Genomic DNA, 144,179 nt, shown 5'->3' with positions numbered 1-144,179 from the left:
AATAATAAAAAAAAGAAATAAGAAAAAATAAAAATAAAATAGATAAAATAAAAAGTACTAAATATCTTAGCCTAAATTAAGAGATACTTGAAATAATTAGTAGAAAGTTAAAAAAACAACAAAGGCCAAATAACTAAATATTTTATTTTTAGTAATGGTAGAGGAAACTAGAAATAGAAGGATAAAGCTTCATAGCAGTCTTAAAATGTTATGAGGGCTAACTATTAGGTTGTTGCAAAGGTAACTGCCGTTTTGGCCGTTACTTTTAATGGCAAACACCACAATTACTTTTGCGCCAACCTAACACTAACTTTGGCCTTCAAATAATGTGGATAGGATAAAGGATAAAAAATAACCTGAGACAGAATCCAATTTTACATATGTTGACTATAATTCCTTAATTTCAGTTAACTGCGAGAGCAAATTTTCTGATGCTAAGTTTCCCACATGAGTGGAAATCATGACTGAATGACTCAAGAACTATTCAAATATGGCCAAGCATTTAGTTCCAGAAGCAAGTAAAACTCAGAGATGGACTCTTCTACCTAATGACAAAGTGGGGCTATTCTTGAGTAATTAGACAAAGACTCAAAGGTAAACTACACACAGTATGCTTTTAAGTAATGTACTCTTTTTCTATTATTCACCTTATTAGTGCCATTCTTAGGAAGTCATATCTCTCCTCTACTTAGCACTACCGGAATTGTCAGAATATGCACTGAGATGATAATCTGAGATTAATTTGCACTAAAATAGACATGAAAAAGAGCTAAAGAATGACTGCTCCTTGTAGAAATTACAGATTTCTTCTTGCTGTGGTTACAAGTTTTACTCACTACATATTTAAAAGATGTATAACAGAGAAAAATTATGTACTTTTTAGAGCCTTAAGTCATTTTATTTAGAGATAAACCAAGATTATTTCAAGGAAATAACCTTTAGAATAATCTCAGTTCTGTTTTTATTTTCTGTGAACTTTGTTTTCTTCTTGCTATGTCTCAACTTATTAGAGATATAGGATTTCTCTTTTTCATGTCAGATGTTGAACCATTGGATTTTGCCATTGTAGTTAGTATAATTAAATGGTATAAAACTCAAGATAAAGAAATCAACATTATTTTGAATGGGATAGGGGAAATACAGAAGGATAAAGAGACAGGAGAGGGATTTATTTTGTCTGTCTATGCCTTTTATTCCCCCTTTGTTTCCTTAGGATATTCCAAAATACTGTATGAGGCAAGTATGATAGATATTGAAGTAAAATTGTAAGAGCTAAATCACAGTGCCCTTTAGCTGGCTAGAAAAAGAAGCTATAAGACACACTATCATTTTTAACAAATTATTTTCATTAGTAACAAATCACTGGGTCTAGTCCATACCCAAGAAAGGATAAATTTAGCACCACTTCTTTAAAAATTTGAAACATGTTTTAAAACCATCACAGAGGTTAAGTGGTTTAGGAGTGCTGACTGAGAATGTTGAAATCTCTCGAGTCAAGAAGTGAAATGTTATGCATGCTTATGCATGTACTTTTACCTCACACCTTACTGACAATAGGCATGCAGTCAATATACACAATAAGTCTATATTGTTATAAGAGAAAGTTAATTTCAAAGGCAATGCAATTTTTGTTGATTTGTCTATTTTATCATAACTTTCTCATTAATTTCCAACCTTAAAATCTATAACTAATTTCTTGAGTAAAAACCAGAGCTGGAGTTCTGGAAATGATGGTGAATTGAATTTATGTATTTTTATCTCTTCCTTACCGAAACCTCATCATCGTGACATATAAAATATTTTTAAAATCGATATGAATCTATAAGTTAAAGATAATAGGAGAGGAGACAAGGGTAACAGATTTTAGGAAATGGGGAAAAAGATAAACATGCATTAAAATACCTAATCCAGATATCAGGATAGCAAATAACCACATCAAAAATGTTTAGCATTATTAATTACTGGGAAAACGCAAAATTAAGATCACATTATATACCATTATATACCCAGAGAAATTTCTAAATCTACACGAGTAATGATACCATGTGCTGGGTGGGATGTGAAACAACTAGAACTTTAGAATTGATATGGGAATGCTAAAAAGAAATAGTTTGATAATTTCCCATAAAACTAAACAAATAATCATATAATCTAGCAGAGCCATTTTGTGTAAGATTCCCAATACTGCTGCAACAAATTACTAAAAACTGGGTGGCTTATAAATAACATAAAATTATTCTTTGGTAGTACTGGAGAAGTCTACAACTGGAGGCTATAGGGAAGAATCTTTCCTCACTTCTTTCTTAATTCTGCTGTTTGTTGGCAATCCTCAGCATTTTTTTATTTGAGGTTTGGGGTACAAGAGATCCCATCAGCCAGGTAATGAGCATAGTACCCAACAGGTAGTTTTTCAATGCTTTCTCCCTTTTTCTCTCACCCCTCGGGAAGTCCCCAGTATCTACTTTGTTGTTCCTATCTTTATGTCCATGTGTACTCAATGTCTATCTCTAAAGTGAGAATATGCAGTATTTAGTTTCCTGTTCCTGCATTAATTCACTTGGGATTATGGCCTCCAGCTGCATCCATGTTGCTGCAAAGGACAGGATTTTGTGTTTCTTTATGGCTACATAGTATTTCATGGTATGTATGTACCACATTTTCTTTATCTAATTACACTACTGATGGGCTCCTGAGTTGACTTCCTGTCTTTAATACTGTGAATAGTGCTGCAATGAACATACAAGCGTAGGTGTCTTTTCAGAAAAAAGATTTGTATCCCTTTGGGCATATGCCCAATAATGGGATTGCTGGTTGAATGGCAGTTCTATTTTTACTTCTTTTAGATAGTTCCACACTGCTTTCCACAGCAGCTGAACTAATTCACATTCCTGCCAGCACTGTATAAGTGTTCCCTTTCCTGTATAGCCACACCAACATCTGTTATTTTTTGATATTTTAATAATAGCCTTTTTGACTGGTATGAGATGATATCTTATTGTGGTTTTAATTTGCGTCTTTCTCATGACTGGCTGCTTATATGTCTTTTGAGAAGTGTCTGTTCATGTCTTTTGCCCACTTTTTAATGAGATTGTTTGTTGTTTTTTTAATGTTTCTAATAGATTCAGGATATTAGGGTTGGATGCATAGTTTAGCAACTTTAATTCCCATAGACATGCTTGGTTGCTTTCACTTCAGTGTCTTTGATTTTATAACATCTTTCACTTGAATTGTCTTCTGTCCTCTCCTCAACTGCTTTCCAAAAGATTCCATTTGAGTCATATTTTCTCTTCATTGCATCAGGCTACAAAATATAATATAAAGAGAATATTATGCTTCTTTCAGGCCTGCCACTATCTTTTGTGGGTTCCAGAAATGAGTATAAATAAAGATATATTTCTAAATTCAGACCATATTTCTAAATATTTAAAAATGTAAATATAATAAATACATGTAATAGTATATTTGATCATCTAACTTTAAAAATGGTTTAAAATTTATAAAATTGAAACATGTAAAGCTTTAAGTTAATGTCTAAAATAATCAATGTCTCAGAGAATACAAGATAATTATTTTTGAAAATGTCTGTGTGCCCTTTTCATAATCACTGAAATGAAGTTTAGAAAAGCAATAGAATATGATGATTGATGATAGATAGATGGATAGCTGGTTCCTTGTAATTTACTTTTCTAATATTCATTTTGAAAAAAATACAAATTTATTGTTATAGTCAATATTTTACATAATATTTGTTTTATTAAAAATAATGGTAAAATAAATGACTTTTCTGAGCTGTCACAAATAAATTTTACTCTCCTGAGGAAAAAAAAAATAGATAATCTTTAAACTGGAAAATAAATGAGTGTTCTGCCTGCTTCCAGATGAGCAAAGAGACTTGTGCTCTGGCTCTTGGACTTTCCAAGCAGCATGGCCCTCAAACACCAGTCTCCACTCCCACCTCAAAGGAAGAAACCAAGACCACCTCCTGCCCTGAGATCAGAGGAGACATCGGTCTCTGCAGGCTCACCAAAGAAGGGAGAAAAAGAACAACGAGAAGCAACTGAACACATTGATGAAGTACAAAAATAAATAGACAGACTTAATGAACAAGCTAGTGAGGAGATTTTGAAAGTAAACAGAAATATAACAAATTTCTCCAACCATTTTTTCAGAAGAGGTCATAATTGATCACTAAAATAACAAATTTATGGGTAATGACATTTGTCAACCATCCACAAGTGTCTACACAGCTTGGGGAAGAGGACAAAGAGGCACTGCATTATTTGACCAGAGTTGAAGTGACAGAGTTTGAAGATATGAAATCAGGTAACAGAATAGATTTTTATTTTGGTGAAAATCCTTACTTTGAAAATAAAGTTCTCTCCAAAGAATTTCATCTGATTGAGAGTGGTGATTCATCTTCAAAGTCCACTGAAATCAAATGGTAATCTTGAAAGGATTTGATGAAATGTTCAAGTCAAATGCAGAATAAAGCCATCAAAAAGAGGCAGCATGAGGAACCAGAGAGCTGCTTTACCTGGTTTTCTGACCATTCTGATGCAGGTGCTGATGAGTTAGGAGAGGTCATCAAAGATGATATTTGGCCAAACCCATTACAATACTTCTTGGTTCTCAATATGGATGATGAAGAAGGAGAAGGAGAAGAAGATGATGATGATGATTATGACAAGGAAGGATTTGAAGATATTGATGAAGGGGATGAGGATGAAGTGAAGAAGATGAAGATGTTGATGAAGGGAAGGAAAGAGAGGAGGATGAAGAAGATGATGTCTAACAGAACACTGACAGATTTCAACCTTCCTTTTTGTAAATTTTCTCCAGCCCCTGGGAGCAAGTTACAGCCTTTTTTTCCCCTCTTGTACTCAGTCGCCCTGTTCTTGAGGTCTCTTTTCTATACACCGTGGTTCTCAACTTATTTTGGGGGAAATACCTTGAGCAGAATACAATGGGAAAATAACCTCTACCCCTTTCTGTTTGAAGTTCATTTTTATCCCTTCCTGCCTGAACAAAAATTGTATGGAATCAACACCACCAAGCTCTGTGGGAAAAAAGAAAAACCTGCTCCCTTCGCTCTGCTGGAAGCTGGAGGATGCTAGGTCCCTGTGTAGTCATGCATAGAGTTCTAGCTTTTTCCTTCCTTTCTCTGTATATTGGGCTCAGAGAGTACACTGTGTCTCTATGTGAATATGGACAGTTAGCATTTACCAACAGGTATCTGTTTACTTTCTCTTGTAAAAAAAAAAAAAAAAAAGAAAAAAAAACTTTAAAAATGGGGTTATAGAAGGTCAGCAAAGGGTGGGTTTGAGAGGTTTGGGTGAGTTAAGTGGGCATTTGACAACATGGCTTCTCCTTTGGCATGTTTAATTGTGATATTTGACAGACATCCTTGCAGTTTAAGATGACACTTTTCAAATAAATTATGTCCTAATGATGACTTGAGCCCTACCACTCAATGGGTGAATCAGCAGAACCTGTAGGATCTTATTTGGAATTGACATTCTCTATTGTAATTTTGTTCCTGTTTATTTTTAAATTTTCTTTTTTGTTTCACTGGAAAGGAAAGATGATGCTCAGTTTTAAACTTTAAAAATGTACAGGTTGCTTTGTTACAATAAAACTACAAGTGTACACAAACAAAAAAACTGGAAAATAAATAATAAATTTCGTATATTCCTTTCAAATATTGGGAAAGGGTCAGTAAATACTGCAGATTATTTTATTTTATCATACAAGTAACTATCACTTGTATCACAATTTTTAATATCTTTAAAGCAATATGTAGTTGTATGCAGTATTAGGCTTTATGCATGTTATGCCCATATATGCACATATAAAAATTTAAGATTGATATTAATTATTTAGTCTTACAGAATATTCCTCATTGTACATGTGCAATTAAACTAAATTTTGAGAACCTCTGGAATTATAAATTAGAATGCATGAAAAGCTAACTCTTATTTTTCCAAAGAATTTGCACCACTCAGATGTTCCTTGTAGACTTGTCTCAGAAATATTGGTACAGTTTAAACACCTGATGGCATCAGAATGCAGCCACCAGAAAATATAGAGCATGAGATATGGAGAGGCATTCCCCCATGATCTGAGGATATTTTTCATGAAAGAGTTGAAGAACACAGATCATATCTTACTAAACAAAGTACATGATTCTAAGCACAGATCCCATGGTTTTTTAATAAGTTGATTTCTTTGTGATACAGAGATCCTAATTTTTCTCTTTTTTAAATTTTAATTATTTTTCTTATTAAACTTTAAATTCTGGGGTACATGTGCAGACTGTGCAGGTTTTTTACATAGGTATACACGTGCCATGGTGGTTTGCTGCATCTATCACTCCATCTACATTAGGTATTTCTCCTAATGCTATGCCTCCACTAGCCCCCCCCACCACCCGACAGGCCCTGGTGTGTGATGTTCCCCTCCCTGTGTCCATGTATTCTCATTGTTCAACTCCCACTTCTGAGTGAGAACATGCTGTGTTTGGTTTTCTGTGCTTGTGTTAGTTTGCTGAGAATGATACTTTCCAGCTTCATCCATGTCCCTGCAAAGACATAAAGTCATCCTTTCTTATGGCTGCATAGTATTCCATGGTGTGTATGTGCCACATTTTCTTTATCTGGTCTATCCTTGATGGCCATTTGTGTTGGTTCCAAGTCTTTGCTATTGTGAACAATGCCACAATAAACATACGTGTTCATGTGTCTTTATAATAGAATGATTTATAATCCTTTGAGACAGAGCCTGTTGTACAGGCTGGAGTTCAATGGCATGGTCATAGCTAACTGCAGCCTTCAATTCCTGGGATCAAGCAATACTTCTGCCTCAGCCTCCTACCTAGCTGGGACTATAGGTGCACACCACTATAGCTGGCTAAGTTTTTAAACTATTTGTAGAAATGAGATCTCTCTTCTTTGCCCAGGCTAGTCTTGAACTCCTGACCCTAAGCAATCTTGCCACTTTGACCTCCCAAAATGCTGGGATTATAACACTTCAAAAACACAGAGGCTGAGAAAGAAGTTCCTCTTGCCTGGAACTAACAATGACACCCCAATTAATTATTCTTTTTTCCCACTGTATTGTCCTTGAAGACAAAGCAGAAATATGTATTTTTTGTTAACTATGCTGTGAGAAAACTAATAAGCTAAAAGAATTTTCATGTTATTCTTATTTAATAGGAAAAGGGCCTACATAAATTGCTAGCAAAAGTTATATCTTAACTAAATTATTTATACTGTTTTAAGTTTAATCTTTCGTTTTAGATCACTCTACCTAGAAATCTGCCCAAAGTAGGGAATGCTTATTTGTGCTAATCACAAACTATTTTCCAGCTCCTAGTAGATGGAATGGGCTGAATGACAACATTACAGTCAATGCATTCTGTATAAAAGTAATTTGATTTACACACATGAGATTCTGGAAGTCTCTTTTCCTGGCAATGATCCAGGTAATAAATGTTCCATCATCTGAAGTTCATGAGAGACCAATGATTACAATACCTCAGCTGACTCACAGTGAAAATATAGTCAACATGAAATAATATTCTTCAATTATCAATCTCTATCTCTCCTTCCCTGTTACTCCCCTCCTTTTTTTAATTTTTTTAAATTAATAACATATAACACTTTCACTGTGCATAGTTAATCAATATTATATTTTGCTCTCAGGACATCATAATCTTGATTTGCAATTGATATAAAAAATATTAACCAGTGATATAAAAAAACTCACCAGACTTATGAATGGGGGTAGGGAGGTATTAATATATATAAAACAGAATTTAGCATTTGGTAGTACTATTGAGAAAAATTGTTCTCAAAAAATATGTACAGCTATAGCTAAATGGTATGTGGACCAACAGAAGAGTAGAAAATATAGCCAAACAGTGCCTTTGTTAAAAATAAAGTGCATAGCAAATACTATTTTCTTGATATTTTCTGCCAAGATAAATTTCTTATTCTGTCATGTGAAATATTTGAAATACTCCCATTATTAAAACATAGAATAAAAGAAATTCAAAATTTAACAAAGTATATGTGGTCAAGTGAAATCTCTAAATAAGTCATAAACTTTGCTTTAGCTATTTTTTTCATTGCTTTCTTTGAAGAAAATTTTTGAAATGTAAATTACATGCAATTTTGTCACATTATATATGTGTGTATGTGTGTTTGTATATATGTGTGCATATGCATACATATATGTGTATATATATACATATACCTATATATATATATCAGAAGTATGAGTTAAATATACTAATACAGACAGTTGTAAGACACTACTGAAAATGAAATAGAATAAAAAGACATGTTGAAATTACTGGGTCTGTGGCAATCCCATTAAAAATATGGTTTTTAAAAAATGGCATTCCAATACTCTGGTTTCTCTTCAGATTGTATAAATCTTTCCTTTTAAAAATGGCATTCTAGTTACAAATTGAATGGAGTGAAAATATATATCTTGATTTCTATATGATGAAAAATATAAATTCTACATGATATGGTTTGTCTCTGTGTCCTCAAACATGTCTCATGTTGAACTGTAATCCCTACAGCTCAGGAGAGAGAAATGTAATAGGTGATGAGATCATGGAGGTAGATTTTCTCCATGCTGTACTCATGATAGCGAGTGAATTCTCAGGAGACCTAGTAGTTTATAAGTGTGGCCATTTCTCCTTGCTCGCTCTCCTGCTGCCATGTAAGATGGACCTTGCTTCCCCTTTGGCTTCCAACATGATTATAAGTTTTCTGAGGCCTCCCCAGCCATGTTGAACTGTGAGTCAATTAAATCTATTTTTGTTATAACTTACCCAGTTTCAGGTAGTTTTTCATAGCATTGTGAAACTGAACTAGTACAGAAAATGGATACCAGGAGTGAGGTACTGCTATAAAGATACCTGAAAATGTGGAATTGATGTTGGAATGGGATAATAGGCAGAGGTTGGAACAGTTTGGGCAACCGATTAAAAAGATGGCAGGAAGATGTGAAAAAGTTTGGGACTTCCTAGAGACTTGTTTAGTGGGTTTGACCAAAATGCTAATAGTAATATGGACCCTAGTAATATGGTCCAAGTTGACGTAGTCTCAGATTGGGATGAGGAACTTTTTGGGAACTGAATTAAAGGTTACTCTTGCTACGCTTTTAGCAAAGAGACTGGTGGCATTTTGCCCATGCCCTACAGATCTATGAAACTTTGACATAGGGTATCCAGTGGAAAAAAAATGCAGCAAAGCATTTTTTCAAAGCAGCAAAGCATTTAAGATATAACCTGACTGCTTCAATTAATTAATATTAATTAATTAAAGCATGCAATCAATATGTTAGTTAAAGCATACAATTAATATGCATTAACAAAGAGATGGTTTGAAATTGGAACTCATGTTTAAAGTGAAAGCAGTTTGTAAAAGTTTGGAAAAATTGCAGCCTGACCATGTTGTAGAAAAGAAAAATCCATTTTCTGGGGATAAATTCAATCCAGTAGCAGAAATTTGCATAAGTAACAAGCAGCCAAATGTTAATAGCCAAGACAATGGGAAAAATGTCTCCAGGGCATTTCATAGATCTTTGCAACAGTCGTTCCAGCATAGTCCTAGAGGCCTAGGAAGGAAAAATGGTTTTGTAAGCCGAGTCCAGGGCCCTACTGCTCTGTGCAGCCTCGGGACATAATGCTCTGTGTACTAGCAGCTCCTGCTAGATCTGTGGCTAAAGTAGGGGCAAGGTATAGCTTGGGCCATGGCTTCAGTGGGTGTGATCCCCAAGCTTTGGCAGCTTCTATGTGGTATAGGGTCTGGGGATGTGCAGAATTCAAGAGTTAATGTTTTGGAGCCTCTGTCTAGATTTCAGAGGATGTATTCAAATACCTGGATGACCAGGCAGAAGTTTGATGCAAGGGTGGAGTCCTCATAGAGAACCACTACTAGAGCAAGGCAAGGGGTAAATGATGGGTTGGAGCCCTCACACAGAGTTCCAACTGTGGAACTGCTTAATGGAGCTGTAAGAAAAGAGCCACCATCCTCCAGACCACAGAATGGTAGATCCACTGACATTTTGCACTGTGCATGTACAAAAGCCATAGGCATTCAACACCAGCCCATGAAAGTAGCCAAAGGGGCTAGACCCTGTAGAGCCACAGAGGCAGAGCTGCCCAAGGCCTTGGAAGCCCACCTCTTGCATCAGTATGGCATTGATGTGTGACATGGAGCCAAAGAAGATTATTTTGGAGCTTTGAGATTTAATGACTGCCCTGCTGGATTTCAGACTTCCATGGGGCTTCTAGCCCCTTTGTTTTGATCAATTTCTCCCATTTGGAATGGGTGTACTTACCCAATGCCTGCATCCCCATCATATCTTGGAAGTAACTAACTTGTTTTTTATTTTACAAGTTCATAGGTGGAAGGGACTTGTCTTATCTCAAATAAACTTTAAATTACGTAGAATCTAAAAAATTAAAATACATAAGATCAATGAAACAAAAGTAGTTGTTTCAAAAAGTTAAGCAAAATCAAAGCACTTGATAGACTAACCAGGAAAAGCAGAGAGAACTCAGATGAACAAAATTAAAACAGAAAGCAAAACAAAACAAAATGATATTAAAATTGCTACCACAGAAATATAAAAGATTATCTGAGACTACTATGAAGTACTATACACAAATAAACTGTAAAACCCAGAGGAAATAGACAAATTCCTGGAAAAATACAACCTACCAAAGTTGAACAAGGAAGAAATAGAAAACTTGAACAGAGTAATAACAAGTAATGAAATTGAATCTGTTATAAAATCAATTAATAAAATCAATTATAAAAAGTCGTATAATCAGTTTTAAAAAGACTCCCAACAACAAAAAAGTCCAGGACTAGATGATTTTACTGTCAAACTTTCAAGGATGAACTAATACCAATTAATTATCCTCAAACTACTCCAAAGTATTGGAGAGTGGGGAATTCTCTAATTAATTCAACAAGACCCATATTACCCTGATACCAAAACCAGATAGGGGCACAACAAAAAACAAAAAGGAGAACTACAAGCCAATATCCCTGATAAACATGGATGCAAAAGTCCTCATCAAAATGTTAGCAAATTAAATCCAAAAGTGCATTAAAAAGATAATATGCCATAATTAAATGGGATTTATCTCAGGAATTCAAGCATGATTTAACATACACAAATCAATAAATGCAATACATCACATCAACAGAATAAAAGAAGAAAACATATAATTGTATTAAGAGACACGGAAAATCATTTGATAAAATAGTCCTTCAAAATAAAAACCTTCAATAAACTCAGCATAGAAGAAACATACCTCAACATAATAAAGACCATATATGACAATTCCAGAGCCAACATAATACTGAATGGAGGAGCTGAGAGCCTTCCCTTTAAGAACAGGAATAAGGGAAGTATGCCTACTTTCACCATGCTGATTCATCATAGTACCAGAAGTTCTAGACAGAGAAATCAGGCAAGAGAAAGACATAAAAAAAAAATCCAAATAGAAAAAAAGAAGTTGAATCATCCCTCTTTGCAGATAATATAATCTTATGTGTAGAAAATCCTAAGGATTCAAACAAAGAACTCTTAGACCTGATAAATTTTTGTAAAGTTGTAGGCTACAAAATAGCATATAAAGCATTTCTATAAACTAAAACTGAAATAGCTAACAAGAAATCAAGAAGGCAATTCCATTTTGCTACAAAAGTAAAATAAAATAAAACATCTAGGAATAAGTTTAACCAAAGAGGTGAAAGATTCCACAAGGAAAACTACAAAACTCTGATGAGAGAAACTAGATGACATAATCAAATGGAAAAATATCCCATGCCTGTGGATTGAAATATTGAATCCTTGAAATGACCATGTTTACCAAACCAATCTGTTAATATAATCACTATAATATACCAACACCATTTCTTCACAGAAATGGAAAAAAAAGAATTTTATTTGTATGGAAAATAAAAGTGCCTAATAGCCATAGCTGATCAAAAAGAACAAAGCTGGAGTTATCACACAACTTAACTTCAAAATACATTACAAAGCAATACTAACCCAGTCATCATGGTATTGGCATAAAAATAGACAAATAGACCAATGAAACAGAATAGAGAACCCAGAAATAAATCCACATACTTCCAGAAAACTAATTTTCAACAAAGATGTCAAAAATATACAATGAGAAAAGGTGCTGAGAAATTTGGATATCCATATGTAGATGAATAAAACTAGACCCTTGTTTCTAAGCATATACAAAATCAACTCAAGGTAGATTAAAGATTTAAACATAAGACCCCAAACTAAAAGTACTAGAAGAAAACCTGGGGAAAACTCTTTCAGACATTGACCTAGGCAAAAAACTTATGACAAAAATTTCAAAAGCACAGGCAACAAAATACAAAAAGACAAATGGGACTATATTAAACCAAAATGCATGTACATAGTATAGGAGACAGTAACCAGAATAAAGAGACAACCTGTAACATTGGAGAAAACATCTGAAAAGTGGACTGATTTCCTAAGAAACTCAAACAACTCAACACTAAAAAAAAACCTCATTAAGTAGTGGGCAAAGGAAATAAATAGACATTTCCCAAAACATACAAATCGGCAACAAATATGTGAATAAATGCTCAACATCACTAATCATCAGAGTAATGCAAATCAAAACCATAATGAAGTATCATCTTATATTAATTAGACTGACTATTACTAGGCCAGATGTGGTGGCTCACCCCTGTAATCCCAGCATTTGGGGATACTGAGGTGAGCGGATCACCTGAGGTTAGGAGTTCAAGACCAACCTGGCCAACATGGAGAAACCCTGTCTCTACTAAGAATACAAAAAATTTAGCCCAGTATGCTGGCACACACCTGTAATCTCAGCTACTCAGGAGGCTGAGGCAGGAGAATTGCTTGAACCTAGGAGATGGAGGTTACAGTGACCCAGGATCCCTCTACTGCACCCCAGCCTGTGTGACAGAGCGAGATTCCATAAAGAAAAAAAAAGACTATTAATAAAAAGACCAAAAATAATAGATGCTGACATGGCTGCAGAGAAAAGGGAACTCTCAAACATTGAGTGGGAATGTGAAGTGCAACCACTATGGAAAACAGTCTGGAGATTTCTGAAAAAATAATGAAATTGTATCATTTGCAGCAACATGGATAGAGCTAGACGTCATTAAGTAAAATAAACCAGACAATGAAAAACAAATATTGCATGTTCTCAGTCACATGTAATAGCCAAATATTTTGATCTCATAAAGGTAGAGCACTTGAAATGTGTTTAAGGTGCCAAAAAACCAGAATTTTAAATTTAAGTTTCATCAGTTTACATTTCACAATGGTTTCTTAATAATTTAGTTATTGGAAAACGTATAAGGAAGGACATTTGGAACAAATTGAGCATGTGAACCTACTTTCTCAATATTTAATTTTATGAAATCTAAATATAGATCATGTATTCCTGATGACAATCTATATAGGGATTGAAATGTATAAAATTGTTAAATGGTACAAAAACAACTTAGTACTGAAAAAGAATGTAAAATAGTTCATAAACAATTTTATATTGGTTATATATTGGGACACATTTTGAGTATGTTATGTTAATAAAAATTTACTATTATATATTTATTATATATTTAACAAGAAATAAATGACATATATTATACATTATCAAAATTAATTTCTTAATGTTTATTTTACTTTTTAAGGTGATTATTAAAAAATTTATAATTGCGTGTCTTACATTATACTTCTATTGAATAGTGTTATTATGAAATAATGTATAATACCTGTCATATATCTGAAACGAATTTTCATCTCTCCTCTCCCTCACTCTTTTTCTTGAACTAAATTATTAAATATACTGTAAGATACTTTAAAAGAACCATTTATGCTTTAATTTCCTTTACATTTTCTTATTACTTTCTCAATCCCCTAACTAGAAGTTGCTTCCCCAAAAGTATGTAGCACAATGACAGGTATCTATACTTGTATGTGTTGACTATTTTCAAATCTTTGATATAGTAAAAAAAATGATAAAATCAAATCTAAAACCGACTTTTATTTGCCTAAAACCTTTTATTTAATAGCAAAACAAAAATAAAAATCTTACTTGGAGAAATGGTTTTGAAAGTAATCATGCAATTGATATTTTAAATGTAATTCAGCATTTTAATCTTGGCTCCAATATTTCAATATCAGTAAGATTCACATGTTATCTACTCCCATTAGGTTAAATCTCTGCAGTCACATATTATCCTTACCTGTCGGGTTTAATACAAGAAAGAAAATAATCTGTTCCTTTGGGTTTTAATAATTCAGCAATGTTTTCTTTTTCAAAGTATCATATAATAACATTGATTAGATTTTGGTGCAGTTTTAGATTTTAATACATCTATAGATCTGAAACTACTGCCACAATCAAGATACAGAGCAGTAACAGTATTACTAAAATCCTTGGTATGATCCCTTGATAGTCACACTCTAATCCAATTCCTAACACTGATCTATTTTCTATCACTATTATTTTGTCTTTTTCAAAAGTGACATATGAATGGACTTATACACTATGCAATATTTTGAACTGGGCTTTTAAAATTTAACATATTGTCTATGATGTTCATACAAGTTGTTGAACATATCAATAATTTATTGACTTTAATTCCTGAGTAGTATTTCATTGTGTGAATGTACCATATTTGCTTATCTATTCAACCACAGAATATTTGCATTTTTGAGGTTTGGACAATTATGAATAGGCACTTTTTTGTAAAGTTAAACATGCACATGCTATTTACACTACAGAATGAAACATATCCACAAAAAACTCTGCACAAATATATTTTTATTTTAAAACATTAATATTTTCAATATATTTGTCATTCATTTCTACTTTGATTTCAGTAAGACTTGATAACATTTTGTATTCATTCAATTCTTTAAAATTTGTTAAATTTATTTTATGCCACAGATATAGTTTATACAGGTGAATGATTCATATGCATCTTTGAAATAGCATATTCTCCTGTTGCTTTGAGTAATATTCTATAGATGTCAATTAGATCTATTTGGATGATGATGTCATTTTGTACTTATATGTTCTTGATTAGTTTCTGTCTACTATTTATATCTATTACAGAGAAAGGTGTGTTGAAGTCATATTTGATAGTTGCAGATTTATATATTTTTTATTTCCACCTCTCAGTGTTTGTGCTGTATATTTTGAAGTTCTGTTATTGGTTACCTACCTATTTAGGACTGTTATGTATTTTGGTGAATGAAAATTTTTATCATTAAGTAACAGTCCTCTTTATCATAGGTAGTTTCTTATTTTCCATATTTCCTTCTTATATCACTTCTTTGTGTAAAGAGTTTGTTTAGCATTTATTTTATATCAGATATGCTGAAAACACATTTGCTTAGTTTTAATTTTTTGAGAACTTCTTTATTTTCATTCTTGATAGATGTTTTTGCTAGTTATAAACTTCAGAATAATGGTTCTTTTCTTTCAGCACTTGTGTCATTTTTCTTTTACTTCCATAGTTTCTGAAATAAAATTCTGTCATTCAAAATGTTTTTCTCCATTGGTAATATGTCATTTTTTATTTTCTCTTGGTGCTCTTGAAATACGTTGTTTTTAGTTTAGAGCAGTTTGATTATCATGTGTTTTGGTGTGAATTTGTATGGGTTTATCCTATTTGGGAACTTATGGACTTTTTGAATAAATCCAAACATTTATGTCTTTTGATAAAATTTGGAAGTTTTCAATCATTTTCTTCAAATCCCGTTTCAGCACTACTTTCTCCTACCTTTATGGAAGTTTGATAACACAAATGTGAGATATTTCCTGTTGGTCCCAAAGACCTCTAGGCTCTGCTTATTATTTATTATTAAAACATTTTTTCTTTGTTGTTCAGATTAGATTATTTATATTGCTAGATCTTAAAGTTCACTCTTTCATTCTCTCATCTTTATTTTCCTATTTATCCAGATCAGTGAAGGTTTCATATCTATTTTTAAAATCTTAATTATAAAACTCCTGTTTGGGTCTTCTTTATATTCTCTATTTCATTACCAAAACTTGAAATTTTTCCATTTTTTAATTGTTCATAACTACTTGTTGGAGTATTATTTATGAGTTAGTTAAATACTTTGGTAGAACATTTCAAATCTTTGTCAATTTATTGTTTGTATCATCTGATTGTCTATTCCCATCTTAGTTTGAGATTTCCCTTGTTTTTGTTTTTTTCTGAGTAATTCTGGGTTATATCCTGTATACTTTTATTATTATATTATAGAGCTCTGGCTTTTATCTAAATTCTATTTTTTTTTAATTTAATTGGTAACATGCCTTATTAGTTTCAAGACACTAGTTCCAAAACACTTCTGTGAGTTGTGGTTTTAATATCTGTTCATTTTTTAATTTATTTGCATTGCTAATCCATATCTGTCTTGGTGTGCACTATTCTGTAGTCAACCTGGGTCCTTGGTTGTGATTCATTCTCAAAGTCTTTGGTATGCTGATTAGGATCAGGTTCATGCATGTGAAGTTGAGATGAAACCAGTAGATCTTAAACAATTTTGTAAGTTTATCTCTTGGGCTTTTCTTTCTCTGTATAAATATCCTGGGTACTTTAAAGCTCCCAGGAGCTCCCTTTGCCAGCCATAGGAGGACAGAGGGGGGAAAAAAAAAAAACTGGAAGCGGGTTCCACACTGTCTTTGAGAATTAGAAATTTCATTCTCTAATCCTTTATGTAGAACTAGAGAAGTGTTCTTGGCTCTAGCTCTGTTTGTGCCTTGATGGGCTTCTATATAGATGCATCTTGATAACAATCGGTGGTAAAATTCAGTGTCCTAAGTTAGCATTTCTTAGAAGAACCACATGTGCTATTGAATGCTGCAGACGCATGCCCTTTCCCTGGCTATCTTATCCCGCAACAGCTTTTAGTTTACCATTCTCACCTCCCCTCACCACAGCCTGCAAGATTAATAAGATAAATCACCTGATAAAAGTGTGTGGCGCCCAGAGCTCAGGGCCAACGCAGTCCCAGCACTTGCATTGGTCCCCTGGACCCATACTGTGAAACAAGACTCTTGTCTTTGTCTTTATTTCTTTTCTCATTCCCTCATCACTGCCGGGACTAAGGGCACCCACGTACAGGGTTGGGGATGGCACCCAGCAACATCGACAATAATAGCATGAAAAGGAACAATTTTGTCTATGGGGCTTGACTTTAATTCCAAATATGAAGACCTAACCCTGGGGCACTGAATTCGATGGTGAAGGCTTAGAAAGACCTAGTTCAGGGTTATTTCATCCAGGCGTCATTATGATTTTCTTAATAATGTGCTTGATTGTCTACCAATGTGAGTTGTATGAAATGCTTATTTCCTTAAGAAGCAGAGCTCTTCTGGCTTTCAGAAAGGGAAGAAGTGCCTGTAGAATAGGCACTGCTTAAACTAAACCTGGACTTCTTGCTACATGGATGATATGACCATTAAGAGGGATTTTTCTTTGTTTTTTATTCTCACTTATATTATTCAGCACCTTTCAGATTCCGAAGCTCAGTTAATAAATAAATGATTCTCTGTCTGCATGGACATAATCTAAAACACTTGGCTTACTGAAAAATATAAACAAAAATGGTACTCATATAGAATTGTGTAGAGTAAATTATGTTTGAGGAGAGTTTTCCAAATGCCACTTACTGACATATACTTGTCTAAACAACTAGAAGAGTCATACTACTGCATTCAAGATTAAAATATATTGTAATAAATTTTTCATTATAATAATACCACTCCATTGTTTTCACCAAACATCATTGAGCAATGTCATTTTGATTACATTTGGCTTGTAAGTTATATGATTATAGCTATTGCATGCTGCCATGAGAATGTGAGAACTCTGTAAGTTCAGAATAGAGATAGGTTTGAAGAAATTAAACTCAGAAACAGCAGAATTTGGGTTCCAGAAATGTGGGGTTTGAGTTGGACTTTGATTAGAAAGAGAGAAATTCATAGTGCAAGACAGTAAATTTGACAGATTACTGTTCTACCAAACTTGACGATAATCGAATCACTCTGTATATGAAGAATACACAAAATAAATCTCACTAACCTAATTTTTTTTTAAGTTTCTTTCCATTTTGCTTCTCCAATTCCCTTTCTTTGACAATGAAAGCTAGCAGCTGAATGAGAAAAGGTTCCCCTCATACACAATATCCTTCAAGTCATGAATTAAAACACTGATGGCCTTAGTGACCCCTCTCTGGTAGTTTTAAATTTCAAACTCTTAAAGTGTTCAAGGAGAAGTTACTTTCCTCCTTCACGATGGGATGAAGTTTTTTTGGTTTTTTTTTTTGAGACGGACTTTCACTCTGTTGCCCAGGCTGGAGTGCAGTAGCATGATCACACTTACTGCAACCGCTGCCTCTCGGGCTCAAGTGATTCTCCTGTCTCAGCCTCTCAAGTTGCTGGAATTACAGGCACCCACAACCATGCTTGGATAATTTCTGTATTTTTAGTAGAGATGGGGTTTTGCCCTGTTGGCCAATCTGGTCTTGAATTCCTGACCTCAAATGATCCACCCACCTCAGCCTCCCAAAGTGCTGGGATTACAGGCATGTGCCACCGCACCCAGCTGGGATGGAGTTTTTAATGAATAACACAGACAGCATTCTCCACATTTCAACTACATTTGGAGTAGCTGATGCATAAACTCATTATTGAGTCAGGATTCCTGAGTTTTTAAAGTAGTTTGCAAGGTATTTTTAAATAATGTTTAAATTGTACCTCTTTGATGTCACTACAATTATTTTCAAAGTCCCCATATTTTACCTGAATTTCCGCTCTAATTTCTCTCCTTGCATTTCCAAACAGCTGTTCCTTCCTCTTTCAACTGCTCTTGTTTCATAAGCACCACTAATGAGCCAGTGAGAAGTCTACCGATGCCCCATAAGCTGGAATAAATGTGAGGCAATTGTAAACATTACTTTTATTTGTACATCATTTAAATTTGGAATCCGAAATGAAAAATACACACACACATGCACACACAGACTACTGAAGCTAATTTTTCTCATTTTACTCTTAAGCATGAAAAATAACGCTTAGTTTCTGTGTATATACATAAACATATACTATTTTTGTAAAGAATACTGAATACACAAAATTTAAACAAAATACATTTAAAAGGTTCATGTGTACATAGAAATTTTCCATTTATGAGTGTAAAAAGCAGGCATGTGATTACACATAGTGGTTTAAGATACTGTATTCTTTGTGTAGGCCTAGATTGGCACAACACAGTAGTCTCTCTTCTCTGTCTGAAATTTCATAGCAAGTAAAATAGGATCTCTTATTACATTTACATATAATATATCCCATTTGTTGCCATTTTAAATTGATCTGTACAATCAATTTTAGCATTTAATAGCTAATATCTTTAGGATTACCTTCATCCCAATATCTTCAAACCTCCACACAAATAGTTGTCTTTTAATTTCTAGATACTCAAAACATTTTCAGATTTAATTTTCTAATTTTGAACACTAGCCTGATTGTGACTGGTAATTTTGAAAGATTCTTTCCACAATTGCCACTCAGATCACACATGATGGCTTAAAAACAAGAAAATAATTCAGATTGGCATAAGCACAATAGATCTTATGTTTCTGGCCATTGAGAACGAGATATTGACTACTTTCATCCTTTGAGCAGTTATTAACTAGTACATCAGCATCAAATTGTTGTATAAATGCAGGAATACATGAAATTTAGATTAATACACAATGGAATTAGAGTATAGGAAAGGGATGAAAAATTAGTGAACAATTATAAAAGGACATTAGTGCCAAAATGTAAAGACCTTAGAAATCTGCACCCCTGTCTTGCAACAATAAAAGCCTGGGTGAACTGGAAATTAATGCCTTTTGTTAAACACCTCAGGGAACTAAGGTTTCAGAACTACCTGCCTTCCTAAAATCTAGAGAGACATGCCCAAAAGGAGAGTCACAACCAAGATCTGCCCATCTGCAGCAGAAATTGTAGAAACATAAACTGCTAGAGATACTTAGATGGCAATTTGATGAACTGCTTGAGTGCTGGAGTCTGAGTAAGGATAAGTGTGAGAGCGGGACTTTCAATAAGACAGCAGTGTCCGGAGGACCCTAGCAATTTCATAAAACTTACCTCTTAGGAGCCTCATCAGCATCTCCCAGTAAAGATCTCAGAACAATGCCTAATGGTTCTGGCAGGGGAAAGAGAAGTGAAATCACTGTGAAATAAAGCTAGAGCCTTCTCCATAACACAGACCTACTCTTTTGGGGAAAATACTTTGTGAGCCTTATCTTAGCTGAAGAAAGGGCAGTTCTCCTTCTTCAAACTCTCTAGCCTTCCCATCTTAAGAAGTGAGGTGTGTATATGTGTTTGTGTGTGTGTGCGCATGTGCGTATATAGTCAACAGGAATCAGTGTTTCACAAAAATAGACTTGAAACACAAAGGCCAGGTTACAGAGTAGGGAGCAAGGAGGAAAAAAATCTTTATCATGGGAGAAACACTTATGTAGGTAACATCCCAGAGACAGAGGCACACTAAAGCACTGAGATTATAAAGTGCATTCCCATCTCTCTCCCTTACTGTGTACCAGCAAAGCTCCCAAGTAATAGCAGCAGATTACAATGAAAAAGCTGAAAGATGCAAACTATCTCTGAGGAGGAGTTCTTAAGTAACACCAAACAATAGAGGAGAAAAAGAAAATACACTAGAAGAAATTGAATCCTGTAAGAAGAGCTACAGAAAGCAATAAACATAGTTCAACTCCTTGACATATTTAAATAAATTCTCAGTACTAATGGCCTATTTACCCCAGTTCCAAATACTTAGTACATGTTCAGTTCATCTCTCAACAAAAAATTACAAGTCATGCCAAAAGGTAACATAAAACACAGTCGGAAAAGATAAGCAATTATAAGAACCAGACATTTAGATGTGACATAGACATTGAAGTTATTAGACAGGAAATTTAAAATAACTATGATTAATTTATTAAGGACTCTCAGAAAAAGTAGATAATATGCAAGACTAGGTGAGTAATGTTGGCAGAGAACTCAAAATCCTAAGAAATAATCAAAAGAAAATACTAGAAATCAAGAACACAAAATAGAAATAAACAATGGTTTAATGGACTTACCAGTAGACTGGACCTCACTGAGGTAACAATCTGTGGGCTTGAAGGTATGTGAATACAAATTTCTCAGACTTAAATACGAAGATGAAAAGTGATAAAAAAGTAAAGGTAAAAACAAAAAATAACATGCAAGAATGTGGAACAATTTCAAAATACATACACATAATGTCATTTGAACACCAGAAGAGAGACAATGAAACAAAAGAAACATAATAACTTTCAAAAATTAATGACAGTCATTAAACCACAGATTCTGGAATCTCAGATTCTGGTTTAAATCACAGATTCTGGTTTTGCCAAACAAAACCACAGCTATGTACATTATATTCAAACTGGAGATAAAGCAGGAGAATAAATGTTGAAAGAAGCCAGGAGAAAAAGCCTAGCTTACTTATCAAGGAAAAAGTATAAGCATTACAGCCCTTGCAAAACCCATACATATTCTCAAGTTCAAATGAACGGTCACCAAGAAAGATCACATTCTAAACCATGAAACACAAGTTTAAAAAACTGTAGCACTAAATACATATATAGAAAAGAGAAAAGATCTAATTAAAAATCTGAGCTTCTATCTCAGAAGTTTTGAGGAAGAACAAATTAAAGCCTTAAACAAGCAAAAGAAAATAAATTGTGAACTAATCTCTGCCCACAAATTTAGATTAAATGGAACTTGAAAAACACAAAATACCAATATTTACACATGGAAAAATATGTAACTTGAATAGGCTTATGTCTGTTAAATAAATTAAATCAATAATGAATAACTTCTCCAAAAATCACCAGGCCCAGATAGTTTCACATGTGGATTTCACAAAACATTTAAAGAAGAAACAATACCAATACTCTATATTGTTTTCCAAAATTAGAAGGATCAATTTCTAACTCATTCTATTCAGCCAACATTACCCTAAAACCAAAACTAGATAAAGATATGAAGGAAAATTGCAGAATGATATCTTTCATGAGATGAAACACCGCCAAATAAAACTAATTCTGGGATTCTTTTTATCCAGTATTGCTTCATCTCATGAGAGATACTATTATTGCTACAGCTTGTTCTCAATTTCCTCATTTATAAGTGAATGTGTTATGCTTTTTTGTTCTTGCTCATAATTGTGTATATAAGCAATAATACACACACATGTACCTTATATATGAAAAAATAGTTTCAAGTTATTTCCATCATAAATAAATACTCAGCCTTCAAGGTTATTAACATCTACCTGAACAGTCAGCCAAAAACAAAAAATCATCATATTCATAATTAATGCTTGTCTCTAAAATAGCATTAGCAATTAGAATTAAAGGGGTCCTTTTACAACATGGCCTGGTTGTAGAAATGTGACGTGGCTACTTATGAACTATATGAACTCCAGCAAATTAATTTATCTTTAGCCTAGTTTTCTCATTTCTCATGTGTATTAATTTGTATTAATTTGGATACAATGGATCCAATTAATGGATCAATACTGCTACTCAAATTATAGAGTTTACCTGATGAACTCTAATGGATACAATACACTACTCAAATGATAAAGTTCATATGACTATAATTAAGAACATCCTCCAAAAACCCTTATTACAATGTTTAGTTCAAAAAAATAACTAAATAAAATTATCTGATATGACTACTATTATTGTTATCATTATGAAAGGTTGAATGGAATAAATAAGGCAAACTCACAGGTACTCAATTCTATATTGAGGATCTGGCTTATTACGGAAAGAAAACAGTCCAAAGAATTAAAATTCTCTGATCGGAGAGAAACAGATTAATAGCATCATATGGTCCCAGGCCAAAAGAAGCTATCACATAGACACTTTTAGTAAAGTAAAAACAATTTACTAATTATTTATGCAGAAAGCTTCATTGAGCACCCACTGTGAGGAATAGACTAAAATCTTGAGAGGCTTGTATACAGACACATTTTTAGCACATTCTGATAACTGTCCAAGTAGATTTGTGTATAAAATTTTCTAGGTCTTAGGAGAAAATGTTATTATTCATTCTTGGAGAGTAAAAGGCAATTGTGCAAAGAAAATGCCAAATTGAGAGTAGAAAGTATGAGAAAATTTTTCACAGGGATAAGTGGGCCAGTGAAAGTACATTTCAGGTGGATAAAGGAATTTGCAATGGTATGAGTAATAATGTAGCTCATATTTGTTTAGCACTTATTATTTATTAGGTGCTGTTCTAAACTCTTCGTTTCAATATGTTGTGTATGGTGAGGTTTTTATTTTAACTGCACTGGAATGTATAAGCTGGACTTATCCTTAATGGAAAAGAAAAATCATCTTTAACAGCAGAACCCTCACCTCTCCCACACACACCAAAAAATGTCAGCATTAGCGAAAACACATATCCAGGGAAATGACTCTTATTTTATTGAATCTAAACTCTACCTCCAATACTTTGCATTGTTTGCTGCTTTTTAAATGTTTTAATTAGGAGCTAACTTATAAATTTTATCTTTCCTAACACCTCTTAGATTTTGAATAAATTAAAGAAGATTCAATATTACTAATGGCATAACTAGAAATTTCCATAGTGACCACCTGCAGTGAATAACAAAGTAATTTTTCTTATGTTTATTTAATGAATTTATAATTAACTCTCTTAAGGGAAGACATAGGATGCCTAATCTAGTCAGTTCTATCCATGGTTTCCTTAGACTTATTTGCTATTTTTCCCAAACTACATTATATTCATTTCCAGGTCTTCCCTTCTATCTACTTCTACCAAAAGTGGCACCTGTGTCTAAGATAAATCAAACAATTTCACGATGACAGTGTATGAGCCCTGGTTATTTCTCTGTACTTAGCACAGTTAATGGACTTGGCAGTTCCTCTGGTTTGTGCTTTAAACTGTGATTGCTTTGGAGAGATGGGGCCCCTGGTGACTAGGCTTCCCTCACTAATCCAGCCCCCTGTATAAATGTCCTGCCATTGGCCATCCTCTGAGGTTTCAATTTTCCCTCTATGTCCCTGGTTGGAGGCTCACTCTAGATTTGCTTTTGTCTGGAAAATAGGAAATGTGCACTGTAAAATTTGTTGTGTCTGGTAGCATTTTGGCGGCCATGTTGCTCTCATTTCTAGTTCATATTATTGACAAGGAATTAGGTTCTCCAACAAATCTCTTCAAAGCCATGAAAAAAATTCAGGGGTGGTCCCTAGCCAATGTTGCATCCAGATCTACCTTGCCATCATTTTCTTTGACAGCAGTATTTCTGTTGAGTTGGGGAGCATAGCAGGGCTACTGAACATAAAACTATCAGGGGACAGGCACGGTGACTCACACCTGTAACCCCAGCACTTTTGGAGACCAAAGTGAGAAGACTGCTTGAACTCAAAAGTTTGGGACCAGCTTGGGCAACATGATGAAACCCTGTGTTCTACAACAAATGCCAAAATTAGCCAGATGTGGTGACATGCTAGTGTTCCTAGATACTAGGGAGGCTGAGGCAGGAGCTTGAGCCTGGGAGGCGAAAGCTATAGTGAGCAAGGATCGCATCTCTGCTCTCCAGCCTGTGTGTGTGTGTGTGTGCATACACACATGTGTTAATTGGCTTGGGGAAAGTGTAGAAATGTACTCACATACCCTATGACAAAATATTTCGAAGATATATATATTTTTCTTTTTTCTTTTTAAGTCCATAGTCTTCTTCCTACCCCAGATCTGAAGAGAGTAATGTTTAGCTCTTTATAGCAATCTGAGAATGGACTAATACATGAACTGACCTGATTTAGGTTTTTGGGTAGCTGAACCAAGCAGATGTTTTCCTGCTTTTTACCTAAATGTTCTGACCCAGTATTTCCAGGTGGTCCTAAGGGTCTCCCAAATCTAACAGAGAGGAAGGAAGAAGCATCATGTTCTGTTGTGTGGTGAACTCAGTCTACCTAGACACTGGCTCTGGTGATTGGAGGCAGTTAATATTTAAGCCAAAGCAATATCTTTTTCTCTGCCTTGTCAGGGCAGAAACTGTGGTTTTCTCCATACTCCTGGCCTACTGTATGCAGCTCACACTCCTGGAATCTGAGCCTGTATACTCCAGGGTAAAGATAAGTCCTCAATTCACCTTGCTTTCCTGTAGTACTCATTTGGTCACCAAATTTTCAAAAAATATTTTTCACTTAACCACAAACAAAAAATAATATCTGTGTTTCAGGTGTGTGTGTGTATGTGTGTGTGTGACAGAGAGAGAAAGAGAGGGAGGGAGAGATCTGTAGGGTCCTCTAAAGCAACAGTACTCAAAGAATGGTTTAGAGAATGCTGAGGTTTCCTGAGACCCTTTCAGGGGTCTGTGAGGTCAGAATCCTTCTTATAATAATATTTAGGTGTTATATGCTTATTTTACTGGAATTTTGCAGAGACTACATATCATGTAATAGCATCACTTTTGTGGCTAATGAAATGAGTATTTATGTATTCTTTTGTTTTAAACAATTTCTTAGTATTAATGTCTCACACACACACACACAAACACACACACCATGAAATAAAACTCTTTGAGGTCTATAATAATAACTTTGAAAGAAGAAAATGGCCCCTGAGATCAAAAAGTTTGAGAATCACTCATGCAAATCATGTGCTCGGCACAGGCATTCTGGCCTGGATTGAGGTGGAACTAGTTATTTTCCCTAAGGTTTCCTGACATGTCTTATCTCTTCTTCCACTGGGCTGTAGTCCAGAGGGGTGAGTTGGGAACAGATGTTCCATTGCATCCTCTTCTCTGCCCAATTATTCCTTCTCCTCTTTACCAAATTCCAAGGTTATTCTAGGTTGCGATAATAGATAATGGTGATAGCAGGAACAAAAATCCATCATCTAAATTGTTTATATTTTTAAAGTCTTTACATCTGAAGCCTTAGTGCATCTATAAAGGCCAGTAGTAAGATGTCTTGATTTTCCTGTCTCCGACTTTCCAACACTGGTTAATGAAAATTTCATTATTTTAGTGTCCAAAGAAAAAGTGTTTGGTGTTCAAAGGAGTGAACATTAATAATTTTAAGGTAATAATATGAGAGATTCACCAGATCAAACTCTAATAGCCTCTTCCTGATTCACATTCTGATAGAGTTTCTTGAGTGAGAAAGAGAGATGGAGGTACTGCTAATAGGCAGACTATGGAGGAGTGTTCCGTGAACATCACCTGCTGTATCATTTCCAAAAACATTCAAAAATCTTCCTCTGGTCAGCAAGATTTTCAGCAGAGTTGTCAGACAAAGATGATTCCAATGGAAAGCACAGGTGTCTGGGAGTCAGGTCATGGGGCAAGCCCTATTTCTTGTACACAGTAGCTCTCTGGCCATCAGCTATGTAATATAAAGTGAAAATAACATCAACTCTACCTGCTGCAAGGGGATATTTTCTAAGACGAAATGTGGTAAGCCAAGTGAAATGTCTTTGAACAATAATAATTGATCTTCAAATTGTACACTATATATCACTAGCGCTTTTAGGATTATTTTTAAATTTTAGATATAAAATTATAATTACAATCTGTTAGTTGGCTTTGTAGAGATTATAAATAAATCTCAAATTGTAATGTCCCTTAAGCACTTAGAGAATCTGTTCTATAAGCTTTATATGTGTTATTTTATACAAACCTGTATTTTTAAAATATTTGCATAAATGATTTTATTGACACTACTGACACCACAAATAAATAGAAAACAACACTCTCTACACTACAACCAGAGATATCAAAAGCTATTTATATGTTTTATCTATGGTTACTGACTATTATGAAGCATAAATATCTGGTGAGCAAGTTGCCCATTGTAGGATTATTGTGTTTCCTAGTATTGATATTCACATAGTTCAATATTTTATTGTGTAATTGTAAGCATGTTTTATAAAGAGCCCTTTTGGAAAATCATGGTTTTACTTAAGGAATTAGTTCTCATTAGTCCAGATTATTCACATTTTAGCACAGTTTTTATAGGTCTTGTAAAAGGGAAATTGCTCATGTAAACAATGTCATTGCTAGAGCCATTGTACTTAAAATTTAGTGGTATCATAAAGCATGTTCTGCCACTGGACAAGTTTAAATACACAGTGCAAAAAGTCTTTAGGTTCTATCTGCCAAGCTGAAAACATCTTGCCAACTCTTTGAAATGTTGGTAATTTGGAGGAGATACCTCTTCATTTATACTCAACTAAGATTGAAAACGTAGCCTTTACAACTTGCTATTGTATTTTGAAAACAAAAGAGACTTGGCTCGAGAAGCTCTATAACCATTGCTGGATTAAACATGACATACACACACACACATGCACACACACACACACCCCACTACCACCACATTTGCTTAATCTGGCATCAGATAATAATGATGAAACACTGGTGATTCTATAGTTTAGACTCCATAGCCCTAAAGCAGAGGATATGGGAAAACACTTGTCTACTGCCTTCAGATTTCTTTCATCCAGGAATGGAGAGAGCTAATCCAGAGATGACCCTATTTTCTGAAGGTTTCTGTACCATATTTTGGTAGTGCCATTGAGTGTAAAGGATAATGGGGCACCCCCAGAGCTAAGAATCCCAACCAGTCCTCCTATTGGCCTTTACCATAGCAAAGGTTTGGAACCAACCCAAATGCCCATCAATGATAGACTGGATAAAGAAAATATGGCACATATATACCGTACTTCTGATTAAGGCCAATAGGAGGACTGGTTGGGATTCTTAGCTTTGGGGGTACCCCATTATCCTTTACACTCAATAGCACTACCAAAATATGATACAGAAACCTTCAGAAAATAGGGTCATTCTGGATTAGCTCTCTTGATTAGCATCTTGAGACCAGGTTTTCCTTGAGAACAGTTCGGCATTAGGGTAGATTGATGCACATCTTGGAGTTCTGCGATTCAAGACCTGTTTCAGCAGCAGCAGTTGCCGAATTGCCAAAACTTGCTCCTATTTTCGTGTGCATTCATTCCAAAAATACTCACTAATATAAAGACATACGACCACCAAAAACAATACAATGTGTGAACACATGAGAGGCAGGTAAATAATTTCCAAATTTCCCAAAATCAAACAGATACTAGTTAATGATAGGGTTGTGATTTGAATTCTTGACACTTAAACAAAAACACTCATAGAAATTTAAGTTACATAAAATCAATTATCTTTTCTCTTTCTTCAGCCTATGAAAAGATGTCATATATTTCATGAGAAACACCAGTTAGTGTAATCATACCTATACTCCTGAGAAATATGAAGATTTCATATTTCTTTGAAGATTAGAAGTTGATAAATTAAGCAGGGAGACATTCAAATTGCCCAAAAGGTGAGAGATAATAACCATTATAAAAATAAAGGTCAATAAGCCAAAATAACTTCCATAAGAAAAATAAATTTAAGATTTAGGCAAAAGTAATTACAGCCTAAATAAGAAAGCCATAAGAAGGCTATGAGATTTGGGTAGGAAGTAGAACAACAGGTAAAAAGAAAAGAAAAAAACTTTGTTATTTAATTGTGTTGGGTTTGAGGATATAGACATTGCTAGGAATTGTCACTCTTGCAATGCCTCTAATTTTCTCTTCTCAATATCTGGGAGAGTACACTAACATAGACCACTCCAAGTAAGCAAAATATTTGAGTTGTAAGATATGATCTCATGGCATCAGTTAAGGGTATGGGGATTCGGAAGAAAAGGTTACCATGGAGAATATCTAATTTATACTTCTGTAATTTAGCAGGTCAGCTTTTAATTTTTCTTTTTTCCTTTTAATTACCTTATTACTTTGGGTAATCGTAAACCAAATGGTTTCTAGAAATAGTAGAAACCACAGATTAAAGAGCTTTAGTGGTATGCATGTACAGTTAAATTATTACCATCCTCATCTCAAACTCCATTCTTACATATAACTAAATCAGTTATTAGTCTCAACATTACAGTTATCCATCAATTCTGATTTGTTTTTTATTATTATTAAGCAAATATTTATTTGATCATATAAACCAATCCTGGTCGGCAAAAAGCACTGTTAGCTGCCATGTACAGGTCGTTCTTTCAAGTAAAACTTCATCCTACACTCACAGCTTCCTATCAGAGAACTCCTTGAAGAACTCTTTCAGTTGGCTTTACAACTCATCTGCAACACCAATAGAGGACACATTCAGCCAATTCTGATTTTTTAAAAATAATAATTACTTCATGTATCTTAACATCAAAATATTTATCATTTGTTCCAATTTTTGGTGTGTCTGCTCTGCAGGTGGCTACAACATGTGCTTAGAGTGCAAATGGGCACCACGACCCTGAAATTATTTTAATAAAATTGAATTATATACAAATGAAAGTGGTCATATTGTTGAGGGTACTACTCTCCTTTTCATAAGGTTTTTGTGTATTTCATAAAATTTATGATGCTACCAATTATAATCATGTTTCAGATGTTCTGAATCACTAAGAAACAATCAAGGCTTTAAGTTAAACCACAACTCAATGTTTGTTTAAATATCTTAGCATTTCTATTTTATACTTATTGAATGAAAATTTTTACAGTTATTTAAACATAAGTGTCATCATATATTGTTTATGCATACACAAAAGTAAATTCTCAGTAAAAGGTATTACTAAAGCCTCTTTACATTCAACACCCAAATCTTGTGGTAGAGAATCTTTATCATTTTTATCTTCCTTATGAGATCATCCTCTGTTCCATCAATACCATTAGTGATACAGCCTTTGTCAACACTCCACTATTTTCTTTAAGTTATTATTTTCTATAAAATAGGTTTATTTGCAGTTAGCTAAGAGTCTGAGGAATTTTCACTATCACATACTAGGTCAGAAGGAAAAGGCTTCCATGGGAAATCTGCAAGCAAAAGACTCCTAAAGGTGAGAAGAATCAGGCTTCCTAATCTTCCTCTTGTTCCACTGAGAGAAGTACCAGGGACGTTTTGCTCTGCTACACATGCAGTGTGGGTCTGTGATCTAGTGGAGGGAACCTGCTCCATCTAGTTATTCCCACTTCTTAAAGGACAATAGTGACAAATGGCATTCTTAGTGGGCATACAAATAGATTGCTTAGGACTAGGTAGTCTAGATTAGGGTGTAGGCACTGCTAATTTGCATTTACACAATTCCACATTCTCAAACAGAATGATAATCAACTATTCAACATTCTTACAAATAACCACCATGTATTTTGCATATAAGTTAGATCCTCCTCAAGTCTCACTGTTTAGATAAATATTGTCTCCATTTCAGGCAAAGACATTGAGAATTAAAGAGGATGCATTCATTCCAAAAATACTCACTAATTTCTTAGTGACTTTGAGTTAATAAGAGGTCAGGTTGGTTTACTACCCATGAACTTCTCCCTGACTCGTATTATATCACAGTATCTGCCTCATATCATATTATCACTAGTATGTGGTCTTCTAACTCTCAATTAACTTTACTCAGAAGGATTAAAGAATCATCCATGATAAGGCACAGTAATTATTAGTATCGTAACTCCGATTTAGGTTCTCTCAGTCCAAAGTTTAAGTTTATTTTGTGTTTTTCCTTATTTTACAGTAGCCTCTATCCTACGCCTAAATCTGGTCAATCACTATCCTTATATGAAGGGGCTTTCCAGTCTTATGAATTTTTTTTTTAATAGAGATGGGATCGATTTATGTTGACCAGCGTTGTCTCAAATTCCTGGCCTCAAGCGATGCTCCACCTCGTCTCCCAAGGTGCTGGGATTATAGTTGTGAGCCACCATGCCTAAGCCAGTTTTGTAATTCTTGAGCAAAAATCATAAATAAGTTTAGTAGTTCTAGCATTTCCTTAAAACTCTTATTTGTCCTTTCTTTGTGCCTTTCTTGGAGAATACAATCTATAAAAACCTAAGGAATAGATATTAAAAAAATTATGTTTAATCTGACTAGTTTAATTATGGACAGAATTACTATATATTTCTGGATATGAAAGCAGGATGACATCTCTTGCATATTTTTATTATTATATTGATTACCTTAATTTTTTTCTCTCCATTGTTCCTTTATAGCTCACACACTATAACTATGTATTCTCTTGGTTTAACATTTTGTTCCCAACCAAACTGCAAAATCACTTGAAAGTGACAAGATGACAACTGAAAATGACAATCCCTTAAAAAGCACTTGTACCCTAATATAAAGAAGTGCAATAGTTCACCAGTTCCATTCCCTAAACAAGTTTGAGACTCAGAACTGATGAGAGTCAAAAGGACAAAGAATGCTTTATCAGTGAGTGTAGGACCCTCACAAATCACACGCCTGCTGGACTCTGAACAGGCTCTCTGTGTAAGCACCAATTTTACAGTTGAAGAAACTGTAATGTTTACAGTCATGCATATTTATCAAGCCCCATGAAGAATACAAATTATCTCATAGTCTATGACCCCTTTTACCTATACTGCCCATCCAAGTGTTTCATCAGTATTTAGGAGTGCTGGCCAAATTTTAATATGCTACTTTTTTTATTTTTTAGTTTAGACCCTCGACTGAATTTTCCAGTCAAGTCCAAACAGATTATTGAATCCAGTAAAATGCTGAGATGAATGCTAATTTAATTCAAGGAAGTTGATGTGCAATGGGAGGATTCCAGGGGAAGCAGCAGGACTTGTTACATGGTTTTCACTTTTGAACTAACTGGCTGTGAGAGCTCAGACTTCTCTTTTATAAATGAGGCTTCCTGATTATTATAATTAGATTATCATATGTACACTTTCAAAAGCTGGCTCTAGTAATTTTATGATTCTTTGAATTTTCTCTGTTTTCAGCAAAACTATTTGCTGTCCTCAGGTTTAAAATAGAAAAAAATAGGCTATAATGGTTAATACCATCTCATCTTGGTTTTGTTTGCAGAATAATTTGTATTATTATATGAAAGCCTCAGAAGTGAGCACATATTGAAATTAATCAGTGAAGAGAACAAAGGGGGCATTTCTGTATTTAAAAACAGAATCTTAAAAAGAACAGCTAAACTCTGCCTCTATTTCTGGTATTTATTATGTCTGCAAAATTAGTTTAAATAATTGTTATGGAGGTACATCACACCAGTAGGCACTCCAGAACCCAGGAGATTAGTGAGTTTAAGCCAGTCTGTAAGATCATTAGACATGTCAATGTTTGAAAGTGATCTCAAGAGAGCAAATGGGAGGCAGGGAGAGCACATGAGAGATTATGTGTCTTCATTTCAGAAAATGATTATGCTAAGCAGAGTTATTTTCAGTAATGAGCTTTTATATTCAATTATATTTATTTAAATATAGTGATTATGTAAAGTACATCTATGTTGGTGCACTCTGAGTTCTTTATATCCCATAAACTTATCTACTACCACACCTCTTAGATACAAAGAAAGAATTCAGCATCTGCCTTTACTAAGTAATCACATACCCAGAATCCTACCTCCTGAATTCAACCATTCTGAGTTGTGCTTAAAAAATAAGAGAATATAATAATAAAAGCAATAATTGGTTTTTCAGAAATGTTCACTATAATGGCTATCTCAACTATAGTTCTCCTAGTAGCATATAAAATTTCATATTGTGCTGTACCCTCACCAATAATTGTTATTGTCAGAATTCAATTTTTTCTCAATACATTGGTTTTTAAAAAGATATATCTCATTATTTATTTTGTATTGTTTAAATTTCTAAAAAAAAATAGAAAAATATTTATATGTAATTGGCCGTTCTGCCATCCTCCTTTCTTATGACGTTAAATACTTCATGTATATTTGCAGATTTTCTAATAGGTTTTTTGCCTCTTTCCTATTGATTATCAGGGAAAAATATAGGAGAAAATATATGTATATATAATTTTAGTAATTATTCTTCACTATTTAAATGTTTCATATATACAGTCCCTCAGATTGAGGCTACTCTTCTTCTTTTTTTTCTTTCTTTCTTTCTTTTTTTTTTTTTTTTTAAGATTCAGGCTCTTGCAATGTTGTCCAGGCTGGAGTGAAGTGATGCAATCATAATTTGTGGCAGTGGCCAACTCCTGGGCTCAAGTGATTCTATCACCTCAGTCTCCTGAGTAGCTAAGGCTACAGGTGTACACTCCCCCATCTTGTTAATTAAAAAAGTAAACAATGTAGAGACGAGATATGCTTTTGTTGCCCAGGCTAGTCTTGAACTACTGGGCTAAAGTGATCCTCCTGATTCGGCTTCCTAAAGTGCTGGGATTATAGGTGTGAGCCACCACCATGCCACCATCATGTGCTTATTGGGTGGCTGCTATTTTGCTTTTTTAAATTTTTAAATGACATGTAATAATTTTACATATTTATTAGGTGCAGAGTAATATTTTGATACATGTATACAATGCATACAGATCAAATCAGAATATTTAGCATATCAGCAGACCAAACATTTATCATTTCTTTGTATTGGGAACATTCAAAATCCTCCCTTCTAGCTGTTTGAAAAAATAATACAAGTTCTTGCTAACTAATGTCAACATACAATGCTATAGAACAATGGAACTTGCTGAGTTTGGCAGGAATTCGCCCTTTTTTATGGCTGATTAATATTCCATTGCATATGCATATCACATTTTCTGTATCTGTTCATCTGTTGATGGATAAAGGTTGATTCCATATTTAGCTACTGTGAATAGTGCTGCAATAAACATGGGGGTGCAGATACCTTTTCAATATACTTACTTCCTTTTCTTTAAATAGATATCTAGTGGCACTGCTCAATCATGGAGTAGTTCTATTTTTAGTTTTTTGAGGAATCTTTGTTAAGTTTTCCATAATGGCTGTGCTCCACCTACAGTGCATAAAAGTTCCCTTTTCTCTACATTCTAGGCAGCATTTGTTACTTTTATCTTTTTGGTATTAGCCATTCTAACTGATATGAGATGATATCTCAATGCATTTTTCATTTGCATTTATCTGATGATTAGTGATTTTGAGCAGTTTTTCATGTACACATTGGCCATTTGTGTGTCTTCTTTCAAGAAATGTCTATTCTGATTCTTTGCCCTTTCAAAAAAAAGAAAAAAAAAACACTAATCAGGAACTTTATTTCTTAAAGCAACAACAAACATCTCAATGGGATAGAAAAGATAGTCCAAAAGAAGACATCTATGAGGCCAAGAAACACATGAAAAAATGCTCATCATCACTGGTCATTAGAGAAATGCAAATCAAAACCACATTGAGATACCATCTCACACCAGTTAGAATGGTGATCATTAAAAAATCAGGAGACAACAGATGCTGGAGAGGATGTGGAGAAATAGGAATGCTTTTACACTGTTGGTGGTAGTGTAAATTAGTTTGACCATTGTGGAAGACAGTGTGGAGATTCCTCAAGGACCTAGCAATAGAAATTCCATTTGACCCAGCAATCCCATTACTGGGTATATATCCAAAGGATTATAAATCGTTCTACTATAAGGACACATGCACACGAATGTTCATTGCAGCACAGTTTACAATAGCAAAGACCTGGAACCAACCCAAATGCCCATCAACGATAAGACTGGATAAAGAAAATGTGGCATATACACCATGGAATACTATGCAGCCATAAAAAATGATGAGTTCGTGTCCTTCATAGGGACATGGATGAATCTGGAAACCATCATTCTCAGCAAACTGACACAAGAACAGAAAACCAAACACCACATGTTCTCACTCATAGGCAGGTGTTGAACAATCAGAACACGTGGACACAGGGAGGGGAGCATCACACACTGCAGTCAGTTGGGAGGAGCTAGGGGAGGAACAGTTGTGAGTGGGGATGGTGGGGAAGGATAACGTGGGGAGAAATACAAGATATAGGTGATGGGGGTATGAAGGCATCAAACCACTTTGCCATGTATGTACCTATGCAACAATTCTGCATGATCTGCACATGTACCCCAGAACCTAAAGTACAATTAAATAATAATACTAATAATAATAAAGAAAAGATAGTCCATTAGTGTCTGAAAGAAGAGAAAGAAAACAATTGATTAGTTGTTTTTGTTACTATGATCTGCCACATTGATAAGTCTTTCAGAGACTTAGGGTTTAAAATTATTCTTTGAGTGCCCAGTTGAATTTCTAACTTCCAGACACAGTGGTAGGTTTTTCAACTACAGAAGTGCAGTTACCAGGGACAGAAATGAACAAAGTTGCCCTCTAAATTCAAGTGAATATAATGCTTGATCCTTTGCTTCTTTTTAATTGGATTATTTATTTGTTTGTTTTTGCTGTTGAGTTACTGTGTTACTTGTATATCCTGGATATTAATCCCTTGTCAGATGAATAGTTTGCAAATATTTTCATTAAATTTACAGGTTGTCTCTTCACTCTTCACATTGATTGTTTCCTTTGCTGTGCAAAAGCCTTTTAGCTTGATATAATTCTATTTTTCTGTGTTTTTATTTGTTGCCTATGCTTTTGAAGTCTTATCCAAAAAAAAGTCTTTGCCAAGGCCAATGTCATGAAGCATTTATCCTGTGTTTTCTTCTAGTAGTCTTATAGTTTGGGGTCTTACATTTAAGCTTTTAGTCCATTTTGAGTTGATTTTTGTACATGGTAAGAGATAGGATCTATTTTCATTCTTCTGCGTATGAATATCTGGTTTTTCCAGAACCATTTATTGAAGAGAGTGTGCTTTTCCAATGCATGTTTGATGACTTTGTCAAAAACAAATTGACTATAAATTGGTGGATTTATTTCTGGATTCCCTCTTCTCTATTCTATTGGTTTATAGGTGTTTGTTTACTTTTTCTATGCTTTGAAATATGAAGTATTGGTATTCATTTTATGGTTTGGCTGTATTTTTCCTAATTAAAACATTTCCCCCATTTTCTTGTTATAAAGATAAATGCTTATATAATGTTTTTTTTTTTTTTGTACGAAAGGTAGCTTTTGAATGTAGTGGTTTAATCCAAACCAACTGATTTTCCCAAGTGGTTTGTTTCAGAAACAACTGCACCAGAATCATTTTCTTAAATCTCATCCTTTCCTTCAGAGTGTTGAACTACACAAATGGCATGTACCAATATTCATATATGCATGGGCTCTGTGTGTCTGTACTACATGCAAATTATTTGTTTATCACTGCACCAACACCTCACTTTATTGATTTCTCTGGCTGATATCCAGTAAGATGAATTCACCAGCTCTGTTTCTTTTCAAACTATTTTTGTCCTTGCATTTTGTGTTCCTCTATGTAATATTTAGGATAAGCTTATTAGGTTCTCAAATTTATATTTACTCTCTTTAATATTTTAAATTATGGGTTAATATGAGAAATTTACATCATTTCCATGCTTTCTTCTTATATATATAAGCATAATATATTGCACCATTTATTTTGGTTTTATTTAATGTTTCAGTAACTTCATTTTTCCCCCCCATAAAAGCTATGAACATCTTTTGTAAGATATATTCCTAAGTATCTTTTTTTATCTGACTATTTAATTGGTATTATTTTAGAAACAGTATTTTAAGCTCAACTGTAGATTTATAAAATTCATTTTTTTATCTCTATACTTACTCATTTTATCATATACTTAATCCAAAGATACACTTATCTTTATAATAAATACTGTTGCTATTATTTCTTATTACTTCTAATGATTTGTATTTAGATTATCTTTTTTTCTTTTGCAGGCAAATTAAATCTCCTTGGGGATATGTAAATAAAACATGTATTTTTTTTCTGCTGCTTTAAACCACCAATACCATAAATTGAATCAGTAATAGCAGACATCTGAATTGTATTTTATTGTAAAGGAAATAGTTCTACTATCTTACTCCTCTAGATAATATTTATTATTTTTTCTTTTTAAATATACATAATCAGATTAAGAACATCTTCTAGACCCAATTTGCTATCATATATTTGGATTAAAATCTAACTTATTTTCTTGATCTTCTTTTTGAATACTTTATTCTTTTTTATTATAAGCTTTTTTTTTTTGGTGTAGTTTTACCTTTTTCTTTTCTATCTCTTGTCTGTAGTGACTATTATTTCTCTGTTTTACTTTATCCTTTTATTTTTACCCTTAAAGTTTAAGACACCGCTTAAAAATCTAAATGTACCCACTGTTGTTATCCAACTTGAAGACAATTCAAAGACTTTAGGATGCTTAGCATCCTGCTGTTCCACTGATGAATTTTATGCTATTATTGGTCTCTACTTACATTTAGTCTTTTTGTTTAATGTGTTTTGATCATTCATAGATAAACATATGCTGGTGCTAAACTTTTACACATTTTTTTTTTTTTGAGTTGGAGTTTTGCTCTTGTTGCCCAGGCTGAAGTACGATGACATGATCTCAGCTTACTGCAACCTCCACCTCTCAGGTTCAAGCCATTCTTCTGCCTCAGCCTCCCAAGTAACTGGGATTACCTGGGATTACAGGCATATGCCACCACGCCCAGCTAATTTGGTATTTTTAGTAGAGATGGGGTTTCTCCATGTTTGTCAGGCTGGTCTCAAACTCCCAACCTCAGGTGATCCACCTGCCTCAGCCTCCCAAAGTGCTGGGATTACAGGTGTGAGCCACAGCGCCTGGCCTCTTTTACACTTTTCTATGCAGACTCTTCCTTCTTGTATTTCAGATTTTTTTATAGGATTATTTATTTTCTTCCTGGAAAAAGTTATATAATTTTTTAAATTGAATGTCTGCTGGTAGTTCTAAATTTCTGTTATGAAATTATAGAACATATCACTAATAGTACATGGTAATTTTATATTATAAATTTGAAGTCATTTTCCCACTGTGTTTAGACAAATATTTTTGCTGTTACCATATCATCTTAATGTTAATCTGACAGTCATCTGCTTTTCTTCCCCCTTTCTAGATTTTCCTAAGACTTTCAGGAAAAAGTCCTGAAAAGAAACTCCTAGATAGAAATTTCTGCTTATTTTAATTTGTGGAGATTCACTAGACTTCTTCAATCTGAAGTTTGGTGCCTTATATTTTTTTCCAATATACTCACAATCATTACCATTCTCTCTTAACTTTTGCATGTTTTTGTGTATTTTGCTTGTATTTTGTGTTATTTATTGTCTATTTTTTAACGTTATTAATTTGCTTCCATTTTGTTCATTGAGGTGTTTTTAATTCACTGATTTCATTTTTCCTTTCTAGAAAAACTATTTAATAGGTTTGGTCATTTTTAATGGTTTCTTGTTTCTTAGACCTATAATCAATGCTGTGTATTTTCTTCAAATATATTAACAATATTTATATACTATTTAAATATATGTAGCTTCTGAGAAGATAAGTCTAAAGATCATTTATTTATTCCAAGTGTCAATTATGGGGGCAAGTTTGTATATATTTACATGTACATACATAGACACATACATATATTTGTGCTTGAACTTATATTTTTAGAAGTTAATCAGGCATCTAAAGGGATTTGTTTTATGGTTACCTTCTCCATGTCAGATTTACATCGTCCTCCACAGACTACCAAGTTCAACAGATTTTAAATTAATGCATGGACTTGGGATTTTTCTATTTATGCAAGTGTTATACATTGAAATACTAAATGCAGATGAGTGCAGAGCTGTATTTTGAATTCCAGAGGCTGATTTTCAATATGGTTTTTCACTTAAATTTAAGATAAAAAGAAACCATTTTGGTTGTCTTATTTTGCTAATAGAATTATTTTTTTCCTATCTTATTCTTTTATAGAAAGAAAAATTTTCTGAGATCTGTCTTTAGGTGGAGTTTTCAGTTCTAGCTTTCTATTTTTGAGGAGCTCAAGGAATTATTAACATTCCAGGAGTGGTAGTTAAACACCAAGTTTCTATTTCTGATATTGGTAAATACCTTCAGGTTTATCCCTGAGTTTTGTGTTTTCCTCTTCATGTTTATTCTTCCTCCCACCAACCCACTCTGGAAAGTTATCTTAGTTTTTCATTTCACTTCACTATCCATGTATTATAACCATTTCTTAAAAATATATTATCTAGCATTTCTGTGTATTTAGCAGCAGGGATTTACTCCCAGAAAACTCAGTTTGCCATTTGCTGACAATTGAAATCTTCTGATTTGGTTTCTATTTGCTTTTTCTTCACTTTCCATCTCTAGTTCAGAGACCATAGGTTTATCGCTGTGATCCCAATATTGATTCACATTTCTTTCCCTATCCATGCAATGATCTACATTTAGAACTCAGTTCACATAAGGTTCTTTGTCTTTGCCCTCTTTTTGAAATTCAAAATTATTTTTGTACTTACAAGACCCTGAATTTGAGGTCTTCAAACTTCACTCTAATACAGATAATTCTAGGTTCCAACTCCCCAAGTGTAATTGATTCAGTCTATTCTGAATACTTAACATTCTTTCTCACCTCCATGGCCCCTATCAATTATATGGGCTACTGCATGCATGTGGCAGATACATATTTTATGGGATGTATATAATACCAGTTATAATACTGGGCAAATAGTAAAGGGGCAGACAATACTGGTCATTTTTCAGGGGAAGGGATGGGCAACAATAATTAATTTGTGCTTAAAACATTGTGACTTATGTAAACAAAAGTATTTCAGTGGAATGTATTGAGAAAATATCGAGCAAATGTATAATAATAATTCACAATTATATAAGCTTTTTACACATATTAGTAATGTATTTCTCACTACAACTCCATGAAACAGGCATTGCCAATTTTATTTTTAGATCCCTTTTACAGATATTAAACTGAAGCAGACTAGAGGCATGACTTGCCCAATTCATACAGGCTATAATCTTTGAGCCAGGATATAAAATCAGGCAGTCTAGCTTTGGAATATGAACCTATATGCCTATGCTACTCTGTCATGCTGAGACAAATATAGAAACAAGTTACGTAAAAGAGAAATGAATAAAGCAAAGTGCTAAGATAAATGTTCTTTTGGCTGTATCTATCACAATAATAACAAACCTGAACACATCATCTGTGAACCCAAATCTTTCTTCTCCTTATTTTTCTGAGTTGTTTAAATGCTAGCAATGGTTGCAACATTCATTTTGTCTTCTTATACAAAAAATTTTGAAATGTCTTGTAGTCTCTCCTCAGCCACTTCTTACATTCAATCAATAGTCACTCACTGATTTCTACAGATTTGTATCTGAATTTTTTTTTCACTACTTCAAATTTGACTCAGGTTTTCATTGTCTCTTCTCTAGATTTTCATAATAAGTTCCTAGATAATCTTCTAGTCTCCACTGGCTTTTGTTCATTCAGCCCTTCATACCTATGCCAGGAATATTATCTCAAATGTTCATCTCATGTTCACCCACTTTTTTATTATCTGCCCATGACTTTATTCTGCAAATAATGCAGAATAAAGCTAAACCTCTTTATTATTTCATATGAATTTCTTTTTCACTATTTCTCCCTCTCATATCACAACATTAATTTTGCTCTTGCCAAATATAAAAAATGTATTTATAGGCTTTTGGCTACAAAGATCTTTGAATAAACAAACTTCCAGCATTGCATATAAAACTGACCCCTCCTCATAAAATTATTTCTTAACCTATACTAACCTAACTCTTGAGAGTTAGACATTTTTCATTTTTTTTTTTTTTTTTTTTGAAACAGAGTCTCACTCTGTCACCAGGTGCTAGGCTGGAGTGCAGTGACATGATCTCGGCTCACTGCAACCTCCGCCTCCCGGGTTCAAGCAATTCTCCTACCTCAGCCTCCTGAGTAGCTGGGACTACAGGTGCACATCACCACACCAGCTAATTTTTGTATTTTTAGTAGAGACAGGGTTTCACCATGTTGGCCAGGATGGTCTTGATCTCTTGACCTCGTGATCTGCCCGCCTCAGCCTCCCAAAGTGCTAGGATTACAGGCTTGAGCCACCGCGCCTGGCCATTTTTCATTTTTTAAGATCATCTGGTCAGACCTCAGGCCCTGAAAACCTTCGTCCCCTGGGACCAGTGATTCTCATGGTACAGTGGGCATGGACGAGATGGTGGTCCATTCCTCTGGGGACAATTTCTTATAAAATGTTCCTTCAGACCGCACTGGTGGTAACAAGTTCTGCCAGACTGGTGGCTAATCCAAGCCTTTCCCTCATTTGAGCCCCTGGGGTCTGCTTGCCTGAAAGCCATAACTAAGCCTGATCTCTCATATTTCTTTCAGCCTGTTCCTCCTGGTCTCTAGCATAAAACACTAAGGTTTCCTGGTTCAGTAATGATTCTAGGCTCTGCTCTGGTCCCAACGCCAGCTTCTGGAGCTTCCTCCTGATATCTGCTGCTGAATAAGTAATAAACTTGTCCTTTAGTATTAACTGACCCTCTATGGAGTCTGGTGATGGGGGGTGTACTTCTTTCAGCCTCCCGCAATCACTCAAGGAAAACTGTTGGGTTTTCTTCCCTTCCCTTTGGGGGTTAGGTTTTCCATGCAGCAGAGGGTAATTTGGCCACACTATTTGGCAGAGAAAAATGAGCCGCTTCTTCCTTAAATACCGTGTGTCAAATTGATCCCAATTTTCCAAATTGATCCCAGTTTCCACCATTTAATGGGACTTGAGCTTGGGAATAGAAGCACTCATCTGAAATCAAACACAAGGGATGCCCGCATCCCCAGTTAAAGAAATTACAGCCGCTTTGACCCGAGGCGTCTCCCAGGTAAAATGGGTACTAAAATGAAACGTCTTTCAGTCAGTACCCGAAATCTCATGTGCCCAAGATGTGTGATCCATCTTATCAGAGGGCCTCCCATGTACTGGATTTGAGTCACGACCTACCAGCATTATAGGACCACTCTCACTGCCTGCAGGACCTCCAGCAAATACCACAGAGGCATGGAACAAGAGGAGCTATTGGGTTGGATATTCACGTACCAATAAGCCCCAATGAGGCCACTGAGGCTCGGGAGATGGGTACCAATATTTCCCATCAAAAGTCCAATTTACACAGGCCAGTCTATAAAGCTGCCCCAGAAGGGTAAACTTCTAGGGAGGGGCCATTAGAACACACAGTTCAAAGAAGGCAGGCCATGTGGCTGAGGCTGGAACAATACCCTCAGGACCGGGGCCTCCTCTCCCTAACTCATCTTCCTTTGTAGGAAAATGCTCTTAAGGTTGTGAGACCTGCCATTGCCTATTTGGGCCTGGAACCAGTTTAACTATGATCTTCTAGATGGAAAAGTTCTGCCACAGAGAGAGCCCATCCTTAGCATGACAAATTATACAGCAAACACAAAACCCCATAGCCTTCAGCTTCTGAATTTCCCCAAAGACTCCACCAACTCAAGACTGACTCCACCAGGGAGTTGAACCAGCAACCTTGCAGTTGCAAGCACTACAACTTAACCAACCGTGCAAATAGGCCACTTACATTAAAAGAAGACAGAAAGCTTTCTTAAGTCGTATTTTGAATGAGAATGCTGCACCCTGAGGCAATGTGGCCTGCCTAAAAGCCGGTCGGGGCTGATGGCTAGCAGTCGCTTTGGCCGCTTCCTTTCCCTCAGAGCTGCACCAGCTGAGGAAAAAAGCCGCTTGCCGTGTCCGTTTAAAAGCCGTGTTCTTAGCCGCTGCTGGGCCGCTGTAAGTTCCCTCGCCCCCACGGCTTTCGGTCGCCACGTTGAACCCCGCCAGAACCACTTGCACTCCTGGGCCACTTCCCAAGCTACTGCCCACACAGGGACCCATGGCTGGCAGGCAAATGCCCTGGGGAGCCTTTTCACCCTGCTGCCTGGGACTGGGGAATGCCGGAGAGGCCTGCCAGAGCCATGCGCCAGGCTGCCACACTCCCGGGTTCCCCTCAGGCTCCGGTTGTACCTCGCCCCTCCCCGCTGTTTTCTCCAGCCCACGGCTGCGCACTCAGTTCTGCCCCTGGGACTGGGCTGTTCCCCCCAGCAAGGAGCAAAAGGTCGGGGGGCGGGGGCAGTGCTCGCCCACTCTGCCTCATAGGCTCCCTCAGGTTTTAGTCCTAGAGATAATATCCGAAGGATAGAGAAGGAGACAGAAAGCAGAGACAGACCTTGAAGGTAAAAAACTGTGCTTTTAATGCTGGCTGGGTCTTGCTTCTGAGGCGCCTCCGCTCAGGTTCCCCAGCCCTGCCTCGCTGTGGCCGCTTCAGGTGTTCTTGAAGAGACAGGACAGAGTGGGGCCGGTTTTACTCACAATTATGGTCTTGTTCTCTGGGTGTACGCCTTTCCTGGCTGTACCCCTCTTCTGGTGTACCCCTCTCCTGGCTGGCTTGCCAAAATGTAATATTGAGGTTCAGGGGTTCAGGGTGCCCTTAGCTCCCCTGAGAGGATGTTTCTCCAGATTCTTGGCCTCCTGCCCTCTCACGAATGAGAGAGGGGACCACGGTGCAGTGCGCAGTAAATGCCCTGCTCAAAAGTCTTCGTAGAAAGTGATTTATTTAGAGAGGGAGAGAGAGAGAAACAGGAGAAGGAGACAGAAAGAAACAGCTAACTCTCACACTGAGTGAGAGAATCTAGAAAGATGGAATCCAGGAGAGAAAAGCAGCTTCCGTACTGAGTGGAAAGAAATAGAGAGAGATGGAGTTTAGGAGGGGAAGACAGGCTTCCACGAAGGGAGTGTTCGTGGAAGGGGTTCCAAACATGGAGTCCCAGAAGTGTCTATTTTTTAGTACTTTTGGATCTTACCTTGCTTCACTTGGATTAGGAAGGCTCCAAATAACCTATTAAATATGCTGGTTTTTCAAGTAAGATCATGTTTAAGGCAGAGAATGTCTGTTTGTTAAAACACCTATTTTTAAAACTGTTATAAACTAACAGTTTGTAAATCACTGGTGTTGACTATTAACATTATTTTCCCTTTTCCATTAATTTTGATTTTCTATTTTATGTGATGGGTCTCACTAAACTTGTACCTTTTATTTCAATTCATTATTTTAGATCCTCTAAGGCAGTAAATGGAGGAAAATAATTTAAGGTCATTGTCTTTAAAAAACAAACCCCTTTGATCACTGAGATAGAAATTAAAGTGGCAAATGGTGGGAAATTTTTTATTGTTTTGTTTTTGCACTTGTTTCAGGGGTCAGAAAAAGTGGTTAAGTAGAAGCTAGAAGTATATTTATTTAAATCCAGTGAGGATAATTATGTTTAAGAACTAATCAGTGGACCAGTAAAAATCAAAGAATATTTGAGTGCCTGCTATGAATATATGCTACTGTAAACATTAAAAGTGAAAGAGTATAAAATGCAAGATTCCTTATCCCAATAATTTTATGGGAGAAAAAAGTAGAAATAGTGTAGGAGAAAGCAATTACATGATACAGCCTAAAGACAGCAAATCATTAATTTGGCTTGCATAGAGAGGGCATGTTGAATGTTGAAGTAAAGAAAAAAGGTAAAGTAGTTCAATACACATTTCCAAAGGGTCTTGACTTTCACATGATGCTTATGATGTTTACAGTATGTCAGGCCCCTGTAATTGTTTTAATTATTAAGATAGATAATGAATAGTAATTAAAGTAAACTTGGGAAAACAAAACAGCATGTATATATTCATATTTCTTTGTACACATTACAGATAGATTGCCCATAAGTCATAAATATTTTTCTGATATTGGTACAGATTATTTCATTATATGTGTATGAGTGCATATACGCACACCCACACACACTAATGGTAAGAGAAGAAATTACATGGTATATCCTACATCAGTGAATTTATTAATTTGTCTTACATAGACAGTGTATGTTGAATGAAAAAAAAATACTTAAAGCCCATATTTCCCAAGAGCCATGATTTTTAAGTGTACATTCATATTACAAATAAATAGTCATCATAAAGCACACCCCTTTTGTAACCAACCTTTACAAAATAGCATTGGATCATACATTTTCCCATTGCTTGTAGGCATCACTTGTATATTTCTCTTAGATAACAAGAATGTTTGCAAAAGAGAGAATGACATCTCATTCTTCAATTGAACATCTGCTTAAAGTGGTGTATGTTGTTGAAATGGGAAAACCTTGTCCCCCTCACAGGTTGTGCGACAGGCAGTTTGTGTTAACCAGCTCAATTAGACCCTCTCTCTTGCTGACAAGACAGAGGGCATTCTGTTTCCTGGGTTCTTGCCTTGTGTACTGGAAAAGTCAGATCACACGTGAATTTGGAGCATAAGTGCAAAGTTTTACTGAGTGGAGGTAGTTCTCAGCAGATGGGGAAGCCAGAAGGAGGATAAAGTGGGAAGGTTTTCTCCTGGAGTCTGGTGTTCAGAGGCCTGCGCTCTCCTCCAACTGCCCCGGCCAAACTCCACCTCACTGGCCTGCTGGCGTGCATGTGCCTGTCAGTGCCTTTCTCTCAATGTACAGCTATCTGTGAGTGTGCCTGCTGCAGTCTTGGGGTTGTTATAGGCACAGAATGAAGGTGTGGCAGGCCAGGGTGGTCTTGGGAAATGGAACATTTGGGCAGGAAAACAAAAATGCATCTCCTCACTTAGGTCTGTGGGCACAGGCTGGGAGGTGGAGCCCTAGCCAGGGACCACGCTCTTCCTTTCCTCCCTTCCTTATCATCTGAAGGGATCATGCCCTTCTCTTCCCAATACTTCCCTCCTCCTCCTATATCATTAGCAAGTAGAGAAAAATGGGAATTAAGTAAGTCAGGTAGAAAGAAGAGGTCACATTATGTTGACCTGTATTTTCATTGTCTATTAATAACAGCAAGGAAGCTTGAGTTTGACTTTTTAACACAACTGTATTATTTATGAATCATTTATTTATTAGCATATTTGATAATAGACACAATCCTGTGACTTGAGCAAGACAGGATTATTATGTTTTCTTTGCAGAGGGAGACATCAAAGCATAGTGCGATTAAGAGGCTAGCACACAACTGGCAATTTGTAAACACAAGGCTAGCTGTTGAATTTCTGAATACTACTTTTTCATTTGTTTTTCTATTATAACCTCCTCAAGATTCTGAAATGATTCATGAAAAATTCCACTTCCACATGGTGGAAATAATAGCAAAACCAAAGTGTTACAAAGAGCAGCAATAAACAGCAACATTTATTTATTGCTTTATATTTCCCCAAACACTTCACTGAACATTAAAAACCATAAAATCATTAAATTGTGGGTTTCATCTATTTGCTACCATGAACTCACCCAATTCTCTGCTTTGACAGGGAAGTTAACCTTGAGGCAAACCAGGGATGATAGCTCTTGGCTTTTTTGATGAAGCATTGGTTTAACAGTGTCACACTGTAGATGCACATTGATAAGTCAATAATATAATGTGGATGAAATACAGAAATAGAAACAATCCATGTATTCTGCTACATAGCAGTTTGAGAAAGTAGCAAATTTTATTCTACTGTTGCATACAATTTACTTTTGAAGTTTTGTATAATGAAGAAGAATATGTATTTTAAATGTTTATAATTGAATATCAATTTAACCGTGGCATTAGAAAAGAAAAATGTCAGAGATTTAAGAGCAGTAGAAACTGCTACCAATGGCAAAAATATAAATAATAAACTAGAGTTCTGTTTTCAAAAAAAAAAATTATGGTAGATATTGCTTTTACTACTACTATTAAAATTATTGTTTCTAGTATAATGGACTTTCATTATTTATTAAGGGCATTTAGCTAAGTATATTACATAAAATATATTATTTAATAGTTGAAACAATCCAATAAGTTGAGATTTAAAATAATTTTTAGAAACAAGCAATTTTAGAGGATTTAAGTAATTCAACCAAGGTACACAGGAAAAAGTAGCAGAAATGAGAGTCATATGCAGGCACATTTAACTCTGAAACTTGTTTTATTTTTTTAGTCACCATAGCTAGAGACTAAATTCAGGCCCAGAGCTTACAGAAATCAAAGCTGGGGTTCCTGAAAACTCCCTGCTACCAGTAATTAGGCTCTTAAATGAGACTGACGCAGTCAGTCTTAGAGTGTTGTGAGTGGACTTAACAAGCAGAGATCTCTTTGCATCCTCGTAAGTGTAACACTCAGCTGTGTATTTATGTTCCTCTCATCAGGCTGGCAGACATGAACCTCATTCTTTTATTCAAGTCTCAAGTCCAGTCTGCATAGATTTTTCACTCTTCTGATGCTGCCTTTGCAAAGATTATGACGAGAAGAGAAATCTAACATGGCTGACTCAGTTTCGCTTCTAGCCTCACAGGCTGGTTGTCTTCTCTCATTCCTGGGCATAGGCCAAATCATGGGAAGAATTTCATTTATAATTAACTTTGAAGCAAAGATGCTAACAGTAACAGTCTCTCTCAAAAACTAATTCTCTTTTTGTTCAGTGGTTGAAACTACATTTGTAAAACTCATAAAAAGGGTTTAAGATTATGATTATGGGAGGGGCCTGCCTGAATGCTGCTAAAATGTAGATGTGGTTTCGATAATACCTTATTGCTCCGGAGTCAGGTGACCAGAGGCAACAAGATTTCTGACTTCCCCAACTCCTCCTATAGATAACATCACAATTGCAGACCCTAATATTGGTTTTTAGAGATGTTTATCAGATGTATGTGTTCTGGCAACCCACTGACCCAACAGACTCATGACTCATAAATCAACCTGTCCTGTGGCCTCCACCCAGAGGCAAACTCAATGCAGGAGAATCATTTTCCACACCCCATCATGGCATCCCCAACCAGTCAGCCACAGCCATTCCCTAAACCCTTGCCCACCAAACTGTCCTTGAAAATCCTTAACCTCCAAGCCTTGGGGAGACCAATTTGAGTGATGACTCCAGTTCTGCTCTATGGCCAGCCTCTTATTAATTACACTCTTTCTTTTCTGCAATACCATGGTCTCAGTAAACTGTTATTTTCTGTGGAGCAGGGGGGAAGAACCTGTTGGGTGATTATATTTCCAATATTTTCCCGTAATACTGGAACATTTTAACCCATGCACTTCTACCTAGTGTCATCATCAATAAGAAAATTATTTCCTGGACTTATAATCTAGCAAATACTTGACAGAAAAATGACTCGACATATTCTTCGTAACACATTCTTCATGGACAGATTAAGATCATTTGGCTATTGACATGATTTCAGAATGGAGTCAGTAGTTGCATCAAGTTCAGCTTTGTTATCTGGGTAATATTTTTCTGGAAGAGTCGTTATAACTAGCCAGTTTTATCTTCATAATTATCATTATGCTAATCACAAATACATGGTCCTACCATTCTTGGGCTGGGAGATTTGTCCCAGTCAGGTAATCAGTGATATACATAAGAGCATTCCCATTACATAATTAGTTGATTGGCATGCAATTGGTGGGACAATAAATTCCAATTAATTCAGACTCACTTCATTCCAGAACTGAATTTCTATATTTGTCACATGATCCAGGGTACAGAGATCAGAACAAATTGCCGAGGAATGCCAACCTCTTCTGAGGTGTTTCTTCTGTATTTTAAAAGAAACCTTTATTTCTATCATGATCTACAGTGAGGTCTATGCAAACGTACCTCCAAAGACCAAGGAGCTGAGAGGCTGAAGAAACAGGCTGATATATCTAATTTCTCAGAACAAAACATCAAATAAAAACTTTTGAACAGAAACCATATCCCAGACAACCACAAGATAAGATGAATTCCCATATCCCGCTACCATTTCCCCTTAGACCCAGTAAAGGGTATACCTGCTTCAGAAGGGAGAGGCAGGACAATTGCTTAATGGCAAAATTTATGGTGTACAATAATATCAAGGATGGTTTTGATTTAAGGGCAGGATTTACAGTAAGTACTTACTCTTATGCAAGAAATAGTGGATAAAATAGAAATCTTAGAAGCACTCCCAGAATAGGGGTTAATTAAAAATCAACATGGCAGATTAGCATCAAAGATGGAGTTGCTTTATCTTCCTCATAGCAATTCTTATATTTACATGGGTTTATTGACTTTGACCAAGATCAAGGCAACCAAAGTTACATTCATTTTGCAGCAATAATTTTTGGTATAATAATAGGGGGTTGCTTCAGAATTGCTAGTCACCAATCAGTATGAAAGCACAGAGTTTTGAGCAACTGCAGCATCTCAATTATGTATATTAACTTGTCCTGGATGAACTGGACATTGGTTAACTTTGTTTGTTCTGGAGTGATAAATATCAGAATCTAAGACATGCAATGCCTATGTTAATATTATGGAGTATCTTAAATAATACAGCCTCAAAATTTCATCTCATACTAAGGGATCACAAGAAATAAGAACTAAAGAGCTTACTAGAATGTTATATAAGAACGCAGCGAAGCTTTAGTTTAGAGCTTATTCAAATTCTATGTCAAAATTACTGGGAAGAAAAATGAGAGTGACATTGTACAGGCCAAATGGCCTCAGAATGCATTTATGTAGATTGGATACAATTTATGAGGCCTTCTATCTATTAATTCCTAAACAAGTGAGAGTATAGGCTTTTTGGATATCTGATAGTGCTTGAGATTCTATAATACACTGAGATTGTCATAATACTTTTTAACTCAAACTTGTGATAATATGTGTCAAAAGACAAAATTATAACAAGTTTAGTTTTAAGGGATTTTAATTGCTTATTTGCAATTCTATAATAGGTAATAACTTTATACAATAGAATGAGTATTCCAATGAACTGAGCAGAAGAATTTGGCTTTATAAGCAGAAAAGAGCTGAGGAAAGAAGAACAAAATAACAAAAAGCGGATTGGCTGTTTCAAAGTTTAAAGAGGGGATTTTTTTATTATTCTGACTCACGTTGACTGGAATCTTCAGGTTTTTTTATTGGCCCATTTTAAAAGTCCATATGATTATGTTGCACTTAGCACAAATGACTCCATTCTAGTTTGTCAAAAGATCGCTATAATCAAGTGCAAAACATGAGCTTCTGAGCTACTTCTAACATCAAATGGGCAGCAAGCCCTCAGGAAACCTGGGCTTCATGAAATGGGACCTATTTTCTCTCCACTATGAATGAGACAGTGCTAGTATATCTAGTGGGATTTTTTGAAATGAATTCTGGAGTGGGGAATGACCTTACACAATAATAAAAATGAAGAAATAAATTGGGTCAATATTAAATGACCTTACATAAACAGTATGACTGGATGAATAAATAAGCTCAATACTAAGTAGGAGGATAAAGCTCAATAAACAAGATATACAAGATGCTGAGAAACAAAAAGAATCCAAGACATATAAAAATATTTGATTACAAAGCTAGAGATCTAAAATAAAGAAGGAAATAAGAATAACTAGGTAGACCAAAAATTTAGAGAGGTAAAATGACTGATGCACAGGAAAGATAATGTGCTGTTTTATGTTTTATTTTAAGAACGAAACACAGATTAAATGAGCCAAATTGATTGAATGACCAAGATAGAGCATCGAGGAGAGAGACATGGGAGGATGCCTATCAGTAGTCCTCTTGCTGTAGTGGGGTTATATGTAGTAAATGATGGTACAATCGGGGCTCATATTAATATCCAGAGCTTAATGTGATATATGGTGGTGGTAGAATAACTTTTTAGACAGTGACCATTCATGTATTCAGGTAGGTAGCAAAACAATGGTGCTAAGAGCTAGAAGTGCCCATCTGGTTTGAAGCAGTAACTAGCCTTGAATGAAAAAAAAGAGATAATGAACTAAGATAATTAAGTTATAATAGAGAATAGACTCTAGCACTAGTGAAAAGCTGATAGCCATAGAAGATAGAACAGAATCCCAGTCATGAAATTTTTGTAATCTCTAATATTGGTGCCCAAGGGATTATAGGAATTCCTTGGAATACAGAGATCAAAGTCTGTAACACAATAGTGTTATAGTTTCTACATGCTGTGTCAACCTTTAAATATCTAGAATGAAGCTAGTTTAGGTGCAAGGGCTAAGAGTCATCAATTATTGTATTTTTGTATTTCTGATTTAAATACAGTCTGTATGTACAGAAATTTTGTTACAGGTCCAACTGGCACTGGAGAAAAGAGTTGTATCATGGAGGCAAATAGAATTACTCAGACATGAATTGTATTTTATGTGTATATAAAGAAATATTCTCTCATCATTTAAGTTAATTTGAAGGACAATAGCAGTGATAAAAATAATATCCACCTCACTAGGTTTTATGGGGATTATAATGCATGTAAAAGCATATCGTAAATTACAACACAAGTTGTTTTTGTTGTCCAAAATCACTTTATCTCTCTTTAATAACTGTCAGGTCATTTGATAAAGGACATTTGCTTTTCCATCTTTCTGTTTGGCAAAGACTAATGTTGAAATTGTTTTACAGTCCCAGAACTCACAATACATACAGTTCATGGAGGCAATTTCAACTTTAGATTATAAATCAACTGGCAGGTCTTCATTAAGTAGATAATTTCTTGAATAATTCTCAACATGATGTCTACATTTGCTTTCATTTCACTTTTTTTTTTTTTTTTTTGACATGGAGTTTCACTCTTTTACCCAGGTTGGAGTGAAGTGGTGCAATCTTGGCTCACTTCAGCTTCCGCTCCCCGCCCCCACCTCTGGGTTCCAGCAATTCTCCCATCTCAGCCTCCCAAGTAGCTAGGATTACAGGTGTCTGCCACCAGGACTGGCTAATTTTTGTATTTTTAGTAGAGACAGGATTTCGCCATGTTGGTCAGGCTGGTCTTGAACTCCTGACCTCAGGTGACCCACCTGCCTCAGCCTCCCAAAGTGCTGGGATTACAGACATAAGTCGCCATGCACATCCTTCATTTTCATTTCATCACACACAAACGGGAGTACATTTTCCTAAATTTGAAACATAACAAAAACAAAATATGAACTGATTAAAGCACAACAGTCATATTCTTTTCAAAACTTACCGTACTGGCTATTAAAATAAGGGCTGATAATTTTACCAGACTTTTGAAAAATTTCTTATAGAGGACATCAGTTTTTTGCCTGGTGCAGTAGACTGCACATGGTCCAATTTTAAATAAAAATAGAAAACCAACAACTCTGTATATTGTTCAGCTTCATATCTTACATGCAAACATAGTTTACCTTGCAAATCGTGTTAGGAAAATAATGGACAAAGTTGGTTCTAGCTAGTTTGTGTCTTTGATTTCCTGCTAATGGTTAAGAAATTTCCTTGACTTTCCTTTTGTCTGAAAGGCATTATATTACTGCACAGGTGTAGAAGTAATTAAGGACCTATCATAAAAATCTTGGCTTTCACAAAATCCCATATATTATTAAAAATCAGGAACTTGGGGTGATATTTTTTGGCTTTTAACTTTTAATAGTAGGCCAGTCACTGTGAATAAATGGTTCCACCTCAGTATTTTCCTCACATCCGCATTGTATGTACCAGGCCTACCAGAATACTTTGAGAACTAATTAATCTCTCTAAAAAACATAAGAATTCGTGGGTGAAAGTCTCTATGAGAAGCACGAGGTGACTAGTAGGCAGCTACATAAAAGAGGTACAGTAAGTATCACTTTCCTTTCTTCAGAGAACTTTAAAGGAATGACTTTGAGATGAAGAGTAAAATTAGAAGCGTTTGTGAAACAGCTGCTCCTGAATGTTCTTTTTAGTCTTCCATTGTGTCATAGTTACATAAGAGTAAAGCTGCCTGATCAATTCCATGTATATCTACCATAAGATTTAATAAGCAGTTTATTTTGGGAGAGTCAGTGAAACATGTGACATCATCCTGATCTGAAGATCCTTATCTTTTGAGGGTAAAGTCGTGACAAAGCAGAGTTCTATATGGAAACATTCATTTATTTTTTTCAATTACTTTCTCTTCCCTACAACAAAATTATCCAGAAAAAGTCAGATTTGATTGAACTTTTGGGCCATGTGATATTAAAGAAACAAAGGTGAATAATATAAAGAAGAAATTGTACAATGTTTTATTTCAGTAATGACAGCAAGGTACTATAGGCTGATCATATAAAAAATATCACTAAGTCATATAATTGAATTAATTATCTAACTAATATAGAAACCTTGTTTCTTCATACACACAGGGATAATCATACAGGTAAAGTTGAAGCATACAATGTGTGAAAGAGTTCCTTAAACCATTGAGCAATTAATTTTAATGAAATACAGGCTTAATTATCTGAAAAAAAATTTCAAATTTGTCAATATTCACTTTCTTAAGAACTGTTTGAAATATTTATTTCAAGCAGAAAGTCTAGCATAGACACACTAAAAAATAATAATAATATGACAATGAAATTCTTTGGATCCAAAAATGTGATTATGGAGTTAGGTTTCATTAAGAAATGGAAATATCAAAGAAATGAGTATTTTTAAAAAGTGTATGTAGAGGAGAAAAAGCGTATAAGAGGTAAATAATCAAACTGACCGTCAAATACAGGTAGGAACTTCATTAGAGTTTGATTTTTGATGTAGTTAAGATTTAGGACTGAAGGACACAAAATCTAGTGAAAGTATGCTGCGAGTACATTTTGGAAGATATGAGTAAATGGGTTGATATCCTTGACTTTCAAGGTCAACTTGACTTTCAAGGTCAAGTCAAAGTCAGCTTGCCTTTTAACATTCCATTGAACTCTCCTAAACATATAACATACTAATAAAGCAGAGCTAAATTTGTTAGAACTCACTACAGTAAGGGGGAACACCAGCTTGAAAGAATGAGGGACACTTAGTAGTGTCTAAGAAGTTGGGAGCCGAAGTAGGTATTTATAACCTTTGGAGTCTGGACTTGGTGTTTTATGGTAGATTTTCCCAAGATAGGCACTATTAGAGACTGTATAAAGTCTCTGATGTAATACTCTAGGATTAGTGGGCATTGCAAAGCAAAGGTCTTATGGTTAGTCTTAAATATTAAACTGTGGCTTCTTAAATAAATTGTTTCCTAAGGTCAGGAGACTGTTGTATCAGATAATTAGTCTGCAGGAAATTCCTAATACTAACGGTAAAATTATTTATTGGCTTAGAGTTTTATCTTTCACAAGAAAAATTTCCCTGGACCAAAGAATTAGTCATGGTGACAGAGATTATCTCAATGTATAGTCCTAATAGATATGCCATGTGAATGTAGATGGTCACAATTTTAAAGTGTAATAGACCACGGTGATTAAATAGGTTAATCAAATTTTTAATGTCTGATTTTATTTGATTTATTTTTCTAACATGCATTATGTTTTTTCTTAAATAAGTGTGGTCATTCTTTAATTACATTCCATTATAGTTGTTCATTCAAGATTATGATGTTATCATTTTGTTAATGGTTGTATACTATTCCATTGAGTATGCCAGAGTTGAAATGTCACACTATTTTGGAAATTTTACTGAAATTCTATTTATTTTTTCTCTGTTATAAAAGCAAACTCTTTAATTGACATGTCAGTAGAACATGTTTTAGACAGTATTGTCTTTCTGTTTTCCAGCCATATTATGCTAGATCTAGTATTTCAACTGTTTATCAGTTTCAATGGGAGAAAATACCATTTATTTGACAGTGTTATTGACATCTAACAAATACACACCAATTTAAATTCCAAATCTTACATGAAACCATCAAAATGTTGTGACAGGATTTGTGTATGTTGATTTAACTAAACAAGCAATCACATGAGACACAGGATCACAGTCAACAGTGCTCTTGTCCAAATAGCACTGACACCAAGAGAGCATAGCAAGATGTGAACCATGACACAGTGCATTTATCCTGCAGGGTTCTACTGAAAAATTTGTATACAAATTCTCATTTAAAAATGCACAGCTAGGCTAGACACAGTGGCTCCCGCCTGTAATTCCAGCACTTTGGGAGGCCGAGCCAGGTGGATCACCTGAGGTCAGGAGTGCAAGACCAACCTGACCAACATGGTGAAACTCCATCTCTAGTAAAAAAAAAAAAAAAAAAAATTAGCTGGGCATGGTGGCAGGCTCCTGTAATCCCAGCTAATTGGGAAGCTGAGACAGGAGAATCACTTGAACCTGGGAGGTAGAGGTTTTAATGAGCCAAGACCATGCCTTTGCACTCATGCCCTGGCAACAAAAGCGAAGGTTCAAGTAAAAAAAAAATGCATAGCTAGGCCTAAATTTTAAACGTATTTTCCAGAGTTCTGAAATGACCCTTTAATCAAGGAATGCCTTTAGAGTCTTATAAAAATAAAATTAAACTAAAAAAAAAATCCACAGTATAGTATTTACAATGGGTATAGTATTATTATTATATATCAAAACCAACATTATTACATATTAACTTTGATATAATATTATTTTAAATACTTTGTAAAGTTGACTATATCAAGCGATTCAGAATTTGGAAAATTCTAGAGCCAGTGCCTGAGGGAGTGGGTTCTGAAGGGTAACAATAGTGAGGAGGGTGATGGGCATAGTTATAATCAATGGGAATCATGCCAAACAGCAAAGTGACACTTAAAGTGCTCCTTAAGAAGTGGAGAGAGAGAAAAAAAAAAAAAAAAAAAACACTTGGGAAAACCATCCCTATATTAACCAGGAAAGTAGCACCAGTTCTGGCATTCTTGATGAAGGAGAGTTACTTTAATAGCTGTATTTATCTAAATTACTTATGTTTTAATTCATTGCAGCAACTGTTTTTCATAGTGAAGACTAGAGAAGACAAGCTGATAGGATATTTGCCATTATTTAATACATCTGGAGCCTGGGGTGGGGTAAAAATGAAGGAGCAAATGAAGAATAAACCAACATGGTAGTTCCCGCCTTAAAGACTCACTTTCTTATATTTATCCTCTGAATAACAACTATACTTGAAAACATTAACTCATGTATCTAAAGTATTCCTCTCCTTGATAGGAGAATTCAGTATTCCTCCCCTAGGTAGGAGAGTTCAACATCATGTAACATGTTGCTTGCTGAACTCAAACAAGAGATTTGCACATTAAATCTCCTCTTTTTAGGCCATTTTCTGTACACAGCTAAAATGCTAGGTATTATGCCAAAGTGTTTCTGCTGCTGATTCAAGGGTTTCTTGGGTGAATAATGATCTCAAATACTCTACCTGCACAGGCTTCTCATCTATATTTTGGTAACTCTTTCTTTTAGCTCTTTATACAAGTGAAAATAAAGGAGCTGTAAGGTGACAAGTTATAAAAATCAAATATTTACCCTAAGAGACCATTTCTGAACACAGAAACAATAAAGAGTATCATACTAATAAGTTTATAATACAATGATATAACAAAATATTGCTAATCACTTGTTGGCATTACATTTCAGGATAATGAAGTTGGGTATTTATACAGCATATAAAAGGTTGTTTTTCTTAAATATGGCTTTCTTCTTTTTTTCATCCAAATTTCCATAAAATACCTTTAAAAAACTATTCAGCTATTGCATGTAAGGACAAAGGCAATTCTTCAAGATTACCATGTTTGAGCAATTAAATAACTTGCTCCAAATCGTATAGAAAGGAAGAAACAGTGCTAAAGTTTGTTCTTTGATAGTTTATCTATTAGACCAAGATATGTATCCAAATATTAATGTTCTTTATAAACGAAATTCTCTTCCTTCAAAGTATTTTACTTCTTGATTCTATTAAAACAGAAATATTTGAGGTCTCAATACTTTAAAGTATTTTTGGACTATTGTTTAAAACCTCTCCTACATTTTAATACACCATTTCTGCATTTCCTTAAATGAAAATCTGTTAATATCAAGCAGAGAAAAATAACTTAGGAAACCTCAGTATACATCAACAGGATAGGAATTGCCAACCTTTGAAATAAGATATTTCACAAGAAATATAACATTAAAAAGAAAAGAAAAGAAAAAAACTTCAATTAAATCAACTGATCAATATCTACTTTTCCTTTATTGGACCAAATTGTAGAACTATTTAACATGAGCTATCACTTCTGAGCTAGTTTAGTTTAACTGAGGCCTTATTTGATGACCATCAACTAGAGACTAAAATGGATATTGAAAAGAATAGTCTTAACCACAGAAGAAGATACTTCATATATGAGAAAAGACTAATTACAGGTTTAGAATCTAGCTAATCTCAGAATAAAAATAATGAAACCTGAGGAAAAAAAAAATCCTAAGCAGATTTGTAATGGAGTCTCTTTAAAGTACGATAACCGGCACTGGGTATATATTTATGAGTGTCTTAAAAGTGCAGCAGAATGCCCATGTTGCAGAGAATGCTACTCTGAAAGTGCTCCCTTTATCATCACCCTGACAGCAAAGACTTTGTTAATCTTATTCATACTATATCCATCTACTGCATTTTTTAAAGAGCTTGACACTTAAAAATAACAATAAATAATCTTTGATGGAATTGTCTTCTTTTCTCTTTCATCTTTTAAGAATTTTTGGCAAAAATCAATAGATACTGTATTTAAAGGTAAGAAGAACAAATTTAAATTTATAATTTACAATTTATGATGTGTTTAAATTTATTTATTTACTGTTGTTTTTCTTCAAAGTTTGAGGTTACATCCTTCTTGCCCAGCTTGCTGGAATAAAGATACTTTTCTTATTCATAGGCACCGATATCCACTTTTTCTTTTTAAAGGCCATTTTTTGACATCCTTCCATGTGATTATGTCTTACTTGACCTTTCCTGCTAGTTTCATTGTATCATTGACAAACTCAACATTTCTACATAGTCAAATCACGTACAGGGAAGATTACAATTTACCCAAATAGACATAATCAATAGTCTGTTTCGTTGTTTTATTAGTTTGTTTTACAGTTTTACCCCACTGAGTCTGGTAAATAAAACAACTGCAGTAGCACAGTGGCACTAACTCACCCTTCTGACATAGTCACCTGAGATTTGATTGGCTTTTTGTAAGGCAGTAAGTTCTTTAGAAAAGTTGATTAGCACTGAACTTTAGAATAAATCATCGATATATTTATTTCTTCTCACAATTTTAATATGTGATATGTTTATAATAGTATTATTCTCTTCTGTCCTGTATGAGTAGTTGACCTATAATCTCTCTTGTTAATTGCTATGCAACAATCAATAGTTATTAGTAACCTGGATAGTTTTGCATTTCTCTGAAGAGTAGCAATCTTGGAAAACCTGAATCAATGCCTAGATTCGAGTAAAGATTGGAAACCTGTCCATCCTCTACATCTCTCTTGTACTCATGCTTTACAGCTGAGTTTCACTGTATTTTCTGTCACTGATTCGACCAGCTGTGAATCCTGGAAGCAGGTCCTTTTGTGCAGGCCAGTCCTCTTGCCAACTTTCATAGTCCAAACTCTTACCCTCTAGATGCTGAGAGGCTGATCTATACATCAACTCCAAGCAACTTTGTCTGTATTCTCTGGCTTGACACACTGCCCTTTTTGTTCATTAATTCAAATACATTCTGCCCTCAAGTTCCAACTCAAGTTTAGTTTTAATTTATTTCATTTTATTTTACTTTTTTATTGTCTTGTATGTTGACATTATGATTAAGTTAGTTAACAAAGAATCCCAGTCTTTGTTGCTTAGTAAAACAAAAAGCTGTTTTTCATTCACTCAAAGTCCCCTGCAGACTGGAGGACTCCTCAAGCCATAGCCCTGCATATGATGACTCATTGGTTCAGGCTGTTGGATACTTTGACTTAACATTTTAACAAAGACTTCCTTCACTGTTTTCACAAAAGAAGAGAAGAGGCAGTCGGGCATGGTGGCTCACACCTGTAATCCTAGCCCTTTGGGAGGCCGAGGCAGGTGAATCACTTGAGGTTAGAAGTTTGAAACCAGACTGGCCAATATGATGAAACCCTGTCTCTATTAAAACTACAAAAAATTAGCCGGCTGTGATGGTAGACGTCTGTAATCCCAACTACTTGGGAGGCTGAGACAGGAGAATTGCCTGAATCCAGAAGGCAGAGGTTGCAGTGAGCAAAGAGGGCGCCATTGCAATCCAGCCTGGGCAACAAGAGCAAAACTCTGTCTCAGAAAAAAAAAAAAAAAGGGAGAAGAGGCTGCCATATTTGGGTGACTGTTAAATGCCTAAGTCCTAACATAACCCACGTCACCTCTACTTACTTTTTTTATCTACTTACTTATTGACCAGAACTTGTCCTATTAACTGCAGTCTTAACTACAAAGAGATTAAGGAATTTAACTTCTTCATGTGCCTGAAAGATGAAGAGACAGGATACTTGCAACATAAAAATTTTAACAAAAATACATAATAGACAAGATTGAAATAATGTAAAGAAAAAGTTTACATGCACATATACAGTACACTTTTTTGTAGTCTTAACGAAACTCATGTTTTATAAAATTCTATATAAGGCCAGATTGAAAATGAAAATAAATAGCAAAAACAAATAGAATTCATTATTGAATCACAGCAATAAACATAGCTAATACACATAGAAATTGATAGTAAAACTTAAGCACTAAAGCTAAGTTATAGACACTTTAAGAGATTCTTATAATGTAAAAAAAATATGATAATAATGACAACTCTAAAATGTAATATTTATGTAAACCTTATAGTTTGCCAGGCACAATTTGCATTTATTACTTCATTCATCCTAATAACCTCTCTATGAGAAATTTGTATCCTTATTATCAATTTTTTCTTAGAGAAGAGTTAACAGAGGCAAATTAAGGGTGATGTGCCAAAGGTCACAAGGACAGTGATTGTAAGAGAAGAGCCAAGATTTGCAGTGTCACTAAGACAGCAATTATATGATTAAATCTTATGTGAAATGATTTCAGGAATGCCTCAGATGAGAATTTAACTCTTTAAAGCAAGATATTATAAGGTAAACAAAAATGTGCCTAGAGATGGAAATAACTAAAGAATATGTGAATGAATTTTAAAAGAGGGGGGAAAACTATAACTGATAAAACTAATAATGAACTCTGTTAATAGGTAAATTTAAGCCAAAATAATAAAAAATATAAAAAATCGCAAAAAACTTCCAAGTGTATAATTATGGATAAGAAATCTACAGAGATACAACAGCAATTTAGAATAATTGGCAATGAGTATGAAGAACATAGAAGCCCATTAAAAGTCACAATAGCATATGTATGATTTATTTAATTATAAACTAATTTGATTGAGCCCAGAAGACATTATAAATAGGAATACACCAATTAATTTTGGTATAATTAGAATTTCCTGAAACAGAAGAAAATGATGGTTTCATGGACAAGAATGTAAAGGGAATCAGAAGATAATGGCAAAAAGGTATAAAGTTTGTTATAAGATGAATAAACTCCAAGGAGCTAATGTACATAATGGTAGCTTCAGTTAATGATAATGTACTGTATACTTGAAATTTGCTAAGATCATAGATCTTAAATATTATTTGACACACAAGAAAAATGGTACTTAGGTGAGGTCATAGATGTGTTAACTAACTTAATTGTGCTAATCATTTCACTATATATATAAAATAAATAATTTTATTAAATAATGATCATCTAAACAAAGCTTAGTATCAGGTGATTTTGACATCTCCAATCTATTGAGAAAGACTGGAATTCAAATACATTAAAAAAGTAATCAGTAGAGAGTTTTGAAAAAAAAAGAATAAAATGAATTCAAAATAGCCATATAAAGCCATATCATAACCTGATAAAGATAATATAAACACACTTCCAATTATGTGTGTATGGTATGACAGGTGCCCTGAAGTTACCTATGCCAATAACACCTATTTTATGAATAAGATACATTCTTTGTAGGACTGATGAACCCAGAGGTGGCAAAGAACCCATCCATTCACTCAAAAAATCATATCTTGGGTCCAAGGCTTGGAGTGCCAAGCTCAGGATACACAGAAAGAGATGAAGGAGAGGATTTAGAATGTTATTTAAATTTAGACATCATTAAATATGCACAGTAAAATTTTATGGGTGACTAGTCTGTATAAATACTAGACCAGTAGATAAAAAATAAATTGAATTAAAAAGCCAACAAAATTTTTACAATAATAAAACAAATATTAATAAAAAGGCAGTAATAAGAAACCATGGAAATAGTGAGCCCAACTTTAATGTAAATCACAATAAATTTAATTGGGCTAACCATATTAAATGTCGGGAAATTGTGATGGAGTCTATAAATAAAAAATATGTCAGGTACGCACATTTCATTTAGTGTAGTAATTGTGTGACCCCTAAATATCTTAACTGGTCTCAGTAAATTTAGGAAGTTTATCTTGCCAAAGTTAAGAATGCACACCCATGACACCACCTCAGGAGGTCCTGATGACATGTGCCCAAGGGGGTCTAGGCACAGTTTAGTTTTATACATTTTAGGGAGATATGAGTCATCAATCAATATAGGAAAGATGTGCACTGGTTTGGTTCAGAATGGTGGGACAACTTGCCAGGGGGCTTCCAGGTCACAGGTAGATAAGATTCAAAGAGTTGCATTCTTTTGAGTTTCTGATTAGACTTTCCAAAGAGGCAATCAGATATGCATTTATCTCAGTGAGCAAAGGAATGACTTTGAGTAGAATAGGAGGCAAATTTGCCCTAAGCATTTCCCATCTTGACTTTTCCTTTTAGCTTAGTGATTTTGGGGTCCCAAGATGTATTTTCCTTTCACAAATGATATGTTCATGATTGTTGATGTATTATCATTCTGTATAAATAAAAAAGATATTATAGATACACTATTTGCATGTGTCAACTGTTACATTTAAAATAAAGATAAAATAATATCAACACACAATCACTTAAAGAACAATCTAATTTCAATATTAAAACGATGATGTCAAATAAATCGCTAATATCAATTAGAACATTATCTATTCTGACAAGATACAATTTAAATTGACTACAATAATCAAAAAATATTTTGTATAATGTTTTAAATTTGGGAGGTAATTTCTATTTGGAAGGATCTTAATTTTAATGTTTAAGGACTGTACTAAAACCTTCATTCGTCCATCTAGGAGTAAAGTTTCCATGCTAAAATCTACATCAATTCTACTTAACAGATCAAAGTTCTGCTTTGTGGTTATAAACTATCCCAGCAACTTTCAATCATATATACATATGTAGCGAAATTCTGCAAAAAGTATTTTCTCTGGTTGCTTCTGTAATAGAGACACAGTTTAATGTTATTAGAAATGAGTATTACTCATGCCACCCATGTTAGGAAAGAATGCAAAAGGAGGCTCCTCAGGTGCCTTGATTTTCCAGAAAGATGCCTTAGAACTGCTGCCACCAAACAGTGGACTCTGTGAAGCTGAGAAGGACTGGATATGCTATGCTAAGAACATGCATATGCTAAGATAATTGTGAAATTATGCCAAATTTAAGATTGTGTTTTTGTGTTCAAAAGTTATTAAACTGTTTAGGATGAGGCCTTGGTCATGGGTCTGCAATCTCATTAACCAGACAGGTACAGCACATTAGAATGCATAAATAAGCATATGCCTATTCTATCTTTACCTTGCATTTTGATTTTCACTTAAAACAGAACTATCTTTTGACCCAGCAATTCCATTACTGGATATATACCTAAAGGAAAATAAATCATTGTACCAAAAATACACCTGCACTCATATGTTGATTACACCACTATTCCTGATAGCAGACATGGCATAAATCTAAATGTCTATCAATGGAAGACTGCATAAAGAAAATATAGTATATATACATCATGGAATACTATACAGCCATAAAAAAAGAGATCATATCCTTTATAGCAACATGGATGCAGCTGAAGGCCATTATCCTAAGAAAATTAACACAAACCAAAAAACCAGATATCACATGTTCTCACTTATAAGTGGGCCCTAAACATTGGGTACACATGAACATATAGATGGGAACAACAGATACTGGGATCTACTAGAAGGAGAGAGAGGGTAGGGGCAAGGGCTGAAAAACTACCTATTGGATACTAGGGTCACCACCTTGGTGATGGGATCATTTATACCCCAAACCTCAGTATCATGCAATACACTCATTTAATAAGCATATACAAGTCTCCCCTGAATCAAAATAAAAGTTAAAATTATTTTTTAAAAATTATTAGTTTCATATAAATTAAATAAAAATGTCTATAAAAATATGTATCTATCTTGATTACTGTTTTGTCATCTCATTAAATTTTGCACTCAAGAAAATCCCTGTCACTTGCCCCTAGTCCTGGTCATATATAACATATGTAAATCATGTACCGGTATATAGAGTAGAACTAGGTTATTTAGGACACAATATTACTAATGATTTTGAATTAAATAAAATCTATATAACTGGTCATGTAATCTCTTTGATGAGTTTTGTGGGAGTGACTTTTACTACAAATTCAACTTCAATTTGGACTATCTCAACCCATCAGTTTCTAAAAATGTTTTTTATTTTCAAAGTCATTCACCTATCTGCAAATTTATGTATTCATCCTTCAGATATAGTCATAGGTAGGCGTGTCGGAGAGTCCTCAATAAGTCTAATGATGTTTATTCCCTGATGCCTTAAGTCCCACCTCATCTTATGTTAAAAGCTTTACAGAGTCAATTTAGTGTTAACAAGCAGGAAACTATCTTAAATTTAGGCTTCCACTGCTACTCATGCTATTGTATATTTAATATACATTAAAAAAGAAATGCATGCATTCCTAAATAAACTGAATATCAACTTGGGTATGTGATTTAAATGCACTAAACATTCACATTTTCCTTGATCTTTACATAGCATTCTCTTACTTTCTCTTTAGGTTACTGATGTATTTTTCCATTAGTATGGTGTTACATAATGCCTATGAAAGAGATTTAAGGTAATCATTGTTTTAAAGTTAACTTTTTTGTTTTTTATAATTTTTCTCTTCAAGAAAGATAAATATAGTTACTTTCAGGCTGGATTTTTCTTCTCCCAGATACTCATTGCTCTTCCTTTAAGACGCACAAAAACAATTTTCTTCTAGAACAACATACCTGCCATAGTGTATTGATTGCTTTTTGGTTTGAGGAATTTGAATGAGCAAATACATTTCATCCTACTGGGAAACACTAACCCATACTAGCATTACATTTTGGTGGGAGGAAGATGAAGAAACTAGGATAAAATGGGAAGGAAGATAAATGAGCTCAATTTCATAGGAGTAAGACCTTTTTTCCCTCAACACCTGTAGTTTGCACTCATATTCATTCTCCCATTCTTTCAAACACACACGTGCATGCATACACACACACAGACACACACTCTCACACAGTATTACACTTTAATCTTCTTTGGCATTGCAAGAAACGCCATGAATAATTCATGAATATAAAAATGAATTATGCATCAGTTGACTCAAAACAAACTGCTTTCAGGTGATTTGATTTAAAAAATACTGTGATTGACAAGTGAAAATAATAAAGATCTAGATTGTAAAATGTGTGCACAACATTACAAAAAGGTAAAAGGGTTAAAAATGGCACTAAAAAGAGAAGAAATAGTTGTGCTTCTCTCAATTATCCATAAAAATTTGTTAAAATTCCACACTTACTGTAACCTTGATTCTGCATTCTTTATACCATTACTATGCACCCTTGATTTCAGTTTTTTGATTTTATAAAAAGAGTAAAAGAATACATTGCTAATTCCTGGCCTAGAGCAGCATGTTTTAAACTGTGAGCAAATGGTTTGGGGAATGACACAATAAAATTTTCAGAAGGAAGTTAATAGATGTGTGTGCTCAATCAGAACTTTATTTTTCCCATAAACAAATCTTCATGTTCTAAAGTGGAAAAGTGAATCCTATATATATTAAATAATAAGCCCAAATATTCAACATGATTTTTATGAATTGCCTGTTGGTGTGTACAGTTTTCATGATGGTGACATGAAACTGTGGCATCAGGACTTACATTCCAGTGTTGTTTTATTTATAAAATGCCTTTTCCAGTAATGTATTTATGTGTTTATCTAAGTTTAAATACTGGATACTCCACTACTATAAATACAAATCTGAAGGAGGAAATAATTTTTTCTAGATAAATAAAAAATTCTAAGAGAAAAAGGTAAAAATATTTGGTCATATTTTACCTGTTTCTACCAAAAATCCCTTTGCTTGTTATATAATGAACATCAGATTGGATTTAAGCAGAGTCATTATTTTTCTGAGCTACAGGCTTTGCTCTCCACTCAAGTGTAGATTCTTGTCAAGCACTGCCCTTTCTAACTGCTCTCAGCTGGAGTCTGAAAACTCTTATCCATCAGATTGCACCTTCATTTTACCTCAGCCAGCCCAAAAACTCCAAAAGTTATAATCTCCCTAATTCTGATTGGTAAGTAAAATAGGAATAGGAAAGGGTCTTGTCATAGAGTCTAACAACTCCCCTTCAAAAAACTTTATGTTTTGCATCATTACATCAATGTCACTGTGAGAATAAGATAACATAGATGAATTATCCGAGAAGAAAATTGAAGTTACCTCAAACTTGTCAATATAAATCTTAAACTAACTGAAATCTATTCAAAATGCCAATCAATACAGGAATGTTTAAAAAGATGGTTCCATATATGATAGAATCAGTTTTTCAATGATGCTTAATATTTTTATAACATTTAGGGAAAAATGTATCAAATGGTTAATCTTGGCTAGGCGCAGTGGCTCATGCTTGCAATCCTAGCACTATGGGAGGCTGAGGTGGGCAGATCACTTAAGGTCAGGAGTTCAAAACAAGCCTGGCCAACATGGTGAAACCCAATCTCTACTAAAAATACAAAAACAATTAGTCAGGTGTGGCGGCATGCACCTGTAATCCCAGCTACTGAGGCGGCTGAGGCACAAGAATTGCTTGAACCCAGGAGGTAGAGGTTGCAGTGAGCGGAGATCATGCCACTGCACTCCAGCCTGACTGACACAGTGAGACTCCATCTCAAAAAAAAATTGTTAAATCTTTTTCTCATGCTAAAATTCATATTGGCATAGAATAATCTATGAGTATCTTCTTTGTGATTCTATTAAAAATATATATTGATTTGGAGAGAAAAAAACATTTGTAATATCGAGTTTGAATTCCATAAATATAATTTATCAGATTGTCAATAATTTCAATTATGGAAAATAAGCACAGAAAGAAAAATCAAATAAACTAGGAATAATTCTAACAAAAATGTGCAAGACATCTAAACTAAAAAATTAAAATATTGAAAGACGTTTAAAAGATCAAAATTAATAGAAGAAATAGGAGAGAAGCAGATACACTCTGCCTGAAATTAAGACTAGACTATTATACAATTAGGAATTTAAGATATGCGTATAAGATAAATAAATGGAACAATGACATGGAAAGAGTCCCAGAAAAACAGATTTGATTTGTGTAAAAGCTGGCATTGCAGAGTAATGGCAAATAAATAAATAAATAAATAAATAAGGTCTTTTGGATAAATGTTCTTTCTAGCCAAAAGACAAACAAATATCCCAAAAAGAATAGAAAATGGGGTAGCCTAGCAGAAAGAAAACTTCTAGACATTAACTGCTCTACCCTGTCACAAAAAATTATGATGCCACCCCACTCACAGCAACTAAGTTTGAGTAGAGATTGGAGATTTCCACATTTTCTAGGCTATAATGAGACAACCCAAGTTCCCCATGAGAATGAGTATCAGATATGTTCAAATAGGCAGCTAAAATTTCATTTACTGGCAGTAAAAGGGTTCCCTCCCATGGTGTCGTGGGGACTAGATGGGGAGTTTGGACTTCCATCTTCACCTGGTGGAAATGTGGCAGCCCTCCACTCCTTTCTAGGGGAAATCAGAAGAGGGCTTGGTGAAAGTCAGGACGTTTACCACTGCTACTGGTGGTAGTTACAAGAATCTACACATGTGATTAAATGATATATTGTCATGTATTCTTTCATAACAAAATTCCCTAAAGTATTTTTCCCTAAATTTCCTAAGGTAAAATTCTTTAAAGTAAAATTTCATAAAATATTCCCTGATCATACTGAAGCAGACCAAATAAAGAACAATTTTGCTCACTATGTTTTGTTTTTTTTAATGTAATCCTAAAAATTGTAACTGCTTATCTTTTATACTAGACTTACAAACAATGGGTGTTTTAAGTATTTGATCTCTACAGAGAGTTTTCAATCCACAGTATCTACACATTAGTGAATACTCCTGACTTAGCTTATTCCTGATGCTAAAATATTTTGCAGGTGACTGGGAAGTATTCTATGAATGATTTGTATCTGCCTATAATGTTTATTCATGCAATCTCAGTTTATAAGCAAATTATGATAATTGCATGTGGCTATAGCCACAAAGCAATCCCTGTATTTTTTGCCAGGCATAGAAAATGGCATATTTTGGCAACTATACCTCAAACAATGGGTTTGGTAATGTCGACCATCATTTGTAAAATAAAACAAGGAAAGAAAAAATCCTTTTTCTCTTTTGTATGACAGGAAACCAAAATAGAAGAAATGGCTTGTTCTCTTTAACTCTCCACACACACACACACACACACACACACACACACACACACACACACACAGACAAGAGAGGCCGGGCACGGTGGCTCACGCCTATAATCCCAGCACTTTTGGGAGGCCGAGACGGGTGGATCACGAGGTCAAGAGATCGAGACCATCCTGGTCAACATGGTGAAACCCCGTGTCTACTAAAAATACAAAAATTAGCTGGGCATGGTGGCGCACGCCTGTAGTCCCAGCTACTCGGGAGGCTGAGGTGGGAGAATTGCCTGAACCCAGGAGACCGAGTTGTGGTGAGCCGAGATTGCGCCATTGCACTCCAGCCTGGGTAAGGAGCGAAACTCCGTCTCAAAAAAAACCAGCTCACTTATATTCTGTCAGATGATTTTACTATAGGACAATGGGGAAAATTTATTTCTGCCAGAAATTATAAATGCAGACCTAGATAATAGCTACTATAATACTGGTTATCATATTTTCCAGATTATATTCTGTACTTTCTTATCTTCTTGTTCCTTCTATTTGAGATGTTCCATATAATGATGTTTAAAAGGTAAACTGGGGCATGATAAATTTTTTTTTTTTAAGTGTATTTAAGTAAACAATGATTCATGAATGGGGCAGCTCCAAATCAGAATTGATCCAGGAGCTCAACCAAGAAAAATGAAAGAGGCTTTTATAGCACTGCAATAAAGGAAAGAAAATATTTGATTGGTTTTTATTATACCTTATTCAGTATAACAGTGTTTATACTTAGGTATAACCTTATTGGGTTGCCTTATTTGGTCTATTCCACTGGAAAGTTCCTAGTTACATATTATAAGTTAGATGGCTGTTTCTGATTGGTTGAGCTTAAGTTCTGTTATTGTCATTGTTGATTTTGATATAGCCATTTACAAGAAATAGCTCAAGTTAAGTTTTGCTTATGTTTGCAAATCAAGCAAGCCTAAGGTAACTTATGAGGCCTAACTGGCTTTGTCTGCTCAGAAACTCTTCAGCCTGATCTTGATTTCTATTTACTTCAATGGTATCAAATTGATATTTAATAGGCTATTTATTTTATTAACAGTGAAGAAGCTAGAATCAGATCAATCTTTTAGATAACAAAAATAAACTTTTGTAGGAGATGGGTCAGGGTGGTGAAAAAAAATTACAACAAAGACCCAGACCTTCTTTAAAGGCAGGGAAATTTTGCAAAGTTTCAGGGAAGAATGAGCTGAAGGCCTCTGTTCTTACCCTGAGGCAAATAGCAAAGGGCAGATAACAAGGGAGTGCAAAGGAATTTATCTAGATAAGTTTACCTATTTCTCCAGAAACCAAACTTTCATCATCTGTGCGCAGGACTGCCTCCTACTGGGAGGGGTGATCGACAATGTTAATTACCCACAAATGGTGTTTGCTTCAAGCCTTTGTCATAAAATCTATACTAAAATAAATACAAGGGTCTGTGGCTTATCGGGCCACACTTTCTTGTCCGCAGTGCTAAGGCAGGCGGTCCGCTAGCCGCACTCACAGGAAAAATACCAGTGTCTGCGTACTCCTTTCATTTGTCGCTAGGCCAGAGACTGCGGGACAGATTGAGCAAACTTTTTACAAAATAATGTTAAAAGCACACATTGTTTGAAGTGACTGGGGAGTGACCTAAAACTATACTGAGATTGGAGTGAATTTATACCTTTCAAGGAGTGAACTCCCTGTGTAAGCTGCACATACATTCAGCTTTTCTTCTGAGAATATTTCTCAGTTTCAGCTATCCAATGTCTAGAACCCAATACAAACATGAAGTCTTACTATCTTGAGGTAGGAGAGAGTATTTTTCAATGCTGCCAGACTGGTTGAAATTTGGGGAGACAGGTGAATTCCCAGATAAGAGAAAGCCACAGAGTGAAGAATCTCAGAACTTTAAACTGTCTCAAATTCATTGTTGTTTGATGAGTTACACATGTGCAGTGGAGACTTCAATGAGCCCACTATGAAGCAACAGTTAGAAGGATGCAAGTGTCAGGCAGAGGCTTTAACTGCTAGCCAGTTTAGAATTCGAGTTTATAATTCATGTCCTACCAAGTCACAGCAGCTTAACTAGAACCTTGGAATAAACATGAAAACCTAAATAGAACCAAGTTTTTTTAGTAAAATTTGTTACTGAGCTATATAATGTTTACAATATGAGTAAGGGCACAACTCAAAGAGAAAGAGCATACAACTAAGCCTCTACAGTTATAAAGTAATTAGTTGGTAATTTACCTTTGCTAGAACAAAAAATCAAAATGATTATAAGAAGATAAGAGAATCTAGAGTCCCTGCTAAGTATGATCTTTAAGATCCTATCTACAAGGTCCAATATAGAAAGAAACAGGAAAATCTGTCCCACAATTTAAGAAAAAAAGCAGTCAATAGAATAAACACAGACATGAACCACGTGTTGGAGTTACAAAATTAAGATTTTAGACCAGATTTTTATAAATATTTTCACAGACTACAAAAGATAATAAGGCTCAGCAAAAAATGTAAATGATTTTTAAAATATATATATATATATATATAATTTTAACAAGCTAGGTAGACTGAGCAGTAGTTTGGATATGGAAAATGTAAGGATCAGTAAACTTAAGGATAGAAGTAGAAATTATTTTATTTTAAGAAGAGTGATAAAACAGAATTTTTAAATGAATGGTCCAGAATTCAGTCAAGCAAGATGGCAGAATAGGAAAGTCCAGGCTCTGGCTCTACAATGGAAATATCAAATAAACAACAACATTACAGTCCAAAGTAGCTTTGTGAGAACTCTAAAAACAAGAATTTTCTGCCACTAGGAGAAACCCCCAATAAAGAAAAGGCCGCATTCATAATGATAGAAAACGTGTGGCGTTTTGCTCACCCTTGCCCCACCCTCTCTATCCAGTGGGGCCTGGCATGGTCAGAAGAAAGCTGTCCAATTTCCAGTTTCCCCCTCAGGACCAGAAGGAAAAGTGTGGAACTTGTTTGCAATGTTCTAGCTTATCTGTGGGATTCTTGAGTAACTGGTTTCTATCTTGCCTAACTGGGAGCATTGATAATATAGTGGCATGGTTTGGGTATGAAGTTGGAGGTCACTGAAAGCAGTAGTGGGGGCTGCAGTATGTGCCAGCTGCAGGAGACTTCAGACCTGTGAGTGCCTGGGGAAAAGACATTGTAGACGGAGGAATGCAATAAAATGTCTAAGATCCTGATAAGAGACAGGGGTGAGACATTTAAGCAAATTAACACATTTTAATGCATCATCTATATGAAAATATTGGGAAGTCACACACACATGCACAATTTCCCAGGAAAGATACATTCCTAGAAAAGACTTGAAAAGACCTTGAGTTTTCATACTGGTTGTTTAGTGAAAGTTTTCTCTTGCGTAGATATAATCTACAAAGACTAGAAGAAGTAGCTGCTTTTTCAAATGTCCAGTTTTAAACAAAAGACTACAAAGCATACAAAGAAACAGTGAAATCTGACTTATCCAAATTAACAAAATAAATCTTTAGAAACCAACCCTAAAGAAACACGGGTTTCAGATGTACTCGACCGTATCTTTAAATAGCTATCATAAATTTGCTCAATGAGATAAAGGAAACCATGAATAGAAAATTAAAGAAAAATTAGAAATGTGAGATGTAAACAAAACAAGAATATCAACAAAGAGAAATTATTTTTACAAAGAACAAAAAATAAATTCTAGAGCTGACAATACAGTAATTGAATTTCAAGTTTAATACAGCAGATTCCAACAATAAGAATTAAAACATACACAAACACACACACACACACACACACACACACACAGAGCAAACAGGAAGACAGGTTACTTGAAATTATAGTCTGAAAAGCAAAAAAGAAAAGAACAAAGAGTGAAGTAAAGTGATCGTGACCTTGTTGCCTTTCAGGTTCCTGCTTGATTTGTGAAATAGCTCAAGAATAGATGGCATTCTTCCAGATCATTCTGCTTAGTGAGAGGATGAAGGCTCAGGAAACCATAAATATTTTGCTGCTAGTCACTTGTAAGTTTCCCCTGAAACCTGCCTTACTTATGAACTGTGCTATTGTGGTACTTGTCTCCACTCAGTGTGTTTGCTGTTTCAATTCTGCATGTCAAATTTCAGTTTTCAAGCACTTAACTCTTTATGGATATTTTCAGACCTATTACCTAGGTTCGATTATATTTAATTTATGTAGTGACTTATACTAGATGACTAATCCAGCTCTTTTACCCTGACCTTCTGAATTTAGCAAGTCATCTCCCTCTTACTCTATATCATCAGAAAAATGAAAAACACAATATCAAGGGATTTTATTTTTTTTTAATATTGTATGGTAGTTCCCATCATCTGAGTACTATTCTAATTACTGTCTTTGTTATCCAAACACACTGCTTCTTTTGAAATAATGCAAATGACAGCATTCCAAGTTTTGTCAACATTACCACAATAATGGCATCAGCAGGTGATGTCCCAAGAATTAGTTGTAAATATGCAAATCTAACTTTGCAGTGTCAAATGCTAAAATTAATTAAGTATTTGTGCAAAATATCCCTCCCTGGTTTGTGTTTTAAAAGAGGGGGTAGGAGTTATCTCCAAAATTTCTCCAAATTTTTGACAAAATTATCTTTATAAAATTTACTGTAATACATATTTCACAGAATGAAAACCTTTTTAAATGAAGCTGAAAAGCCTTAGAGCAAGTTTCTGCCAGATGTGATTTGATAAGCTATAAACCCTTGAAATATCAGAGATGATAGTAAATATGACAACTGACCTTTAGTTATAGTACTAGAAATGTGATACTGTAAAGATATCTGTGTGCATTTTTTTCTACTGAGGCCATTAGGAGAGAACTTGTTTTGCATATTTTCTAGGAAAGAGCTCTAAGTTTATGCCATAAAACTGACAACAAAGCATATAGTTTCCATAATTCTATACATTTATCAGCATCATATGTTACCTATAGTGTAATGAAACCAAAATTCCTTAAAAATATGAAACATCAGTATCTTTCAATTGACCCGTATGTTTCCTTTAACAATAACCCTAATAAATTTGAATGTAAATTTTACATAATATTCAGATGATCATGAGCCCAAGTCAGTGTGGCTTTGGATCCCGTGATAAGTTCCCATCTTTTATGTGAAGGATAATAGTGTGGCACATTTCCCTCCATATTCAGACTTACAGCAAGACAAGCAATGTGCTCTTCTCCCCTCAGACTAGCACAGAGACAGAGAATGTCTTCGACTGATCTTGATGTGTTCCCCATTAAAACAACAACAACTCTGATTTCTCGTCTACTTCATATCTTACTTCTTTGCTGGCTAATAACCTGAGCCAAAAATCTGTATAAAAGTGCAGGCTCTTTACGTCTTCTCAGGTATTCATCAACTTCATGTTACCTCCTCCATCTCTTTTTTGTTATTCTTAGGACTCTTTTTACTGATTGTCAGCAAAATTCCATCATCTATGACCAGTGCTATTACAGAGTCACTTGTTCATAACTTTCTCCTAAACAGTTCCCCTCTATTCCATGCTTAAAGCTTCTGCCAAAATCTGATCAAGTTATTCCTGTCAGAGGTACTCAATGGCCTTCCTTTGGGCATAGTACCACAAATCAATGCTGTATCCCTAAATGTACCTAGCATGAAAATAACAGAAAAGCAAAACTATCTGGATTTAGACACTTTTGTATAGGACTATGTGACTGAAGCAGCAGAGGCACCCATTCATTCTTATTCATTCATCTGTACATTCATACAATGTGAGTTGCTTGAGGTTCTGCATGGCATCGGGTGCCTATGCCTGTTATAGTAGATAGTCAGGCAAACATGAGCAGGGCAGAAGAAGCCTCTTCCACAACCAAGCATGTCAGGTGACCATCAGGTGATGGTCAGTCAGTTGTTTAACTGTCTTTCTAAAATAATTGGTTGTAGCCAGTGCCAGGGAGAGGCAATCTCTCTATAGTCAGGAAATACCTGAAACTGCTGATCTGCAGCTTCCTAAGATTTCAGGAGTGGGGTGAATAGGCTTAAGTATGTGCATTAAAAGGCAAAATGGCAGATTTAAACTGGTGTATGGCCTTCCAGGGACATTCCACCAGTAAAGGGAAGAAAGCCGTCAATGAGCATGAGTACAACTCCAGTAAACACTGCTTATGCTCCCCTCCCCAACCACTAGCTGGCCATTGTGCATGTGGACAGCCCACCATAAGAGAAGAATTAGGGGAGAAGGGACACAAGACCCCAGAAATATGCCAACACATAAAACCCTAAATCAAAAGGTAAAACTGCACTTGTCCTTCAAGTTGCCCACTTAGCCCTCTTCCAAGTGTACTTTTCTTCCTTTTGTCCCCGCTCTAAAGCTTTTTAATAAACGTTCACTTCTGCTCTAAAACTTGCCTTTGTTTCTCCTTCTGCCTTATACCCCTCAGGCACATTCTTTCTTCTGAAGAGGCAAGAATTGAGGTTGATGCAGACACAGATGAATTCTCTGCTGGTAACATGCTCAGTGATGCGGTGTAAAACTGTAGGCAGTTAAACAAGGATGTTGTGTATCAGCAGTCACAACATAGGGACAAAGTAAAATTATGTTTTAAGAAGATAGAGATTAGGTACTTTGGCAACTCAGTTGGAAGACAGGAAATTGGTTCCATAAAAGGAGGAATGCAAATCAGTTAAGGCCCAGAGAATGGCATGGTATTTAAGTAAAATCCTTGAAATGAAAAGGTTTTTAGCAATGTTGAGGTGAGCCCTGAGGATAGGTTAAGTACCCTAACTCTACATCTGTGATCATGCCATTGTTTTACCCTTCTGTTTCTCCTTTTCTTTCTTGTCATTTAGAATTATCTTTATCTCTGCAAATAGCATAAGGTTTAACTAAAACTGCTAAAGAATTTTATCAGCTTAAGTGTAAGGAGTTTGTATAAAAGTTGTGTTGAGGCTGGGTGCCAAGGCTCATGTCTGAAATCCCAGCCCTTTGGGAGGCCGACGTGGGCGGATCACAAGGTCAGCAGTTCGAGACCAGCCTGACCAACATGGTAACATGGTGACACCCCGTCTCTACTAAAAATGCAAAAATTAGCTGGGCATGGTGGTGCATGCCTGTAATCTCAGCTACTTAGGAGACTGAAGCAGGAGAATCGCTTAAACCCAGTGGGGTGGAGGTTGCAGTAAGCTGAGATCACGACACTGCATTGTAGCCTGGGTAACAGAGTGAGACTCTATCTCAAAAAAAAAAAAAAAAGGTGTGTTGAGAGTTGGGGCAATACCACACTGACATATTTATAAACCCTGATGCTTCCTGTACCTGCCACCCTTGGTCTTTCACCAATTTCTTCCCTCATGGGAGAATGCTGAGCATAGAAATTCCAGCTTCACTTAAATATAACAATATATCATGAAAATGAAATGGGGAATTCCCTTCATTTGTCTCTTTGCTGGGGAATAAATATTTCCAGGAACCCCCTGAAGACTTTGTCAGTTCCCATTGACCAGCACTGGGTCACATTCATTTTTCTTGCTGCAAGAGAGGAGGGTAGAAAGACAAAATTCTGCTGTTTTCAATATTCATCCTATAAGATAGCCTCAGTTAGTATCTTAGTCTATTCTAATGCTGCTATAAGGACATACCTTTATAAATTACCCAGTAGTGGGTAATTTATAAAGGAAAGAGGTTTAATTGACTTACAGTTCTACAGGGCTGGGGATGCCTTAGGAAACTTACAATCACAATCACGGTGGAAGTGGAAGAAATACATCTTTTTTCACAAGGTGGCAGGAGGGAGAAGAGTGAGAACTGAGTGAAGGAGAAATCCCCTTCTAAAACCATTAGGTCTTGTGAGAACTTACTCACTATCATGAGCATAGCATGGGGGAAACCACTCCCATGATTTAATTACCTACCACCCGGCCCTTCCACAACAAGTGGGGATTATAGAAACTACAATTCAAGATGAGATTTGGGTGGAGACACAGTCAAACCGTATCAGTCAGTGAGAAAAATAAGAGAAAGTGGATAGTTTTTATAATTAATTAATTAATTTGTTTGTACAAATTTAAGGTACACACGTATGGTGTTTTGATATACATATTCATAGTGAAATGATTACTACAAGTAAGCAATTTAAGATATCCATCACTTTCTGTAGTAACTTTTCTTTTCAGGATGAGGTTGAATTTCCAGTAGTCAACCAGCAGCCTCTTCCTCTCCTCCTCCACTCCTCAGCTTTCTCTTCATATTTAGACTTCATACTGTCTTACTTCCTCTGAACTCCTTTAATGAATATTACCTGTACTAGTCATTTGATGTTTAAATAATGAGCCATATGACTAGCTGCTATTTTGTGAATATTTCTGCATTCATTTCTTGGGGCTGCTGAAACAAAATATCACAAACTGGATGTTAAATCATAGAAGATTATTGTCTCACAGTACTGGAGGCTAGAAGTCTGAGATCAAAGTATTGGCTTGACCATGCTCCCTCTGAAGGTGCATGGGGAGAACCTGTTTCAGGCTTCTCACCTAGCTTCTTATAGTTTCTTAGTGTGTGGCAGAATAATTCCAACCTTCACATGGTATTTTACCTGTGTGTGTTTCCCTGTCTTAAAATTTTGCCTTTATATGTTGGATCAGGGTCCATTCTAATGACTTCAGACTATTTCCAAATAAGATCACGGCCCCAGATGCTGGGGGTTAAGACTTCAGTGTCTCTTGTGAGAACACATTTCAACCCCTGATAATGTCTAACTGTTCTGCTGAGAAAGTAAACAACGTCAGGGCAAGGCCTTTTTCCTCATATGCATGTTTCACAAAGAGCATTGAGCAGAGTTCCTTTAGCATAATTATTGCTTAATAAAGATTCTGATTGATCCTGATTCAGATCTTCCTCTTCTATGTCAATGCCACTCAAAATGAGGTCTACTGAACAGTATGTTGCAGCACATCTTAATAAAAAGATCTCTTTTGTGGGGGGGGGGGAACTATGCCAAGGTCAGAGAAAATCTGGGTATAGGATTGTAGTGCAATGAGTTAAAAAATGTTGCAAAAAAAATATATATTGCATAGGTTATTTCACCCCTGGGAAATTGCAAAGACTTTAATATGTCATATAATGTGGATCTGCCAAAGGGGAATGAGTTATATGGTATTTGCCAGATATATGGACCATATTTTTTCCTACATGGAACACTTGTTAATGTCTTTTGAAAAACATCATGTTACAAACACTATTTGGGAAATCTGCTCTCAGTTCATTGGCACTGTCTCAGAGATCACAACTAAAGAAACAAATGGAGTTAACTTTCTCAGATCCCAGGTTGTATTAAATCATATGTCAATCTCATTTTTAGTAGCTATATATTTTGTTTCATGACAGCCTAAACCTTCTCATGGCCCACAAAAAGTTGCATATTTTGTGGTCATAGAATTAAAATGGTCTTAAGTGAGTATAAAGTTTTGTAGAAAGGTAAACTTAACTGATTTTATTTTTTAAATTTTGTTTTAAAGACCAGAAATGTCTAGAGCTATTATTAAAGCTTTGATTGTTCATACCACTTCCTTTTATAATATCCAATACTTGGTCATATGACTTGTTTGATTGATAGTATTTGGATTTGGTCACATTTAACTATAATGATATAAGAACAGGCCAAGGGAGCCAGCAGTGGGGACCTGGGATGGGATTGTCTGGAACAAAAGGGAAATAGAGACATATGGAAAACCAAAGGTCTGCATCACAGAAGCTAATTGTGATGTTATTCATATCAGATTACAATAACACTTGCACAAGCAGGTGCACCAGGCAGAAACTCCCCTCTCCAGCATTGCAAACCCCTATCTTGTTTTAAAAAAAAAAAAACCAGCTCAAAATGGTACTTGGAACCAAGAAGGCTTCTGCCTGATTTATTTGGGAATACATGATTTTCTTTCTCTGGTCCTAAAGGAGTGGCTCTGTACTCAAAGTCAAGCCCAAAAAGCCTGAGTGCATATAGTATACAGAGTAAGAAAAAAATCTTACTTTCATTTATGACTCTTATTTCAGGCAGTTTGCTAAACTGAACTGATTGAAAAAAAACAATGGCAGTTTGAGGATCCTGAAATCAATAGACCCTCAGGCTACCTTAAGTCAGTAGACCCTCAACTTAGCGAAGTTTGAACTTTAGAGAGACTGTGTTGAGCACCGTTTATGCTAACTGCAGGCTTTGTGCTTTTCGGAGCCTGTTATTTAACCTCTTAGTCCTCACTTTTCTCTTCAGCAAAATAGAGCCTAGGATAGTTATTAAATTGAGCCTTATGAAATTGCTGTTTTTGAAAATAAAAAAAGTTCAAATATTGCAGTTTCATGTGCTTCAGCCTATTATACAGAGAGTAGTTATGATATTTTTATCTGAAAAACGGGCTGAAAGTAGCTGGCCTACTGAGTCAGACTAATAATAACAGGGAACTCTTGATATTATCTATATAATTTCTACCCAATCATAATTTTATTTTGTATAGAACACTGGCAGCTACATGTATTGGTCACTTCATGGATACCCTAAGTTAAATAAGACATTCAAAAATTAAAATTTCAAATTTCAACTAAGAGATCAATAAACATTTCAATTCATTATAAATTGAAAAGAATTGAAATGTTTATTGACCTCTTACATTTATAATTGTAAAAATGAAAGACTTTAACATGTTTATTTTCATGCATCTTAGATTCCAAACATATTCCTTTTTTTAATTTTTTTTCTAGAAGGCATCACAGCTCATGATTTCAAATGTATTAACTTAAACCAGAAGGTTTTCTTAAAGACTTAAACTTCCTTCCTGAACAAAAGATTCAAGAATTTAAGTGCCTTTTAAACTAAGAAAAATAATTTATGACATTGCCTGAAACAAATCTGCCTAACAGCTGATTGCCAATCATATTGTAGCAGGAGCAGCCACGGGAAATGGATCTCTCGAACACTGAATACAGGAGGAAGAAGGGTTTATTGTTATTATTACTGCCAGGAGCCTGGGTGGTAATTTGTCCAAAACCCAGCTCATCTAACAAAGGGAGGTTCTGCCTTTATATAGGCTTATACTTTAGATATTACAGATGAAAGAATCTTAGGTTCATAGCTTTAGAAATCACATATGAAAAGGGTCTCAGTTTACAGCTTCAGGAATTACATATGAAAAGGTTTAGGTTCATAGTTTTAGGACTCACATGTGAAAAGGTTTTGGTCTACAGTTTCAGGAATCACATATGAAAGGGTTCCGGTTTACAGTTTCAGGACTCACATGTGAAAAGGTTTCTGTTTACAGTTTCAGGAATCACATATGAAAGGGTTCCGGTTTACAGTTTCAGGACTCACATGTGAAAAGGTTTCTGTTTACAGTTTCAGGAATCACATATGAAAGGGTTCCAGTTTGCAGTTTTAGGACTCACATGTGAAAAGGTTTCTGGTTTGGTCTTAAGTAAAAATAATGCCTTCTGGAGAGTTTCCCCAAGGCCCAGCCTGCCACCTACAGGAAGGTAAAACCAGAGGCACCAGTCGGTCAACCTTTTCTTCTATTGAAATGCAGTATGATAGTCAAAGAGGAAGTTGATCTGAAATGCCTCTTCCTTTCCTCTTCAATATAACAGGAAAATAGAACCCTATTTGAAGGGGTAGCTAGATTTGGTGTTACTAATAAGGGCCAAATCTCTATTTTGAAACAGTAAGATTGGAATTGGCAGGGTCTCCTCTAGACACCTGGGTTGAAATTGGGAAACATGGTTAGAAATGCTGTTGCCCTTAATATGGCTTCTATATTCCAATCAGAGTCAGCTACACATGTCCAGGTTTGGCTTCAAACTGATGACTCTTAACCAACAGTGGTAGGAGGTATGTTAAATTATATTGCTTTCTAAATCTTATTCCCAAAATGTACATGTTTAAAAAAATCCAAAACAGTGGCACTGACTTTTTTTAATTTCAAGGTTTGAATCATTAAACATGATGAAAAAATCAAGAATTGGCTGTGGCATTTGGTGGCTAGAAATTCATCTATTAGGACAATGGAAATCAGGGCTAGATTTCATCTGCAACATTGCCTAGGAAATATTATGGCCTGGGCTTGACTACTGAAGACCATTGCCATCGGAGTTCTGCATCCATAGTTTATCCTGAGAGCACCTGTTCTCTCTAGCAAAGGCTACTTGGTAATAATTTTCTTTTAGTATCTTTGACTGTCAACTTTAATCTTAAATTTGATGAAGCTCATTGGTCCGAAAATGTACATAAGATACTACAATGATGTTTTTATTTTTGTTTAATTTAGACACAAATGGAATGTTAAAATAAGAGTATGAATGGTTGTTTAGGGACTTCATTTGAGGGAAGTGAAGGGTGGTCTGTTCTTGAACAGTGAGGGTTAGGAATTTTCTGCTGTAGGTAAGAGTTAAAACAAAATCCAGTCAATCCCATCTAAGTGAAGTCCTTTAGTTCTCTTCCCAACGTAATCTGAAATAATAGATTTTATAGTAATGAATAGAAACACATTCACTTTTATTTTCTTCCACTTGCTGGAACCTACTATGGGACTTCTGTTGTCCACACTGACTGGTCTCAGTTGACTCACCATTCCCCAAGGTCTGTCAAACCTAGGAAAGCATGATCACTTCTCTCTCTGCTATGGGCTTGCTCTCTCTACATGGTAGTAAAAAACTTGTTTTTGCACTAAAGACAATGCTATTCTCTGTTCTTGGACCAGGAGGTGGCAATGCAATAAAGCTTATTTTAGATTTCCTTATGTGTGTTAAATCTGCATTCTACGAATAAGCTCTCACTAGGTCGGAACAGAGAATCTACTCTTTGTTGTCTCTTCAAAGTGATGAAATTAGTAATTAACTAGAAAAACCCAAACAATAGCTGTTCTTATGGTGAATGTGACTATCTGTTGTCTTCTAAAATAGAAACATACAGGCTATTTTGTTAGTGAACCTAGACAGAAATTTCAAAATTAGGAACTATAGCTGTAATAATTTATTGATTTCTGATTTATAATTTTCATTTGTGATATTTAAAAATTTAATAATTTGTAAAAAGACTGTTAATGGTCTAGCATCCTTGGAAACCTCGCTGCTCATGGCTGGCTACCTTCTCCCTATATGAGTCTCACTCCTTTCATTCTCCAATCCCCCACTCAGATCTTCTCTATTTCATACTCTCATGTGGATGGAAAGTGTCTGGATAACTTTCCTTAGCTACTACTTGTAATTTCAACTGAGGCTTTCTGAGGTAACAGATTTTGTTTTTACTTCTAATAATAAAAAAAGTCAGACCTGGGTAGATTTTAGTGGGATGTGGCCCTAAAGTCTTGGCAATCACACAAGATCAGAGACTATTTTGTGTATCTTGGGCCCAGAATATCACTTATAGAACTCTTTTCTCTTCTGCCATCATATTTCATTGAAACTATAGAGAAAAGAAAAACCTATCTGAAATACCAACTAGAACATGCATTCTGATTTTTTTAAATGTCTATATTAGAAGAATAGTCACTATGTGAATTAGAACAGTAGTTAAATTATGATTTTTTTCTAAATTGTGGAAGAAATGATGTATGCATAAACTGAATTCACTTCTACAAATATCAGGGTTTTGTTATGCTTGGTTAGATTGCTAAGATTATCCCTGGCCATAAGAGTGAAGTCAGCTATAAAATTTGTTTCACAGTTATCAGCAGTTGAATTCTCAGCTTTTATATTGTCAATGTATGAGTAGAAAGAAAGAAAAACATTTATGACTAGATGCTCAGAGATTGGAAAGTATAAGAAACTCCATTTTGAAAACACAGGTTTCAGAATAAACTCTCTTTTCTGACTCTTGAAATAGGTTCACATGTCCTTTAGCCATTGTCAAAGAAAAATTTTACTGGATTGAGTTGAACAGAAAAGAAAACTTTATTCAAGACTATTGCAATAAGGGAGAGACAATTAAATCAATTTCACTGAAACAAAAGACTAAAAGATTTTTAAATGTTGGGGTGATCTCGTACAAATGTAATGGAGGAAGCTGGGGGGAGGTTGGTCAATGTGATTTGGCTATCTTTATTTGTTAATTGTTGCTTATGAAATTCAAAAGTTAGGCTCCTGCCCTCCCATAAAGACTGAAAGGTGAAAACTCCCTATTCCTTGATGATTACATTTCAAAAGGATGGCTCCCAGGCCTTTAAGACACTCTTGGATCTTAAAACTGGCCAATAGGCTTTTTAAAAAGATTTACATCCTTAAAGGGCAGAGAGAAAATTTGCAATTATCCAGTATTCTAATGTAAATGTTCCAAGAAAAGTGAGATAAGGGAACTATAGTCAGGAAGAAACTTGTGTAAAGTTTCTTTTAAACTGAGAGGGACATTAAGGCCATCTGTTTTTGAGACAGAGTTTCACTCTTGTTGCCCAGGCTAGAGTGCAATGGCAGGATCTCGGCTCACTGCAACCTCTGCCTTCTGGGTTTAGGCAATTCTCCTGCCTCAGCCTCCTGAGTAGCTGGGATTACAGGTGTGTGCCACCACACATGGCTAATTTTGTATTTTTAGTAGAGATGGGGTTTCACCATGTTGGTCAAGCTGGTCTCAAACTCCTGACCTCAGGTGATCCACCCACCTCGGCCTCTCAAAGTGCTGGGATTACAGGGGTGAACCACCATGCCCTGCCCATTAAGGCCATATTAATCACCATCTCACCAGTGAAAATCATACAGCCAGGGCAATTACCATTGTTGACTAAAAGAGTTCAACTCTATAAATATTAGAAGAGGTTTTTTCTTAGTCAAACATGAGTGACCATGGCCTGTGACACAGCCCTCAGGAGGTCCTGAGAACACGTGCTCAAGGTGATTGTGGTATAGCTTGGTTTTATGTATTTTAGAAAGGTATCAGACATCAAACAAATACATTTAAGAAATACATCGGTTTGGTTTAGAAAGGTGGGACAACTCAAAGAGGGGGCTTCCAGGCTGTAGGTAAATTTAAACGTTTTTTGGTTGAAGGTTGAGGTAATTTGAAGACCTGATATGGACAGAAAGGAATGTTCAGGTTAAAGATAAAGGATTGTGAAGGCCAAGTTTTATTGTGCAGAGGAAGCTCTTAGATAGCAGACTTTAGAGAGAGTGGCTGTAAATTGTTTTATATTGGACTTAGAAGACTCCTAGTTGATTATCTCCTGGATCTGGGAAGGAAGGAAGGAAAACAAAGGGTGAAGGGGATTCTCTATAGAATGTGGATTTTTCCCACAAGAGACTTCGCAAGGGAATTTTAAGGTATGGCAAGGAAATACATTTTGGAGTAAAACATTTTGATTTTCTTCCTCATTATGTCAGAGTTAGATTGGAAAGTAAGTCATGATATACAGGCTTAAATAAAACTCATATGATGGAAATTTGTGGTTTGTAGTGCATGACTCCCCAGATCCCTTAGAAAGGAATTTGGGTGAGATGAAAAATCACAGCTTAGTCCTCACCGTCATGACAAACTACCTAAACAGATGCAATGCCTAAACGACCAAACTGTTAAGGGCCAATACTCCTGTTCACTTCATAAATGCAAGAACAAATGTTTAGACTCCTCACCTCAAACACTTTAGTGTCCTAAAAGGAAATCTTTTAAGTTATAATTATTAATGCTATATCAGGAGAGACGTATTTCTTTCATGAAAATTTATTTTTGAATTTCCATTGAGTCTATGGTGATCAATTATTTCATGTTTGTCCGATTTGTAATATTCAAAAAGTTTTGAAAACATTTCCATAAAGACAGGGTTTCAGGAATACAGTTCAATGTCCAGGGAAACAAATACGAGATAAAAGTGGAAGCCAAAGATCATCTTGATAAATCATCTATCATTTGGTCAGCGATGTTTGGAATTTGAGGAACAGAAGATGATACGATGTAAAATAGTGAAAACTGCTTCATATACTGGCAACTCAGGAATCTGCCAAGCCAGCTTTACAGAGATCCTCCAGCCAGCATTAAACTAAAAGTCTTTGTGCACATGGCTGGTTTAATTCATCTATAATTACATTTACATATAAAATTACCCTATATGTTTGATTTCAGGGATACCAGGGTAGTGTTCTCTGTCAATATAATATCTCTGTCTACAAAATTACAGGGGAAATGCCACCATTAGTAAGTGCTTTGTTTTTGATCACTTTGGAGTAATTAACTGTCTTCCCTTAGTGCACTTTTTTGGAAGGGTTATGCTAGAGCATGTTTACTCCTTTAGTCTCTGGAGACAGCAGTGAGTGCACCCTTTGTCCATTTTTCTTCCCCTTCGGTGCAATCAACAAGGTCCTCTCCTTCTGCTTTCTTAATCTCTTTCACAAAGTAACAGGTAAAAATGAAATATTTTACAAATCAATGCAGAGATTACATTTTATTGCACCTGTCCTTGCTATCTGCAGTTATATTCTCAACTCTCTCCATACCTCTCCAGTCCAATGCACATATCACCAGTGTTGAAAAATGCACACTTTGAATGAAGAGACCTTCCAAACAGGCTTTATGTGAGCAACATGGCTGTTTATTCACCTGGGTACAGGTGGGCTAAGGCCAAAAAGGGCATTAGCAAAGGGCAGTGGGATAAGAGTGGGTTTTATAGGTTTGGGTAGTTTTTGCGGGGGGCAGGGGTATTGCAGAGTAAGTTCAGTTACAGTGGTGGGGTTGAGTGAGAAGTATTTACATTATCATAAGAACAGTTAAGATGGCAGGGTTGGGTGAGGGGCTTGTCCAGGGAAGCTCTGCTGGGTGATCAGGGACAATGGCGAATGCAGTCAGGGAGTGGGAGACATCAGCTGGGGCAGGCAGGACCTCAGACTTTCAGGCTCCAGGCTTGCATATGGAGACCTGACAACCAGTCATTTCAAATTTCTCTAAATAGGGGTTTGCACATTGTTATAACAAATATTTTCCGGGCTGGGTGGGGTGTGAAGAAAAATGCATTCAAAGCTTTCCATTTGCATATAAAGTAAAAATTATTTATGATTAAAAAATGAAAAGATACGTCTTATACTTTATTCATGTTGACCAATAAACAAATAATTTAATGTTAATATCTTGACCTAAGTTTCTAGTTTTTCAAAATAGAAATGAAAATGTATCTACCTTACAAATATATTGTAAATATATAATCTGTGTGTATATTAGCATAGGATGCACATACATTTTTGTGTCTACATATAGGCCAATGTTTGGCCTAGTACTTCAGTCATGCTATGAATTTAATGTATTTAGATATTATAATTGTTTTACTTGTTATTACAATATGTTGGCTCAAACAAGGTTTCATTGGAATTTCAATGTGACTCAGAATGTTATCATATCAGAATAATTAATGAATGCTTCAAGACAGAATTTTGAAAACAAATGAGTTCAGAAATATCAGAGGTGGTATGCCAGATAGATGGAGTTAGAATATATATATATGGTAAATGTGCAACATGGTGAAGCTTCTGATTTGAGCAGTCATGCATTTGTTGAAAAGCAGAATGGAGAAATATGCATATGAGGTTTTTGCCATGGAAAATGTGTGAAAGTGCTTTGAATTCAGGATATGCTACAGTTATTGTTGTGCTAAACAGTGAAATGCTAAAAATCCTTTCTCCTCCCTGCCCCCCACCCCAGAGGAGTTTTGCTCTTGTTGCCCAGGCTAGAGAGTGCAATGGCAGGATCTCAGCTCACTACAACCTCCGCCTCCTGGGTTCAAGCGATTTTCCTGTCTGTTTCCTGAGTAGCTGGGATTACAAGGATATGCCACCATGCCCGGCTAAATTTGTTTTTTCAGTAGAGAGGGGATTTCTCCATATTGACCAGGTTGGTGTTGAACTCCCAACCTCAGGTCATCCGCCCACCTTGGCCTCTCAAAGTGCTAGATTACAGGCGTGAGCCACCGCACCCGGCAGTCTTGTCTCTTAAAATAAGAAACATAATACAACTGTGTGTTGGAATATGTTAGTTACTACTTCTCTGTGGTTGGAATAGTGTTTTTGAAGAAAATGAATACAATGAGTAAAATGTGCACTGGCTATCACGTCTTTGAATAAAGTTTCTCAAAAAAAAAAAAAAAATGGATTGCCAAGTTTAAACTGGTTTGAAATATATGCTGAAGCCCAGAGCCAAAATTAGAGACATCTTACTGTCTCATCTTGAATCAATATCATGACATCTACCTGTGGGGAATCTAGGTCATAAGGTAGAGTCTAAGTATACTTAACAGCCAGCTACACAGAGATTATTGTCTGCTTTATAGATTCATACTTTAGCAGGGCAGGGCTAGCAAACTCAGTATGGTAGCCCTGTCCTCTTGGAAACATGGCTCAAAGAATATAAAGGTCTTATTGTTGTTCCTCAACTGCTGTTCCCCAATTATTCTTATGAAAAACAATAAGAAGATTATTGAAAATTATAGAAAAATCTTTATATTTTAGAAAATGGGCGCTTCCACTTCTAGGGAAGTTCTAGTATGGTGAGTTTAGGTTTCTTCTTTCATGCATTGTGAAGCATTTACATTAAACATCACTGTTTAAATTCCAGTCTTTGTATACATGATATAGAAACAAATATAGAAATATAATTATAATTATTTTACATAAAATGATTTCATAAAGCAATTGGAAGTGATTGCATACAATAGAGTTATACAAAACAGTGTGACTCTATGCCGGAAATTTTAAGTTAGAAACAAAATTTAATGAAATCCAATTCTCAAAGGCAGTAAGAAATGTAAAGACATAAAACTATCTAAAATATTGTCTCAGTGAAACACAGGCAGAAATTTTTGTTGAGAGAAAACATGCATATTTGAATAAAAAGAGAACCATACTGGAGCTTTATGTGTGAATGGATTGATGAAAGAAGTTAAACATGGATTTTCTTCAGTTGCATTCATGTGTGATTAATAAAATTGTAATAAAAGTTAAAATTAATTTTATTTTAGGATAAGACAAAAATAATAAATGGTTTATCTGGAAGAATTAAAAGCGTATACAGAGTACTGTAGCATTGAGTACCCCATAGGAAACAATTGCCAAGCTTGAAGGTACAAATAAATAGAATAATTAAGGGATTATTTAAGTGGTGTGGGCATAGTTAAGGGTAGTGGAGTTCAAGAGACTAGAAACAACAGAAAAGCTCTTATCACTCACTCCTGGGCCTAAAATGATAGCAGAAGAAGGGACTGAATCAGTGGAGTAAATTTCCATGGAAAAGGAATGACCATCAGAGATAATTTGTCCTGTGGGGTTCAACTACTGTGAGAATGATAGGAAAGAGGGCTAGGAATGATATCTTCTTGACCTCTTTGCCTCTCTGTACTTCTGACTCCTGCTATTGCCACCTATTGTCCAAACCCAGCCAGTAGCCACAGGGCAGGAGTGAATAGGTCAAAAAGCATGAATGGCTAAGCACTATGACTTAAATGTGCCCACTCCAAAATTCAGGTTATGCCAATGTGACACTATTAAGAGGTGAACATTTATGAGGTAATTAGGGTTGGCACAGTGGCTCATGCCTTTAATCTCAGCACTTTGGGAGGCCGAGGCAGATAGATCATTTGAGGTCAGGAGTTTGAAACCAGCCTGGCCAACATGGTGAAACCCTGTCCCCAGTAAAAATACAAAAATTAGCCAGGCATGATGGTTTGTGCCTATAGTCCCAGCTACTTGGGAGGCAGAAGCAGGAGAATCACTTGAATCTGGGAGGCGGAAGTTGCAGTGAACTGAGATCATGCCATTGCACTCCAGCTTGGGCAACAGCGTAAGACAACTCTGTCTCAAAAAAAAAGTAATTAAGCCATGCGAGTTCCAACATTAGGAGTATAAGCATTTTGGGGAGAAGTGAGGGACAATAGGACTTTAAAAATATTGTTTTGTTGATAAACAATACAGTTTATCACATCTCTTTATTTATGAGTTAATATAATAAAAGCATACATGAATTGTGAGTTCATCTAAAAAGTTATATAATTATATAAATATGATGAGTTGAAGGCAGAAGGGAGCTAGAGCAATCTCTGTACTTTCCTGATGAAGAAAAATGAGCCTCAGAAAGATGAAATGATGTGTACAAGGTCATAGCATTAATCAATTAGGGATTTATACAGCTTCTTTCCAGCCCTGGCCATTTCATGAACAGGCTTCGTGAGTGCACTGTTAAGAAGGAAGGACCTCATTGACTGTGAACTTGTCACTACTTACTCAAGGTTAGGGTCAATGCTAATTCCATTTTTAGGTATAAGGTATAATGCCTTTTAGGGACCTGGAGAGGAATAACTGTCAATCTGTTTCCCTCCAAATCTCTGTTTCATACCTGTTCTTACAGGTAAGAGAATGAGGATGAGAGAAAGAGCACTTGGTGTTTGGCTGGGATAAAAAAATGCAGGTGCCAGTTTCAGGTTTTCAAAAGTCACATGTTGGTTTTCTTCAAAAAATTTCTTAGATTAACTATAGATAAACAATTTTGTGCTAAGATATTTCTTAAAGAATTATAAATAAGGTCAAAATAAATTGGCCTATTTAGGTGGCAAGGCAGCCACAATTTTCAAAAAGTTCTTTTTTCTTTGTTTGCTTTTTGTTTTTGAGACAGAGTCTTGCTCTGTCATTCAGTCTGGAAAGCAGTGGCGTCCTCACCTCATGGCTCCCTGCAGCCTCAACTCCCCAGGCTCTATCTTCTTGGCTCAACAGATCCTCCCACCTCAGTTTATAGAGTAGCTGGGACTACAGGTATGTGCCACTACACCTGTGTATTGGTCCATTCTTATGATGCCAATAAAGACATAACTGAGACTGGATAATTTATAAAGGAAAGAGGTGTAATTGATTCACATTTTGGCATGACTGGGGAGGCCTCAGTAAACTTACAATCATGGCAGAAGGGGAAGCAAACACATCCTTCATATGGTGGCAATGAGAAAAAGAATGAGAGCTGAGTGAAGGGGGAAGCCCTTTATAGAATCATCAGATCTTGTGAGAACTTACTATTACAATAATAAGGTGGGGAAAATCATCCCCATGATCCAAGTACTTCCTGCTGGGTCCCTCTCACAACACGTGGGGATTATGGGAACTACAATTCAAAATGAGATTTGGGTAGGGACACAGTCAAATAATATCAACCTAGGTACTTTTTATTTGTTTGTTTTTAGTAAGGTCGTGGTCTCTCTATGTTGCCCAGGCTGGTCTCAAACTCCTGAGCTCAAGTGCCTCCCACCTCAGCCTCCTAAAGTGTTGGGATTACAGACATGAGCCACTGTGCTAGGGTAATAAAGTTCTTAATCACTTGGTTACAGAGGTTGCCCAGAAACCCATTGTTTCCCTCATGCTGTGAAACCACTGAGAATTAGTTGACCATCCTGTTTGAAAGAGCAGACCAGATTACATCCCTGAAAAGGAAGTAACAATATAGTAACTTTCCCTTCATCATCTGAGAGAGAAAAACATGTCATTAATTCTCTATTGCCTTCATTTTTTAGAAAGATGAGAAGACAGTTTTTTTAGATTAGCCTCTTGGGAGTCACTACCCTTTGTAAAATAGTCAACTATGATGTGTTATTTGTCAGTTGGATATTATTGTTAAGTTTGAGAAGCTCATAATGCAGAGTTGTAGGTTATGCTCTAATTTGTTGGCATTTTCTCATCTGACAAAACAAATGTTGCTAAAAGTAACCAATAGCCACTCTAATATTTGTGCTGTGTGTGTGTGAGTAAATTTGGAGCTTATGAGTATATTTAAAACTTACAGTGATTTTGTGAGTCTGTGACATTTATTCTTAACTGCCCATCATAAAAGAGTAATCAAAACTTCCTCTAACCTGTAGATCAGCCTGTGTGGCATTATCAAAATTGTGATACAACAGAGCTTTCAGGATTTTAATGAGGTTAAACAGTTAGACAAACAATGATTAATTTATAGGAAGGTCATCTGAATTTCTAGGAAGGTACGTTGAATTTCCAGAGTATTGAAATATAGTAAGAAAGATAATTTTTAACAATAGGTTTGTTTTTGTTTTACTTCCTTGTTTTTACATGTCGATGACTGATATGGTCTGACTCTGTGTCCCCACCCAAATCTCATGTTGAATTGTAATTCCCACGCATTAGAGGAGGGGCCTGGTGGGAGGTGATTGGATTATGAGGGCTGTTTGTGGTGATAGTGAGTGAGTTCTCACAAGATCAGGTTGTTTGAAAGTGTATAGCACTTCCTCCCTTCCCTTCCCTCTCTTTCCTGCTGTCATGTGAAGACCTGCTTGCTTCTTCTTCACCTCCTGCCATGATTGTATGTTTCCTGAGGCCTCCCTCCCCAGCCATGCCTCCTGTATAGCCTGTGGAAGTGTGAGTCAGTTAAACTTCTTTTCTTTATAAATTACCCAGTCTCCTCAGGTAGTTCTTTACAGTAGTGTAAGAATGGACTAATACAGAAAATCAAGGAAGATTTCCTGCCGAACTATCTCCGATCTGACAAGGCAATGGGAATTTTTATTTCCTGTGTTTAGATGAAAATTTGTTTCTACAATTTTTGACAATTAAAGTGGGACTTACTCATCTAAGCCCACTAGGTTGGCTGAACATCCTTTTGCTTATGTGTTCATTTCCATCTCTTTAAGTACCATAAAAATGCTATTCTTGAAGAGAGAAAGTACCTGCCTGCCGTAGTAAAAATTTTCCCTATGATCTCCCTGCTTTCTTTTTTTATTATTGCTAGACCACGTCAGCTCTTACACAGTCCCAGCTCTGACATGTCCTTGGAGAGAAACTCCACATCTAACAGAAGCTCTAAGGGAGAGTGAAATGTATAAAACCAAATGTGTGTTCTAATTCCTGCCAGGCCACGTTGACCTGCCTCAAACATTTTAAATGGTAGTTTTAAGTCAGTAGGTACCTGGCTAGAGATTATAAATCAGCTTAAATGTCCAAGTATTAAAAAAAAACAAAGAGTAATGTGTTGCTAGACATAGCTAATATATGCATATGCTTAAAAAACCTGTTCTTTTATTATCTACTGTTTCTCCTTAAATTTTAGTGCCTTCAATCAAGATTTGACTGCATTTATACAAAACATTTCCCCTTTCCAGAGGACAATTTTTGCCTAAAATAGCCCAGGAGAACATTTGGGAGTATCCCAAATTGTAGTTGCTATATCAAATAAATCACATCTACTATTTTGTAATTTTAACTAATAAAACATATTAGGAAATATGATCTGCCACTGTTTTGGCAGGAGCACATGATTAAGCAGCTTGGTGAATAGAATGAACAGGTGCTGGGATAAAAATCAAAAAGCCCATCTATCTTTATGCTTCTGGGGAAAATAAACCTTTGGGAGTTCCAACTAGTAGAACATTCCTTTCTTGTTTTTGTAGTTTAGTGCATTTTAGGTTTTCAGAGCTTTCTATGATAATTTTATATTTTCTAATGTGTAATAAATCGATTGCAGTATATTTGCTACCTTATTGATAAACCATGCCACGCCTTAATGGGGCAGAAAGCTGATCCCTACTATTTGGGCAATTATATTTATCATTTGGATAATGAGTAATAATATTACATTCTGAACTCTGAATGCAAGAGCATGTCTGAATCCCTAATCCTTAATATGACATGTTCCTTACACATAATAGTTATCAGAAACATTGGTTGAATGATTGAATGCAACATTACAATTAATTCAATAGACAGACAATGCTTTAGTATGTGTCATCCTCTGTCTTTGGAATGTCTTCTCTAACCTGTGTCCAGTACAGCTGACCCATGCTAATTCATCCATAGAATTTCATATCAGGCATCACTTCTGAAAGCAATCCTTCTCTGGTCATGTACAAAACAGAAGTAATTACTCTCCTTGGAGTTATCTAGATATCATGTATATGTTTTTATATTGCACATATGTACTCTTAAAGTTTGTTTATATGTCTTTTCTGTAATCAGAGACAATTTCTTTTAAGCATACAGTAGGTATATTTTTATCTCTGTCTTTTCTTTATCTAGCATGACACATGTAATAAACTTTCCCTATTGTAGGATAAATTCAAAGATATATAGATGGATTGAAGAAGATACAATGTCTGTACACCTGAATTCTCATAAAAACATATTTTTAAATTAATATGTTATTAAGAAGATATCAGTTGGATGTGATATTTGAGCTACTAACTCACTCTCCAGTTGCTAAGAAAAAATTTATTAAAGATATACTTTGTTGAGTCGGGTGTGGTGGCTCATACTTGTAATCCCAGCATTTTGAAAGTCCCAGGCAGGCTGATCACCTGAGGTCAGGAGTTTGAGACCAGCCTTTTCAACATGGTAAAAACCCTCCTCTATTAAAAATTAAAAATATTAGCCAGTGTGGTAGTGAATGCCTGCAATCCCAGCTACTCAGGAGACTGAAACAAGAGAATCGCTTGAACCCAGGAGGCAGAGGTTGCAGTGAGCCAAGACCATGTCATTGCACTCCAGCCTGGGTGACACAGTGAAACTCTATCTCATATATATGTGTATATATATATGTGTGTGTGTGTGATTGTATGTGTGTGTGTATATATATGTATATGTATATATGTATATATATGTATATATATGTGTGTGTATATATATACACACACACACACACACACTTTTTTGAAATCCTGAAAAAATGAGCATGAGTATGTCACATGTATGAGTAAGGAGTAACATGTAATATTTAGGGCAAATGACATTTAAAATGCAAAGCTATAGAGCTGAAATTTGGTCCTATTTAATCAATGTAATGGAGAGAAATTCAGTGTTAATCTAGTAGTGAGAAATGAGAATAGAAATATAGACAGGAATAAGGCATAAAGGTTACCCCATGGCTGTGGGAAGTGAAAAGCCATGTGCTAGATGGACTGAAGTGGTCATAAACTCATTGGCATGGACAGCAGTAAGAAATTCAAACAGCAGATAATAAGGACTTAATAAAATGAGTGGCAGCATGGATAGAAAGAAAAATCAGATTCAAAGATACATCTAAATTACAATTGACAAAATGTAGTGATTATTTACATAGAGTTGAGAGACATATTGTGCACCAAGTTTTTTGTCATTTTTGTTGTGCTTTTAACTTTAAGGATTTTTTTTTGAAACGTAGTATTATTAAGAGAAATAAAGAAATGTGAGAATTGGGTCATAAATGGGACATAAATTTTAAGACAGATAATAAATTATGTAGCATACATGTTAAGTGCCACTGAATTTGCAGATAAAAATGTCCACTAGGCATTATAAAATGTGTTTATCACATGAGAGTATTTTCAGATAAGACTACGGATTTTTAAAGAAAAACATAGAGATAGCAGTTGAAGAATTGAAAACAAATAAGGGCACTAGGTGGATACAGAGCAAAGAACAAACAAAATCACAGTTTGAATTCTGGGAATTATGTACTCTTGAAGATTGAATAGAGTAGGAAACACCAACAAGCTTTAACATACCACATAAAAAAGAAGTAAACACCTTCATGAAAATATTTTTGGCCTATAGGGAAACCTTGACACTGAGAAATCGCTTAAATCCGTACTAGATTTATGAAAGAAATGATTGCAGAATGCTCCAGGCAACATTATATTTTTTGTAAGCATCTCCTTCAGGCCATCACCTCTTCTCCAGGTAACTGTGTTTAATTATGTAGAAGTAGGATGATTCCTTCTGTCTTTTCTCCAGGTACACCTAGGTCTTACAACCATGAACATGTGTGTCAAGACTAGTTCTTGGTGTTTTCTTAGGCTTGTGCCTTAATTCAGAATCTTCAGAATTTTTATTAATACAATGGTAAGAAAAAGGAAATAAAAGAAAATAGAAACCAAGAAAAACAATGGAGCACTAAAAGATTTTTTCCCAAAGGCCTGCTGCAGGTCTTTTCAAATTAGGTAACCAAAATGTCTTTATAGGAGATGCCTAATCATGATAAGGCTCAAGCAAATCTTACCTTCCAGCTGGATCAAAATAAGAAATCAAATTCCTAAGAAAGAAAATACCCTACACATAAAATAATCTCTTGCCGTCATCCTAACTCATTTTGAAGAAAAGCCTAGAGTGGAGTTGGGTAGAATATTGAGCTTCTCCTAATGGCAGTATTAAAGAAGGGCAATGGAAGTGGAGATAAACAAGAAACAGTTGTCAGATTCAAGATTCGCTGAATAGTGACAAAGAACTCAAACACACATGTCACTTATGGATAGTGATTGATTATAGGTTGTAGAATTTCATTGTTAGGTAATAATTGATGACTTAAGTGATGCATACACAAGACATAAAGCAAATATGACAAAATGTTAATTGTTCATTTTTGGTTAGTTCATTCTGATGTACATATACATCAGATTTATATATATATCAGAATTATATATATATCAGAATTATATATATAAAATATATATATCAGAACCATATATATATACACACACACATACATATTTATATGTGTTGGTGTTTATATATATTTGTGTGTGTGTATATATATATATAGTTGTGGTAGTCTTATGAATTTTATGTAGCATTTGGTCATTGTCAAAAGTGAAAAGGCATACATCCTTTTCTTTTCTTTTTTTTTTTTTTTGAAATGGAGTCTGGTTCTGTTGCCCAGGCTGGAGTACAATGGTGTGATGGTGTGATTGAAACTCACTGCAACCTTCACATCCCGGGTTCAAGTGATTCTCCTGCCTCAGCCTCCTAAGCACCTGGGATTACAGGCACCTGCCACCATGCCCCGCTAATTTTTGTATTTTTAGTAGAGGCGGGGTTTCACTGTGTTGGGCAGGCTGGTCTGGAAGTCCTGACCTTGTAATCAGCCTGCCTCGGCCTCCCAAAGTGCTGGGATTACAAGCGTGAGCCACCGTGCAGGGCCTCATCTTTGTTTCTTTACCTTGAAGGTGCAGCCCTGAAGAATGAAGAGAGTGATGAGTGATAGAGTACAGTAAACACTCTAATAGTGAAATATGGGCCCCCATTATGATGTTAAGAAGAAGGAAGTAAATGATACAGATTTAAGGAGAATAAAAGAGGGTTAGTGGCCAGGCGAGTGCCGTGGCTCACGCCTGTAATCCCAGCACTTTGGGAGGCCGAGGCGGGTGGATCACGAGGTCAAGAGATCGAGACCATCCCGGGCAACATGGTGAAACCCCGTCTTTACTAAAAATACAAAAAATTAGCTGGGCATGGTGGCGCGTGCCTGTAATCCCAGCTACTCAGGAGGCTGAGGCAGGAGAATTTCCTGAACCCAGGAGGCGGAGGTTGCGGTGAGCCGAGATCGCGCCATTGCACTCCAGCCTGGGTAACAAGAGCGAAACTCTGTCTCAAAAAAAAAAAAAAAAAAAAAAAGAGGGTTAGTAAATGTAAAGTAATAATGACAAAAACTCTATGTGAACAAAAATTAATGCTAGAAGGGAAGTTCAAGAAAAAGCTAAAGGAAATTGATAAGTTTGATAAGAGAAATGGGCAGAGATGTTGTATCGGTCAGAAGGTCTGGGAATTCCAGAGCTTAGTTAATACATCAGATTAGAGAATCAAAGGAGTAGATTAATTCTTTCCTCATTTGTAATTTTGACAATTTATTTTTAAAATATTTTAAAATTGATTTGCAAAAAATGATGAATAGAGAACTTACAGTTAGATGTATTTTGTGCATCACTACTAATTAATATGTTTGAAGATAAATTTAAATTTCCTCAAAAAATTTTTTAAACATATTTTCTAAGAATATATTAAGAATTGGTATAAAACTCAGTCTTTTTTACTGTAGAATAAAACATCTTCCGTGCAAATGTAATACAATTATCTGTCACAAGTTAAGCAATGTTGCATCATAATTCTGCCCAATTATGTGGCCTGGCTAATGTAGTTGGGAGAGAGCTCTTGCTACAGACTCTCTGAATGGAAAGCGCATATGTGCAGTTATTTAGGTGATAAATTTTTCTTCTGTTGGCATTATAAGCACTCATACATTTCACTAGTATTGAGTCATTTAACATCATCTATTTATTGCTGCCTATGGAAAAAAAATAAACAACCAACCAATCAGAAAACAAAAGAAAATACAAATCCCAAAAAGCCACATGAGCAAGAATCACAGTGTATTACAGGTAGAGATTTCCTTAGAACTTCTTCATTTTACATATGGACAGAACAAGGCCCCAAGTCACTTGCTGACTTAGTGGCAAAGTTAGGATAAGAGTCCATGGCTTCACAGTTCTAGTCCAGAATCTTTGTAGCATGAAACAAAAATAAAAGTTATTGGAGTGATAAATTCAAGACATTTATTGAATATCTTGGTGACTATAGTTAGTGCATTCTGTAAACCAAAAAGTATCTGGGGCAGGTCTCAATAAATTTAGAAGTTTATTTTGCCAAAGTTAAGGATATATGCCTGGGAGAAGGTTAAGGATACATGCCTGGGAGACAGGTCGATGTCTTTCTCCAAAGATAACTTTGAGGGGTTCAGTATTTAAACAGGGAAAAGCAAGCTGGAAGGGAAAGAGGAAGACTATGGTCACATTACTGAATCGACATGTTGCAAGAGAAAAGGAACAGGTAGGGGAATAGTCAATTATACGTTTGTCTCATGCTCAGTAAATCGGTACTTTATATAAGATAAGGTGTACACAGAGTAGCTACTTGTAAATATATTTTTATTTGTAGCTTTTTGCTTAGAAACAAAAGAAAAGGTAGTTTCTTGCACAACTCAGCTTTCAGCTTACTTTTTTTATTTTCTTTTGACCTAGTGAAATTAGTGTCCCAAGTTTTATTTTCCTTTCACAATTCTATACTGGAAAATTGCTGAGTATATTTTAAGGGTTCTAACAGTAAAAATGAAAAGTACATAAATTAAAGTTAATGCATGTTAATTAGTTTGATTTGCCCCTCCACAATGACATTATGAAGTCCGGGTGTGGTGGCTCACACCTATAATCCCTGCACTTTTAGAGGCCAGGAGACCACCTGGGAAACATAACAGCACTGCACCTCTACAAAAACATTTAAATATTTAAAAAAGTACCTGGGCATGGTGGCATGTGCCTGTAGTCTTAGCACTTTGGGAGGCTGAGACAGGAGTATTGCTTGAGCCCAGGAGTTTGAGGTGAGCTATAATTGTACCACTGCACTCCAAGCAGGTGACAGAGTGACACCCTGTCTCTCTTAAAACAATAACAAACAATAATGTTATATAACTTACACACACAATTTTATTGATCAATTAAAGCAATGTTTAAAAAGCCAGTGTGGTGAAAAAAAAAAAGGCATTGAAATTATCTCTTCCTCCATGCTCAATGCAAAGCATCATGATGGACTCCTGAAAGATTTAATGAGCTCAGTTCCAGCAGTCTTTGAATCTTATTTTATTTGCTTGATGTTGTGTGGCAACCTTAATGAGTAAAACAAATCAGTGAGTATTTTTACCTATTTTTGTCCTTCTTTTTACCTTTTTGCTACTTTCTGTACTTCAATAAATACATACATAAATGAAAAAATAAAATCCCTACTTGCTAATTCTATAGGACCTGTCATAGAAGTTTCTCTTATACTTGGCTCCATGTCACCAATTCGGTTCCTGTGCTCCAATTGGGTGGCATTAAGTGCAGTTTAAACTTGGAATTAATAAATTCAAATGACATTTGAAATAATGAATTTAATGTCAGGGAAACAAACTATGGGAGTTGTATCAGTCATGTTCAAAACCAGAAAAGAGAAACTCAATCAAATATTTAAAGTAGATGAACCTTAGCATAGGGAATTGGTTTAAAATGTGAGGGAATAGCTAAGAGCCAAAAAGAGGAGAGCATGGCAATCTGAGCATTACTCAAAGCAGGAAAGCTCTTTCACTCCTCAGGGTGGAGAAACGAAGGGAGGCCGTGATGTCATGGAGCCTGAGGATCAAGGGTTAACTGGTGGAATATGGAACCAAGGTGGAGCTCTCAGGTAGGAGGTAGAGTCATGGATGGGGCTCTGCCCCTAACTCACACATGGACTGTTTGATATAGCGCTGAGGTGAGAAAGATGGATACTTCTAATTTTCTCTTCCCTTCACTGTGTAATCCCAGCAATACTGAACAGAACAGGGGAAAAAAATAAGAAAAACAAAAAGGATGGAGGTAAAATAGGATGAAGACCAGAAAACGGCATTTCTCAAAATATGATTCACAGAGTAACTAATGCAGTCACCTAACAACTTTGAAAATTCAAACTTCTGAGACAGAAATCATGACTTATTATTCAGAACCTCAGAGTTGGTGGAGTATGATTTAAAAACCTGAATATACAATGAGCTAAAAAATTATTTTGTGCCCTAAAATGAGAAAATCCATAAACTATGGCTAAAGAAAATCTGCTCAAGAATCTTTCGTCTTTCTCTAAGTTAAAATTTATAATTCATAGAATCACACAAAGATCTTAATTAAAAATTTATATTTACTTTTTAAGCTAGTCTAAAATGAGAGAATTAAAAGAAAGGCTGATTATTTTAATTGACTCTTAAATAGATTAATCATAAATGTCCTAAATGGTTGCAAGATGATATTAAAATTTCATCATGTTAACTGCTGAAAATAACTTCAGCTTTGTGATACCACATGTATGATGGATGGAGAGAAAGAGAAGCAACACTTACTAAGTGTTTATCATGTGGCAGAAAATATACATATTATATATTTTATTCATTACAAAACCCTTCAAGGAAATATGTGTTCTCCAATCTTATAGTTACAGCAACTGAGGCACTGATATTTGACATGTGATAATACATGCCTCATGGCTGTTGCTGGACTGGGCCAAGATTTAGACTTGTGTAATTCAACTTCAGAAAAAATCCATGAAAACTTTTATCAAGTAGAAAACTCTTATTGTTTTTCCTCTCCTTTTTTTACTAATTGCAAAAACGCTTTGAAGAAAAGTACAAAAATTATAAATTTACAGCTTGAGGAATTTTGGTGAAGTGAACACACATGTGTAACAGGCACCTACATCAAGAAATAGAACATGACTGGACCCTCCTCATATGACTTGGCAGGCATTAGTTACCTAAGGCTAAAACATCTATCCTGAATACCAACATGATATATTTTTGTATGTTTTTAAAATATAAATGGTATTATATAACATGCTGTCTTTTGTGTGCAACTTCTTTTTTTGAGCATTATCTCTTTGACTTTTATTCATTCTTTTCTCATGTAGTGATAGCTAGCTCATTCTCATTGCTGTTAGCATTCCCTTTTAGGAATATCCACAATTTGTCACTGTACATCCACAGTATTTTATGTTGGCTACAAAAATATTCAAAATTTCTGTAAATACACACCTAAGGAAAGCTTTTAAGGATTTGTCCTGATTTGAATTAGAATCAAATGACATATTATATATGTAACAGTATGTGTGTGTATATATATAACACATATATAGTTTTATAAATTTAAAATATTTGTGTAGCTCAAATTGAGTTAATGACAGTTGCACATTTGTATAATTAGTATATATATAAAATACATATACATATATATATAATCTGCTGTATGTTTGGTAATGTAAGACATATTGAATAAAAGATATATGTATATATATATAAAATATATATAACAGATATATAAAATATCATTTTATACCACTTCATACCTAATCAAAAACAATAGAAAATAACAAGTATTGATGAAAATGTAGAGAAATTGAAACTCTGACATTGATGCTAGGAATGTCCGGTACGCTTTTTTTCTTTTTTGATTTACTTGGTCCCTTAACTAAAGCCGCTGTCTCCAGGTTTATAGCCATTCTGAACAGCTTTCTGATTGAAATTCTATTCACATCATTCATTTGTTTGTGACCATCAACAGATCTCCACTGGCATCTCATTTTGTCTACACTTTCAGGTCCTAGAGTTTATTATAAGAACTGTTTTCATATGGCATACAGCTATATCTCTAGCCTTCTCTGACTGTGCAGAGCTACAGATTACTATTCCCATAAGAAATATGTTTCCTTGAGTTATGTAGACACATTCTCTCCATTTGGAACATGCTATGTCATTTGCCCCCTTAGGAGAAAATCTTAGCATTTTTGTTTCTTTAAGCCATCCATACTTTACTTAAATAGAACAATTTCACTTATAAAATAATAAATTTGCCCTAATCTTTTACATATCTGTTTTCTAATGAACTATACAAACTTTGAGAACAGAGCATGTCTCATTCATCTATGAAACCCAACACTGAATAAATTTGTGTTGGGTTTCATAAATACCTAAATAAATTAATAGCTAAAAAAAAGAAGAGATTATTTCTAGCTAAAGGCAAGTAAGCCTTTGTAGATAAAAGACAACTTTACTTTCAAAAGCATATGGTAATCAGAATATATTGCTTAGGACCTGTTTTCCAGGAGCAACCCTTTTAATATATCTATCGGCCATATCAGAAGCAGAATCAATTAGCATGGAGATAGCTAATATGTGAGAACCATTAGATATTTTTGCTCTCCTAAGTAGGCCAAACATTCACTACAGAATCTCATTTACAAACAAGGTTGTTCATCAAATTTTCTCACAATAGATTGTGTACCAGGCATTAATCCATCAATATATTGAATCTTCACAAATTTGTGTAGCTGAAAGTGAGTTAATAACAGTGAGGGTTACATTACACATGCTCCTCACAAATTAGATAAGTTGTTACTCTAGTGACACATGCAACAAATATAAAGCCAGTGAATCAGTGAAGCTAGATCTCCAAAATAAAACTCTGAAGTTCATCTCTAGTAACTGACTGGTAAATCTGAGCTTGGTCTTTCTGGGTCTTTAACATCCAAAAAAGATGCCTTGCCAAACTTTTAACATTATCATTTCTCAGGGAAAAAAAATGCAATTTGAAAGGCTGAACTGGAGGGCAGAAATAGCCTCAAACACTGGCTAATCCTAATTTTGCCAGCACAATTTATTTCCCAGGAGGACAAAGCTCAACTCAAACTCCCAATCAACAAAACCCCGACAAAATGTTTCACATTTGTTTTTTAAAAAAGTAACCAGCCTGTTCATAATAAATAAGAGTAAGTTATATAGGGATCTAAATGCGGAAAATTTGAGACAGGTCATTCTTATTTTGCCAAGGCTATAAACACCTCTGTGACACCGCCTCAGGAGGTCCTGATGACATGTGCCCAAGGTGATGAGGGCACAGCTTGGTTTTATACATTTTAGGGAGATATAGGACATTAGTCAATGTATGTAACAAGTGCATTAGCTCTGACCAGAAAGGCAGTGACAACTCAAAGCAAGGCCTCCTGGCTGGGTGCCTCCAGGTCACAGGTAGGTTAGAGAAAGGTGGCTGCATTCTCTTGAGTTTCTGTTCTAAAGGAGACAATCAGATATGCATCTATCTCTGTGAGCAAAGGGATGACTCTGAATAGAATGGGAGGCAGATTTGCTCTGAGCAGTTCCCAACACCTTTCACAGAAAATAAACAGATTATTATATAGCACACCTTAGATTTTTAAAAGGGGATAGATGAGCAGTTTTACAAAAGTCACTTTCAAAATTGTAGATTATTGGGCAGTAAGGGAGAGAGAAAGGGGTGGAGGAAAGAAGAAAAAAGACCCAACTGAGTTGCATGCATACTTCAGAATTTGTAATAAGCAATTTGCAGCATGCACGTTAGAATGACACACAGGCTGATTATGAAGAGAGAAGTAGCAATCCCCAGTGTCTTGCCCTTTTTCTCTCATTCTGTTTATTTCCACAAATTTTCGCAGATTTTTTTTTTTAGTAACATTACACATCATAAGAGATAGCATGTAACTCCTTCAAAACCTCAACTCTAGAACACCATGGTCTAAATCAACAGCTTCTGAAAAAATGACCAGTAGATTACTTTATGTTTCTGTTTTTTGTTTTGTTGAGTCTGAGTCTCTCTCTGTCACCCAGGCTGGAGTACAGTGGCGCGATCTCTGCTTACTGCAACCTCTGCCTCCTAGGTTCAAGTTATTCTTGTGCCTTAGCCATCTAAGTAGCTGGAATTATGGGCATGCACCATCACTCCCAGCTAATTTTTTATTTTTAGTAGACACAGAGTTTCACTATGTTTCCCAGGCTGGTCTTGAACTCCTGGACTCAAGTGATCTGCCTTCCTCTGCCTCTCAAAGTGCTGGCATTACAGGCCTGAGCACTGTGCTCAGCCTCAATTTATATTTCAATCAAAATAGACATTGTACTGTATAATTTATAACATTAAACTTTAAGGCTTAGAATGAAGCATGGCCATTCCCTTCCAATGTCCACATTAATCTAACTTCAGGTTACCCTCAAAATAACACAAAAGCGCACACACACACACACACACACACACACACATTGCATTTCTGTAAGTGCATTTCTTCTTTTCATCCTTGAATGTATTGCCTACATTTTATTAAATCAATAGTCTATATTACCATGAGTCTGAACTAGTGTTCCCTGCTGACTCATGTTATGAACTAGGCTTTTATTTTTTTCCTTGTGTTGGATACAATGAGTTCTAAATTTCTCTTCAAAGAATCAGCATGTCAGTATGTTCAGTTCTTTGTTATCCATTTTAAAGTTTAACTTCCTTGTAGTTTCAGTAAACAATCTTTCCCACCAGTTCTAATCAGTAGTTCACATCTATTTCCCTGGTCCCCTGCTCCATCCTGACTCATCCCGGTCATGTGCTCTGGTCACCTGCTCTAGTCACCTACTCCAATCACCTGCTTTGACCTGAGTTACCCCTGGTTACCTGATCTGACCTGTCCCGTAACCGTCCTTCCTGCCAAACTATCTACCCTGCCACTCTGGCTCGTACCCCTGCTCTCTTTAAGATAGTTAATTGAAATTAGCCTGGACTGTGTGGTCTAACACTAGCTAATAGGAGAATGACACAACAGTAGGGGGTACCTGTGTCAGGAATAAGAACCCCTTCCCCTCCCTTTCCAGGTGTACACTCACCATTGCTCCATCTGTGAGACACATCCTTATATAGAAGCAAATGGCCTTGCTGAAGAAATTTATATTTGAGTGCTCCTTCTTTTGCAGCACCAACAATTTGCCTATAACATTTGTTAATTTTTTCACTTGTAATTAATATTTGTCACTTATTTTATTTATGGAATTCCTATATCTCATAATATAGGACAGCAGCCTAAATCAACTATCTATGAGTATAAACATGTGGGATGGTTAATTGTCTTCTTTTTGTCACTGTTCTTTGCCGTGGACCTGCAAATTTGCAAACTTAGCTCAGCTCCCTTCTGCATTTGGCTCCTTGTTTTGTAGATCACATGAATTCTTCATTCTTAGGTTATTTCCTCGACTTTGAAGGACCATGTTCTAGCTTTCTACTTGGGTTAGATAAAATGTTTAAGGTCTGTTTTTTTTTTGTTTTAGTATTTGCACGTTTACTAATATATTTCTCCTCATGTTTTACTGTTTAACTGGATATAGAAATTAGGCTTCAAAATAATTTTTTCCCAGAATGTTGAAGGCTGTAAACCCAGAAAATCTGAGACAGCTCTCAGTTAATTGAGAAATTTTATTTTGCCAAAATTGAGGAAGTACGGCCGTGACACAGCCTCAGGAAGTCCTGATGACATGTGCCCAAGGTTGTCAGGGCACAGCTTGATTTTACACATTTTAGGGAGATACGAGACATCAATCAATATATATAAGAAGTACATTAGCTCCATCCAGAAAGGCTGCCGCAACTCAAAGCCAGAGGAGCTTCCAGGTCACAGGTAGATGAGAGACAAATGGTTGCATTCTTGTGAGTTTCTGATAAGCCTTTCCAAAGGAGGCAATCAGAATATGCATCTATCTCAGTGAGCAGAGGGATAATTGAATAGAATGGGAGGCAGGTTTGCCCTAAGGAGTTTCCAGCTTGCATTTTCCTTTTAGCTTAGTGATTTGGAGGCCCAAGATATATTCCTTTTACAAGGCATTACACCCATTTTGCATTATTGATATTAGTAGTTACAAGTCTGATGTGATTTTGAAGTCCAGTCTACTGTTATGACTTGTTTGTATTTGATAGTCTCGTTGTAGGCCTTGTTTCAAGTTTTCAGTTTGTTGTTTTTTGTCTCTTTCTATAATCTGACTGAATTTTTGAGGATAAAATCAAAATATGGTTTCTGGTGGTGTAACCAGGGGAGTGTCCAGAAGACGCTCCCAGTTCCTAAGAGGTTCTTGGCCTCACTAACCCCAAAGAATGGGGAAAGGGGCCCTGGAGGCATAGTGAATTTGCTATTGGTATAAATATCGTGGACACAAAGAGTTTTGCAGAAAAGTGATTTGTTAGAGAGAGAGAGAGAGAGAGAAAGACAGACAGCTCCCACACTGTCATAGGAGGGGACCCAGAGAAGGAATCCATTCAGGTAAGGAACAGCTGAATTTTAACCCCTGAGTTATTCTCTCTCTATTCATGTTCTAGTCCAGTGAGAGGAGTTCTTTCAAATTTCCTCTGGAGTGATTGATCTTTGACTGTAATACCAGATTGGCTGATTGGTCCACAGCCCTGAGTTACAGGGAGCCCCATCCTCCCAGAGTTTCGGGGTTTTGTTGGAGGAACAAAGGAGCTTCACCTGGGCAAACAAAGAACTTTATATTTGAAACCTCTCTGGTTCCTGGATGGAGGCCTGGAGCCGGGAAACTCCTGCCTTTGAAACCACGCCCTTGGTGGATCTGGGAAAATAAGTCCCTCAGTGTTATGGTCAATGATGAACTTTTCATTGACTTTCATTCACTGAGGGAAAAGCATGGGACAATTTAGAATATACCTAGATTTATATGTTTATCCAGTTATAAATCTAGATACATCCTGGTACTCTTTCAGTAGCAGATGGGCTAAGGATATTCATTGCATTTCTGTTACCGCAGATAATGTCATTCATAAACTAATTTGTTTAAAAAAGAGGGAAGGAAAAAGAAAAGAAAGGAAGGAAGGAAGGAAGGAGCTATTTTAGTGTATGTTCTCTGGGACTTGTGATGCTTCTGTTTTGATTTTTTTTTGTTGTTGTTGTTTTGAGATGGAGTCTTGCTCTTGTTGCCCAGGCTGGAGTGCAATGGCATGATATCTGCTCACTGCAACCTCAGGTTCAAGTGATTCTTCTGCCTCAGCCTCCCAAGTAGCTGAAATTACAGGTTCCGGCCACCACATCTGGGTAATTTTTGTATTTTTAGTAGAGATGGAATTTCACCATGTTGGCCAGGCTGGTCTCAAACTCCTGACCTCAAGTAATCTGCCCACCTTGGCCTCCCAAAGTACCAGGATTATAGGTGCAAGCCACAGCACCCAGCCTTCTTTTGATTTTTAATTTTGTTTTCACCTAGACCTGTCACCTTTTTAAATTATATGATAGCATTTAGGGGACAAGGACCAGGGAATAGTATAATGCATCAAAGCCTGTTTCACAAACATCTGACTCCATGAAATGGATCCCATTAGAACTCTCCACTTGGTTTAATTATCTGAGCTAAGCAGTCACAGACCAAAAAGGCATTGCAAATATCATGAATATGATTTAGTCTACAGGGAGACAATAAGAAAAAAAAATGAAACAAACCACAAAACAAAGCAACACTCAGGAAACAACCTACCCCTAAAAGCTCTTGAGTCATAACTCACAGGTGTGTGCTTCTCTCATCTTGCTCTATGGCTGTCAACACTGAAATATGTTCTTCTGCTGAGAGCCCTTTGCTCATGAGGTTCATCAGTGTCCAGAGCTGCTGTGCAGATGTGAAAGTGAAGTTCACACCTGGACTTTTCTTATAAATGTTAGTTTAGCTCCTGAGGGAAAGAGCAGAGAGGACAGGTACATACATTTGGGATTGCTTACCTTGTTTGTGACAGGATGGCATCTCATGGCACAAAACAGCTCCATATTTTTGTTTCTTAAAATCCAGATTGTCTCTTAGTACAGTCTGTTCTGTTCTCTCTCCTGGAAGTTTCTCCAGTCTTTATTTTGTCTATAAATGAATTGATCCCATCAAGCTTTTAATGAATGCTCCTGATATTTTTGGAAAGATTAAAATATCATAACATCTCCAACTGTGAATGATATAGGATTCTTGCTGGCCTGCTAGATAAGCCACCTCTGAGGCTGGAACTCAAGGATATTGCTGTGAAAATCAGACCCTCTGAATGATCACCTTTTAAGTTGGGCATGTGTTTATACCAATGCCAAACTATCACATTGAATAAGAAAATAATAATTCCTGTATTCTGTTGTTCAAAGGTCACATTATCAGGTCTTTTCCCTGAAGACTCACATTAACTTGGGCTAGTAGTTTACCAACAAATTATTTTTTGACAATAATTTCCTTCACTTAGGAAGATGACCTCCAGCTCAATCCATGTTTATTGCATTAGATGATAGTTCCCATGATTTTTAAAAAATCAGAAAAAAACTTTATCGGTACAAGAAAGCCAGGATTTTGTACTATCCAGGGCTAGCTGGTGGTCAGAGCCACACCAAAGACAGGCTTCCAGCAACCTTCCACAAAGACTCTCAAAAGTTAACTTGAGTCAGGAGGAGCCTGTTACAGTGACAATGTAGTAACCAGCAGAGGTGGTCTATTGATTATTTTTTAAAAATTCAATTTGTCCTTGAACCTGTTGCTCTCTTAGACTATAAGTTATTTCTCATTGTGTGATTGATAACAAACAACCCTTTAAAAATCCATGTTATCTACTCCGGGAGGCCCCTAACTGTCACCCTACCCACCACCACCACCACCACACCCCCAGAAGAGCTTGTTTCTCCACATTTTCTGTCAGAAATCTATATCTGTATTTTATTGACAGTACTCTTTTGTTTGTTTGGATGTCTGTCAGCACACAGGATTGTAATTCATATCTTATGTGCTTCATATCCTCTCAGTGTTTGCTGACAGTATGAATAGATAGATAACAGATAAAGAAATGAATGAATAATGCTATAATTGCATGTAAATATCTGAATTCAATGAAGTTAATCATATTCACAAGTACTTGAACTTGAAAGAATGGGAATCAGGACAGGAAAGATTTGAAAAGAGAAAGAGAGCATGATATTCAATAGTGGTTTTGCAACTTTATAGTTTTTTTAGTTTTTATTTTAGATTCAGAGTTACATGTGTTGGTTTGTTATATAGGTGAATTGCATGTCATGAGGGTTTGGTATACAGATTATTTCATTGGTCAGATAATAAGCATAGTACTTATTATGTATAATAATTCATTTATAGACAAAATAAAGACTGGAGAAACTTCCAGGAGAGAGAACAGAACAGACTGTACTAAGAGACAATCTGGATTTTAAGAAACAAAAATATGGAGCTGTTTTGTGCCGTGAGATGCCATCCTGTCACAAACAAGGTAAGCAATCCCAAATGTATGTACCTGTCCTCTCTCCTTCTCTTTCCCTCAGGAGCTAAACTAACATTTATAAGAAAAGTCCAGGTGTGAACTTCACTTTCACATCTGCACAGCAGCTCTGGACACTGATGAACCTCATGAGCAAAGGGCTCTCAGCAGAAGAACATATTTCAGTGTTGACAGCCATAGAGCAAGATGAGAGAAGCACACACCTGTGAGTTATGACTCAAGAGCTTTTAGGGGTAGGTTGTTTCCTGAGTGTTACTTTGTTTTGTGGTTTGTTTCATTTTTTTTTCTTATTGTCTCCCTGTAGACTAAATCATATTCATGATATTTGCAATGCCTTTTTGGTCTGTGACTGCTTAGCTCAGATAATTAAACCAAGTGGAGAGTTCTAATAGTACTTGATAGGTAGTTTTTCAATCTTCTTTCTCCTCCTATCCTCCACCTTTAAGTAGGGCCTTGTACCTATTGTTCCCTTCTTTGTGTTCTTATGTACTCAATGTTTAGTTCCCATTTATAAGGAAGAACATGTGGTGTTTGGTTTTCTGTTCCTGCATTCCTTCACTTAGGAAAATGACCTTCAGCTCAATCCATGTTCCTGCAAAGGACATGATATCATTCATTTTCATGGCTGTGTAGTATTTCATAGTGCATATGTAGTGCATTTTATTTATCCAGTCTACAGTTAATGGGCATTTAGGTCGATTCCCTGTCTTTTCTATTGTGAATAGTGCTGTGATAAACATATTTGTGCATGTGTCTTTATGATAGAAAGATTTCTATTCCTTTGGATGTATACCTAGTATTGGGATTATTGAGTTGAATGGTAATTCCATTTTAAGTTCTTTGAGAAATGTGAAAGCATGCATTATTTGGTTTTCTGTTCCTGCATTAGTTTGCTAAGGATAGTGGCCTCCACCTTCAGCCATGTTCCTGCAAAGGACATGACCTCATTCTTTTTTATGGTGGCATAGTATTCCATGGTGTATATGCATTACGTTTTTTTATTCTGTCTACCACTGATCAACATTTAGATTGATTCTATGTCTTTGCTATTGTGAATAGTGCTGCAGTGAACACACGTGTGCATGTGTCTTTATGATGGAATGATTTATATTCCTTTGGGTATATAACCAGTAATGGAATTTCTGGATTGAATTGTATTTCTTTTTTTTTTTTTTGGTGTTTGAGGAATCACCACATTGTCTTCCACAATGGTTGAAATGATTTACACTCCCATGAACAGAGTATAGCATTCCCTTTTTTTTTGCAACCTTGTCAGCATCTGCTATTTTTTGACTTTTTAATAACAGTCATTCTGACTAGTGTGAGATGATATCTCACTGTGGTTTTGATTTGAATTTATCTAATAATCAGTGATGTTGAGCTTTTACTCATAATTGTTGGCTGCATGTATATCTTTTTCTGAAAAGTGTTCATGTCTTTTGCCCACTTTTTAATGGAGTTGTTTGTTTTTTCCTAGTAAATTAAAGTTTTCTATAGATGCTGGATATTAGACCTTTGTCAGATGCATAGTTAGAGATAATTTCTCCCATTTTGTAGGTTGTCTGTTTCCCGTTGATAGTTTCTTTTGCTGCGCAGAGCTCTTTAGTTTAATTATATCCCATTTGTCAATTTTTGCTTTTGTTGCAATTGCTTTTGGCATCTTTGTCATTAAATCTCTGTCCACTGTAATGTTCAGAATAATATTATCTGGGTTATCTTCTAGGGTTTTTCTAGTTCTGGGTTTTACATTTAAGCCTTTTTGAGTTGATTTTTGCATATGGTTTAAGGAATGAGTACAGTTTCAATCTAGTGCACATGGCTAGCCAGTTATCCTAGCACCATTTGTTGAATAGGGTGTCCTTTCCCCATCGCTTGTTTCCATTGGCTTTGTCGAAGATCAGATGGCTGTAGATGTGTGGCATTATTTCTGGACTCTTCATTTATTCTATTCCATTGGTCTATGTATTTGTTTTTGTACTAGTATCATGTTGTTTTTGTTACTGTACCCTTGTAACATAGTTTGAATCAGATAACATTAAGCTTCCAGCTTTATTCTTTTTATTTAGATTTGCCTTGGCTATTCAGACTCTTCGTTGGTTCTATGTGCATTTCAAATAGCTGTTTTCTAACTCTGTGAAGAATGTCATTGGTGGTTTGATAGGAATACCATTGAATCTGTAAGTTGCTTTGGGAAATATGGCCATTTTAACTATATTGGTTCTTATTATCCATGAAGATGTAATGTTTTTTCATTTCTTGGTGTCATCTCTGATTTCTTTGAGCAGTGTTTTTTTTTAATTCTCACTGTAGAGATCTTTCACATCCCTGATAACTGTACTAAAAAATATTTTATTCTTTTTATTGCTATTGTGAACGAGATTGCATTTTTGATTTGGCTGTCCATTTGGACATTGTTGGTGTATGGAAATGTTGATTTCTGTAGATTGATTTTGCATCCTGAAACTAGTTGTGTATCAGATCTAGGACCTTTGGGGAAGAGTTTAGCAGCATTATTTTTCCTTAAATAAAATGTATATCAAGCCCTATATATGAAATAGATAAAAGAAGACTGAGTCTGAGTTTGGTGGCTCACATCTCTAATTTCAGAATTTTGAGAGGCTGTGGTGGGAGGATTTCCTGATGCCAGGATTTGAGACCAGCCTGCATAACACAGCTGACTCCATAACTTTAAAAAAGTGCTGAGTGTGGTGGCATGCCCCAATAATCCCAGCTATTTAGGAGGCTGAGGCAGAAGGATCTTTCGAGTCCAAGGGCTTCGGTGAACTGTGATTGTGCCACTGAGCTCCAGCCTGGGTGAATTCCAAAAAAAAAAAAAAAAAAAGTAGGGAAAAAAAGAGAATGAGAAATGAGATCAACAACTATTTGACCCTTTTGCCTATACCTTAGAAACCACAAGTATCTCTGAGTAACTCTAGTGTTAATGCAGTTCAGTTTGTGATCCACTCATCTAACTTGCACTCAAGATTATAAGCACATAGGCAGGCACCTTTAATTATTCTCATGACTTTTTTCTCACACACACTTAAATTGACATTCCTGAGGATTCTTAGCCCTACTACAAGTTTGTATATGCCCTTAGTTTAGCAACCTACTCTTAAAACCAGCAGAAATGTGAAGGGCCTAAGGCTGCCTCTGAGGTTCAACATTAAGTCAGTCTGTTAGCTAGTACTACTATGACCCTATGGCTTGGTTCTAGTAACTGTAAATGGGTTCTTGTTTTAATTCTTGTTCCCACAACTTCATACAATTCTACTGTTCTAGGAAGAGGTAATGCCTTTGCTGTTTATTAACAATTCGATACAGACATTCCTCTATTGCGGTGCTTCCAATATAATCTTGAAGTATGGAGTGTACTTCGCTCACTCATGTTGGGTTGCAAGGACTGTGCTGATAACCTGCTTGCTTGATGATCTTGCTACTCTATGTGGAAGGCTTAACTCCGGGGACTCCTGGCTGTTTTCCTGTCCCTGGATACTGATGAAGAGTAGCAGAATATGTCATTTCACATATGCTACTTTGGTTTAGGATTATTTTGAGCTAAAGTTACTTGAAAAACAGCAGATGTAAGAAAATCATTCTAGTCTTCTTTTTTCTTCCTGAAAGCAGCAGAGCAAAACTCCCATGTTAATGATGCCCTCCTTAAACTAAAGAAAATGAAACTTTCCTCAAAGGGGAGTCATAACTGAGACAATTCTGTACAGACTTTGTTAAATAATTTCTTATTGGCCAGGCACAGTGGCTCATGCCTGTAATCCCAGCACTTTGGGAGGCTAAGGCTGGTGGATCACCTGAGGGCAGGAGTTCAAGACCAGCCTCGCCAACATGGTGAAATCCTGCCTCTACCAAAGCTACAAAAATTAGCCAGGTGTGATGGTGGACACCTGTAATCCTAGCTACTCAAGAGGCTGAGGCAGGAGAATCACTTGAACCTGGGAGGTGGAGATTGCAAAGTGAGTCAAGATCATACCACTGCACTTCAGCCTGGGCAACAGAGTGAGACTCTGCCTCAAAAACATAATAATAATAACAAATAGATAATTTCTTATCATCCTTTTGTATTACAACATAATTTAGTTACTTTTCTACAATTGCCTCTTTTTATTCAACCTAATATAAAAAGTACTTAGGTTTTCTTAATTCTTTGGGTCTTCATTTTCTTATGAGGACCCCAAGTCATATTAAACATATGTGTATGCTTTTCCTTTGTTAATCTATTATATGTCTATTTAATCACTAGGCCCAGCTAAGAGGAAAGAGTTAAATTTTTGTCTTCCTTATGCTGTCCAGTCACTAGCTTCTGATACATTCTGGTTTGTTCTATTGTACAAAAGAGAAATTCAGACGGTGTGTCAGGGGGGCAATACCAAAGAAATAGGAAATTCACATGTAAAATATACTAATGATGCCCATGCTGATTTGTTTAGGACCAGCTTTGCTTGCCTGGGTTTACTAGACTGAAAGTCGAGAACCTGTGAGTCGTCTTCCAATTATTCTATGTGGTAATATGTGATCTTGATAAAAATTGCTTTCTAAAATATCAGGATCCATATCTATAAAAGGGCCTGCTGGACTAAATGATCTCTAATATACTTACAATGATCATTAACATGTCTGATGTTTTAGGGTTTCATTATTGTACCATAGCAAATGAGGACATTGTGTTTTAGCCTTTCATCCGTTTGTGCTACACATGCTTTTAAATGTTTCTCCTTGTATCACCAGATTGCACTGCTATATGCACTCACATCAATGTGATTGATTTTCTGGTGACACAGAAGAATATGTACTCTACTACTACTCCATCTCTCACCTTGGAATCCAAAATTTACATGTTGAACAGTAAGTTCCTAAGGTCTTCATCATTCAGGCTTTCCTCCTGAATGATTCTAATTCTCCATAGGAGCAGCAAATTGGGGACAAACACAATCCTCCTGGAAGCCAGTGCCACAATTCATAAGAATTAACATATCTTGGAGATTACAGTAGGCTATGTGCTCCCCTTAAAATGTGTGAATATTTAATCTTCATAGTAATTTGTGAGATAGTGTATTATTTTCCTGCACTTTTCAGATGGACTATCTAAGACCCAAAGTTTCAATACATAGGTGAAGGTCACATCACCAGTAGCAGTTTGAAATGTCATCATCTGTCCTTCAATGCACGGTGATCTGCCACCTCACTGACAGACTCAGGATTCCTTGAAAATAAACCCTAATGGACACAGCACATGTACCACCATTCCTTTCCTTCTCTACTGTTTCACTCAGCTTCTCCCAGTCTTTCTGAAGCTTTCCCACCTACCATCCGTGAAATCTCTATACTGTCAAGTAATTTGCTTGATTTCTACAAAAATCCATTTTCTCAAAAAGAAACTCATTGGAGCAGAACTTAAATTCTAAATGTCACAGCTGCCAATTAGCAGTGTGACCTTTACCTAGTAACTCTCTTCTATGGGTCTCAGTTTTGCTTTTTTACAGCCCAAGGTTGGCTATAGCCCAGTGTTATTTTTAATGATATTTTGAAGAGAAGCATTTGGCTTTTAGCATTTTATAGGAAAGGTTTGTGTGTTATCAGTTTATGGAATTATTTGTCTTAAACATTTCATCATCTTCAAATAAATAGCTAAATATAGGCAAGTAAAGACAGGTTTTAACATAAAATGAATTTCATACGTGACGAAACTTGATGATAGGTTGGTATATTTGAAGACATTCTTTAATACATGTTTCTGAATTGGTAAAAGAATGAATGCATGAGTGTTGATGAAAAATTGTGTTAATTAATGAAACAGCATTGTCAAGTTTAATAAAATCTCTGATCCATACAAAGTCATTAATTGTGCTATTCTAAACAAGATTAGGCCAAGGACTCTTGGCATTGCACCCTAGGTAGGCTAGATTTTAACAGAGGCTGTTTTTGCTACTGACCTCACATTTTCCATCTACAGATCTAAAGCAGATGCTTTTTTAAAAATCATATTATTGGGAAAGATCTGGAGAAGCAGAGTTCTTGTTGTTCCCTGGGTTACATAATCTAGAAACTGTCCCTTTTCTCAATTGATTCAGGCAGAATGACTCTCTCAGTATGTTTACCCCTTGTGCCTGAAAGCAACTGCATTATAGAAATAATCCTCTTTAATTACGATTTTCTATTCTCTCTGGACAAAGAGTACATTGAAGTTTGGGACTATGCCTTGTTTCTTTCTCCCTCACTTCCTATTCCTTCTCCCCTGCCTGGTATATAAAATCATGAGAGAAACACTGCTAAAAATTTATCACAAATGAAGCAATTAAGGTTGTAAAATAACTACAAATGCTCCTGATTCCATAATTATGAGTTGTGCTTTTGGAAACAGTAAAAGTTTTGTGAGCACTGCATTTTCTGAAACACAGCCTGGGATGCCACAAGGGAGGCATCTCACCCCAGTGTTTCTCTTCCAGATGTCCCTGTTTTGCTATCAGCGTCACTCCTGAGGGTATCTCTTCTCAAGCAGCTGTTTGCTGTCAGAAAGTCACATACTTGGAGCATTAAGTGGGTCCTGGAACTGCCTAAAATGATCTTGGACAGATCCCTTCACTACCCCATACACACTTTTCCCAAACTGAATTTTCACTTCTTTTTCCATGGTCTTTTGCATACCTTATGTCCTCTATTTCTTCTGCTACCATCTTAGTAGAATCCAAATAACTCTGAACCTCAGCCTTCCATTCTTTCTGAAGGTGATTGCTTTTTTATCATGGATATTAGAATTTTCTTTGTCCCGGGTGATATTAAGGTATATAATTCATATTCTAACTGCAACATATTTGCAGACTAATTGTGATAATTAATTTGGACATAGATAAGAATTTTATTTTTCTATATTATATCAAATAAAATTTGAAAGGCTTAAAGTAATTATACTGCAAGAAAATGCAAAGAGCCTTAATACAGAAGAAAAGATCTGAAGGTGTTCAGATTTCTCCAGCCTTAAGTTTTCCTCAACAAGCCATCTTGCATACTTATGGCTAGAATCATCCTAAAACTTCATCACTATTATTATTCTTGCCTATAACCTCCAGGGGTTTGTAATCTTACCCATCCACCAATAATATCAACAGCACCTGAGAACTTATTAAAAATGCAGACATTTGGGCCACTCCAAACCTAGTGAAGCAGTGTCTGCATTTTAACAAGACCCTTGGTGATTTATACACATAGTATAGGTTGAGAGTACAGTTCTGGACCTCCTGTGGTCTATGTAGGGCTGGGCAACATTTTGAGGGGCAGAAATTGTGAATATATATTGAAAAATGTACATACCAACTTTGCTTCTTGTATTTTAGCATTTTGTAAAAGCTTTGCTGGATATCCTGAGAGAATACATGTTTCTTCTAGACAAGAGACAGAATGGTGGAGTGATTAAACACCATGAATGGATTTAAATCCAGACTCTATGAATGATGGTATGAACCTAGGCAGCTTATCTGTGCCTCAATTTTCTCATCTATAAAGTAGGTATAATAGAACCCAAATCATAGGGTAATTAGGCAGATGAAGTTTGTTAAAATGTATAAAGTACTTAGAATCAAATCTAGCATGTCATAAGCATAATACATGTTTATAAAAATAATTTTAAAATAAGCATAATAATGGAAATGAAAAAATTAGCAATGAGGTTTATCCGCATGATATTGATATCTGAATATATTTTAGAGATACAAGAGAATAGAGGTCCTCAATTATTTTAATTATCTAAACAGTAAAATTGTGGAAATGATTTATTGTTATCCACATTTTGAAGATGTGAAAACTGAGGCTGAGCAGGATGATATTACTGACTCATCTAAACTCATCAATGAGTTAACACAAGCTGGGACTACAGTACATTGCTTTCATTTCGGTCAATATTTGCAAAATATTGATTATCTGCCAAGCTCTTAATAGGCCCCAGAATTACAGAGAAGGTGATCTAAATTTAAAGAAAAGAAAACATGTTTGGGTTATCATTTAGGAAAAGAATACCACATCAAAAAAAAATGAGAGTGAAAAATAACAAATATATTTTCATGTTATAGCTAAGGAAATATGTGGATGCATTGAAAAAAAACAGGAAGTCTGTTTACTGATAGTGATGCTGGTAGTTTTATTTTTTAAATTTTGAGGAGCCTTTATACAGTTCCCCAGAGTAGCTGCATCATTCTTCATTCTCACCAACAGTGTAGAAGGGTTTTGATTTCTTCACATACTTGCCAATACTTTTTTTCTTTGTGGGTAGGTCCACACATACATTAGGTGTGAATAATATCCAACCTAACAGGTAAGGCAGGAGGTGATGTCTGTGGCTTTGATGTGCATTTCCCTGATGATTAGTGATGGTGAACACCTTTTCCTAAACTTAAATCAGGTGGCCATTTTTTTTCTCTTCTTTCCAAAAATGCTTATGAAAATTTTTGTCCTTTTAAAAAATTTCATTGTGTTTTGTTTTGTCTTGCTATGGAGATGTAGGCAATTCATTTGTATTTTGATATTGACTCCTTATCAGATGAATGGGTTGCAAATATTTTCTCTCATTCCATAGGCTGTCTTTTTATTTCATTGATGGTTTCTTTGACTCTTTAGTTTGATGTAGTAATTGTAATTTTTTGGTTTTTGCTTTTTTTTCCTGTTCTTTTAGTGTCATATCCAAAAATGATTACCAAAGCCAATGTCAAGAAGCTTTTCTCCTGAGTTTCTTTTTTTTCTCCCTAGGAGTTTTATAATTTTAGGTCTTATGTTTATGTCATTGTTTTGAGTTTATTTTTGTGTATGGTGTAAGATAAGCATCCAATTTTATTCTTTTGTATGTGGATGTTTTGTTTTTTCAATACTAGTTGCTGAAGAAAATGTTTTTCTTCATTGTGTGTTCTTGGAATGCTTCTCAAAGATCAATTGACAATGTATGTGTGGGTTTCTTTCTAGTTATATATTCTGTCTCATTGGTCTATATGTATTAATGTCAGTACCATACTGTTTTAATTATCATACTTTTGCAATATTTTGAAAGCAGGAAATGTAATACCTCCAACTTTCTTCTTCTTTCATAAGATCACGTTAGTATATGGTTTTTTGTTGTTGTTCTATTCAACTTTTAGGATTTTTTTTATTTCTATGAAAAATGTTATGGGAATTTTGATAGGCATTTCATTGAATGTGTAGATTGCTTTCAGTAGTGAGGACATTTTAACAATACTAAATCTTCTAACCCATGAACATGGGACCTCTTTCCATTTGTTTTTATTTTTACAACAAAGATAAATATTTTTCTTTAAACTTTTGCTTAAAGTTTTGTCATCTATGTTTTAGAAACTATAAACGTTTTCACATCATTACTTAAATTTACTCCTAAGTTTCTTTTCTTTCCTTTCTTTTTTCATGAGCAATCTCACTTCTGGGTATATATTCAAAAGATCTGAAATCAGGATTCTGAAGAAATATCTGTACTTTCATGTACATTCCAACATTATTTACAATATCTAAGCTATGGAAACAACTAAATACTCATCAGCAGATGAATGGATTTAAAAATATGGCATATGCATAAAATGGCATAGTGTTTAGCCTTAAAAAAGGAAACACTATCATTTGTGACAACACGAATGAACATAGAGAATGTTATGCTAAGTGAAATAAGCAAGTCATAGAAGGACAAACATTGCATGATTCCACTTATATAAGGTATCTAAAAGAATCAAACTCATTCATAGAAGCAGGGAAATACATATTAGCTGGCAGGGGCTGGGGTAAGGACATGGGGAATTTTTGTTAATTGGATGTAAAGTTTCAGTTATGCAAGATGAGTAATTCCAGTCTTCTGTACAACATGGTGCCTATAGTTAACAATATGGTATTTTACATTTTAACATATGTTAAAAGAATACGTCTCATTTGAAACGTTCTTACTACAGAAAGAACACAAAAGTACATAAGGACATTTTTGGAGCTGACAGATATGAATAGTATTATGATTGTGGTGGTGGTATCATGGGTCTATACATATGTCCAAACTTATCAAAATGTATATATTAAATATGTACAATTTTGTGTATATCAATTATATTTCAATAGAGCTAAACAGAAAAGAATAATGCCTGGAGTGAGGAAAGTTGGCAGTGAGTAAGAAATAATTGCTGTTCTTTTGTTTTCTTTTTGTTTGTCTATTGTTTCTTAAAAGCTTTATTGAGACATAATCCAATGCCATAAAGTTTGTCTTACAAAATAAAACCTTTGATACTTTTTGTGTATTCAGAGTTGTACAACCATCACCACTCTGTAAATTAAGAAATTTTTATAGCCTCCTAGAAAAAATCCCTAATATCCATTAGCCAGGCATTTCTGACCCTCCTTCCAGCTCCTAGGAAATGAGAATCTACTTTCTGTTTCTATGAATTTGCCTATCATGGACATTCCATGTAAATGAAATCATTCAGTATGTGGCCTTGTAAATGTCTGGCTTCCTTCGAGTAGCATGGTATTTTAAAGGTTTATCCACAACTTAGCATAGCATTTCTTTTTATAGCTGAAAATATTTCATTCCATGAATATACCATGTTTTGTTCATTTATTTATCAGTTCCTAGGCATTTGGATTATTCCCACTTTTTAGCTATTATAAAAGTGCTGTTATAAGTTTTCATGTATAAGTGTTTTGTAGACATATGTTTTCAATTATTTTGGGCATATACCTAGTGATGACATTTCTGGACTACATGGTAACTCTTTAAAAGCTTTCTAAGAAACTGCCAAACTGTTTCCCATAGAGGCTGAACCATTGTACATTCTCAACAGCAATGTATACTTGTTTCGGTTTCTCCACATTCTCACCAACACTTGTTATTTTCATTTTTTTCAAATTATAGCCATCCTAGTGAGTGTGAACTGTTTCTTTTTTTTTTGGTTTGTGGTTTTGATTTGCATTTTTGCAAATGCAGTGATGATGATGAATGACTAATGATGTTTTGCAACTTCCATGTGCTTATTTGACATGGTATATCTTCTTTGGAGAAACCTCTTTTTAAATTCTTGTTTTTTAATTGGATTATTGTAATTTTATTGTTTATTTTAAGAATTATTACTTTTGGAGCTATTAACTTGATTAAATTTAACATTAATACAAAGCTTTGATCTAATTTAACATTCATATTCCAATTGTGTCAACCAACCAACAATGTCCTTTATAGTATTTTTTATTCTTTAGCACAGGATCCAGTCTAGGGCTAAGTATTGTATTTAGGTACCACGTTATTTTAGTCTCCTTTAGTTTGTAACATTTACACAATTTTTCTTTTAGAGTATTGAGATTTTTGAAGAATATAGTCTCCATTTCTTCTATTTTAATAGAGTGTTTCTTACTTGGAATTTGCTATTTTCTCATTTTGAGATACAAGTCCTTTTCCAGATATATGATTTACAAATGTTTTCTCTTATTTTGTGGGCTTTCTTTTCACATTGTTCTTGATGTCCTTTGAAGCACAAAAGTTTTTAGTTTTAATAAAATTCAATTTGACTGTTTATCTTTTGTCATTTTTATGTTTGATATCATGTCTGAGCAACTATTGACTAATCCACAGTCATGAAGATCTACTTATATGTATTGTTCTGTTTTATACTTTTATATCTAGGTTAATGTATTTGATTCACTTTAAGTTAATTATTTGTGTATGATTTGAAGTAGGGATCCCACTTTATTATATTTTGTACTATATATATTTTGCACCTGTGCAAAAACAATTTAACCTTAACTATAAGGATTAATTTTTGGATTCTCAGCTCTTTCCCACTGATTTGATATCTATCCTTATACAGTACTACACTGACTTGATTATTATAGCTTTGTAGTGAGTTTTGAAATCAAGACATGTAAGTTATCCAGATTAGCTTTTTACCAAGATCATTTTATATATTCTGGGTTCATTGCATTTTTTGAAACCACCTTTGCAAAAATTATAACTGAGGAAATTATGACAGTAAAAGAGATCCGACCTAACCAACTCCGTCTTGCTTTTAACCTTTAAGCTGATCTTGTTCATTCCTGGGCTTGGGAAGGAATTTGGTTCATGGTTTGACTCAGAAACAAAAGTAATAGCCCTTCCCGAAGACACCCTCTTCTTGCCTAGTCTGCCTTTGCAGGACTAATAAATTAGCTACAAGATTAGAAATTACAATTTAGGGGTGAGCCAGCCTCTGGCTCCAAGAGTCTAAACGCTCCCAAATTGCTCCTGGGTATAATATCACTATTGTAAAACCTAAGATCAGCACTTGATATATTCTGCAGACCCTGCTCTGGATGGGTCAGCTGACACCACCTAGACCAGTAATCTGGCTCAACCAGTTCTGTCATCCCACCCAGGAACAGAAGACATCAAGAAAACCTCACTTTGACCTCCAATTATTCCATTTCCAGCGTGATCAATCAGCAATCCCCACTTTCCAAGCCCCTACCCACCAGATTATCTTTAAAAATGCTGATCCCTGAATGACCCAGGAAACTGATTTGAGTAATAATAAAATTCCAGTGTCCTGCATAGCCACCTCTGTGTGAATTACTTTTTCTCCATTGCAACTCCCCTATCTTGATAAATTGGCTCTGTCTAGGAAGTGGGCAAGGTGAACTCATTGGGCGGTTACATTTTCGTATCAAATTTAGAAACAACCTGTCAATTTCTGTTAAGATTAGCAGTGGAATTATTTTTAAAATTGCATCCAAAAATTGAGGGGAATCATTGCATTCTTAACAACTTCAGTATATAACTTCAGTTCATAAACACTGAATTTTAAAATTTTACTTATGGTTTTAGTTTCTTCCAATGATCTATTGCAGTCTTACATTGAGTTTATTATAATTATTCCTATTCTGTTTGCTTTTATAAACTGAATTGATTATTTAGTTTCATTTTCAGATTTTTTACTGTTACTATATGGAAAAAAAGGACTTTTGTATATTGATCTAATGTCCTGCAACTGTTGCTAAAATCATTCATTACTGTTAATAGTTTTTGTGGATTAATTATGATTTTCTATACTAAAATTAATATCTTATGCAGATAAAAATAGTTCTACTTCTTCCTTTCATTTTCGATACACTTTTTCTCTTTTCTGTGCATTCATCCAGGACAATGTTAAATAGAACTGGCAAGAGTAGATATCCTTGGGTTTTCACTGAGTTTAGAAGAAAAGCAGCCAATCTTTCATCATTAAATAAAACATTTAGCTATGGGTTTTTAATAGATATCCATTATCAGATTGAGGAAGTTCCCTTGAATTCCAAATTTGTTGAATGTCATGTTTTGTTTTGTTTTGTTTTGACATGGAGTCTCATTCTGTTGCCCAGGTTGCAGTGGCACAATCTCCACTCACTGCAACCTCCTCCACCTCCCAGGTTCAATCGATTGTCATGCCTCAGCCTCCAGAGTAGCTGGGATTACAAGTGCAAGTCATCACACCGGGCTAATTTTTGTAATTTTAGTAGCGACGGGGTTTCACCATGTTGGCCAGGCTGGTCTCGAACTCCTGGCCTCAAGCAATCCACTTGGCTCAGCCTCCCAAAGTGCTGAGATTACAGGCATGAACAATTGAGTCCAGCTGAATGTTGTTTTTTTTTTATCATGAATAAGTGTTAGTTTTAAAAAAATACTCTTTCTACAGCTATTGAGATGACTGTGTACTTTTTGTCAAGTACTCTATTAAAATGGGATATTACATTAATTTTTATATTAAGCCAAACTTGTATTCCTGGTGTGTATCTCATTAGGTCATAGATCATTAGATCATTGTTATAAGTTGCTAATTTTAATTTTTTTTGTATTTTATTGATGATTTTGCATTTATGTTCTTAACAGATTTGCCTCCTTGAGAAGACTGCTGTATTTTTCTCTCTTTGTATGCCTTGCAATGTTTTGTTGAAAATTGAACTCTTGAGGCTGGGCACGGTGGCTCACACCTGTAATCCTAACACTTTGGGAGGCTGAGGCAGGTGGATTGCAAGGTCAGGAGTTCAAGACCAGCCTGGCCAACATGATGAAACCCCATCTCTACTAAAAAATAGAAAAAATTAGGGGGTTTGGTGGCATGCACCTGTAATCCCAGCTACTCAGGAGACTGAGATAGGAGAATTGATTAAACCCAGGAGGTGGAGGTTGCAGTGAGCCCAGATTGCACCATTGCACTCCAGCTGGGGTGACAGAGCAAGACTCCATTTCAAAAAAAAAAAAAGGAAAAAGAAAAGAAAATTGGACACTTGAATGTGATAACTCTTCAAATAATATTCTCAAACTTGAGATTTTTCTTTATCTTTTAAATTGTTACTGGCTGTTTAGTGACCTTTCCAAATTATTTTTACAGCTACTATATTTGTTTTTGTGTGTTATATGTCCTGCTAGTATTTTGACATGAAGTAACTGGAATGCCAGGAACTAAAACAAAGAAACAGAAAACCAGTATGTTCTGTCCTTAGATTTCAGCAGTTTGATTATGATGTTTCTCAGTGTTGGTCTTTTTAAATTTACCCTCTTTGGATTTTATTTAACTTCTTAGATGTGTAGATTTGTTTTTCATCATGTTTGCGAAGTTTTCAGACATTAGATTTTCAAATATTCTTTCTTTATCCCCTTATCTTGCTCTCTTTTCTCTCCTTCTGACACAATTATTTTGCATATGCAGGTATTCTTTATAGTGCCTGCTAGTCTCTGAGGCTATGTTCATTTTTTTTTCACTTTTTGATATCTGTTCCTCAGACTGAATTTCAAGGTATTTTTCCTAAAAACAAATCTGTCTTCAAGTTTGAACTGCTGATGAATGCTTCTTTAGAGTTTTGTTTTTGTTTGTTTCCTTTTGTTTTATATTTCAGTTGTCATAAATTTCAACTCCAAAATTTTACTTGGTTCTCTTTATAATTTCTACGACTTTATCAGTATTTTCTATATGAAGAGTTATTCTCATGCTATTCTAAAATTCTGTTGACACTGTTTCCTTTAGTTTTTTGAACATATTTATAATGGCACTAAGATCTTTGTCTTGTGAGTCCAGTGTCTAATTCTCCTAAAAGATGGTTGTTATTGACTACTTTCCTGTATCTCTTTATCCCCTGTATAGGCCATATTACTCTGTTTCTTCATAAATTTCATACATTTTTGCTTAAAACTAGACATTTTAAATAACATATGTCAATCCTAGTAATCAGATCCCCAAGTTTTGTTGCTTTTGCTAATTTTTTTTCTTGTTGCTTTTTGTTTGTTTAATGACTTTACTGGACTAAAGTGTAAAGTTTAATGAGTTCTTTTATGCAGCCACTAAAATCTGTACTTGGATAACTTTTTGATCATCTCATGATTGGACAGGTTTTTCTCAAATATCTCAGATACATCATTTTTTCCCAGTCTGTGTGTGTATTGTGGTACCTCTTTAATGCTTCAACAGGCAACTAACGTCTGTCTTTGTCTTCACTTTCTGCTTGTGCAGAGACTTAATGTCAGCTGGAGATGAGAGACTAGGAACATCTTTGGTTTTTCATGGACATTCGCATGGCCCTGGACATGAGCGTGGTTGTATAGATTCTCAATAATATGTCAGTGTTTTTCAAAACCTTTTATGGACATCTTATTCCACAGATTTTCTTTTAACATTGTAGACTTCTATAGCCTTAATTGGCATTATCATTTCAGGCAGCTGTAATTCTTAAACTATTGCTGCTGATTGTTTTTTGACAAATGCACATAGGGTAAAGTTATATACAGCTCATTCTGGATCAGTACAAGTAATGCCAAGCTTTTCAGTTAGCTGTCAGTCAGATCAAAGAGTGAAATATTTCTGATGATAGGACTTCTAGGGAGAACCATACCCACCCTGCCTGCTCCAGTGGTCCCATGCTGCTGGTTTTCATAGATATTCTAGTTGTGAGTTTGTTGGTTTTCAAGGCTGCCGAAAAATTGGGAGGAGGGTGATGAGGATTAGCATAGATTAAAATGTTACAAAGCTAGCTACTGTTACATAGATCCAGTCATTTTTAAAAAACTAATACTCTTCAGATAATTTCAAGCATTTAATAAAAGAGTTTTAAAAGAAGTTGGTTTAGACAAGTTTTGCCACTATTCTATTTGTCCTTATGTCAAGTGGACTTTTAGAGTACTTTACTCTGACATTGCAAAAGTGCCCTCTATTGTTAATGTTTATTTAGCTCATTCTTATCTTACAAATTTTTCACATTAAGGAAGTATTACTTGTGGCTGGGTGTGGTGGCTCATGCAAAAAATTAGCCAGGCGTGGTTGCATACATCTCTAGCCCCAGCTACTTGGAAAGCTGAGGCAGGAGAATCGCTTGAACCTGGGAGGTGGAGTTTGCAGTGAGCCAAGTTTGTGCCACTACACTCCAGCCAGCCTGGGCGACAGAGTAAAACTCCATCTCAAAAAGAAAAGGAAGTATTACTTGTATGATGAAAATCATATATTAGCATCCATATCTTTAAGTACCTAAAATTCTATTTGTGCCTATATCTATAGGTCTATCTATGTATATCTATATATTTAAAGGACCAGTGTGTAGACTTTGGTGTCAGAAATAACTATTATAATTGATCTAAACATTTTATTTACCAGTTTATGACATTGCTAGATGGTTGGGCAAAGTTATTTAATTTTTCTATAGTAGATGCATAAAATGTACTGATTATCATGCCTTGGAAGTAATTTAATAAATGTATATTATTATTAACTGACTTAAGTGTACCATGCTATATTTAGAATCCATTTTAGATTCAAATATTTAGATTCAAAATTATGAAAGTGCTGAAGTCTTGCTTCCTCAGATCTTGTTTCTTGTAGTGACATCAATGGGCACCTAGCTGTTGCACAGACTGTGAGGAGTAGATTTAGGCTCAGATTGGCTTCTGGATCACTGAAACACAAGGAGATGCAGGGGATCAGCAGAAAGATGATCACTGTTGAGCAGACTCAAATGTCCAAAAGCAAGATATCAAATTATAAAGTATAAAACAAGTATTAGCACAAAGACCTGAATACAAGGTCAGTAGCAGAAATGTCTGCAATGCGTGTAAATTTGTGGAGGTTCTTTCAGAAACTAAGACCATGAATGCATATGCACAGGAAAGCCTTTTTTTTCTCATGGTGTTCAATGCATGCTGTGGTGGTGAATTCAGTACCTAAAAGGAGTCTTATAGGCTCAGAAGTTATATTCATATAGGTTTGACATAACTTAGGCAAACAAAATAAATAAAACAAAGAAAGAAAGAATACACATCATTTATTTTTTCTTTCTTTATTTTTTTGAGATGGAGTATAGCTCTTATCTCCCAGGCTGGAGTGCAATAGCATGATCTAGGCTCACCACAACCTCTGCTTCCCAGGTTCAAGAGATTCTGCCTCAGCCTCCTGACTAGCTGGGATTACAGATGTATACCACCACACCCAGCTAATTTTTGTATTTTTTGTAGAGACGAGGTTTCACCATGTTGACCAGGCTGGTCTGGAATTTCTAACCTCGTGATCCACTCGCCTTGGCTTCTCAAAGTGTTGGGATTACAGGTGTGGGCCATTGCACCTGGCCAAGAGTATACTTTAAATGGATATGATTTTTATTTGTCAATTATGCCTTGATAAAGCTGGAAAAGCCAGAATACAAGATCTTAAAAGCTGTATATTCTGTGGGATGAGTGAACATTGTAGTAAATGATGAGCAAAAAAAAGCAAACCTAAAATTTGGATTCTTCCCTTTGACTACTTGATCTTTTGGTTTATAATCAGAATCCAATGAGGTATAACAGGAAACAGTGAAACATAAGAAAGTGGCTTAAATAAGAGGAGAGAGAGATAGTTTAAAGAAGAAATACACATGTAAAGTAAAGCTGAATTTCTTCTGAAAAAATAACTGTAAAACATAAACTTTTTTTCTCAGTCAAAACAATTTAATCAAAACAGCAGAGATAAACCTAAAAGATGCTTGTGAAAAAAATTCTTTGTAAAAATATTAGTTTTGCTTTTTTTGTTTAATATGAACAACTCATGTTAACTAGAATAAATCTAGTGTTCTCTACATCTTAAACTTTAAAACCAAAAAGCCTTCGTTCTGCAGTGCTGCTTTTACTTTTCTTTAAAGCCACTTCATCTGTATGTTTCTTACTCATTTTCATCTAATCATGGAATCAATGTTTACTAAGGTTTGTTTGAATTCTTTTTAAAAATGCAATTATCTAGAAAATAATTTTTATTTACTATTTAAAAAGGTTTAATTATATTTAATATAAAGCAATAACATGTTAATAATTAGCCTGGTTTAATTCTACCTCAGGATTTAGAATAATGAATTTGAAAAAAATAGACTAAATGAAAATTTATATACTATTAGATGTGAAATGTAAAGTTTAGGGAAATAAATGGCCTTAAGGCTCTCTATGAGTACATTATATGCAAAGAGGTAAATATTCCTTAGAATGTTCTCATATATTTTAAACTGCTTAGAATTTTCAAACTTTGGCAATATTGCCATTAAAATACGTACATCTAGAATGAATAGTAGATGCCTCTAAGATTATAAAAGCCATTGATGGCAAGGCCAAGATGCAGACAGGATTCTCCTACCTCCGACCAGGGCTCATTCAAACTAATTTTTTCCTGCTGTCAGGGACATTCATCTATTTTTTCTCTCTCTAGAAAGTCTACACTGCTTTACAAACTTCCTGAATTTTGTCTTATCGCATCTTAAATTCTTCAATATTTTGCTATCAAAGGGAAAGAAAAATATACTGTTTTATTCTTAAATAAAAATGGATGGTAGCTTACTTAGAGTGTTAACTTCCCAAGAGGATTTTCAAATAGAACACTCATTTTCCCTAGAGGGATAATCTCTAACCCCCCGCCCTGACCCCCACCACACACACACACACAAATATAGGTTCCTACAGCAACTTGTTTGGAAAAATACTAGGCAGAGATTCATTTTTAGTGCCAACAAAATAACAAGCAACTTACTGCCAAGCTTGTTTGGTCTGAAACATCACATTTGTTCATGAATAATGCAGTGCAATAACTAATATGCAATATACAACTTTCAGAATTTCCACATGAATTATACCATTTAATCTTCTGCCATAGGACATCACATATTCCAGCTTGATAAACTGACAGAGACACGGGCTATGAGAGAAATAAGGTAGAGTCAATGACTGTGATAGGCTAGCCTCAAAATATGGAAAGCAGGTTGCCATTACTACTCAAGTTTTACTTTCAATAATAAGGTGACACATACCTACTGATTTTGCATACAGCTAGGTGAGAAACCCATTGCATCGTTAGAGGTATGCCATCAATGGATGTGACTGCCTAAAGACCTTTGTTAACAATTTTTATCCTCTGTCATACACTTCAAAATCAAAAGTTTTTACTGATGACTTTGACGTGTACAACTCAGCAATACAAAGCACTAAGGTCTGATGTATCTTGGCATAAAACTACCCTTCAAGTATTAAAAATTACACACACACTTATAAAAATATAAAATGTTATCCTTCTTGATTTCATCTCAGTTTTCTTTTGCATCCAAACTGTAATAATGATTCTGATTGAGACTTTTTTCCACAGCCTTCCAACTCATAAGACTAGAGACATTTAACAAAGTACCTACATAACTTAATCACTATTCCTCTTCTTTTCCAGATTCTTTATTACTTTTCTAGTGCTGATTTTTAAAAATTATTTGTGAACAATAGACCAACAATAACATAAGCAGCAGCAAAAAGCAAGTGTATGGGTTTTTAGTTCTTTTCCAAATTTTTCCTGGTTTGAGCTCCTGTCTTGCTACCTTGATACGGTTTTTCTTAAGCAAAGAGTGGACTCTTTTTGGTGGGTCCCAGAACCTATTACTCATTTTCTCCAAATTTGAAGTAAGCATATCTTTCTTACTGTTAAGTTCTTTGTTCACTCTTTGATACCAGATAGCAAACATATTGTGAACTCTATCTCATTAAAAAGGAAAGACGCTGTAGTCATTGTTCTACTATCAAATCCTAGACCTGAAAAATAGGAATTATTCAATAGATATTTTTGAAGTTTGAATGAATAGGAGATTAAATTAATAAAGGAGATCTTTGACGATTTAACCTGCAGTTTACATACGAATTATCAATCTATATCTTTATGTATTATGTAGGTATTTTTGGATCCACCGACTCTTCAGTGATATTTTAGGTAGCCTCGTCATCCCAATATTTCCTTGTCTTTTTGTGTCCTCAATAAATGTAGTTAGTTTCTGAGACGAAATGTAAGATTAAAAAACTGTCTTCCTTTATATCCTACCAAGTAGGCTAAATTTATTCATTGTTATTTGGCAGAAATTTTTAAGATGAAAAGTAAATGTAAGAAGTATAAGTCTAAATTGCATCTCAGAAAACTGAGTTACCTTCAACAAAGTGGTCAGCCAGGTGACCATATTAGATTGAATTTTCCTTTTGTCTAAAATATTTATTTAAGGTTACTTCTGATAATTACTATACATGATGTTACCTAGAATTTTGACCTAGGATAAGTCAATCATAATTATTTTAAATTTTAAAAATACCAAGTCTTGCAGTGATAGCTGCAGATATATGTATAATGAATTTGAAATGATTGATTTAAGCTGGTTTTTATGAAGGATAATATACTCCTAAAAAAGTTCAGAGAGAAATTCCTGACCGTAAGTAAGGATCAGAATTATGTAGCCCTTTCTTATCTGTGGTTTCACTTTCTGTGGTTTCAGTTACCCATGAACAACTGTGGTCCAAAAATATTAAATAGGAAATCCCAGAAATAAACAATCTGTATTTATTTATTTATTTAACAAAGTTTCACTCTTGTTGCCCAGGCTGGAGTACAGTGGTAAGGTCTTGGTTCACTGCAACCTCCACCTCCTGGATTCAAGCGTTTCTCCTGCCTCAGTCTCCTGAGTTGATGGGATTATAGGTGCCTGCCAACACACCTGGTTAAATTTTGTATTTTTAGTAGAGACAGGGTTTCACCATGTTGGCCAGGCTGGTCTCAAACTCCTGACCTCAGGTAATCCACCTGCCTCGACCTCCAAAGTGCTGGGATTACAAGCATGAGCCACCATGCCTGTCCCAATCCATAAGTTTTAAATTGTGCACTCTTCTGAGTAATGTGATGAAATCTTGCCCCATCCTGTTCCATTCATCCGTTTGTTAAGCATACTCTTGCTGTATATGCTACATAGTAGCTGTCTTGTTGATCCCATCAACTGTTTGGTTTCACAGTGCTTGTGTTCCATATTTTACTTAATTATGATCTTAAAGCACAATAGTAGTGATGCTGGAATGTTGTTATAATTGTTTCATTTTATTAGTTTTTGTTGTTAATCTCTTACTGTACCTAATTTATAAGCTTTATCATAGGCATATATTAGGAAAACACATAGTACACATAGGGTTCATTACCTTCCATGGTTTTGTGCATCCACTGAGAGTCTTGGAATGTATGCCCTTGGATAAGACAGGACTACTGTATATGTAAGTTTTTTGAGACACACACATGCGTATTATGCGTTCACTATCAACCTAATTGGACTGGGCTAGATATTTATTATCTTCAAAAGTGTCCAGGTAAATCTGATACACATCTGCAAATGAGCATGACAGTTACTCAATTTCTACTCTAATAATGGCAAGTGAAAAGTTGCATCAGTCTGGGCAAATAATGGCAAATGCTGAAATAAGCATCCCCTAATATCAGTAGCTTAATCAATAATGGTATTAGTCATGTCATAATCTCTATGGGTCATTTAGGAACCAGTATCCATTCATGTGGTAGCTTCAAATATCTCCAGTTTCTAAATGCTGTATGTCCAGGCTTAAGAGAAAAGAGAGATCAGACATCAGCAAGATGGCAGAATAGGACATTCCAATGCTAGTGCCCTCATAGAAACATCAATTTAAACAACTATACATACATGAAAATTCCTTCACAAGACCTGTCAAAAACAGGTGAGAAATAATAGCACCTGGATGTAGCACAGAAATAAGAAAAGATACACTGAAGAGGGTAGAAAGAACAGGTTCATTATATAGGTAAACTCGTGTCATGGGTGTTTGTTGTACAGATGATTTCATCACCCAGGTATTCAGCCTAGTGCCCATTAGTTATAAGCACTAATTACTTAGACAGAAAGAAAGCAATAAATGTCAAACATCAATGTTTCAAGGACAAAGAGACAAATCTTGATATTGGCAAAGCTCAGTAGAGGATGGATACTCGAAACAGAAGTTGTGAAGATGTATGGAATGCTGAAACATCATTTCTTATGTTACATGATTATTCCTATTTTTACCCATAAATATTTTTACTACAGAAATTTAATAGGCCAATATGCTTAGTGTTAATAAAACAAATGTCTTATACTAGTCTGACCCTTTGTACCATCTACCTGACTATAAACTACTTTCTCAGGAGTTGTCAAACACTTGTTTAGTTAGTTAATCTTTCAAGATGTCTGGTTTCATTGAGAAGGAAAGTCAAATCTATTTTGCATTGTGCCAATTAATGGGTTTAATGTTATGTGGTCTTCCACTCAACAACAGTTAATGAAAATAATTGTTACAATTGTTGCCAAAACCCCAGTACTTTATAATTAGAAGTTGCATTTGTCTATAAACATTACATTTTGGAAACTGATTAGAGTTTATTTCTGATATACAATATTTGGCTAATTTTCTTCCCTGTAAGTAATTCTGACCATTATCTTTAAAAAAGTCCAGAACATACTTCAGTGCCAAGGAAGGAATCATTGACCAGTAGTTATAAACCTGTTCAATACACAAGTCTCAGGGTGAAAGGGGATATTTTCAGGGCCTGTAGGCATTTATCACCTCTATTCTATAGATTTCCATCTACTATAGATTTCTACATATTTTGTGTTCTTTTCAAGGATGATGTGAGGGTCACATTACAAAATGTGGCTAAGATAAAACAAACCAAACAGGCCACAACTTAATATAGAATATCAACTTGACCCTGGAATTATATATGAAGATATGGTAAGGCTAATATAGAAGTTGCTTGATCAATATTTGTTGTAAGAACAAGTGTATACAAGAAAATTAATTTTATAGGACCTCCCTTTAGTTTACTAGCAATATTGGGCCTTATGTTATTTGACATGATAAGAAGCTAGAAAAGTGAGACATTCTTTTGGACTCATTCTTGTCTTTTCTTTCTAAGAAACATTACTGTCGAAACCGAGACTTTTGCTATTCTCAGTCACACAGAGCATATGATAATTTTTAGAAGTAGTTGGGGACAATTATTTGCAATCTGGAAGTAATTGTGTATCATGATTTCAGCCATTTAGATAAAATACCTTTTCAGAAAGTCAAAGATGAAAGATATGTCAAAATGAGCTATATTATTGATACTAATCTAGGGTGTAGACATATTAAGATTATAGACAACTAACCAAATTTTAAGTGCATCATGTTAAATGGAAGGTTTTAAATCAATCACTAAAAGGCTTGTCTAAGTAAGTGCAACAAATGGAAATCTAAGAATCAATGCTTTTAAAGCATAAAGTTGCTACTAGGGAGAACTACATGTGGGATAAAAAGTGACTGAATAGGACTCTTACTGAGCTTGTTTCTCAAAGCCTGGAATGTAACAAACACCTGTTACATGCTTATTGAATAAATCAGTGAGTTTTCATAGCTGAGTGTAAGATTGAATATGTAATGGATCAGTTTCCAAGGAAGTGTACAGCTAACAGGTTCTGCTTTCTATGTAGAGAAGAATGGAAACGGAAGACAAAAAGGAAGTGAAAATAAAGTTTGGAGAACAGATGTAAGGTGGCTTTAAGTGAGGGCAAAAATAAGAAAGTATTAGAGAGGAAGAGGTGGTTTGAAATTGTTCGAGGTTCCCAGGACCCTCCTGGTTAGATTATTCACTAGGTGAACTCAGCATATTGGCATATTATCCTACTCATGACTATGATTTACTGTGGCAAGTGCACATAAAGCAAAATCGCAAAAAAAAAAAAAAAAAAAAAAAAGCACATAGGGTGAAGTCCTGGGGAATCCAAGCACAAGTTTCTAAGGGTTTTTCCCAGTGGAGTCATGGAACTCACTGAATTCCCCCAGCAATAAGTTGTGACATTTGTGAAATGTCACAACTAGGGAAGGCCGTTAATACTTATTACTCAGGATTTTTGTTGAAGTCTGGTCAAGTAGGCAGCTCCTGGTGGTACATGCAAAAATTACAGGCTTCCACAAAAAACAGATGTTTAGTATAAATCATATTGTTTGTACAAACAGTTCAGACATGGTCATTCACCCTTATCAGTTCTGAGCATGGTGGGAAATCTGAAAGCTAAGTTCCAAGATACCAGCTAAGAGCCAACTTTATAAGGAGGCATTTGAAAGAATGATAGTGAGACTTTCTATATTAACTCTTTTTGATGTAGAAGAGAAGGGTTATGGTTCTTACAGGCTATACTCTGCCCCTTTAAACACTGTCATCAAGAAAACATTTCTGAATCTAGAGGAAAAATACCGAATGAGCATTGTGTTAAGCTATTAAGTAAATTCATTCCATTAAAACAATCCTCTACCCAAATGTCCTTAATGGAACATTTAAAAAGTTAAGCTTTTATGAAAGATAAATGAAACATTTTCTTATAGCTCTTATATTAAAAGAGAATGTTCTTAATTTTTTTGTAGGTTTAGAGAGTACAAGTACAGTTTTGTTATATGGATATATTGAGTAGTGGCATAATCTGGGCGTGTAATGTACTCATTGCCCCAGTAGTGAACATTGTAGCCAATAGGTAATTTTCAATCCTTACCTCACTTGCACTATTCCACCATTTGGAGTTTTTAATGTCTGTTATTTCATTCTGTATGTCCATAAGTACCTATAGGTTAGCTCCCACTTACTGAAAACATATAGTATTTGACTTTCTATTTCTAAATTATTTCACTTAGAATAATGGCCTCCAGTTCCATTCATGTCACTGCAAAATACATGATTTTATTCTTTGTTATAAAATCATATAAAACCATAGTTGAGTAGTATGCCATGGTGTGTGTGTGTGTGTGTGTGTGTGTATCTATAATACATATACATATATAGATAGATACAAAATTTTCTTTATCTAATTATCCATTAATGGACACTTAGGTTGATTCCATGGCTTTACTATTGTAAATACAGCTGCAATAAATGTATAAGTGCAATTGTCTTTTTGATTAAACAATTTATTTTTCTTTGGGTAGATATCTAGTAGTGGGATAGCTAGAACAAACGGTGTTCTATAGTTAGTTATTTGAGAAAACTTTGTACTGTTTTCCCCAGAGGTTGTATTAATGTTTATGTCCATACAAGTGTATTAGTACTCCCTTTTCTCCACATCTTCACTAAGATCTGTTGATTTTGACTTTTAATAATATAATTTTGACTTGTGTGGGATGGAATCTCAATGTGATTTTAATTTTAATTTCTATGATATTAGTGATATTCAGCATTTTTTAAACTGCTTGTTGGCTGTCTGTGTGTCTTCTTTCAAAAAATGCTTGTTCATGTCCTTTGCCCACTTTCTAATGGGTTATTTGTGTTTTTGTGTGTTTGGTCATTTGAGTTCCTTGTAGATCCTGGATGTTAGCTCTTTGTCAGACATGCATAGTCTGCAAATAATTTTTCCCATTCTGTATGTTGTCTTTTTACTCTGTCTTTTTTAAAATTTCCTGTGCAGAAGCTTTTTTAGTTTAATTAAGTTCTATTTGTTTTTGTTTTTATTGCATTTGCTTTTGAGGACTTTGTTATACATGCCACATAGGCCAATGTCCAGAATAGCTTTTCCTGTGGTTTTCTTCTAAGATTTTTATAGTTTCAAGTCTTACATTTAAGTTTTTAATCCTTCTTGAGTTAACTTTTGTATATGGTTCCAAATATTTATTGACTATTTGATGTGTGTGCAAGGCACTGTGCTAGGGTTCTTATTGATGGTTGTGAAATAAACACTTCCCATTTGGATTTAAGGGAATAGTATGGAAGACCTACTCATGGATAAATAATTACTATTTGACCTGGCAAGTACTATAATAGAGGCCTATGTAATTTGCCTTGTACATACCAAAGGAGATAGCTAGTGCTGTTGGGAAAGATACTGGGGATTTTCTCTTTCCTGAAGGGCTGAGTCAACAGCTCAATTATGAATATTATTAGTAGGCCAGAAATAAGAAGGACTTTCCTTTTCAGCACAGAGAAGAGTATAAGAAAGTATTTTATAGTCCATAGCACATTTTAGAGAATTAAAGTAAAATCTGTTACTGCAATGCAGGTCTTTGAGATAAAAATTAGAGGTGAAAATAGAGAATCAGGTAAATTGAGAGCATCAATTGCATTGCATGGCCCATTAACAGGTCTGAACTCTCAATAAAGAAGCTTCTGAAGACCTGAAAGTGAAAAGACAAGGTTAGAGTACTTAAACACAGATTTTCAAAGCCTGGTAAAGAGAATAAAATAGAGCAGTGTTTTCCTTACTTCATTCTTATCAGCCTTTAGGTTTCTAACTCCCTTTGTTTTCTTTATATAAAATGTAAGCTAACTAAATTCTTTTTCCTATGCAAAACTTTTTGTGAAAAAAATAATTTATATTTTTACATACAACTTATAAATATGTATGAATGTACATGCATATATAGATGAGTAGATTTTCCATACCTATGAAATAAAATACATGTTATCAGAAGTTTGACAGAAAGTTGCTGCACCAATTTTCATGTATATATATTTTATGATGGATATTAAATTAAATGTATAAATTATGAAACAAACAGTAATTCCTGTACTCTGAAAATATTTTTGTACTATAAATGATAAAGGATAGTGCAGTAGTTTCTAAGATATGGCAAGGGTATTCTTCTGGCCGTGGAACAAACTAGCTTATTTTAAAAAATTACTCCAAGTAAAGCAACACATAAAATTCAATATAAATTATTATTTTAAAACTTTGTCTCTTGACTTAGCTGATGGCAAATAAAGGAATTCATCAGAGACCTGAACCCTCAAGAAAATGAGAGCCCCGAAGAGTATCATAGATTTATTTTAAGAAAAATAAAATATATATTCTGGAGAAAAGGTCTGAAAATTAAGAAAGTCCACGTTATACCACTCCTTAGAAATGAGATGGACTCCCACCCTAAATTTGATTTGGATGTCAAGACTTATAATGCTACACAAACACACACACACAAAATTTGGAAAGATTTTTATTCACATAATATGGCTTTTTGGGAGAGCAATCAAATTTCTCAAGCTTGTCTAAAAATAGGTCTAGAGAGCAGAGATGGGAAATTGGTGGATTGGCTTTTTATGATAAATGAGGAGTTGGGGTTGAGGTTGGGGTGAAAAAGTTCTTGTGCAAAAGCAGGGTCTTGCCTGCTTGGAATTTCCAAGAGCAACTGAACTTTCTTTTCAGCTTTCCCAGATGTGGACAGATGGTGAAGAAGGAAAGAACGAAGGTTGGATCTTAAAATGTATTAGCAGATAAACGCTCATTACAGCTGCTAAAAAATTGAAATATTAAGAAACCGTAAGAATTGCTTATTAGAATCCAGATCAGATTCTGTGATTTGTCTATTTATTTATTTATTTATTTAAATGGTAGAAACAGGGTCTCATTATGTTGTCCAGGCTGGTCTTGAACTCCTGGACTCAACCAATTCTCCCCGCTTGGGTTCCCAAAGTGCTAAGATTACAGGTCTGAGCCACTACTCTCACTCTATGATTTGGCTCTTTTTATGGTCCTACCAGAGTTCATGAGAAATTACATAATTTTGAAATATAAATTAGTGCATTAACTAATTACTGTGGGAACTGAGATGAAAGGAGGAGTGTAGCTTCCAGAGCTAAAGAAGAAAATGCCATGTTGGGGATTATATAGGTTGGAAATTAAGCTTCTCTTTACTACATTAAAATAAAAAAAAATCAGAAATCTTCTTAGGCCTACTAGGAATCTGTGTTATTTTTCTATAGCACTAACTAGAAAACAAAAGGTGTCAGTAATATTTTTTATCTAATTTACCACCATGAAGAGACTTACACAATGAGATAGACATCATTGTTTTATGTTTTTCTTACTTCCTGAATTTTTTTTATTCATTCAGTCACACTTTACATTTTTTAAAAATTCTGACAACTTCCATTATTTTGGATATCACACGTGACTCATACCAGATAAAATAAATCATTAATTTAGAACTGTTAGATAATTTGTTTATTAATTTAATGTGACCACCAAGTGCCTCTTCTGTGCCCAGCATTGTACTTGCTGCTATGAGGAAATAAAAACAAGAAGACATAATAAAATTGAAGTAGAACCAACAAGCACAAACACAAATGCACTTCATAGGGTGATATTCAAAATAAATCTAGTCAATGTTATATAAGAAAATGTGGTTTGAGGCAGGCTTTGAAGAAACTCGCTGATTAGCAAAAATTAGGAGGAGGCAAATTCAATGATTAAAATACAAAAATAGATGACCAGAGTATGTCTAGAGAGTGAGAAGAATAATGAGGCAAACATGATAAAACTAACAAGGACATTTCAGGATCTGCTTGGAGAAGGAAGGATGCTAAATCAAACAGTAAAATTTAAAAATTGTGACCAGAATAGTCCAATAGGATGCTATATTATTTACATTCTTCTACTCACAAATCATCTTGTAGTCTGAAATTTTGCCTCTAGGCTTCCCTAATGGAACCAATAGTTTTTTTAATATAAAATATTCAATTGGCTGTCTAGTACAAATATTGACTTTCTGAGTTTTAAACAGTTTTGCTAGGTTTTATCTTATTGTACTTTCTTATAAAAAAATCTATAAACCTCTTAATTGCCTTTTGAATAAAATCCGTATTTCTTTGCATGCTGCCCAGAATAATTATGATCTGGTCCCTAAGTACATGCCAATCTTTATTTTCAACAAAATCTCTTTTCCTCCACTCCAGTTATAAGTTTCTTGTTTTTTTTTTTTTTTTTTTTTAAATTTTCCATCAGTGGGCTTACCTACATATTGATTATAATTCTCTTTTCTTCTTTCTCATGTTTTTATATAACATTTAACTACTCTCTCTTCTTTATCTCTCTAAGTATATATATATATTATTATGAAATATGGATCTTTTACCACCTACACACCACCTCATCTCTGCCAAGGAGGGGCTCTGACATGATTCAAATACTAGAAAAATATTGGGCATTATGGGCCAAAGTTTGAGTGTGAAAGGAACAAAAAAATCTTAAACTTGTTGCATAGGGAATACCCACAATATTTTAGATTCTGGTTTCTGAACTCACACTTCCTACAATTATGTTGCCTTATTTGCATTGACCTTTGAGAGTGGTATGTAAAGATGGACTTGAGGCATCCTCAGCATCACAGGGAAGTGTATTCTATGTGGAAAACCAGAGCTAGTTCCAGAAAAATGAAGGATCTAACCAGGTCACTTAAGTGTTCTTTTACCTAGGACTAAGGGGAACTCTCATTTTACAATGATCCTTAGCTCTGGGGAACCACACCACTACTTGGAGCTGATGTTTCATGAGAGCAAGTAAAGTGATTTTATTTTCGATGGCAGTGTCCTCTATCACAGTAGCAAATGAGACAATTACAACACTACCACTCCTTTACCTGAGAACACAGTTTTTATGAAGGCTTTTCCTGGCTTTCTTTCTCAGCGGTATATTTTTAGTGCATAGAATAATACCTTTTATATAATCAGAAATTAAATAATTATTTATTGAATGAGTGAAACAGAGAGATGATAAACTCAAGAACTTACAGATCTTGGGCAAGATCTCCATTATCACCAAGGTTTACACAGCAAAACTGCAAGCCTTGTTTAGGAGTTTGAAAAGCAGTTTAAGAGCTTTAAGCAGAAGAGTAACAATAAAATAGGCATATGTATATGCCCTCTCTGGCTATAAAATGAGTAATAAATTTTAATGAGATGGAGTTGGATGATAAAAGACCACTAGTATACTTATTACCATATATAAAAGGCTCTTCATGGAGAAAGAGATAAGTAGACACATTCAAAATAGTTTTATGAGATAGAAGCAATAGGCTTATGTTACGGGTTGTTTGTAAGAAGGGAAGGAAAAAAATGTTTCAAGGGTAATTCAAGTTTCCATCTTGGGCAATTGGATGAATGTTGATGCCACTTACAGAGATTAACAGAGAGAAGGAGAAAACCACCAGGGAAAACATGCATTCTGTTTGGGGACACTTCCTTCTGAAGTAATCTCAAAATGTCTGAGTGAAACATTTTGCCAGATTGTGTACCTAACTCTTCAGGTCATAAGAGGTTTGTGCAAGAAATGATAGTTTAGAAATCATCAGAATTGAGTAATCTGTACCAAAGACATAAATAAGACATACTAGGGAGAACAAGGGGGCTGAAAAGAAGAGGGAATTCCAGAAATGAGCTTCAGAAATGCCAATATTCACTGCCTTGGTAGAGAATAATGAAATACAAGAGACTAAGAAAGAGCTTCCAAAACAAGAGGAGACTACAGAGGTATTGAAGACAAAAGATGAAAATTTTAAGAAGTAGGTAATGGAGTATTTGAGGTATTATTGAAAAATAAAATTAAAAAAAGACAAAATATGTTGCTTGGGTTCAGCAACATGTAATTAGTGATTTTGGCAAGAATATTTGTGTTTGTCATAATTAGGGCCAAAGAGAATTATGATAAATTGAATAAAGAGAAAATAGGAGGTGAAATAATGAAAGCTAAATGTAGGAAAAAATAAGTTTTTGACAAGTTTGGCTTTTAAAGAAGGAGAGAAAACAATAACATCCCCAATCCTACTTCCATGCCCTTCGAAGAATAAAGAAGAGCAGAGCAAGTGGCAAGTTTATTGGTTGCTTTGTTTTTTGCTGGTTTATACTTGTTTGAAGGTGAGGGAGACTTGAGTGCGTGTAAATATTTCTAATTAACATCTATTTGTGAGAGACAAGATGAAAGACATCTTGAATATTATATTATAGGCCCAGACACAAAGTCTAACATAGAGCGATCTCTAAACAAGCATTTGTTAATATGAATTCACTCAACACTAACTGGCCATAGTGAAACTTCCTGGACTGCCAGTTGAACGGGAGCTCAAGGACATTCATACTTCTTTTCCCCTGTCTCTCCACCCATGATAAAAGCAGTGTAGAACATTCAGTCCATGGGGACCAAGCACATCTACCTTTTTTTTTTTTTTTATTCTCCATTGATTGCGACAGCTCCTGGCATAGGGGATGCTTGGTATAACTAGTCATTGTTAAAGTAGATAAATAAATGAATAAATGAGAAATCCAATCAAATAGGCCCTCAAGAAGCCCCTGCCAGCTGTTTTCTTAATTCCACAATGTCAGAATGTGAAGACCATGGGACTGGTCTTCAAAACGTGCTATTCACCTGGAAATGTATCTCATTCTTGAAGAAGACCACATAGATAACAAAATCCCACATTTCCTCTCCCATGTTTCCTCTATTTTATAGTTTTTAGTTTGGTACAAATCTAATGGCTTTGTTTACCTTGATGGTACTTCTTATAGGCTTTTTTGCTCAATTCAGTTTCTTTTCATATAGAAACCTCTGGGCAAAGACATCCACACAGCACTGGTTTTATTATTACATTTGAATTAAAAACTGAAAATACGTTTCAGATGAACTTAATGTCACTGCCTTTTGAGAATGTATTTTATTTCTTTCTTTTGACTACATGTTACATGTGCAAGAATGCTTCCCATCAGTGTATTTTAAAATATAACAGCAAACTGGTCAAGAAAAACAACAGGCTATAGTATTTGTTTAGAAAATAATTTTCTGAGAAAAAAATAAGTTAAGCTTAGGCTTGATGTAGAATCTCTCGTCTCAGCCAATGAGAACGATATTTGGCAACTGTCTTCTTTGCTTATTGGGAACAATACTTGCCAGCTGTCTTCTTTGCTTTTCGAAAATGAGTAAAAAAGTTAACCTTTGTTTTGACTGCAAAACATACTCTCTTTAGCAGCAGGGTTTCCTTATAGCTGTGTGAAGTTTCCTTGACTTCACTATGGTATGTAGCAAAAAAAGCATTTCCTTGTTATTGAGACAGAGGACACAGGAATCAACAATGCCCCCCTTTCTTTTAGCTCTACACATCATTGCAATAACAGAGAAAGAATTCTGTGGCTTTAAAAGTGATGCTGATAGGAAGAAAGAAATAGGATGAATTTAACAACTCAGTAATAATAATAATATTTTTCTGTGGCCTCCTATGGATACAAATTATATTACCTGATTCAGGCATATTATTTTTAATTCATGACAATGATTCAGAGGTACTAAAATAACAGAAACATGAAACAATGTTAATTAGAGATCATGTAGAGATTAATCATCATGTCAATTATGTCTTATCTCAAAACCTAAAGTGTGATATACTATGTAGATTTATAAAATACAGTTATGTTTTGTACATGATTTTTATTTTTAGGATGAAAACAATGCATTGTTCTTGTTTAAAATATTGAATAGTGCAAAAAGGCTCATAATGAAAAGCAACATTTTTAGTTCCAGATCTCTTTCTTGGTATTACTCTTATTGCTATAATGTCAGCAACATATTATCTGTTTATTTAATCATTTGCATAATATCTAAAATCTATCTACTAAGAAAATTAATTCTTCACTTACACTTCTCCCACAGCTCCCAAATATTGGTAGCTCAAGTATATACTTTGCTTTGACTCTTCTGACTTTCTTTCTTTCTTTTTTTTTTTTTACTTTTTTTTACATTTGTAAATTTCCAATAGCCCTAAGTTGTTCCTTTTTTAAAGAATTTTACTTTTTTCATATGGATGTGATATTTTCATAATTTTCTCTGAAAGCATATATTAGAATCATTTTAAAATCAAATTTTCTCCATTTTTCCTTCAGAACAAGCTATTTTGGGGGATTAATAGCGCATTTTAAAAATAAATAAATAAATTAATTTTTTAAAGGTGGGATTTTGTTCTGTCACCTGGACTGGAAGATAGTGAGATGATAATACCACACTGTAGCCTGGAACTCCTGGCCTCTAGTGATCCTTCTGCTTCAGCCTCTCCAGTAGCTAGGACAACAGGTGCACACTACTATGCCTGTCTCTAAATTTATTTTTTAATTGACATATTGTAATTATCTATATTTAGGAGGTATAATGTGATATTTCAATATGTATCTATGTGGTCTATGATCTCTAATTTTTATTCTCCACGATTTCTTAAAATAACTGTCATTTTGTTTTATAATTGGATGTACATGTGAATGTGTGCCCTTGTATGTGCATATGTGAGTGCCTGTGTGTTTCACAAAAAGCTCTTAAATGATGACAGTGGTCTCTAGAGCTCACTGGATGGGAGATTTCACCCCAGGTGTACTTGTCCAGAAGTCCATACAGGTAGAGAAAATGATTGGTTAAGGGTCAACTGTTTCATACCCAGACATTCAATTAATCCCCCTCCTTTCAACTCCAGTTCTCTTGCTCATCTCTTTGGTATCTGGCACTTGAAAGTTTGCCCAAATTTCTGCTGGGCTGAGCACCCCACTCATTCCTTCTGATTCTTCATGTCACGTGATCAAGGATGCAGTATCCCTTGCTTTAGCAAATACTGTGTAATTTTTTCTGTCTTGTGAAAGTTTGTTGAATCCCTTAGCAACTGATGATCCCTATCTTATTTTTCATATCTTGTCAGATTTATACCTTTTAATTTTTTTGGTATAATTTTCATATAGCCATGGAAGGAAAAAAAAGATGAATCTGCATGGTCATGTCCATATCGATAATGGGGTGCTTTGTATGGCTTTGAAGTTACACTATTTTCACTCTTTTAAATTGTGTGCCCACTTTAGGTAGGAATGACAACTGCATATAGTCTCAACACAGCTGGTTGTTGTAAGAAATCAGATGCTAAGCTACTTGTGTCTCACTACACTCATGTCCTGCTAAGCTGCAATGTCTTCTGAAAGGATACAGACAGAACCTAACTGGAACTTACACTGTTTATAATTTAAAGATTTGCATTAAAGACAATAATCAATAGAACAATCTTACTGATTATGCAAGACCTAGCAAGTGAACAATAAGTAAATTGAATAATACATTATATTAGAACACATTCTTCAAGCATTTTGTGCCCCTGCCTGCTTATAATGTAAAAAGGATTTAAATGAGACATCAACTCATCTAAGTACAATGTGATGTAATATCCATGGCTCTTTCCAATGTATTATTTTATTTTGGTTTTTGGGACTAAGAAAATGCTGTGAAGTAAATCACAACAAAAAAAGAACAGAAGTCGTATCTTAAATTCGGAGATGTAGGTATTTGGGTTTAAGATTAAATTATCACAGGTCATGTAACTACGGGGCTGAATTTAAATGACTTTTCCAATGATGTTTCTGTCTCACTGCTCTGTCTGCTAGATCTAGAGATATGTACCTCCCACCAAGTACTTATACGCACATTTGGAACAATCGTAAAAATTCTAGGCAATCTTAGAGTCCCAACTTAGCAAAGTTTAAATGTATCCTGCCTACATATTGTGTTGTTTTTGTGTGTTTATTTTCACTTGCTAATTAGGCTTTACACTACAGCATTAAAACTTAATTGCATTAATTTAATCCATGTATTTTTGTCCACGTTACAATGGGTTCTTCAGAACATGAGGCCTTCAATGTGTTCAAGGTGAGATGGAACATATTCACACCATATACAAAAGAGTTTTGAAGAGCGAGAATGTGGAAGAAGATAACTGCTACCCACAAGAATGTATTGGAGTTACTATTTTTTATTTTTTTGCCAGTATTTTTCTAAAGGGCAGACTTGGTACACTAATAAAAAAAAATTAAAAAACCCTTTCATAAATTTGGTTAGGATTAGTCCATTCTGGGGACGTGTAAGTAGCCCTATCTATAACACATTCACTAGCCAGTTGTAATTGCAACCTAAGCTATCATATGAATACAAGAGGATAAGTGATTTCCTCCCAAATAGCTCTTGAATTTCTGTCTTTTTTCCCAAATTCCCCTCTTTATCACCACTTTAAATAAAAACTGAATCATTTACAGTATTTAGCGAGAGCGTGAGCATATCTATGTGACTAACTGGATTGATTCTTCATAGTTCAGTGAGTGAGCAATTGAACAGATCATTGCACAATCAATGCAATCCCACAAGCAAATTGACCATACTTCAAAAAAGCCAGGCTTCTCATTATCAGTGGTGTTAAACACATTATGAGAGTTCTAGGATGCCTGTATAAATGTTATAACAAATCGAGAGTTTTGATTTGCTTATTCTAGTGACAGAAGCATAAAGGAAGGAGAATTAAGACTGAAGAGGTCATTTTAAGTCCAGTACTTCTATTAATTAGCCCTATAAAACTTGGAAGACACAAAGAGCATAAATAAGAAAGTAAGGGATAAGCGAGATGTGAAGCTTTGATCTGAGGTGCCTGTCTTTAGAAGAGAGGCATGCACTAAATTTGAAGCAATACTTTCAATCACCAGCTGTACAATTTAGGTACTCCGATGGACTGATTTGTCTTGAGTAGCTGTCAATCTGAACCTGAGGTCTCCCTCACACCGGAAGAAGTTTAGGAAACTGCTGTTGATTCACGAAAGCCATATATGATAGCTTTATGATATGTCAACTTGACTGAGCTGAAATATATTCCCCAGAATTCCCTTTCTAGTCTTTTTTAGTTAGAGTAGATTACAAGGGAGATTGTCTCACAGGAGTTGGCAGACAGGGGAAGGCAGCAGTTACTATGTACCATACACACTTTCTCCTAGTTATTCAATCAAACACTAGTGTAGGTTCTGTTTTGGGATTTTGCAGATATAATTAAACTCCATTATCAGTTGATTTTGAGTTAAGCAAAATGTAGAATATTCTGTTGTCCCAGATTTTATTATGTTGAATCTCTTTTAAAAGGGACTAAGACTCTCTCTCTCTGAAATGCAGAGAGGAGAGAAAACAGTGGAATCTTTTACATTCTAAAACCCCCATACCTACCTTGCTGCTGTTGATCTAGTGATTCACCTTGTCTAAAGTGGCATTTGGGCCTGCAATTACTCTGCTCTCTCTCTGGATCTTTCTTCAGTTTCTGTGATTCCTGATGATTCCTGGGTTAGGGGTGTGTGTGTGTGTGTGTGTGTGTGTGTGTGTGTGTGTGTGTCTATGTGTATGTGTGGGTTCAGTACCATAGGAAAGGTACCCAGTTTCTACAGGATACCTCACTACGTGAGAAGCAAACAAGAATTGACACAGGCTATCAGAACAACCTTGTTGTTCTTTTTCTCTTTTGAAAGTACCACAGATAAATGTGCACAGAGGCTTAAAGTGGGCATTATGTGAGCCCTAAATCAGATGGATGCCTAAATCTAAGTGTGCACCATAATTAAATTAAGACTAAATGCCAGGATTCTGAAGCTTGGTTACATATTAAAATAACCTAAAGTTCATTTTATAAAAGTAACTTTATGCTTGAGCTCCATCACATAAATTTTAATTTGATTTGAGTTGTGTGGAATATAAACAACAAATAAGTAATTTTTGCAATGCTTCTATGGGACTGTCATATGCTAGCCATGTTGAAATCTGTGCAGGTCATGTGGAGGCCCAATTCTACCCAGTTTAGAGACAGGACAAGGTGTTAACTTGGACTTCTTCTTAATTAGTCCAAGGCCTAATCTTGATCTTTTGTGACTTGCCACCATACAGTAAGAACAGACCAGGTGATGGAAGTGACAGTAAATGATGTAATAGGAGGACACATAATTTTATCAAGGCATCAAATCCAATCTGCTCACCCTGGGCATTTTCAGGTTGGTATATATTACAAACAGGAATAGCTATCTCTCCCAGCCCGCAGTTTTCAAGTTATGCAAGAGAAAAACTCACTAAGAGGGAGTCAAGATCTCATTTAGGCTAAGATATGAATCAATTTAATTCTTACACTAAAATGTATAACATATACACTGTCTTCACAGAATGTCCTTTCCTTCTTTCGTTGACAACTATAGAGGTGAAGATTGTCAGAGGCAACCACACTAGACAGAGGTTGTATGTCTAAATTCATAATAATGAAGAAGAAATATTGACTTGTCTGCAGAATTTTTCAGTGAAAACAAAGCAATGATTCTAATTATGGTGATAAACAGGCCAGGTTAGAGTAGAGAGTAGAATTAAGCCAGAGTAGGAGACAGCAAGTTATTTTGTCCTTTCTTCCTTTGCCTTAA

General features: G+C 35.2%; 1 pseudogene; it reads left to right on the top strand.

Moving 5' to 3' along the window:
* Positions 1-3,924: 3,924 nt before the first annotated feature.
* LOC105717184 (protein SET-like) lies at positions 3,925-4,792 on the top strand (annotated as a pseudogene).
* Positions 4,793-144,179: the final 139,387 nt, after the last annotated feature.

The sequence above is a fragment of the Aotus nancymaae genome, unplaced genomic scaffold (assembly GCF_030222135.1).
Source record: "Aotus nancymaae isolate 86718 unplaced genomic scaffold, 86718_ANA_hifiasm-v0.15.2.pri h1tg000017l, whole genome shotgun sequence".
Lineage (NCBI taxonomy): Eukaryota > Metazoa > Chordata > Mammalia > Primates > Aotidae > Aotus > Aotus nancymaae.
The sequence above is the reverse complement of the archived record's forward strand: the minus strand, read 5'-3'. Positions and strand labels throughout refer to the sequence as shown.